At 42.9% G+C, this 144,179-nt stretch overlaps 5 protein-coding genes across 7 annotated transcripts in view; 3 read left to right on the top strand and 2 right to left on the bottom strand.

The window, feature by feature from the left end:
• Positions 1 to 26,424: 26,424 nt before the first annotated feature.
• On the bottom strand, positions 26,425 to 37,568 carry pxylp1 (2-phosphoxylose phosphatase 1). Of its 2 annotated transcripts, none has more exons than XM_063016942.1 (6): positions 37,499 to 37,568; positions 34,619 to 34,753; positions 31,072 to 31,233; positions 30,836 to 30,962; positions 29,674 to 29,813; positions 26,425 to 28,174 (listed from the first exon to the last, which is right to left on the bottom strand). In XM_063016942.1, exons 2-6 carry the CDS (start codon positions 34,695 to 34,697, stop codon positions 27,195 to 27,197), a joined length of 1,488 nt encoding a protein of 495 aa, XP_062873012.1. In that variant the 5' UTR covers positions 34,698 to 34,753; positions 37,499 to 37,568; the 3' UTR covers positions 26,425 to 27,194. The 2 variants fall into 2 exon arrangements, with proteins under 2 accessions (XP_062873012.1, XP_062873013.1); XM_063016943.1 differs by lacking the exon at positions 37,499 to 37,568 and adding an exon at positions 36,960 to 37,056.
• A 7,575-nt stretch (positions 37,569 to 45,143) lies between these two features.
• Positions 45,144 to 74,671, top strand: LOC134334577 (solute carrier family 25 member 36-A-like). Its single transcript, XM_063016947.1, has 7 exons — positions 45,144 to 45,476; positions 59,395 to 59,559; positions 62,991 to 63,068; positions 68,109 to 68,209; positions 69,902 to 69,968; positions 70,514 to 70,803; positions 71,741 to 74,671. Exons 1-7 carry the CDS (start codon positions 45,436 to 45,438, stop codon positions 71,932 to 71,934), a joined length of 936 nt encoding a protein of 311 aa, XP_062873017.1. The 5' UTR covers positions 45,144 to 45,435; the 3' UTR covers positions 71,935 to 74,671.
• A 627-nt stretch (positions 74,672 to 75,298) lies between these two features.
• Positions 75,299 to 79,142, top strand: LOC134334575 (E3 ubiquitin/ISG15 ligase TRIM25-like). 2 transcript variants are annotated; one of them, XM_063016945.1, is made up of 6 exons: positions 75,299 to 75,379; positions 76,248 to 76,873; positions 76,956 to 77,051; positions 77,902 to 78,135; positions 78,220 to 78,404; positions 79,057 to 79,142. In XM_063016945.1, exons 2-6 carry the CDS (start codon positions 76,283 to 76,285, stop codon positions 79,064 to 79,066), a joined length of 1,116 nt encoding a protein of 371 aa, XP_062873015.1. In that variant the 5' UTR covers positions 75,299 to 75,379; positions 76,248 to 76,282; the 3' UTR covers positions 79,067 to 79,142. The 2 variants fall into 2 exon arrangements, with proteins under 2 accessions (XP_062873015.1, XP_062873014.1); XM_063016944.1 differs by lacking the exon at positions 75,299 to 75,379 and having other exon boundaries at positions 75,647 to 76,873.
• Positions 79,143 to 86,201: 7,059 nt separating this feature from the next.
• spsb4b (splA/ryanodine receptor domain and SOCS box containing 4b) lies at positions 86,202 to 90,409 on the top strand. The gene is made up of 3 exons (XM_063017079.1): positions 86,202 to 86,281; positions 87,405 to 88,245; positions 88,328 to 90,409. The coding sequence occupies exons 2-3, from the start codon at positions 87,516 to 87,518 to the stop codon at positions 88,453 to 88,455; spliced, it is 858 nt and encodes a 285-aa protein (XP_062873149.1). The 5' UTR covers positions 86,202 to 86,281; positions 87,405 to 87,515; the 3' UTR covers positions 88,456 to 90,409.
• An 11,131-nt stretch (positions 90,410 to 101,540) lies between these two features.
• The window catches only part of clstn2b (calsyntenin 2b), a 198,502-nt gene continuing 155,863 nt past the window's right edge, over positions 101,541 to 144,179 (bottom strand). Inside the window, exons 9-18 of the mRNA XM_063016464.1 lie at positions 134,810 to 134,972; positions 131,425 to 131,591; positions 127,218 to 127,366; positions 110,861 to 111,066; positions 110,456 to 110,462; positions 108,874 to 109,037; positions 108,590 to 108,732; positions 108,076 to 108,190; positions 104,529 to 104,722; positions 101,541 to 101,869 (exon numbers count right to left, since the gene is read on the bottom strand). Of these exons, the coding sequence (XP_062872534.1) occupies positions 101,681 to 101,869; positions 104,529 to 104,722; positions 108,076 to 108,190; positions 108,590 to 108,732; positions 108,874 to 109,037; positions 110,456 to 110,462; positions 110,861 to 111,066; positions 127,218 to 127,366; positions 131,425 to 131,591; positions 134,810 to 134,972 (1,497 nt within the window). The 3' untranslated portion in view covers positions 101,541 to 101,680. The remainder of the gene's footprint in view (positions 101,870 to 104,528; positions 104,723 to 108,075; positions 108,191 to 108,589; positions 108,733 to 108,873; positions 109,038 to 110,455; positions 110,463 to 110,860; positions 111,067 to 127,217; positions 127,367 to 131,424; positions 131,592 to 134,809; positions 134,973 to 144,179) is intronic.

The raw sequence follows: 144,179 nt of genomic DNA on the forward strand, positions 1-144,179 counted from the left end.
TTGCATTGTGGTTGCGTTTGGGTGCGGTTCAGCAGTCGTCGGGAACACGAAAATATACCCGCGCACACACAATTGGCGACGTCCACGAGGTCATTATCGCCTGAAAAACAGAACCTAACAGGCACAGGCGCTCAGGCTACCAGACACCTCGCTACGCTGTCAGGGCCGATCCAAACGTTCGTATTTAATTATGTGTCAAACAAAGTCTGTGTTTCTGATGTATTACACACACTGCAGAGTAATGTTAGAAAATGCTTTCTGGCAGGAAAAAAGCCACTCAATTTGTTTAAGTTGCTGCCCCGACTCGAACAGCCCATCATTCTCTCGGCGTCTCTCACTCTCTCAGCTTTTTCTTGCTCTGAGAAATGGAGGAGACTGAGCTCATCCTTTTTTCCTTCCTTTCATCTATCAATCAGTCTGTCGGTACAAAGACTCATCGTTCGTTTCATTGTTCTTAAGCCAACTTTAAAACCCGCAGATCTTAGAATTCAGCTGACTGCATGATTGTGGCAGGAGCAATTAGACTGACGTTACCTCTTCTGACTAGAGGATTCGGCTGCTCCTGTATATAGTTTTAAGCCAGATGTCGTTCATATATCTATACGGGCTTGGGACCGGCACTGAGAGCGCACTGACAATGACAAGACAGTTTCGACTGCTTTCTTCCCCAGTCATTAACCAATCATATCAATGCAGATGCCTGACCGGCTGATAGCACTGCACAGATCCGAACCCTGAATCCCCAGATCTCAGCAGTAGTGGACTAGCATACTTAGTAACTGGTAAAATCCAGCAGTTTCCATTAAAAAAAACACTGGCTATAGAATATGATGCACCAAAGAGCTAATTGACTTCTACGTAGTGTGACGCCACCTTTAGTCATTTTTGACAAATTTCTACCCTTCTAGAGCTGCCCCCGGGTCTCCTACAGTTTACATAAACATTGCAGGAACATATTTGTCATGGCAGGCCTGGAAATTAATAATTCCTACCACCTTTTTATTTTTAACACATGCTTCTACACCGATCAGCCATAACATTAAAACCACCTCCTTGTTTCTACACTCACTGTCCATTTTATCAGCCCCACCAACCAAAAACATCACCAACAGCGCCCCGTGGGCAGCGTCCTGTGACCACTGATGAAGGTCTAGAAGATGACCAACTCAAACAGCAGCAATAGATGAGCGATCGTCTCTGACTTTACATCTACAAGGTGGACCAGCTAGGTAGGAGTGTCTAATAGAGTGGACAGTGAGTGGACACAATATTTAAAAACTGCAGCAGCGCTTCTGTGTCTGATCCACTCATACCAGCACAACACACACTAACACACCACCACCATGTCAGTGTCACTGCAGTGCTGAGAATGATCCACCACCTAAATAATACCTGCTCTGTGGTGGTCCTGTGGGGGTCCTGACCATTGAAGAACAGGGTGAAAGCAGGCTAAAAAGTATGTAGAGAAACAGATGGACTACAGTCAGTAATTGTAGAAGCTGATAAAATGGACAGTGAGTGTAGAACAAGGAGGTGGTTTTAATGTTATGGCTGATCAGTGTAAATACAGCTAGTGATTCCTCTGACGCATTACAAAGTAATGGAACAGTGGTCTCTTGCCAAGGTGGTTAAGTAAATAAACTGTAACAAAATGCTGAGAGGAAATCTGACAGTCAGGTGTAATCCAGGAACTTCCAAAAACTCGGCATCAATCTGAGATCTGTTCACAATCAAGCAAGCTTTACTCTGTCATGGTCGTACAGGCAGTTAAGGAGCCCTTGCTTCCAAAAATTTTATACTAAAGCTTAACAAGCTAAAGCATCATGGGCTCAGAATCTGAAGCAGTGTAAAGCCTGCTTGACTGTAAACAGTGTAGATGTTTGTTTTAAACACTCACAAAGCTGTACAAGGTCACAGTACAAAACCAAGAAGTACTGAATTGTGGGAAGCATTAAAAGAACTTCTACTAAGTTTAATTCTGTGTGAACTTCACTGGATTTTACAGAACCCTGACCAAAACACTGTCCAGAATTGTGGCATGTATTGGAATGTCAGCTGTGAGCCAGGCCTTGTCTTCATTGATAGTTCCTGACATCATCCACTTGTTGTGGTAAGACTGTTGTGGGAACAAAGACTAACTCTATTTTACTCTACTTTTATGCCAATATTTTTGGACATGAATTATATGGCAAAGTTTGTGGACACCCGTTATTGAGTTCAAGTGTTTCCAACTTTGTTTCAACAGTTTGGGGAAGGGCCTAGCCTGTTCCAGCTTAATCTGAGTGAATACCTTTGGGATGTATTGAAATGTCTGTAAAAGACAAGCCTACTGTCCAACTTCAGTGCCTGACCTTGCGTTGGTCTTTAGACAGTAGATTCCAGAATCTTGTGGAAGGCCTTTCCAGCAGAGAGGAGACTCCAACCAGCTCACGGACAGGTGTCCACATACTTTCGCTCTTCCTTTTATCGCGCCACGTCGGGTATTTATTTCAGCCAGCTGCTGCTGGTAAGACAAGGAGGAGCAGCCTTGTGGGGGATGAACGGCGGGTGTAATCGGCCACACGATGAAGCAATCGAGGCGTCAGGAAAACAGAGGACGCGCATGTGTGTGAATGATTGGCTGTAGGAAATGAGTCAGATCATTCGGGTCGGGCTATTAAACAATTATCTGCCCCCCGAAACCACAGAGAAATTTGCCAAACCCATCAAAGACTGAAACACTCTTATCTGTGTCTGATCTTCGGTCCAGCCAAGTCGGGTTTTTTTGTCCTGCAGTGGAAAAAAAACATCTTCATTGGGACCAACTGCAAATGGTGCAGGATATACTTCAGATATTTAGGAGGTGCACCAGTCCCAGGGACCTGGGTTTGAGCCTTAGGGTGCATTCCAACTTCACAACTCGGATCAGAATCAAGAAGTTCTAAAAAACGATCAGTGAAGGAATTTGATCCAAGTTTGAACCAATCACATCCAACAAAGAGTGGCACAGTGGCAGAGCTGGCAGTGTAGGTGCCACACATTAACACGGGTCCTGAGGACCTTGTTTGATCCTAATCTTCACCCACTGTCTGTGAGAAGTCTTGCAAGTTCTGTATGTGGGTTTCCTTCAGGTACCGTGTCCCAAAATAATACAGGACATAGAGAAGGTGGATTGGCTTATTTTTATACCCGGGTGTTTCCAGGTGGCGCAGACTTACTAAAAACTGCCCCCGATTTAGGCGTCGCCAGAGCAGATCTAGTCCGTATACCTGATATGGCAGGTCCGGGCTTGGGACCTGCACTGAGAGCACACTGACAAGTGCACCTCCTAATGCCTAGGCTGTTCAGCCGTTTACCTCCATCTTCCCACACGTAACCGGCCATGTCTGTGTAGACTGACCGGCTGATAGCATCTCTAATTGGATAGCGTATTTTACCACTGCGCCACCCAAGTGCCCACTGAGTAGCTCTTATTTCAGCTTAGTCCATGATTTTCTAATAACATATGGTCGAAAGTATGTGGACACCCCTCCAGCTTATTGTTTTTGGAATCAATCGTAGAAAACAAATGATATGCTTCTGACTGTGACTGTGCCCATCCATGATTCGCTAGCTGGCGTGATTTGCTAATTTGACCATCATCAGTCGGAGATGGGGACTCGAGTCTTGTGACTCGCAAAAAATGACTGTGGACAACAAAAGTCAGCAACATTAGTTACGTGTGACAATTATATATATATATGATCCGACATCATTCTGATCGTGTCATTTTCTGCTCTCTAATAATAATAATAATAATAATAATAATAATAATAATAACAATAATAATAATAATAATAACGCTCCGGCCGTCTTAACCCACAACACACACAATGGGTAAATGTTCTAGCCAGCTTCCAGCGTAGTGATGAAGCGTCGCTCCCTACTTAAAATGGTGGAATACCCTACGTAGTGCACTTCATAGTAACAGATAATGTGAATGGAACACTCCTACAGAACTGGCGCTAATGATTTTAAGAACCGCTTTCTGAACCAATCAGACCCTCTGATTGTAATTGTTATTTGCATTTATTCAGTTTGCGTCACACAGATGACGTGGTAATGAAACGCTCGATCGGCTTTCTAACGAGTTCGTGTTTTACTTCACAACCGGGAAAAGTTTGGAGGTTTTTAATTATAAGCACATTTACAAAATAACGGATTCTATTCCTAATGGGACACACGCTTATAAATGTAATAGCATCTGGAAGAACAGAAGCTAAGGTAAGCAGTATTATGGATTTTTTGCTGTGTTTTGGATTTTGGCCGCTGTGAAATGAAAACAAAACGTCAGTTGAAGCTTTTAACTGGAACCTAGGAAAGTAAAGGCACGAAGTAAAACGGCTAAATACACTCGCTAATCTGTTGTTGTTTATCTGAACTTACAGATTATTAGTTTATTTTTGCGCTACATTTCCAATATATGTTTTGTGTAGATTATATTGACTCGTGACTTGACTCGGACTCTACCCTAAAGACTCATGACTCGACTCGGATTCGTATTTTGTGACTTGTGAACATCTCTGTCATCAGTTGGCACAAATTCACACAGACACACTCCAGAATCTTGTGGAAAGTGTTTCCAGGAAAGTGGAGGCTATTTGAGATGCGTAATCCCCTCGTTCATGACGCGAATGTGAAAGTGTTCTGTTAGAATATGGAAGCATTTTATTTATGTATAATTTATTTATTGAGCAAAAATTGAAGTCCCAGTCCGGCATCTTACACGTCTTATACTTCAGATGTTTCCTTCTTCTCTCTCATGACCTGATCCTCTTCATATTTCCTCTTCGTATTTGCACATGTGAATTGATAGAAGGATTTTTTATCTACTTTTATCCTCTCTTTCTCTCTCTTTCTCTCTCTATCTCTCTTACAGGGCTTTCAGGAGGGCAGATGGTTCTTAGATCGAGTTTCTTATCCAGATCCTGCAGAGCGCAGAGCTGTTTTACGTCTCACTGTGGGGTCACAAAACCGATAACCTATCCCCACCGACACCCCCGCCCACGCTCCCCAGTGCCCGGGCTGTGAGAGTGTATCCTTTTCCCTTTCTCTCCTGAAGGGAGATCGTTTAGGATCACATGGCGTGGGTTTATTGAATTTTAATCAGTGTGGTCATCTCGTGGTATTGGTAAATCCCTGGACATGCTGCTTTTGGGGCGGACCGAATGGTGGACGTGGGCAAAAGTGTATGTACGAATGTACACTGTTTACGCTCATTATAGGAAAAATTTGATTGTAATTATTAAATAATAAACATTCAGTATATGTAAACATGAAGGATTAAGGAAGAGAAAGAAAATGTTTGCATTCCTTGGCGCATCCCATCATCTTCTGTTTCTGTAGCTCTTCCCAGCTAGCTTTTAATATACTTCTAACATTTTTTTATCTGGTTTTGTCAAGCATCTACTTTCATGCCTCATAAAAACTTCAAATTTAATGTGTTCTGAAATAAATCTGACAGGAGCTTTTGTTCCTCTGTGATACTTATCGTAACCTTCCAACATTTAATACACACCGTAGAGACAAGAGGAATTCCTGAATCTGCTTTCACACCGGTCGTGGAATGCGGCACGATTGACATTTAAGGCTACTTGGAGGCTGCGTGATTTAAGCTCGTTTGAGTCCGACGTGGGGTTGATTTACTTTTTAAAACAGATGTGGTTTGATGTGTAGTGATGCTTTTCTGAGACCTCAGAGGAGTCGTTTTTACTCGTACGATTCAAATCTGATCAGAAATTCCTGTGTAATTTTGATTGTACATGCTGAGAGGACATTTAGCAACCAGAACTGCATGGTTAGAACCTTTCAGATCCGATCGCATTATCAGAACTACACTATATGCCCAAAAGTATTTGGACACCTGACTGTGAGCTTGTCGGACTGTTTCAGAAACAAATGCTTTTAACATAGAGCGACCTCTGTGTGATCTTTTCAGCTTGAACAACAGCCGCTCTTCTGTATGTCTGTGGGAATTTGTGCCCATTTGGTCAAAAGAAAAGAGCATTTCTATGGCTGGGCGCTAATGTTGGTCACAGCAGATTGAGGAACAGCTCTTTCCCCAGAGCCGTCTCCTTACTGAACTCTGTCCCCCGTTAACCCCCCACATCTCTCCTCCTGGTAAAGGTTGCACTACAAACCTTTTTCTGCTTAATATAATATATCATTTGTATACACCTCATTTGTACATATCCCATTTGTTGATCATTTCCACATACTGTATATCGTATACATCTGTCTATTATGTTCATACACCTTAATCTGTATCACCTTAATCTGCACCTTAATCTTAATCTGCACCTTAATCTGTATATTATATCTATAGCACTCCCATCTATATATCATGTTTATAGTACATTTAATAATATATTCACCTGTATATCTTGTTCATACCACTGCCCATATCCTGTAAATAATGTATATCATAGATACTGTACATCCTGTACTTGCTGCTTATTGCACTTCTGGTTAGATGCTAAACTGCATTTCGTTGCCTTGTACTTGTACATGTGTAATGGCAATGAAGGCGAATCTAATCTAATCTAATCTAATCTAATCTAAAGCCTCATCTGATGTTCTGGTTCATTCCAGAGCTGTTCAGTCAGGGCTCTTAGGGGTGGGACACTGGAGTTTCATTAAACCAAGCTTTTCTTTATGTCTTTATGGACAGGAAAGGACCTTCCCTAAACTGTTGCTGCAAAGTTGGAAGCATGTCACTTCCTTGAGTGTGGAAATACAGAGAAGCATTCAATTCCAGCTAAGCGTGAAAAATATAAAATATATCAAATAATTGTATAAATGCTAATTATACAGCCAATTAAATCTGTATAATCAGAAGCAGCCACATAAAAAGAACGTAATCATTTAAAAATCATGTTTAAAGTTCAGGGTGTCAATACAAAAACACACGTAGGCTGCAAAAATATTGGCATCCCTAAATAAATGCAATCAAAACGATACATTTCTGTATTTATAAACGTACATTCTCATCGTGTCCAGTCTTCAGAAGCTCCGGCCAGGTCCGTATTTCCCTGGGGAACGAAAAAGATGTTGCACACATGTAAAAATCCCTTGACCGCATTTGGAAAATCAAAAAGCTTTCAACACTGTTTAAAGAATCACGATCTGAGTTCAGGGGGAGTTCAGGACTAATACTGTAGATGTAACCTGGCACCGGGTGAAGCCCCCACACCTGCCAGGTCGTAATGTATGAGCCCAATTTAAAATATATATATATATATAGAAAAAATATAATTAAAACAATAAGTGGACAAAATAACGGAAACGTCCAAAGTAGAAAGGCTATAAAACATGGAAGAAAAGGACGACGTTTATTCCACAGGGGCATGAGTCTATGTTGTCCCCAGACATGTCAGAAAACTAGGATGACCATTCAGTCTCCACACAGGGGCACACCCCAGAAAGACATACAAACTAACTTACAACCACGCAAGCTACTCAGTTCACCACTGTGTGACAACCTGCATTCTTAGAAAAAGCATAAAAGAAGAGGAACCGAGGATGGTTATAAAGGGAGAGGAGCAGCCACTCCACCAACCAACACACTTTGAAGCATCCAGTCTGGATCCATCTATGGAGCTCTACTCAAAAAGGTGCCGTCATGCCACCACCCACCACACTATGACGAGTGATGCCAAGAGGCGCCGCATCACTGGCTGACTTCCTCGGAAAGAACCTGAGCCCAAAAACCCTGCTTCATGCCCCTCTGAATGCTCTAATGGCATGTCAGGTGGGCATGATTCTGTAACCCGCACCCCCTACCAATCTCTACAGCAGTTTCTTTAGTTCAAATACTACTTGTTTATGAATTGTTCATTGCTTTATTTATTTTCACTAATCGCTTTATAAATGATCAGGGTTGTAGTGGGTCCAGCTCCACCTGGAAACACTGGGTGACGGCAGGAATACACCCTAAACAGGGTACATATCCATCGCACCAGTGCATCACTCACTTTAATGCAAGCAGCCACTCCATTTATGGTATGTTTTGGGAGATGGGAGTACAACATACTACCCAAAAGAAATCTGGGTGATTGTGAGGAGAACATACCAAATTTCTTACTGATTGAGACAGAAACCAAGGACCCATGTCTGCTGAGTGGCAGCCGCATTACTTGTGCCTTTCTGAGTGATGCTTTTAATGTACATTTTCACACACTTTTTAGGGTAGAATTCCAACCAGGATTTACTATGCACTCCATCCTGGTCAAGATCACGGTGGGTCCGGTGCCACCCACCACAGAAAAACCCTGTGGCACAAAGGCAAGAATACATTTTGGTCATGACAATTCATCAAGAACAGCACACATTTTCTTCCAAACACACCTAGTGCTGATTTAGAGTAGCCACTCCACCTTCTGCATGTTTTGCATACAGAGAGTACAAAAAGTAAACAGATCCTTGGGAAGCATGTTCTGTTTTACCAGCCGTGTCACTGTACAGCCTTATTTTTTTTTTCCAAACAGTTGTAAAAGATTAAAATAGCAAACCAGATTCTTTGTTATAAAATCTCTGAGCAAACTGTTAGTAATTTGTAACTTTGGTGTTTGATCGGATGTGCTGAGTGATTTTACAAACCCTGAGGGTGCGCAGATTAAAACCGATGGGCTTTATAATCAATAGCAGACTCTATTTATTACCCCTCCGACTTTACGTTGATTATTCTCCATATTTCATAGGTGTGTGTGTGTGTGTGTGTGTGAGAGAGAGAGAGAGGTTGTGTATCCACGCACATCTGTGCCAGAGGTTTTTGCCACGAATGTCTTTTCACAAATGTAATTTACCTTCCTTTACTGATCAAACGCAGGTGTTTACAGTTAAACACAGAACGAGAGAGTACAGAAGACAGACGGGTGAGTGGGAGGAAAAAAATATTTCATATCTGGCAACCCGCTACGTAGCCCGAGGCCTGTGATGGACTGTCAGTCAGACGGTCGATCATGCATGGTCTTGATCCATTCTCACGAACGGATGAACTGTACCTGATCAGTATTAAAGCATTATTCCTCCTCTGTAGTTCAAGACCACACACACACACACACACATACACACAACATTTCCAGAAAAGGAAAGAAAAGCATCCAAAAGTCTGAAAGCAGCACAAAGGGTTCCAGTTTCGTCCGAGCCCGAGACTTCTCACAGTGTAGGATTTCACCACTTCATCATTTCCCACATGGGCTGGTGGTGGTTTATGAGCTCAATCCCACACTGAAGATTCGAAATAAATATAACCTTTCATACAAGCACATTTATTCATTTATTCATTCATTCATTTATTTATTATGACTAACCATTTTATTTTGGTCAGGGTACCACTGAGTCTGGGCGGCACTGTCGCCTCACTTAAGATGATTCCCAGGTGGAGCGGTCCGGGTCCTTTCTGTGTGCATGTGTCTCCCCGTGTCTGTGTGGGTTTCCTCCGGGAGCTCCGGTTTTCTTCCACAGTACAAAGATGTGAACCACAACTGATGAACCTTGTATAAGCAGTACCTACCTGTCCTGTAGGTGTATGAATGGAACCAAAGTGTGTAAAACATGACCTTAAAAAATGGGATGCGTAGTGGCCATAGTAGCCTAGCGGTTAAGGTACTGGACTAGTAAGCAAAAGCTTGCTGGTTCAAACCCCACCACTGCCAGGTTGCCACTGTTGGGCCCTTGTGCAAGGCCCCTAACGCTTAAGACTGTATACTGTAAGTCGCTCTGGATAAAAGCGTCTGCTAAATGTCAAAAATGTAGACGTGGGATCCTCAAAGTTGAGCAGCAGGGCAACGGGTCTCTTTCCTTTTTGTCCGTATAGGAGCCCAGCAGGTCGATAGCGGAACTGAGATTCGAACTCGGGAACTCTGGAATCAGCTCTGCGCCAACCGAGCTCCCAAACGAAGAGGAATCGTGTTTGATGCGAGGACAAATGCAGCATTTCTATCTGTACTGAACTTTAATTGGTTGTCGCAGGGCGGCACATTGGCTAAGTGGGTAGCACTGTCGCCTCACAGCAAGAAGGTCCTGGGTTCGATCCCCAGGTGGGGTGGTCCGGGTCCTTTCTGTATGGAGTTTGCATGTTCTCCCCGTGTATGCGTGGGTTTCCTCCGGGTGCTCTGGTTTCCTCCCACAGTCCAAAGACGTGCAAGTGAGGTGAATTGGAGACACTAAATAGTCCATGACTGTGTTTGATATAACCTTGTGAACTGATGAACCTTGTGTAATGAGTAACTACCGTTCCTGTCATGAATGTAGCCAAAGCGTAAAACATGACGTTAAAATCCTAATAAACAAACAATCGGTTGTCGTCATGTAAGCAGGCAAGGTACTGGACTAGTAATCAGAAGGTTGCTGGTTCAAGCCCCACCACCACCAACGCTCGAATTTAATTCAGTCATGATTGTAAGTCGCTTTACATTACCACAAATGTAAACGTGTCACTTTGCACTAATAATTTTCTCACAAAGGATGCCCTGTTGGTGTCGAATAATTTTTCCACCTTAATAAATAAAATGATGATTTAAAAAACTGATTTTTGTGTTTTCTCAGGTTCACATGTAGTTTGAAGATCTAAAACAATTCAAGTCCGGAGGGGAACCAATACTTTTCACTTTGTTTAAATCCGCTGCGGCGGTTCTGTCTTCGTGAGCCGGAATTTGTCTTTGTGTTTCGTGATTCTGAGAGTGTCGTCCTGCTCTTAGAACCCACTGATCTGTCAGCCATGCTGCATTCTGCTTATTTATAGCTTCAGTGATGGATGCCTGCATAGACATATAAACACACACACACACACACAGATGCAAACACACACAGATGCACACACACAGACACAGACACATACACTCCTACGGGAATGTGGACTTGTCACATTTTTTCAACTTAAATCTCACTAATGGTGAGCTATAGAGCCGCTCGGAATAAAAACACACAGACACACACACACACACACACACACACCAGCACACATCATGCATCAATAATGGGCCTCTTTGTTTCTGGGCTGCAGATATACAACAAAAGTAAAACCAGGTCCACGGGGGAGGTGTAGGTACTTCAGCATGCATCACTACGACACACTCCTCTGTCTGACCATCTAATCTCTCTCTGTCACACACACACACACACACACCTATAAACCATCCAGCCATTTTAATCTGCAATGCCACTAACAAATCACCGCGTTCATTAACCCGGTAGTGCTGCAGCGATTTTTGTAGACAAGACAGAACAGAACACGATGGAAATGAAGAAAAGAGGAAATAAATAAAGAAGACCTTTTAAAGACGCGTTTATATTTGCTAGACGCGTGGCTGAAATGGCAGAAAAGTTGGGACAGTGTATGAGATGCATGGAAAAATGAAGAGCAGTTACTTGTCCATTTACTTTAGAATGGGTCAGGACTTGTCACCTGCCCAAAATGCACCACAGTCAGATTTATTGATGAAATTTTAAAACAGGGAAATTCACTTATTAAAATTCATGAAATATTGATATATACGTAAATTAATATAAAACTCAAACAGAGCCATCAACATCAGTTGAGGCTTTCTTGACCAACATCAGTGCCCAACCATACAAATACTATTTTGACCGAATGGGCACAAATTCCCACAAGTCTTCTTCTTTCTTTCTTCTTTCAGAAGAGCGGCTGTTGTTCTAGCTAAAAAGATCACACAGAGGTCTCTATATTTTATACAGTTTGTTTTTAAATGGTATGTCCAACAAGCTCACGGTCAGATGTCCAGAAACTTTTGGCATGTTTATTCCAGTCCAGGGTCGAACCTTCAGTCTGTGGTTCGGATCCGGTCTGGTTCACTCTCGGCCAGGTTTTCCAGCGCTCCACCTCGTTAGGTGACAGAGCCGGTGAAGCTGATTAGCAGATTAGTAATCAGGAAAGTAGTTAAGCAGCGTAAACACACAGAACTCAGTCTTACCTCTGATCTAGTGTGTAAGATCACAGATCAAGTCTTTTTATAGGGGTATGGTGTTAAAGGCATTTATTTGTTCTAGTTGATTTACTGTTATGATCATACCAATCATCATAAGAATATAGACTAAGAATAAAATCAATTAGCCACAAATTCACAGGTAAAATCAGAAGGAGTTTGCTAAGAAGTGTTTGTGTGCCAGAATAAATATTTAGGTATTTTATATACTAACTCCTGGACAAAACCAAGCCCAGCCAAAAGATATTTAAAAAACCTGACATGTTATTTGAGTTTTATTTCAATTTTATTTTAGTATTTCATGTATTTTACTTGGTATACAGGAAGAAGAAGACTAAGTGATTTCCCTTCCTTAGCTTTTTCGCTCTAAAAGTTCACTCAAACAGTGAGCAGTGACGAGCAAAAATGGTGGTCAAGTTCTCAGGAGTGCATTTACTTATATAGTTCTTGCAGTACATTCTTGTTAAAATCATTAAAATGCTTTTTAATAAGCAATATTTTTATTATTTTATGTCCCAATCTAGAAGTAGATTCATACGACTATTAGGGTCACTGTAAAAAATATTTTTAAGTTTCGATTTCGAAGTCGAAATATGAGAATAAAGTTGAAATATTATGGCCAAAGAGAGCCGTCATAGGCTTGTCAGTTTAGAGAAGCACGGGTCTCAGTACCTGGTTTGGGACGTAAGCGCTGAGGGCAGCCTCCAATGTTACTGTGGTTATCCAGTAACCCGCAATTATTTTTGGGTGGTTGTTTGTATTGTACGCTTCCATTTACATGACATGACGACTAAACCCATCAATGCAACCATTTATAGTGATGCCATACGGCTTCACTAGCACAATCTTCTTAATAAACCCAGTTTATTACAAAGCCGTTTCAGTGTCCTTATACTAATAACAAACTGGTGCTGATGTGCAGGAGATTGGGGATTTCCTTATTTGTGAAACCGATACGAAAGTATAACTACCAAATCATGAACATCCCTCATTTAACACAAAGAGGGCGCTATAGCCGTAATATTTCGCTTTTAATTTCAAAATCAATTCGAATTGAATCTTGGAGTCGAAACTTATACGACTTTATTCTCGAAATTATTTGGACTTTATTCCTAAAATTGAAACTTAAAAAAAAAAATTTCTTTAAAGTGGCCCTAATACGCTGTTGTAAATTCACCTTTTGCAACTTCAAAATGTAATAAAGTGGATGTATCCCAATAAGACAAACACGCATAAATGGAAGCGGAACAATCAATGTAAAAAAAAACAAGACCATCTGATCTAGCATAAATCAGACTAATAATACTTATTTTTTTTGTTTGTTGGAAATTCCACAATCACAGTCATTCATCCAACCATTTCCGCTCCAATTTCATGAATCGAAAAAGGGAATCTCACACATCAGAGACTCCTTAATAATATTCGAACAACTAACCCAGAAATAAAACACAAAAACTCAAAAATGCAGAACTTGATTCAACCTGGACCCCTTTTATTAGGTTCCAATAACAATAACCCACCTTTTAAAAAATACAAGATCTAATCCACAGTGATACACAATCACATCAATTACAGCAAACATTGGTTCCTTACAAGCCCTCATGTTTTCTCTCCTCTCTCAATTGTTCAATGAATCTCTCATATGTTGTCAATTGTTTTTGTTCCTTAACATTTTATAAAAATACAGCAAAAAGATTCAGCATAAAGCAGCTAAATAACTGCAAAATGTTTCTTCTAAACAATACGATTATTTGGCCAAAAAGTATTTGGACTCCTGACCATGAGCATGGTGGACATTCCATATAAAAAACAAATTATATTAAAATAGAGTGACCCATATGTGATCTTTTCAGCTTTCAAGCAGGAACAGGAAAGGACCTTTCCTAAACTGTTGCTGCAAAGTTTGATAGCTTAAAAAAGGCTTAATTGCTCCTAAATAAATCTTTAAATTTTGTTGGCTTTAGAAGCGCCGGTGCCAGACGTTTACAGAGTGTGATGAGAGTGTCTTCTGTGTATAATGAATCAGTCCTTGACCTGAAAAAGCAAATGTAGCCTCAATTCAGCAAAAGCTACACCAGGAGCACGGGCAGGTGAATAGTCAGGGTGGTGGTTTAATGTGCCCTCTGTACCCAGAGTAAATGCTTTTATTAAGCTTACATGTTTGTGGTGGTCTCATGTGTTTAGTACATATTATACAACACAGTACAGAAATAATCATGCTGTATATTTAAGCAGCAGAGCAGCTCTGAATCTCTGAGCAACATAGATCATCACCGGTGTTTATCATGGACGCTTTCATCCACTGGAAATGTAATTAAACAAGAAGCTTTTGCTATCAATGCTATATTATTGCGTCCTAGTAATAAAAGTTCACTGGTCTCATCGGGTAATTAAAATAAATGTGAATCAGTGTTGTTTTAATATCGTCCTGCTATTTTGTACCATGAAAAGTGTCTGAACTACAAAGCACAGTAAAATGCAGTACAAAATCAAGCACGAAAAAAGGTAAAAGCATGTTATTAAATTATTATTAAATTGCTTATTATTGTCGGTGGCACAGTGGCTAAGTGGGTAGCACTGTCACCTCACAGCAAGAAGGTCCTGAATTCGATCCCCACATAGGGTGGTCTGGGTCCTTTCTGTGATGAGTGTGTTTGAAATTAAAAAACTTGAGCTGATGAATCTTGTGTATCCAGTAACTACAGTGTCCGTCGTGGATGTAACTAAAGGGTGTAAAACATGACGTTAAAATATAAATAAACAAACAAACAAGCTTATTATTGTTTGTGGATATTAATCTGTGCACTTTGGTGTGCGCTTTTGGTGCATGAAAACGAGAATTGATAATTATAATCTGGTATTACACAGTACACAGAATTTGATTCATTGTTGGTGATTATTTGTGCGCTGTCTGAGTCAGGCTGCCAAAACATTGGCTTAAAGGCAGCGACAGATCTGAATATTACAGGCTTAAGTCCTTTTAAACATCCGTATACAGAGTCTGAATGATGACATGGTCCAATCCATCAATTTTTATGTTTTAGAGGTGATGATTAAACAGTTTCTCATGGCTGAGTCAATCCGGTCACTGGTGGTCAGCAGAGTGATTCAGGTACGATGATAAAAACATTTCCCAATCATTCTGTACAGTCAGATCAGCAGTTTTATGAAGCATTGTTAGTTCATCATGTACCTCTTAATACGTCTTTGCTTCCGTATTTAGGGGTCGTGACCACGTTTTTACACCGGATACCCTTCCTGATGCAACCCTACTATTTCCATCCGGGCTTGGGGCCGGCACAAATGGCTATTGGCCCAAATGGCCCCCATCCTCGAACATTAGCAAATAATGTCCATGCAGGTGCCCAACCGGCCGATAGCACAGCTAAGATTCGAACCCTGGATCCCCAGATTTCATCAATAGTGGACTAGTTTACTTTATTGCTGCACCAGTTGTACCTTATCACTAATTATTTGCTATGATTAGCATAGCTGGCGTCTGTGTGCCTCACCTCAGTGCTGTGTCCCTCTGTTTCTGTGATGGGTATTCGCCTAAGAGACTCCACCGTGTCCAGGAACAGTGTGGAGGAATTTCTGATTAACTGAGGAGTCGAGGAGACAATAGACGTCGAGAAGACAGGCTAGTGGGACTCGAGGGAGTGGTAAGAATTTCATATCTCTCTCTAGAGCCGATTCTTTCCCCCTCGTAGTCCACTCCTCCTCTCGCCCGAATATCTTATCCTTTGTTCTTTCCTAGCGTCTCTGACAGATTTAGTGCATTGTGGGAAGTTTTTATATCCTTGTACGGTCTCTGTTGACTTGTGCAGGCACACCACACCCAGTCGTATTGTCATGCTTCGATTCTGCGGCTCGGCGTGATTTATAATATAATTATTTTGTGTGTGTGTTTAATGTTTACGTGTAGTGCTTTGGCAGACGCTTTTATTTAGTGATGTACATCCCCCAGCGCATTATGATTTCTTCAGGTTGGTTTAAACTAGTCATTGCTGGGTTTGTGTTCACAACACAACATATTCTGGTCACCACCAGGACCCTGCAGGGTTGTTTGTTGCTTCTGGAGTAAATAGAGCCACCAGCTCTGTATAAAGCATTGCTTACAAGTCATTGAGAGGTTCACCGTGCACACTGATGGTGGTGCAAGGTTTTTGTTTATGGTTGTCTTGCAAATTGATGAAGAATGAGCTAGAACCCGACGTTCTTCTCTGTCGTTCAGGCTAGTTCACCCTGCAGAGCTTTGTAGGTTTTTTCCTAGCTCCACACACACACACAAATAGGTAACAGATTTCACAGAGACCGAGGCATGCCAGTTGGCTTACGCTATTCAAGAACTTACTAACCAACAGGTCATTCGGGACATTCTTCATCATGGCTGCGTTAGCAACTCTTCCACAAATCAACACACACAATGACCGATGTCGACGACACGCCAAAATCTTCAGCTCATGCCATCACGCCGTCGAACGCGCTGGCTGGGCGTGCGTTTGTGTTGGCCACATGCACGCTGGGACGGCGCTGGGGTTATTGTAGTACGATGGGACGATGGGAGGATTTGTTCTGCCTCGGGGGGTTTTGGACACTCTGGCTTCGCTCCTCTTGTTCCATCTGCTTCTGTAGAGATGAACTGAGAGGAGCAGGACGGGCCAGAAATATTCCACACACACACACACACTGTGTCCGTTTTCTACACGCAGTGTATTTTGAATCACCGGGGGTTTTTTTTGCGCTTTAATTCTTGCTTGTCTGTGCAGTGATTAGTGTTAGCGCTTGGCAGCTAATGAGCTAATGCACTAATCAATCAGCTAATCGATATATACGCACTCGCAGATAATTTAATTAGACTGTTTTCAGATATTGCAGACAGAATGATGCACAAGTCATTTGTTTGTTCCGGAAATGAATACAAAGCTCCAGCCAAAAATATTTGGGACAGTATGTACAATTAATACGATAATACAATATTTTATACTTTATTTGGGGATTTTTAGGCATAAATGTGTATTTTCAAATAAGCTGGGACACAAGTTCAATGTGTTGCATCCAAATGACTTTTAATTTTAACAACCCTGTGTGAGGATAAATGGGTGGGTGTGTCCTTGGTGTATTTCTGCCTAGTCCCAGCTGTTCCTGGGTAAGCTCCGGACCCACCGTGACCCTGATTAGGAGAAAGCAAGATGCTGAAAATGAAGATATTTATTTGGGTGTGTGTGTGAGTGAGATAGAACCCGAAATCCAGCATGCGTCCAAGAAACAGGTGGATAAAGAACACACCGCTGTGAGTACACCAGGGTCAACCTGTTCAAACCAAACCATTTTCTAAATATACAAACAGGTGAGAATTTGAAAAAAAAAAGGTGTCGACTCACTATAAGGTGCCAGAAACGGCATTAATTACGGTTCCTAGAACTGCACGGACCAAATGGGCGAATCCAAAAAATACTGGGGCGGCACGGTGGCTCTGTGGTTAGTGCTGTCGCCTCACAGTCAGAAGGTCAAGGCTTCGATTCCCAGGTGGAGTTTGTATATTCTCCCTGTCTGGGTGAGTTTTCTTCCCTACATTCCAAAGTCATGCAGTCAGGTTAATTGGAGCAACCAAATTTGTCTTAGGTACATGTGTGTGTGTGTGTGTTTTTGATCTGTGAAGGACTGGCAACCTGTCCAAGGTGTTTCCTACCTTTCGCTAAGAATCGTACCCACCACGACCCTGAATAGTACATGAATGAATGAATGAGCACAAGGAAGGGAAGTACACAAAATGCAAGATCAAGGCGCCCAGATGGCGTAGCGGGATATTCCACTAGCACACCAACTCCGAGATTCTAAACTCCGTGGTTCAAAACCGGTCGACTATGCGCCATCTAGCGGGCATAATTGGCAGTGCCTGCAGCAGACACTAACTGGCCACTGTGTCTGCTAGGGCGGGATGTCCGGACTATGTGGGTGGGGTCTTCAAATGCTGTGCAAGGACCCTGATTAGCAGATAGAGGCGCATGGGCGAAAAGAAGGGGCTCGCTAGGACTGCGCATGGGTCGGAGGAGGTGTGAGCAGCAATATACTCTCCTCGAATGCAATCAGGGATCCCCAGCAGCGGAAGACAAATTGACTACGCTAAATCGGGAGAGAAATGGGAGAAAATGCATCAATAAATAAAAAAAATAGCAAGTGACAGCACAACAACAGGGGTTTTTGGTCTGTTGGTCCTGGATTCTGTAAAGTTGCTTTGAGACAATGTCCATTGTTGGTCCAGTTGGTCGTCTAATTCTGTGAGCTTGTGTGACTTCACGGCTGAGCTGTCGTTGCTCTAAGATGTTCCTAGCAAAAAAAATGATGCACTGACTTGGAAGGATGACATTGCAGGGATGTGCTCGTGTGGATTGCATGGCTGACCGCTCGAGCTACGGGGCAGTGTGCATGTGCAGGTCGGGTGTTCTGTAACACTTCAGGATCACTTAACAGGAACATTTTTCTCTCTCCTTTCCCACATAATCCTTAATCCTTCTGTTCCTCCTCTGCGCTCCTGAGCTGCTGAAAGCCCTGGCATGTAAACCCAGGCCAAGTTGGCTGGATGGGTGGCGATCGGCGTGCGAGGCGGAGGTGGGGTGGGACGTTCGTCTTGAAACAAAAATAAAGTGTTCGAATCTGCGGACGCTACAGCGATGATGAGGGTTTGACAAAAATATACACACACACACACACATGGATTTCCGGCTAGTAAGTGGACGGAGAAATTTCAGCACATGACCTCATTACTTTTAAAAATGGATGGAGCGCGGCTGCTGGCTGTCTACTAAAGGACGCCCGTTCAAACACACACACACACACACACACACAGATTCCCACAGCATCTCATTCTTGTGTTTATTTTCAGCACCTGTTTGCTTCGTCTCTTTACCCATTATGCACAGGATGATCTTAAGCCAGCGTTTGGTTCACACAGGCGTCCACAGAGCTCGTGATACACGAACGCCGCTCCTAAATCGATTTCAGGTGTGTGTTTCAGGCACAGCCGTTGCTGACAGGTGGATGAAATCAATCAAATATACGCTTTCAAAGAGATGAGATGCCTTCGTGCGAGAGGTTTAGGGACGGCTGTGTGTACCTCCAGCTGTGCACAAAGCAAGAGCAATTCGGTGAGGAGAAGCTCCAGTGGTCTGAAGATCAGATCTCTGACCTCAACCCTGCTGAGAGGAACTCTGAGAATGTTGGACTGGAATTCAGGGTGGCTCGTCTTTTGTACTGGGCAGCCGCCCACACAAACCCCTATTTTATTTATTTAGGAAAACGAAAATGTTAAAAGCCTTGGAGGAAACGTGGAGGAGGTGGGTGTGAGGATTGATCAAGGAGGAGAAAAGAGCATCATGGGTAAATACACGAATCAGGCATAACATTATGACCACCTTCTTGTTTCTACACTCACTGTTCATTTTATCAGCTCCACTTACTGACTGTAGTCCATCTGTTTCTCTACATGCTTTGTTAGCCCCCTTTCACCCTGTTCTTCAATGGTCAGGACCCCCACAGAGCAGGTATTATTTAGGTGGTGGATCATTCTCAGCACTGCAGTGACACTGACATGGTGGTGGTGTGTTAGTGTGTGTTGTGCTGGTATGAGTGGATCAGACACAGCGGTGCTGCTGGAGTTTTTAAATACCGTGTCCACTCACTGTCCACTCTATTAGACACTCACACCTAGTTGGTCCACCTTGTAGATGTAAAGTCAGAGACGATCGCTCATCTATTGCTGCTGTTTGAGTCGGTCATCTTCTAGACCTTCATCAGTGGCCACAGAACGCTGCTCACGGGGTGCTGTTGGCTGGAGGTTTTTGGTTAGTGGACTATTCTCAGTCCAGCAGTCTGAGCCACTCAGTCTGATCCACTCATACCAGCACAACACACACTAACACACCACCACCATGTCAGTGTCACTGCAGTGCTGAGAATGATCCACCACCTAAATAATACCTGCTCTGTGGTGGTCCTGTGAGGGTCCTGACCATTGAAGAACAGCATGAAAGGGGGCTAACAAAGCATGCAGAGAAACAGATGGACTACAGTCAGTAATTGTAGAACTACAAAGTGCTTCTATATGGTAAGTGGAGCTGTGGATTGGAACCTTAGTTATGTTCATTAGTTACATATTTACATTCATGGCATTTAGGAGACGCTTGTATCCACAGCACTGTGACAGTATATTGTCTAAGCAATTAAGGGTTAAGGGCCTTGCTCAAGGGCCAACCTGGCAGTGGTGGGGCTAGAATCAGCGACCTTTTGGTTTCTAGTCCAGTACCTTAACCACTAGGCTACAACATGTACTATAGATAGAACATCTATTCTGAAGATTTGAGTCAGTGTGTTAATTTTGCTATAAAAAATTAAAATTAATGTAGATTTTTACTTCTAGATTGATTAAAAACAAATGTCAGACTCATGTCTGGATGTAATGCTGTTAGAAATCACTACTAGCCATATGAGACTAGTTTTGAGCAGACTCTTCATTTCAAATGCTTTAGATCTGTCTTGTATGGGTTTATCTTATCACACACACACACACACACACACACGTCCTAAAGAAGGGAGCTGCCGGGACACCTGCTATCAGCCCGGCCAGATTCGGGGAAACGAGTGTTGTGACGTTTGTTGAGTTAAACTGAGTCGTCACTGCAATCAGAAACCAGAATCCTCTTTTATCATCATCATACACACTTTTTAAAACACTACTTTTATCCACATCCTCGCTTCCCCTGTTCCTCTCTCGACAGAGCCACGGCTCTCCCCGGAGACACGGGCCTGACCCATTTACCAGCGAGAGAAAAAAAAAGAGAGAGAGCGAGAGAAAGAACGAGAGATACACACACATGTTCACGATTAGAACCGAACTCCATCCGCTCCATTTCTGTATTTGGAAAAGACTGAAAAATGAGCAGGGTGCACATCATTTATTGAATACACACACAATACAAATGCTTTAATCACACTGTGTAGTGCAGTAACACACACACACACACACACACTCACACACTCACTCATATAGTTTAATTAAGATCGATTTCTGCGGCTGACTCAGTAAATGAATGATCTTTTCTTTGGCTCTTAAGCGTGCTTCATTAAAATCGTCTTATGCTGAGTGCCGACCCTCCAGCTCTTTCTTCTATACACTGTATGCATGCCTTTATAAACACTTACACACACACACACACACACAGATGGCTGACAACGTATAACAATATACAAGTCTGTGGAATTGTATGGGAGGAGCGGAACAGTCTTCTTCTGAAAGATTTAGTTGACGGTGCTGTCTGACACGTCCCTTCAAATCTTCCATAAGTGTTCAACCAGGTTGAAATCTGGCAACCGTAAAGGCCCCAGCACAAGGGTTTCAACCTATAGCCTTATGTGCAAGCTGTTATATAGAAAAAGAGGTACTTGACATGTTTATTTTGTACATTAATGCATTCGTGTGGGACGCAAGACCTGCGGTCGGCAACTTTTGCAACCCATTACAGGTCAACCTACAAAATGTTCTAAAAAACACAATGCCGTATGATTTACATGATTTTTTTACTAATCGATCCTCACAATGACTACTTATGCTTAATGTATAGATGCATTGCCATCCTGAAAAAGTCCACTCCCATTAAGACAAAGATGTCCCGTCATTTTGATCATGTGATCAGACAGTCGCTTTGCTTTATAGGAGCTATTTCCACTAACAAGAAAAGTGGACCCCAATCATGTCAGCATGACAGAACAAATGGATACTTGCGCTGTATGGGGTTTAGAATTCATGTCTGTGCTGTTTTCTTGGTGTATTCCACACATTCACTTGTTGCCTGCTAGTTGGGACCATGATGATCTGATCACTTTTTAGTTGTTGTTGCTGATGAATTGATGTCCCTGTGACGTTCCATTAACCGCTTTATCCCAGTCAGGGTCACAGTGGGTCCAGTTCCACTGGGAAACATTGGGTGCGAAGCAGGAATACACACAGGACAGGGTGCCAATCCATTGCAGAGCGTCGGCCATTTCACCTCAGACATAGACTCTCATGTCTATCTAACACTTCTGAGATTCAAACCCAGATCTCTTGTGGGCTAGAGTATGAGACCACTGTGCCACCCAAGCGACTAAATTCAATGGTGTATGTATTTCAGCCATGACAGTTGTTATCAGGTGTAATGAATCAATTGTCTCAAGGAAATGATATGCTTCCCACTAGGCAGCAACAGTTTAGGGAAGGCCCTTCCCTGTCCCAGCATGACTTGTGCCCCTGTGCACAAAGCAAGGTCTATAAGGACGTGAACAAAAGCTTAGTTTAAAGAAACTCCAATGTCCTGCACAGAGCCCTGACCTCATCTCTTTTGGCACAAATTCTTACAGACACACTTCAAAGTCTTTTCAGCAGAGCTCGTGGCCAGGTGTCCAAATACTTTTGACCACATAGTGTAAATGAGGACCAGACAAATGTCCGCACATGGTCAAAATTGTCCTCTCAACTACAACGCACTAGTTTATGCATCCTAGCGACCGGGTACCTATAGGACAATTCAGTGTCTCCAATTAGCCTGGCTGCATGTTTTTGGACTGTGGGAGGAAACCGGAGCACCCAGAGGAAACCCACGCAGACACGTGGAGAACATGCAAACTCCACTCAGAAAGGACCCGGACCACCCCAGCTGGGGATCGAACCCAGGACCTTCTTGCTGTGAGGTGACAGCACTACCCACTGAGCCAACGTGCCGCCCGTTAAAAATTGTCCTACAGTATATTGTCCTATAAAATCATCATGGATTACCAATCATCAGAAATTACCGGTTAGCTGGATTATGATATAAATCCTAATCCCAGACTAAAAAACTCTTGCTGATCAATGACATCAGTTTAGTCCAAAACTCGGGTTTAATCCACGTCAATAAAAACCAGCCTTTAATGTCAGACCTCCGATTAGAACGCCAAATTTCAATTCATGCGGCTCTACCGCAACCTAGTGGGCATCATCTTACCCACTTACGCACACATTAAATAACAATCATCTTATCATGAACTCGAACTCATTGGGAAAATAAAAACATTAGCAGCACGTTTTGGCAGGATAAGTGTGTAAGGACGGTGTGTAATCCTGAACAATGGCTGATCTGGAGAACTTGGAGAACTATTGGTGGTCTTTGCGCAACTCTGTGCGCAATCGTGTTTATTTTGGTTCACCTATTGATACTGGAACACGTCTTTTCTTTTGTTCATACTGACATTGTTTTAGTGTTTGAATCTTGCAGTCAGTGGAATTAAAATTAATGTTTCTTGCTTCACTCGTCGTTAGGTGATGTTTCTCAGACTGAAGCTGCCCTGGAGACACAGATAGAGCTAATAATGTCATCTGGAATGAGGATTTATTTAATTCGTTTCATTTTCATGAATCACTGAATCGTTTTCCCGGAATCACTGGGCGCCTCTGAGATCCTTCCATCAGCCAAAAACGTCTGTGTGTAGACGCCCGGCCGGCTGATAGCACCGCTGGGGATTCAAACCTTGTAATTTACCCAGTGAGAACTTATTAAAAGTATTTCAAGAAAAAACCTCTAAGCTAATAAATCAACTTTTATTTGCATATCACATACAGTCCCAAAGTTCTGGATTAAAGAATTGTGTAATAAATTTCCTGACGCTTTGATTCATGATGAGAAACAGAAGTGAATGATTTTTTCAATCCAACAAAACCAGAATCATGTAATGACAAATTATAAATATTGTTTGCAAAAATAAAGAGCAGATGTTTTGTATGGGTGGTACAGCTGTTTGTTACTCTAACTTAACGCCAATGATTGTCTTTGCTGGCTGGCCTGTAATGATACTGGACTAGCAATCAGAAGGTTGCTGGTTCAAGCCTCACCCCTCGCCCCTGAGCAAAGCCCTTAATCCTCAGTTTGGTGTGTCAAACTGTATTCAGTCATAATTGTAAGTCGATTTAGATGAAAACGTCTGCTAATTGCCTCAAATGTAAATGTCTACACAGACATAATGGCTATGTCTAAGAAAGGGATATCCAAAGCTTTCTTGTGGAACTGGACCCACTGCAAGCCTGACCATGATAAAGTGGTTGATAATGAAAAATGAAATATTTGTCTGGCCCTGATGTTTTAAACAACAGCAATAATTATAGAACAGGTTTGTAGAATTGAGGTTGACATTTCAGAATTTATCATGTTTTACAACTGCTTTATCCTGATCAGGGACATGGTGGGTCCGGTTTCCCCCAGAATCACTGGGCAAAATGCAGTAACCCACCCCGTCCAGGAGGCCAATCGATTTCCCAACCATCCAACATAGCCAATTATGTCTGTATGTAGACACCTGACTGGCCGATAGCACAGCTGGGGATTCGACTGTAATCTATTGCTGTGCCACCCAAGCACCAAAATGTATTTGTTTGTGTTTGGTGTATAAACTGACCGTTAAGGATAAATGATGAAAGCAGGGAATAGCTGGAATGTGACTTTATTGCAAAATGGGCTGTAAGGTCAGGAATGTGCTACATAATTATTAATTAAAATAATTACAAACAAAAAACAATAATACCTTAATCAGGTGTGCAACAGTTAAAACTGAACTGGTAATTCCACTTTTCATATTATGACAAAAAAGTCAAACAAAGCTCTATGACAAAAAAAAGAGTTACAGGTACTGACTGACATTTATAAATGCGATAAAAACACACACATAAGGAATGAAATGCATCAAATTTCTGGTTAATACAGTACGATGGAAATAAAGTGGCTGTGTGCCCCCAAATCTACTTTATAACCTTTTAAAAACTGGACACTGTATCATAAATCAGTCTGATTGTCTGGGGCTGTCAGCAATTGGTACTTGATTTGTGTGTGTGTGTGTGTGTGTGTGTGTGTGTGTGTGTGTGTGTGAAATGCAACTCTGGTTAAAATGCTTTTACATTTAAGCTGACAACCTGGACATCAAACCTCAAGTACTGACAACCAGTAAAATAGAGGCCTGTTACTGTCCGAATACTTTTGCAGTTTACCGGGATGAATATGTGTTTGAATATACGACATTTAGATCCAACAATAATCAGAAATGTGCCGATCCAGAGTCGAGGGCCAGTTTTTACATCGATTTTGATGCCGTACAGATGAAGTCAAACGTTTCCATCCACTGGAAGGAGCATGAAGGTCATGGAAGTGTTAGGGTTTCAATAAGGACCCATGAATTTGGAAATGCATGTCAAACAAAGTCAAGAACAGGTGTCCACGTACTTATGGTCTTATGGCCCTATAGTGTAGTGTATGAAGTCATGCCAGCTTTATTGCCAGACATAACACGACAGGTAGTTTCTTAGAAAGTACCAACAAATCTTTGAAGCTGCGTTAAAATATACTTGCTAACAAAGTTTAATTTCATGTTTAATGTGGTAACGGAAGAAAATTAAACTACGTTTACGTTTATTTATTAATTAAACACAGACCTAGCAAAGTTAACGTCTTACTTTATTAACTATATTGATTGTTGTACTGATATGCTAACTGCGAGTAAACAACGTGCCTTGCTTGAGAACCATTAAAATTATTGCATAAATGGCGCCACCTGTATGTAAGTTATGAGTATTACATGTCCTTAATATAGAATAGAACGCCTTTGTCATACACCGATTATCCATAACATTAAAACCACCTCCTTGTTTCTACGCTCACTGTCCATTTTATCAGCTCCACTTACCATATAGAAGCACTTTGTAGTTCTACAATTACTGACAGTAGTCCATCTGTTTCTCTACATGCTTTGTTAACCCCGTTTCATGCTGTTCTTCAATGGTCAGGACCCCCACAGGACCACCACAGAGCAGGTATTATTTGGGTGGTGGATCATTCTCAGCACTGCAGTGACACTGACATGGTGGTGGTGTGTTAGTGTGTGTTGTGCTGGTATGAGTGGATCAGACACAGCAATGCTCTCACTGCTGGACTGACAATAGTCCACCAACCAAATATATCCAGCCAACAGCGCCCCGTGGGCAGCGACCTGTGACCACTGATGAAGGACTAGAAGATGACCGACTCAAACAGCAGCAATAGATGAGCGATCGTCTCTGACTTTACATCTACAAGGTGGACCAACTAGGTAGGAGTGTCTAATAGAGTGGACAGTGAGTGGACACGGTATTTAAAACTTCCAGCAGCGCTGCTGTGAATGATCCACTCATACCAGCACAACACACACTAACACACCACCACCATGTCAGTGTCACTGCAGTGCTGAGAATGATCCACCACCTAAATAATACCTGCTCTGTGGGGGTCCTGACCATTGAAGAACAGGGTGAAAGGGGGCTAACAAAGCATGCAGAGAAACTACAGTCAGTAATTGTAGAACTACAAAGTGCTTCTATATGGTAAGTGGAGCTGATAACATGGACAGTGAGTGTAGAAACAAGGAGGTGGTTTTAATGATAGGCTGATCAGTGTATATACATATACAGGTGTACAGTACAACAAAATTCTTTCTTCGAGCGTTAAGGGCCTTGCTCAAGGGCCCAAAAGTGGCTGCATGGCAGAGCTGGGATTCGAACTCTCATCCTTTCAGTTGATAGCCCAAAGCTCTCCCCACTAGGCTACCAGTGTCCAAAAGGACATTTATGTATAAGCTAGTTCCTAACTGCTACGCATTCCAAAAACACCTATTTTGGAGGTTTCTATGTACACCGTATGGAAAAAATTGTCAAGTATATAGGGAATGATATGCTTCTGATTTTGCTACAACAGTTTAGGGAAGGTCTTTTTCTGTTCCAGCATGACTGTGCCCCTGTGCACAAAGCAAAGCTCTATAAGGACATGAAGAAACTCCAGTGTCCTGCACCTTGGTCCCACTCGACAGCTCTGGAATGAACTGGAACATCGACTGAGGCTTTGTAGGACAACGTCAAATTTTAAGATGAGTGTAAATACACAAAAAAAAAAAAAAAAAAAAAGGTCAAAAACATATTGTCCCAATTATTTTGAAACTGGGTTTGTAGTAAGAATTAACGGAACTGGATAACTGACAACACCGACTAAACCTGGATACGTAAATGTTAATATATTGCAATACTGATAATTATATTGCACAGCCCTGGTACACAGACTGATCTGTGATTTCCAGATTGCGATTTTAATACGGCGTAAACGTTAAAGTGAACATAAAAAAATTGCTAGAATATTTCCGCTGCGTCTCCTACGGTACCTGCTGGCGGCAGGCCTGATGGTAGCTGGTGGCGTTCACAATGCTAAACATGTCCTTCCTCACAAAGGAAAGGAAATTACCCAGAGGGCACAGCGGCTGAGCCGAGTGCCGATCATGGTCGCGGCAAAAGGCGGTCTCGAAGGTCAAATCCTGTCCGTCGTAGAGCACCCGCACGTACGCGTCCGCCACGCCCTTTGTTCCCTTGTTTCTGGTCTCTGGAGCTCTCCACAGCTCGAACACGAGGCGAGCGGCAAACCGCGGAAACCCCGCCCCTTCCAAACCGAGGGCGCTGAGCACGGGCGCCATGGTGATGTCGTGGGCGGAGGCTAACGCGAGCGCAGGCTCCTGTTTGCCACGGGCGACCCTCTCCATCCGCAGGGCCGTCCGGTTCAGGAAGGGATGCGCCGCTAGCACGGCATAGCGTCGGTACAGCCCAGCCTCCCGGCGCTCCCACTCGTCGTCTCGCTGCTGCCGACGAATCACGGCAAAGTGTTGCAGCGTCAGACACGCCCCCTCATCCGGGGCTGGGAAGGGGTGGGGACTGGCGCAGGGAAAGGGCAAGCCGTGGCAAAAGTGGCACAGCAGAGAGTCCACCGGATTCGCCGCTCGCATGGCGCGCGTGGCCACGCCCACAGCCTTCGCCATGGCGACATAGGTGCGCTCGAGTTCGGCGTTAGAGACGCGAAGGCGGTACTGGCGCCGCTGGTCCTCCTCCAGGAAGCGATTGCGTGCGGGACACTCGCACAGCGCGCCGCAGTACAGGCTGTTCCTCTGCTGCCGCACGGTCAGCCTCGACCAGTCGAAATTAGGCAGGAAACCGTAGAGCAGAGCCAATCCGCTCTGCAGGGTGCGACTTTTTGCTGTAGTCTCCACCCACAAGTGCTGAGATGACCAGTCGGGAGGAAGCAGCTTGTGGTGCTTGAGGTAGGCCTGGCGCAAAAGCTCGCCGTTTTTTAAATGCTGCACCACACCTGAAAGAGAGCGAGAGAGAGGGAGAGGAACGTACCCGGGCTGTTATTTAATACACAATATGGCCAAAAGTATGTGGACGCCCTTTTAGTTATTCCAGGTGTTTCAGGGGGCTGAATGTGAGTCAACAACGTGCTTTGAGAACCATTACAATTATTGCATGAATCGCCATCTGTAGGTAAAATTTGGGTATTGCATGTCTTTAATACAGAAAAGGACGTTAAAGTAAACATAAATTACAAATGACCCAAAGTATTCAAAAAAATTCACTAACAAATACTACTAAAATACAAGACTTTGAAGTATGTGTGTGGGGATTTGTGCTCATTCTGTCAAAACAGAATGAGGAGGTTCTTTAAACCAAGCGAAGTGGCTTGGGGCCCGATATGGGGCCCATTTCTCAGGTTCATGAGAGGGACGAATCTTAGAGGGAACATTACGGGCTAATAGGTTGTTTTACTGACTATAGTTGACTATAATATTTTTATGTAATTTATTATAATGCTGTTTTTTATTATTATGTATATTTTTGTTTATTTTATTATTTTTATTTTATTATTATAATTTTTATATACAAGTTTCTTCTCTCACAGGACCCCCACAGAGCAGGTATTATTTAGGTGGTGGATGATTCTCAGCACTGCAGTGACACTGACATGGTGGTGGTGTGTTAGTGTGTGTTGTGCTGGTATGAGTGGATCAGACACAGCAGCGCTGCTGGAGTTTTTAAACACCTCACTGTCACTGCTGGACCGAGAATAGCCCACCAACCAAAAACATCCAGCCAACAGCGCCCCGTGGGCAGCGTCCTGTGACCACTGATGAAGGTCTAGAAGATGACCGATTCAAACAGCAGCGATAGATGAGCGATCGTCTCTGACTTTACATCTACAAGGTGGACTCCACTAGGTAGGAGTGTCTAATAGAGTGGACAGTGAGTGGACACGGTATTCAAAAACTCCAGCAGCGCTGCTGTGTCTGATCCACTCATACCAGCACAACACACACTAACACACCACCACCATGTCAGTGTCACTGCAGTGCTGAGAATGATCCACCACCTAAATAATACCTGCTCTGTGGTGGTCCTGACCATTGAAGAACATGCTGAAAGGGGGCTAACAAAGTATGTAGAGAAACAGATGGACTACAGTCAGTAATTGTAGAACTTCAAAGTGCTTCTATATGGTAAGTGGAGCTGATAACATGGACAGCGAGTGTAGAAACAAGGAGGTGGTTTTAATGTATATATTTGTATTCTATTCCTTTTTTAATAAATAAATCTTTTCTTTATGTCTTTATAGAGCTCGCTTCATGCTCAAGGGCGTAATCATGCTGAAAGAGAAAGGGGAATTCCCTAAACTGTTGCCACAATGTTAAAAGCATATAGGGGTGTCCACATACTTTGGCCATATAGTGTACAGTGTGTGTGTGTGTGTGTGTGTGTGTGTGTGTGTGTGTGTGTGTGTGTGTGTAAGGCAGTCGTTCTTTAATTGCTTACCTGTCTGTGTGAGCTCGCCCAGTTCACAGCTGCTGTGATTGGGTACTCGGGGTAAAGATCCTAATGATGCGTCCCAGTGGCCACGCCCACCCTGCGCCATGTGACTGATAAAGGAGGCCAGCAAGGGATGAGAGGGCTTCCTTAAAAATAGAAATAAATAAAAGTTAATGGTCCCACTAAAGTTAGTGGTACGGTACCTGGGTCATTCTTCCCTCTCTACAAAAACATGCTAATAGGTGTGTTGGCTGCAGTTACGATGGCTGTGCTGCACTATGATGTACTGGCCCTCATTCCTAGGGGGGATTTCTGCCATGGGCCGAGTGTTTCTGGCTGCCGCCGGACACTCTGATCAGCCCCGGTCAAGGAATCTGTCTCAACCATTAATTTTGTGCCTCCTTAATAGACTTTTTTTAGAGGGTGGCTGTAGGAATTTGCGCCCTTTTAGTCTGGCATTGATATTGGACAAGGCCTGGCTCGTAATCAATGTTCCAATTCATCCCAAAGGTGTTATACGTGTTCGAGGTCAGGATTTTGAACAGCAGCACAGGGCAGTTGTAGCCTAGTGGTTAAGGTACTGGACTAGTAAGCAGAAGGTCACCGGTTCAAGCCCCACCACTGCCAGGTTGCTGCTGTGGGGCCCTTGAGCAAGGCCCTTAACCCTCAATTGCTCAGACCATATACTGTCACTGTATTGTAAGTCGCTTTGGATAAAGGCGTCTGCTAAATACTGAAAATGTAAATGTAAGCACAGTCAAGCAGGGCCTTCCCCAAACTGCTGGCAAAAGTTAGAAGCTAATGTTTTAATACCCATAACTATTATTAAGTGTCATCTAAACTCAATAATTAGAGGGGTGTCTACATACTTTTGGTCGTATAGTGTAAATAAGTGTAAGAAACATAAGTGTAATACAGCAGTGTCGCCACTAGAGGGCAACAATGTGACATAAACTGCTTTGCTTTTTACACCCATTTACTTTCAACGGGAACAAACCTGTCGCACATACTCTCAATTAGGGGGCAAATTAGATTGGCCAATCCACCTACTTTCATGTTTTGATAATTTGGAAGGACACCAGAGTTAACCTACATGGAAATTAAAAAGAATAGGTCAGAATAACTCTATTTACAGACATAACCACTGAGCTGTCGCTAGTAGATCTACCTGTGTGGTGAGAGGGTGCAGTCGAGGGGCGGTCTCTTGGTCTGCGGGATGGGGTAGAGCGGGTACCGGTCGCCATGGCGTATCATCACTTGCACGGAGAGCAGCCTGTAGTCAGCCGGGCTGTGACCTACAACACAACAACCCATCCATGGGCTTTATTCATCACCCAGACCGAACATGATCTCAGCGTGACATGGCTTTGTTGGGGTAAGCTGGAGTAGCGTGGTCCGACTCACCCTCGCGCGTGTGTTCGGTCTGATTAGGCAGGTTGCAGTAGCGGTAAGAATCCCTGATCGGATCAGGTTCGGGAGGCTCCGTGTGGACCACTGGGTTGACTCGCTTTCTGCTTTTACCGAGGGGCACGTCTTCAGCCATCGGACTGGTGGGTGTTGGTTGCACTGGGACAGAAATAGGAAAGAGAGAGTCGTTCGTTTGGTGTAACACTTTGTGGCCCCTAGGAAGATTTGTTAGGCCCCCAACATCAGAGTAATGAGCTTTGCTACAGCATACTTTATACCTCATACTTCTATCTACAGTACATCTCCAGATTAGGGTCATTATGTTCACTCAGAATTAGTGTGGAACATATCTTTAGACACTGGGAGTAAGGCAAATCTGTAATGAGTCTTTTAATTTATGTCCATGTTGTCCGAAATATGACTTATATAACATATATTCATACTGACACTATTTAAAAATGCTATGTATGCATTTTTCCCCATTTTCTCCCAATCAGTTCGTATCCAATGATCCAGACATATCACTTCTCCCTGCAGAACCCGACACTGACCGAGGAGGGCCGTACCCAACAACCATCCCCTTCTACAAGTGTGTAGTACCCAACCGCTTCTTTTCTCGTACAGAAAGTCACGCATTGCTCTCCGTTCTTCTGCTATTATTAATCAGGAATTCCTTCAGCCTGTCCTCCCTCAGACACAGCCAATCATGTGTGTGTTTTGAACTCGAGAGCTCCTGATCTTTGCAGTGGTGGGCTACCGATTTTCAATCACAGCTTGCACATCATGATTTCTAAAGCTTTGTTATATAAAAGCTAAAAGTTTTTTTTATTCTAAGCTGCTCCGGAAGCAGAAATACTGTTTTAATTCATCTTGTAAAAATGCTTATGTACAAATGCTCATGCTGAATATTGGTCAATGCCCTTCTGATACAGACATCCTCACAGTGACAGATCATCAGTGTCGAGTCAAGTCGTTTATTTGTATGGCGCTTTTTACAATAGACATCGTCTCAAAGCAACTTTACAGAATCCAGGACCGACGGACCAAAAACCCTGTTGGGCAAGCCGAGGGCGACAGTGGCAAGGAAACCTTGAGAGGAACCAGACTCAACAGGGACCCTCATCCTCCTCGGGTGTAAACATTGAGCACAAATGATCGTTCTCACAGTTAGTCAGCAAACATCAGTGAATTAAGTCCAAATTCTTCAAAAAGTTTCGGCACTTTTTTATTAAGAATTTCAAAAACTAATAATATGACTTTTCTACATCGTCGCCTTCCGATGCATTTTTCCAGCATCGTACCAGCAAAAAAACATTTTTTGGTTGAGCTCATAGCCACTGATGCGTCGCTGCTTTCACATCATCACATGAAAATCTTCTTCCCCTTAAAGCTTCTCCGAGCGTCCAAACAGGTGGAAATCAGATGGAGCTAAATCCGGACTATAAGTGTTTCTCAGTCTTTCAGACTGGCCTTTACCCTCTCTGTTTATAACCAAAATATAAAGATCCGTCGTATGTCAGATCTGGATCTGTTCTGCATCGTTTCTAGATCCACCTATAAAGCCTGCTTCGGTATGCTTGGTCCCTGGTCAAGAGGGTAACCAAATTTAGTATGAGTACTCCTGTACAGTACGGGTCACTTAGTCAATGAAGGATCACTGATTTAAAAACATACTTTATGATGAGGCACCCTCTCTACTTTCTTTACAGTTTCTCCAGACTTTATTTATTTATTTACAGAGGAGATCTAGTGCAACAATTCTAGTGTAAATAAAGCAAACTGTGCCCTCATATCCATTAATAACAAATGTGCTAATGGCAAATGTAAGCTCTGCATCACAACAACAGTCTAGCAAATACGTTTCCCATGTACACCATTCAAAACACACACCACAACACAAAACAGACCAGTCATGGAAGCAAACCCAACCAGTCAAACCCAGTCGTATCAACTCACCAACGAACAGGAACAGTAAAAGACGTGTCTGGATGTAGAACGGCATTTCAGAACCGTATTAAAAAGTCTAAATGTGTGTCGGAAAGAACTGAACTCATCTGAATGTGTTTCTGTGTCGCTGTGTGTAGTTCCGCTACACACTGACGTCTATTCACACGTCCTTTTTTTCCCCCTCCTTTCCACCTGGTTACTCGCTGAGCAATCCCACCACACACACACACACACACACACACACACACACACACACAGAGCCAATAGCAGTTCCCTCCATGCAGAAGCTGGACAATGAACTCTTTGTAGCCTGTGGTGTGTGAAAAGAATGAAATCGAGTCTCCTGTCTAAAAAGAGCCACAGTACTCCAGTCAAGAGGCAAATTCTGCTGATATTTTTTTTACAGGGAATCATTAACACACCAGATTAAAGCAACACATCAAAATAACAAACACAAAACCTTTTTTGCTGAGATTTAAGTCAACAAGGCCTCAGTATTTACTGAATGTAAAGCAGCTACAAGTGGGGAAATATGGCAGTAAAGATGAGCAATGCGATGCTAAATAAAAGCTGCTCTCAAATCTCCTGCAAAACTGTTACATCATTTCCTTGCAAAAAAATTAAGGAAACATGCAAGAGGGGAGCGAGACTGACTTAAACATGATGAGAGATAGTGATAAAACAGGTAATATAACAGGTCATATAGGTAATATTACAGGAGTCCAGAAACGATGTGTTATATATTTTTTATCTTGATAAGATAACAACTGTTATCTTGTGATCATCTATTTTGGTGATCATCACATCAGGGATCCACGCATTCATTTCTACTTTGATCAGGGACAGAAAGGGAAATAACTGTATGTTTATCAGAGCTTCCCAAATTAGTGTTAATGTTTGTCAACCTTTGTTGTGGCGAGAACAGGAAAAGACATTGTGAGAAAAAACAACTGTGTCTCAAGAAAACAACTAAATAAGTCGTGATCTAAAGATGAAAACAGTTGATAGGCAGTAGATGTTGCTATGACACTATAACAGATATGTATATATATACAGGGGCAACAAAGGATTAGGAATCTGGAGTAATCAAAACACACCAGTTTGGAACTTTTCACAGGTAATGCTGTCATGATTAGGTATAAAAGGATCAAAACAAAAGGCTTGGTGGTTTATGAGGATAGGGTCGAGGTTTGGGAATCGTCCAGAAGTTTAAGAACGGTTCTCAAAGCATGATTTTACCATCTACAGGCTAAAACATTATTAAAATATTTAGAGAATTAGTCTGTATGTAAAGCACATGGCCAAAAGCATCATGAGGTCCAGTGTTGAGTTACACCAAGCAAGAATGGGATAAAATTCCACTTCCACGGGAACGCTTGGTGTCCTCAGTTCCCAAACATGACGTAACCAATTTAGGAACGCATCACCACCATCAGGTTTAGAATGAGCTTGTTGTCCCTTGTTGAGCTCAGCGCTCTGTGCAGGATGCTGGAGTTCCTCCAAACCAAACCCATCAAACCAAGTCAATCCATGAATGAATGAATGAATGAATGAATGAATTAATGAATGTCAGCCATATTCATGCAGCAGTACTTACAGAACTGAAATCTGAAGCTTAGCACAGCTAGTACCACCCCGACGACCAGCACCAGGATGAAGCGGTTCCGTGCCAGCATTGTCTCGTGATTGGTATGAACGCCAATCCATCAGCCGCCCATTTACCCCCCACTTTCTGCATCAGGAAAAAAAGATTCATCGATTAGTCTACCACGTTTACTTTCATTTTAATTACTTGTACCTTCAAGGTCCTACACGGACGACAAATGCACAGGATTTATTTTTAATACGAGGAAAGTCCAAGCATACACACACACACACAAGTACACTGGCCAACTAGCTATTACTGCTTTCCTGCTCCGGTAGTCTGTAATTATGGTTAATTACAGTCTGTAATTATGGTTAACTAGGCAACATGCTTTCCAGATCAACTTGTTTATAACTCAAGCTCTTCTATGCCTTTTTATTATTTATTTTTCCTGCACGACTAAAAGAAAATCCCCAAAATTAATCGCCGTGCTAAACTGAAGGTTTTACGCTTTCATTTCTTGTCAGCTACATTTCCACTTCAATCCACTAAAACATTTGGTTTGGATGATTGACTTCATTTGTATTGATAAAACATTTTTCAGGCACTCGGGTGGTGCGCCACTCTTTTACGCCAACCCACCATCGCTATCGGTCGGCCGGGCACCTACACAGACATGTCTGAGAAAAGGCCAAATAGCCCTGAGATGGATTGGAGCTCTGTCCAGGGTTTTCCTGTCTTGGGTTCAGTTTGTATACAATCAGTCCAGAGAATCGTACTAGATTAAATGCCACTGAGCAAAGTCCAGCTCAGCTGGGTCTCCCATCGCTACACAAACTTTTAGAACGTTCTTTAAGAAGGTTTAAGGTTCCACCAAGTTTCCATTTCAAAATAATTGTAACCACTGTGGTCCTGGGAACACGTAAAGTCTTCGTTTTATATTCTTGCCCTATCGATGCCTTGCCACCGTTTGATAGCGGAGATCTACAGACGGTTCTTTGGACTTCATGGTTTGTTTTTTGTCCTGATAATAAAGTGTACATCTGGACCCTTATAGACCCGGTTGTGCCTTTCCAAACTATGTCCAATCCATCCAAATAGCAGCAGGTCAACCCAACTGCGTTATACACTGATCAGCCATAACATTAAAACCACCTCCTTGTTTCTACTCTCACTGTCCATTTTATCAGCTCCACTTACCATATAGAAACACTTTATAGTTCTACAATTACTGACTGTAGTCCATCTGTTTCTCTACATGCTTTGTTAGCCCCCTTTCATGCTGTTCTTCAATGGTCAGGACCCCCACAGGACCACCACAGAGCAGGTATTATTTTAGGTGGTGGATCATTCTGAGCACTGCAGTGACACTGACATGATGGTGGTGTGTTAGTGTGTGTTGTGCTGGTATGAGTGGATCAGACACAGCAGCGCTGCTGGAGTTTTTTAACACCTCACTGTCACTGCTGGACTGAGAATAGTCCACCAACCTAAAATATACAGCCAACAGCGCCCCGTGGGCAGCATCCTGTGACCACTGATGAAGGTCTAGAAGATGACCGACTCAAACAGCAGCAATAGATGAGCGATCGTCTCTGACTTTACATCTACAAGGTGGACCGACTAGGTAGGAGTGTCTAATAGAGTGGACGGTGAGTGGACACGGTATTCAAAAACTCCAGCAGCGCTGCTGTGTCTGATCCACTCATGATACCAGCACAACACACACTAACACACCACCACCATGTCAGTGTCACTGCAGTGCTGAGAATGGTCCTGTGGGGGTCCTGACCATTAAGGAACAGGGTGAAAGCAGGCAAAAACAGTATGTAGAGAAACAGATGGACTACAGTCAGTAATTGTAGAACTACAAAGTGCTTCTATATGGTAAGTGGAGCTGATAAAATGGACAGTGAGTGTAAAAACAAGGAGGTGGTTTTAATGTTATGGCCCTTTCTGGTGCAAACCTCCTATTCATCCAGGCTTGGGACCAGCAATTAGAGTGTACTGGTATGTGTACCCATAATGATCAGTTTAAGTAATGCCATTGTATCTCTGTATTTACGAGCCCAGCCCAGGATTTGAACCCTTGGAACTCAGGCACTGGCACTAACCATTACACCACAAGAAAGCTGAGCACAGTTTGAACTGGGACCTTTAAAGGGTCTGAATACTTTTAAGAGTAAGAGATTTGAGGTTTTTCTTATATATATATATATTATATATGTGTGAATCCAATATATTATAAAAATGCCAATTATATCCATACAACCTCAAATCCACACCACAAAGGGTGCAACATAAAATTAAAGAGGTTTAAATACTTAATAATAAAACTGTAATACACAATTACAAACTGCTTATCCTGATCAGAGTCACGGTGGGTCCGAAGTCAAGGACGCAGGGCAGGAACATACCAAACACATGGGGCGTTTCAGTGCAACCAGTCCACCTACTGGCATGTTTTTGGGAGGAAAGAGGAAACCGGCGTACCTAAAAGAAATCCACGCTGACTCGGGAAAACATGCCAAACTCCCAACACACAGTGACCGATCCAAACCACGTCCCCTGGAGCAGTGCGGCACCAATCATTCATCATTCATACTAATACGCATTATTACATCTAATGCAAAATTGCACCATTATGATGACAACCAACAGCAAAACATCAAGACACACACACACACACACACACACACACACACACACACACACACACACCACAACAGCTGGAATACAACTCAGTGTCCACGTCACACACACACACACACACACACACACACACACACACACACACACACACACACACACACACACACACACACACACTCCTCATTACCAGTACAGACAGTAAAATACATTAGATCAGTAAAGAAAATCGTTGTACAGTACCCGCAGATATCAGAATGTATATGTAGGTGTGTGTGTGTGTGTGTGTGTGTGTGTGTGTGTGTGAGTGAGTGAGTGAGTGTGTGTGTGTGTGTGTGTGTGTACACACCACTGTTATTATTCCAACATACTGATGGCAGAGCAGGGTTGCCAGGTTGCTAAAAGACACACATTTCAACATACACTGACCACAACGCAGAGCTCAAAGTTCGTTTTCTATATTATTAACCGCTTTATTCTGGTCAGGGTCGCCAGGTCCAGTTCCATAAATCTAGCGCAAGACAAAAATATACATTTAAAAATGTACATCAAGCTTAATTTTAACAACGATACCACTAATAAATGCATTAATTGTTAATAAGTAATGCATATGAATTTAAATAATAACAATATAGTTTTAGTTTAGTCTAAGTTTAGTGTTACATGTAGTTTTATGAAGATTAAAAGTAAAATAAACACAAATCAGAAAAACACAACGATAAATTAATTCGCCAAATTGTTTAAACAGAAATATTAATATAACGAGTAATAAAATATGTTTTGGCTGCCAAAATAATATCAATAAAAGTAAATAATTAAACTAAAAAATGCAACCAAATTACTTTGAATGTTTAATAATTATCTAAACTACTAAATTAAGAAGAATTTCATTATCATCTGATTAAATGCACATTTCCTATAACTATACATTGATGTATAGGTCTAGTGTTTTACAATCTCATTAAAGCTTCCTACACATGAAACAAATTAAATTTTAGTGCACAATGTTTTCCAAATTTGCTGAATTAAACATCTTTGGGATGGAACCGAGTAAGACTTTTATTTTGACACTCTGAATCAGTGCAAAAACTATAGATAATGTTCGTGATTTACCACAATCTGGCAACCAACGGGTGTTGTTTTTCTTCTACGTTTCTTCTGTATGTGGTGCATTGAAACTAGATATTTATACCGCCACTCTGTGCACTGGCGAGACACTTACACATTTCTTTATTAGATATAGACGCTTTTATCCAGTCATTGAATACAATTCAAGCAGTTGATGGTTAGGGGCCTTGCTCAGGGGCCCAACAGTGGCAACTTGACTCTAGTTTGGTTTGCAACAGAAACAGATCGATAGTTCATTACCTTAACTCCATAACGGCCCTACACATGATTGGCTGTAACCTAAACAAGGTGGGTGGCTGAAGTCCTGTGTTCATGGTGTATTTCAGAATTGCGCATAATGATTCTGAGTGGAGCCGAACCCACCGCAACACTGACCACGTTAAAGCTGTTGATGGAAATGAAGTTAAAATGATTTTTGATTTAGGCGCCCTCTAGTGGACACACGCGGCAGTGCTGCTATAAATTCCAGAGTCGTTTTTATCCAGCGGTTAGAGAGACTCACATCACTGGGGGTCTTGAGGTTCTGGGTTTGATCTTCATTTGTAGCCAGTTTCTCCTCTTTAGCTACTTTAAATCACCCCAGAGTGAGTCAGTAAATGTGTGTGTTGCCCGGCCACCCACTGCCACCCCGTTCAGGGTGTAAACAGGTTAGTTCAAACAGGTTGAGCAGTCTGGGTTTATTCTGTGTTGAGTTTGCACACGTATGCAGTACAGAATAAAGTTTTTATCCATATCTCAGTTTATGGAGGGAGCCTTGGTCAAGGGCCGAGCCAGGATTTGAACCCACAATCTATATAATCTGTATCACCTTAATCTTAATCTGCACCTTAATCTGTATATCATGTCTATAGCACTCTATATATCATGTTTATAGTACATTCTATAATATATTCACCTGTATATCTTGTTCATACCACTGCCCATATCCTGTAAATAATGTATATCGTAGATACCGTTTATCCTGTACTTGCTGCTTATTGCACTTCTGGTTAGATGCTAAACTGCATTTCGTTGCCTTGTACTTGTACATGTGTAATGACAATAAAGTTGAATCTAATCTAATCTAATCTAATCACAAGCATTGGATTGATAGTTCAAAGCTCTGCACACTAGGCCACCTTGGCTAGATAGGTTCGGCAAAGTGAGTGGATCGTGTCTTGAGATGAATTTCCATGAGACCCACCATGACCCTGAACTAAATACCACGTTTATATTGACCTCTGTGTGTTTTATGTGATTTAGATCTACAGTATATTGTTCTATACAGAATCAAATATGACTGATGATTCCTTGAACACTTGAAGGACTTTTTGAAGTGTGTGCCAAATCTATTTTTACTTTTTTATTTACCTTACTGAGGTCGCTTCTTGTTCAGGGAAATTCGATATCCAGCGACACGTGAACTGGGAATGATGGACGAGACAAACACTTGCTCCTAACGCTCCTCTGTGTGTGGAAATCGTGGTGAACAAATATTTTTTCACCATTTCTAAAGTTTGCACGGGTTTAATCTGAGATATGAAGTTTCAACTCAGCAGATTTTCAATGACAAACATACAGCAGTGTGAAAAAGTAATCACCCCCCCTTTATGAATGTCTCTGCTAGTGCATATTTGCTTCACTGAAGATAAGATTGACTTTATTGTCATTGTAGTTATACAACGAGACTTTGTTTGGTAGCTCTCAGTGGGATCAGCAGCAATAATAAAATAAACAGGATACAAGTATTAAAATATATTACAAAAAAGTACAAAAAAATATAAATATAAAATATAAAAAACTCAGTACAGCACAAAATAAGCTACAAATTACAAGAAATATGAGAGATGAGTATTTACATTGTAGTAATTATTATCATTATTAATATTATTGCACAATGGTAAAAACATTTAACTTATCCTGGTCAGGGTTGCAGTGGGTCTTATTCATTGAGCGAAAGGCAGGAAACACCCTGGACAGGTCACCAGTCCATCACAGGGCCAATACACACACATACACACTTGGGGCAATTTTAGTAGTTATAGTTGACCTGACTGTATGTCTTTGGACTTGTGAGAGGAAACCGGAGCAGTTAGATAAAATCCACACAAGAGAGAGCCCAGGAAGAACATGCAAAATCCTCACAGAAAGAGGAATCAAACTCAGACCCTTCTTACTGTGAGGCCAGAGCGCTAATCACGGTGCCACCGTGCCATCCGACTGGGTTTTAATAGCATCTAATTCATTTTTTAACCTAATCTGACCACACGGCTGGTCAGGTTTCTTGAGACTGCCATGAAATAAATGACACTCAGTGAACGTAGACGTCTGGCTTTTCCTGTATATAAAGGGTACAGTCTTTGCAGGTTCATGTCTGGTTATCGTTTCTGGGAATCGTCCGACAGTCCTCACTTGGCATTTATAGTCCCACAATTTTCACCTTTTCACCAAACGAACATTTATAGCAACAGATTATTTAGCAGACCAGTGATACAGACAGCAGTGTTATTTATATTTCTCATTTTTAGACTCTTCTCAAATAAATATGAACTTTATTATGTTTGTCTTGGGCTGAAAAGTGAATCATCAGCAAAAACACATCACCGTCTGAGCCACATGTTTGTTTACTCTCAAAGTTCACCACAGGAGAGAGACTCGTGTTATCTGTCTGACACCGTCCATCAAACCTGTAGCACCAAATCCAACAGAATACCAGCTGCATGTTAATTAACTAAATACTGAGGGCAGGATATGAGATCTGACACTTACACTTACGTCAGCACCGGAATTACTGGCACCCTTGAGTCAGAGGCATAAAATCACTGAGCGCAATGTAGTAACACATCCCGGACAGCATGCCAAACCTTCCATCACCCCCCTTCTCCTTCAGACATAGCCAATCATGTTTGTATGTAGATGCTTGACTGGCTGGTAGCTCTGCTGGAGATTTGAATCAAATTCTGGATCCCAGTGGTAGTGGGCTAGTGTAATTTATGCCATTCAAGTACACATAAAGTGTATTTATCATAAAATTTAAGTCTATTACGCTATCCAGGTTAGAACCTCAGTGGCCAGCCAGGCTTCTACGCAGACATGATTGGCTATATGTCTAAAATAAAGAGTGGCAGAAGCCCTACTGTGGTTGTGCACCCTGTTCAGGGTATTTCAATGGAACTGGACCTGCCATGGCCCAGACCATGACAAAGTCGTTGAAAATGGAAAATATTATAAAATTTGTAGAAACAAGCAGTCATAAATGACTTTGTTTCACTAGCGTGTAAATATAGGGTAACACATGGGTGAAATTCCTATAAGCCAGCTTTATAATGCACAATATTTTGTCAAAATTAAACCGTATAATATATTGAGCTCACATGCAGCCGATTTAGTGCTATTGTGACCAACAGGAAGGTTGACAAAATCCAGCAGTGTGACCAGAGCTATCGATGACAGTAATGGTCAGAAGCAGCATTTAGCTGTTGGGCTGCATATAACTGGAACAGACTGCCAGGAGATATTAGATGTTCCTTAAATGCAGAAATGTTTAAATCCAGGTTAAAAACTTTTCTTTTTTTCTTGTGCCTATGATTGAGCTCAAAATTTTTGCTATTACCCTCATTTTACTATATTTCTTTTAGTTTTTCATGCTCTTAATAATTCTTTTTATAGAGTAGCGTACATTCTAAATTGTAGGGTATATTTTACTATATTTTCTTTTAATTTTTCATGTTCTTAATTTTTTATCTCTCTTGTTTGAATTTCATGTTGTCTTAATTGTAACTAAATGTTTGCAAGAAGTCTTTCTGAGGTTCTAGATCTCAGGAATGTTTTAATGCTTTTAATTATTTTTTTCTTTATGTAAAGCACTTTGAATTGCCAATGTGTATGAAAGGTGCTATACAAATAAACTTGCCTTGCCTTGCCTAAATAAAATAAAATAATGAATAAATAATAATTATACTGACTCAGTGTCTCACTTTAGTCTTGACTTTCAGTCATTACAACAATGTACGATGTATGTGTGTGAATTTCATTTCATTGCAATTAAAATAGCATTTAATAGGTTGGGTGTTAATCTTGGACAAGAGGGCCTGGCTCATAATTGATGGTTTAATTTATCCTAAGGGTTTGCAATGGGATTAAAGTCAGGAATTGTGCAGGTCATTGAAGTTCCTCCACACCAAACTCAAACTATTTCTTAATAAGCCGTGCAATCGGTACAGTCATGCCGGAACAACAACAAAGACTTTGGCAAACTGTTGAAAGCATATTTCAGTTTTTATAGAACTGATCTATAGATCAGTCTCAGTCTTGACTGATCTGTCCAAATCTGACCACTTGTTTTGTCCTGGTCTTGAGTGAGATGTTTTAATACAGTCTGGCTCAGAGTCAGTGTTGTTTAGGTTTTGGAAATACACCATCAGGCTTGGAGCTTTCTTTGCTGTGGAGAGTCACAAGTCAGCTGTAGTGTGTAAACAGTTAAGAAAAAAGAACTGGTCTGTCTTCATTCTTTCCTTCAGCTCTCAACTAAAAGCACAATGTGAACAGCAGGAAAGCAAACCATGCTCACCAGTCCTTACCAGATTGCTTTCAGAACCTCTCGGATTGAGAGAACATGTAAAAACAAGATTTGCTACAGGATTATGAGTGTCAGCCTGTGAGAAAAAGTGAAATAAAGTTGAGTAATTGAGCCCATGAGCGTGGACAGTATTCTTTGTGTTGGTATTTTTAGATCAGGGCTGAAATAATTAGGCCTGATTCTCTTCACGCTGCTCCACATACAGCTTATCTAACAGATGTCAGGCCATATACTACACTTACTATCATTTTGAAAAATGATTTATGTTTTAGAGCGGCATGGTAGCTGGTAGATGCCACGCAGACACATGGAGTCTCTCACCTTTTAAAAACATGCAGAAAATGCTATAAAGCACTAAACAGCCCCTAGACATGTGTGCGTTAATCAACAGATGAGTATGTGATGCAGCCTGTCAGTCTGCCTTCACCAGTATGAAATGGTAATTAAATGTAAATGAAGGAATGCTTTCGGTAAAAGCAGTAAGTAGGCTAAAGGTTACGTGTGCTTTTGCATGCTTCATGCAACCTGCGCATGCACTCAGTTACCAAATATTTTCTGTATATTGCTTCTTCAGTCTTGCACACGTTCTGTGGATTTAAATTTATATAATTCCAATTATTACACATCAAGCTACACTTTATTACTTTAAATGAAAGCATTTTTTGAGTTTTTTTTATCTATTAAAATAAAAAAACTTAAATATTTATCTACAAAAGTATTCAGTCCTTTGCTGTCGCAATCCAAACTGTGCTCAGCTGCATCCTGTTTGTTTAAATTATCTTTGAGACATGTCTAGAAGAGTTACCTTTTGCAATCTGAGTTAAATGAGCCCACAATTTATACAACATTGTCTGGACAAAAACCAAACCATAAAGTTCAAGGGATTGTCTGTAGATCTCCGACGAGGCATAGATCAGGACGATGATATAAAACATCATCTAAAAATTTGAGTGTTTCCACAACCACAGTGCACTGATCAGCCATAGCATTAAAACTGCTGCTGGAGTTTTTAAATACCTTGTCCACTCGCTGTCCACTCTATTAGACACTCCTACCTAGTTGGTCCACCTTGTAGATGTAAAGCCAGAGACGATCGCTCATCTATTGCTGCTGTTTGAGTCGGTCATCTTCTAGATCTTCATCAGTGGGCACAGGACGCTGCCCACGAGGCGCTGTTGGCTGGATATATTTTTTAGTTGGTGGACTATTCTCAGTCCAGCAGTAGCAGTGAGGTGTTTAAAAACTCCAGCAGCGCTGCTGTGTCTGGTCCACTCATACCAGCACAACACACACTAACACACCACCCAAATAATACCTGCTCTGTGGGGGGGCTAACAAAGTATGTAGAGAAACAGATGTACTACAGTCAATATAACTACAAAGTGCTTCTGTATGGTAAGTGGAGCTGATAAAATGGACAGTGAGAAATTTTAATGTTATGGCTGATCGGTGTATTGTACTCAACCTTGAGCTAGCTGTCCTGTCATATTGGGCATCCTAGCAAAGGGCCGTGGACAGGGAGGTTAGAAAGAGCCCAACAACCAGTTTAAAAGAGATTCAACAGACCAAATAGTGAGAGAACCTGGTGTTAGAAATAAATCTGCACTTTATAAATCAGACCTTTATGGCAAAATACAACAATTAAGTTAAGGCATATGGCAGACCATGTTTAAGAGTTTGCTTAATGGCATGTGCATTATTCTCTGGGTAGAACAGCAACAAACAATCTAAACACAATTCCAAAACAACACTAACCCACATGCTCCATGTATGCACGTAAACTTCAACTGTAAGTGGGTTAAATAAAGATGTGCGAGCCCGAGCAGTTTCAAAACAGTGGAGATAATCAGTTTACACAACACATTCGGTCAATACGTGCAAATCTGAGTTAAAGTTCAGTGTTTACTTAGTTCGGTTAACCTTTGTTTATCAGTGCACGCCATGCACGACCGTGGTGATCACGTGAACACAGCATGACGAGGGCGTGCTTAATCAGAAAACGGGTCTGCTTCGTTCTGATTGGACGATCAAATAAAAGCGAAGCCATATACAACGCGTCCATTCGCCCTATCTTTGTACACTTCGTAGTTATCGGGTTTACACACTATCTAGGACACTAGGTAGTAATTTGAGTTCAATTTAGGACACACGCTACAACTTGATTACAAGTATACGAGTGAGTTTTGGGGGACGAGCTGGAAACGTGGATAGGAGGGTGCGAGCTGTCTGAGTCCGTATTTTGGACGGAACGATAAGTAGCAACGGACGGGAAGCAGAGTCAATCTGATGTAGGAAACATGGCAGGAATGTTTAAGAATGTTACAGATATATTCAACGACTACGCGCTGTTTTAGCTGCCCAGAGTTAGCTCAGTTAGCTTAGTTAGCCTAGTTAGCTAGTGAAGGTTATTGGTATTTCAGGTTGCGCTTCCTCCACGAGTTCAGGTCGAATCTCCTTCTCTCCTGTTTACCTGAAGTGTGGAATATGTGTGAGGATGAGCCAGAGAGACACACTGGTTCATCTGTTTGCTGGAGGGTGAGTGATATATATAGATATATTTATAATAAATGATAGCTATCTGACAACATTAGTACCTAAACAGGACTGGCGATTTGGCAGAAGTATCATACCGCGATACTTGAAGGTGTTTTACCGTGTGCGATTAGTCTCGATATGTTTTGTTTATTATTATGATTGATTATGAATAAAACACTAAGCTAAAAGTTAGGAAATGCATGCACGTATATTTAATTAAACATTCATACACAATCATTCATCTGTAATCATCAAATTAAATGCTTTCATACACTTTTAATAAACATTTATGTCCTGGTTTTATTTCTAAATCACAAATTCCTCCAAAGAATCAATAGTTTTAGGTTCCTGTAGATCTGGTGTCATTTTGTGCCCATGTAAATAGGGCTGGTGTGACTGAACCCAGTGAAAATCTCTTGTCTAAGTGAAGATTAAAACCCAGATTTGCATTTGTCTGGATGGTCAGTAAACATCCCAGAGTGACTAAAATCATTTCTTTTTCATCCTTCATGTGGTGAGTGTTAAACTAAAGTTGAGTTTTAAGGTGCCGACTCCTAAACTGAAGCATTTAACCCTCCTGTTATGTTTACGGGTCAAATGTTTCAAAATGTAAAAAGATATAGTTAAAAGTATTTTTTGGTATGAAACTTCATTGATTTGACTTATTAAGCCAAGCAGAAGGCGTTAATAATGAGATATGGACAATGATTATTGGGATTTTTGGGTTTCTGACACTTTTGGATAATTAAACATGCCCAGGGTCAAATTGACACACACACACACACACACAGACACACACACACACACACACACACAGACACACACACAGACACACACACAGACACACACACAGACACACACACAGACACACACAGACACACAGAGACACACAGAGACACACACACACACACACACGGACGGACGGACGGACGGACGGACGGACATAGATATAGATATATAGATATACGTAGATATATAGATATATAGCTGGATGATGGATGGATGGATATATAGAGATATATAGATATAGATATAGATATAAATATATAGATATAGATATATAGATATAGATATAGATACAGTGTATCACAAAAGTGAGTACACCCCTCACATTTCTGCAGATATTTAAGTATATCTTTTCATGGGACAACACTGACAAAATTACACTTTGACACAATGAAAAGTAGTCTGTGTGCAGCTTATATAACAATGTAAATTTATTCTTCCCTCAAAATAACTGAATATACAGCCATTAATGTCTAAACCACCGGCAACAAAAGTGAGTACACCCCTTAGTGAAAGTTCCTGAAGTGTCAATATTTTGTGTGGCCACCATTATTTCCCAGAACTGCCTTAACTCTCCTGGGCATGGAGTTTACCAGAGCTTCACAGGTTGCCACTGGAATGCTTTTCCACTCCTCCATGATGACATCACGGAGCTGGCGGATATTCGAGACTTTGCGCTCCTCCACCTTCCGCTTGAGGATGCCCCAAAGATGTTCTATTGGGTTTAGGTCTGGAGACATGCTTGGCCAGTCCATCACCTTCACCCTCAGCCTCTTCAATAAAGCAGTGGTCGTCTTAGAGGTGTGTTTGGGGTCATTATCATGCTGGAACACTGCCCTGCGACCCAGTTTCCAGAGGGAGGGGATCATGCTCTGCTTCAGTATTTCACAATACATATTGGAGTTCATGTGTCCCTCAATAAAATGTAACTCCCCAACACCTGCTGCACTCATGCAGCCCCAGACCATGGCATTCCCACCACCATGCTTGACTGTAGGCATGACAAACTTATCTTTGTACTCCTCACCTGATTGCCGCCACACATGCTTGAGACCATCTGAACCAAACAAATTAATCTTGGTCTCATCAGACCATAGGACATGGTTCCATTAATCCATGTCCTTTGTTGACATGTCTTCAGCAAACTGTCTGCGGGCTTTCTTGTGTAGAGACTTCAGAAGAGGCTTCCTTCTGGGGTGACAGCCATGCAGACCAATTTGATGTAGTGTGCGGCGTATGGTCTGAGCACTGACAGGCTGACCCCCCACCTTTTCAATCTCTGCAGCAATGCTGACAGCACTCCTGCGCCTATCTTTCAAAGACAGCAGTTGGATGTGACGCTGAGCACGTGCACTCAGCTTCTTTGGACGACCAACGCGAGGTCTGTTCTGAGTGGACCCTGCTCTTTTAAAACGCTGGATGATCTTGGCCACTGTGCTGCAGCTCAGTTTCAGGGTGTTGGCAATCTTCTTGTAGCCTTGGCCATCTTCATGTAGCGCAACAATTCGTCTTTTAAGATCCTCAGAGAGTTCTTTGCCATGAGGTGCCATGTTGGAACTTTCAGTGACCAGTATGAGAGAGTGTGAGAGCTGTACTACTAAATTGAACACACCTGCTCCCTATGCACACCTGAGACCTAGTAACACTAACAAATCACATGACATTTTGTAGGGAAAATGACAAGCAGTGCTCATTTTGGACATTTAGGGGTGTAGTCTCTTAGGGGTGTACTCACTTTTGTTGCCGGTGGTTTAGACATTAATGGCTGTATATTGAGTTATTTTGAGGGAAGAATAAATTTACACTGTTATATAAGCTGCACACAGACTACTTTTCATTGTGTCAAAGTGTCATTTTGTCAGTGTTGTCCCATGAAAAGATATACCTAAATATCTGCAGAAATGTGAGGGGTGTACTCACTTTTGTGATACACTGTATATAGATGGATGGATATATAGATATATAGATATATGGATGGATGGATATATAGATATATGGATGGATGGATATATAGATATATAGATATATGGATGGATGGATATAGAGATATAGATATATAGATATAGAGATAAAGATATAGATATAGATATATAGATATATAGATATATAGATATATGGATGGATGGATATATAGATATATAGATATAGATATATAGATATAGATATAGATATATGGATGGATGGATGGATATAGATATAGATATAGATATATGGATGGATGGATATATAGATATATAGATATATAGATAGAGATATAGAGATATAGAGATATAGAGATATAGAGATATAGATATATAGATATAGATTAGAGATGGGACGATCGGGGTTTTTGGCAAGTAAGAACCGCTTATGATTATACCAAAGTGAACCAGGAGTTTATATAACGTGCTGATAGAATCGACTCAGATGTGACCGGGTTGAATTATCTTTTTAAAGTAAATATTACAATCAGCAAAATTACATCGTAAGTATGATGCACAACGTTAATGATGTTATTTTAGGTCATGAAGAGCTTTCACGATGGTTTCTGTACGATGGTTGATGAATGGTGATGTGATGGTTGGTGCTTCGTAGCTCAAAGTCTGGATCGATCCACTGAGCTGTTAACTTAACGTGATCTTTATATATCACACGATCGGATCGGCTACTTTTAGGAAATATCGCCGATCGCCGATAGCATATTTTGATTAAAAATCGGCCGATACCGATTCATAGCCGATCGATCGTCCCATCTCTAATACTAACCATAGCAATGTAAAGTGTTCAATACAAACATGGTGCTAGTTAATTACTGTTAAAATCAGCAATACAAATTCTATCATTTTAGCCACACAGGTATGTGGTTAAGCTAAATGTGGATTAGTTAGCGTCTATTGGCCGTTTAACAGTGACCTGATATATGATCTAGTAACGAGGGCATAGTGTGACTCTCCGTTTGCAATGCAGCTCTCTATGCGAGTCCCCGAGTTGGCACATTATAGTCTGTTTTCGTCAGTCAGGGCGAAGGTGGTGCATACAGCGGAGGAGTTATAATTGGGAGAAAAGGGGGAAACGCACATTTTAATCTCCGTGATGAATAAACTCGTGGTCAGACGTCGACATACTTACGAACTTTGTGTGTTTTCCGTGTTGTAGACTGTTCAAATGTCTCTTCACTGTCTGTATTTTAGTCACTTTAAATAATCATGTAAGACTTGTCGTTGTTCACCAGGTCCTCAAACCGTAAAACCACTGCAGCGTGAGACGACCTGTTGGCAGCATTGCATCATTCCAGTATTGTCTGGATATGTTTTAGACATGCGATGTAAGAGATATCTGGTTCTCCGAGTCACTCCAGTACTTTCATTTAGAGCATTGTGATAAAAATAGCTGCTTATTAAAAGCTTTGCTAGATGGACGATCTGCTGTGGTGACCCATATATATACTGAAACAATATATATATATATATACAGTGTATCACAAAAGTGAGTACACCCCTCACATTTCTGCAGATATTTAAGTATATCTTTTCATGGGACAACACTGACAAAATGACACTTTGACACAATGAAAAGTAGTCTGTGTGCAGCTTATATAACAGTGTAAATTTATTCTTCCCTCAAAATAACTCAATATACAGCCATTAACGTCTAAACCACCGGCAACAAAAGTGAGTACACCCCTAAGAGACTACACCCCTAAATGTCCAAATTGAGCACTGCTTGTCATTTTCCCTCCAAAATGTCATGTGACTCGTTAGTGTTACTAGGTCTCAGGTGTGCATAGGGAGCAGGTGTGTTCAATTTAGTAGTACAGCTCTCACACTCTCTCATACTGGTCACTGAAAGTTCCAACATGGCACCTCATGGCAAAGAACTCTCTGAGGATCTTAAAAGACGAATTGTTGCGCTACATGAAGATGGCCAAGGCTACAAGAAGATTGCCAACACCCTGAAACTGAGCTGCAGCACAGTGGCCAAGATCATCCAGCGTTTTAAAAGAGCAGGGTCCACTCAGAACAGACCTCGCGTTGGTCGTCCAAAGAAGCTGAGTGCACGTGCTCAGCATCACATCCAACTGCTGTCTTTGAAAGATAGGCGCAGGAGTGCTGTCAGCATTGCTGCAGAGATTGAAAAGGTGGGGGGTCAGCCTGTCAGTGCTCAGACCATACGCCGCACACTACATCAAATTGGTCTGCATGGCTGTCACCCCAGAAGGAAGCCTCTTCTGAAGTCTCTACACAAGAAAGCCCGCAAACAGTTTGCTGAAGACATGTCAACAAAGGACATGGATTACTGGAACCATGTCCTATGGTCTGATGAGACCAAGATTAATTTGTTTGGTTCAGATGGTCTCAAGCATGTGTGGCGGCAATCAGGTGAGGAGTACAAAGATAAGTGTGTCATGCCTACAGTCAAGCATGGTGGTGGGAATGCCATGGTCTGGGGCTGCATGAGTGCAGCAGGTGTTGGGGAGTTACATTTCATTGAGGGACACATGAACTCCAATATGTACTGTGAAATACTGAAGCAGAGCATGATCCCCTCCCTCCGGAAACTGGGTCGCAGGGCAGTGTTCCAGCATGATAATGACCCCAAACACACCTCTAAGACGACCACTGCTTTATTGAAGAGGCTGAGGGTAAAGGTGATGGACTGGCCAAGCATGTCTCCAGACCTAAACCCAATAGAACATCTTTGGGGCATCCTCAAGCGGAAGGTGGAGGAGCGCAAAGTCTCGAATATCCACCAGCTCCGTGATGTCGTCATGGAGGAGTGGAAAAGCATTCCAGTGGCAACCTGTGAAGCTCTGGTAAACTCCATGCCCAGGAGAGTTAAGGCCGTTCTGGGAAATAATGGTGGCCACACAAAATATTGACACTTTAGGAACTTTCACTAAGGGGTGTACTCACTTTTGTTGCCGGTGGTTTAGACATTAATGGCTGTATATTGAGTTATTTTGAGGGAAGAATAAATTTACACTGTTATATAAGCTGCACACAGACTACTTTTCATTGTGTCAAAGTGTCATTTTGTCAGTGTTGTCCCATGAAAAGATATACTTAAATATCTGCAGAAATGTGAGGGGTGTACTCACTTTTGTGATACACTGTATATATATCATATAAAAATGATTATTACGTTTAAGGGTGCCAGTTTTAAGGGTCGTGTACCTGGCATGATGGCACAGAGATACCCCTACCTAGTGTACCTAGCCTTTGTCTGTTGTGATTGGGACATGTCAGACATGCTTAAGACATGTAGTTGGTACAGTCACTTTATTATGCTAGCCCACCACTGCTGAGATCAGGTGCTAACGTCCAAACAGGCATGATTGCTGGTTATAGGTCCTGTCCTGGGTATTCCTTCCTTGTGCCCAGTGTTTCCCAGTGGGAATCGGACCCACGGCGACAGTGGTAGCCTAGTGGGTAGAGCTTTGGGCTATCAACTGAAAGGTTGAGGGTTTGAATCCCAGCTGTGCCATGCAGCCACTGTTGGGCCCTTGAGCAAGGCCCTAACTCTCCCTGCTTCAGGGGCCCCAGCTTCCAAACAAGCTGGGATACGAGAAGAAAGTATTTCGATGTACTGTACACATGTATACGTATATATGACAAATAAAGGCATTCCAGATTCTTCTATGTCAGGCATCTACATACCTACATACATGATTGGCTATTTCTTGGAAGGGGGGTGTGGCGACCTAGGCCCCACGATCAATTGGCATCCTATCCGTGGCGTAATTAAGCAATAGAACACGAGAGGGAGTGTGTTATCGCGAATAACACACGACCTCGAGTGTTCTATTGCTTTTATACAACAGTTTTTACAAAATAAAGAAAGAAAATAAATCAATGAAGCCCTGAATTTCATAATAAATATGCTTTAATATTGACAATACCTTCCGCCAAAAAGTAGTTCCACAACCAATATAAAGTTTAACACTACAAAGCAGACATCCCAAGTTGCAAAAACTCATTTCAGGGAGGTAAGAACAACAAGAAGAAAAAGTCAAGAACTTCTGAAGGGAAAAAAAAATAAATAAAAAACCTCTCGCACACACCAAAGGATTATGGGTGAAAACAGAACTTCTAGATGCTGCTAACAGGGCTATTAAGCTAACTGTTCGTGTTACAAACACATTAATGTTCCCTACATAGTGCACTAGATTGTGTATCAGATCATGGATATATGTTCCCTACATAGTGTACTAGATTGTGTATCAGATCATGGATATATGTTCCCTACACAGTGCACTAGATTGTGTATCAGATCATGGATATATGTTCCCTACACAGTGCACTAGATTGTGTATCAGATCATGGATATATGTTCCCTACACAGTGCGCTAGATTGTGTATCAGATCATGGATATATGTTCCCTACACATGTTCCCTACATAGTGCACTAGATTGTGTATCAGATCATGGATATATGTTCCCTACACAGTGCACTAGATTGTGTATCAGATCATGGATATATGTTCCCTACATAGTGCACTAGATTGTGTATCAGATCATGGATATACAGTATGTTCCCTACACAGTGCACTAGATTGTGTATCAGATCATGGATATATGTTCCCTACACAGTGCGCTAGATTGTGTATCAGATCATGGATATATGTTCCCTACACAGTGCACTAGATTGTGTATCAGATCATGGATATATGTTCCCTACACAGTGCACTAGATTGTGTATCAGATCATGGATATATGTTCCCTACACAGTGCGCTAGATTGTGTATCAGATCATGGATATATGTTCCCTACACATGTTCCCTACATAGTGCACTAGATTGTGTATCAGATCATGGATATATGTTCCCTACACAGTGCACTAGATTGTGTATCAGATCATGGATATATGTTCCCTACATAGTGCACTAGATTGTGTATCAGATCATGGATATATGTTCCCTACATAGTGCACTAGATTGTGTATCAGATCATGGATATATGTTCCCTACACAGTGCACTAGATTGTGTATCAGATCATGGATATATGTTCCCTACATAGTGCACTAGATTGTGTATCAGATCATGGATATATGTTCCCTACATAGTGCGCTAGATTGTGTATCAGATCATGGATATATGTTCCCTACATAGTGCACTAGATTGTGTATCAGATCATGGATATATGTTCCCTACACAGTGCGCTAGATTGTGTATCAGATCATGGATATATGTTCCCTACATAGTGCACTAGATTGTGTATCAGATCATGGATATATGTTCCCTACACAGTGCACTAGATTGTGTATCAGATCATGGATATATGTTCCCTACATAGTGCACTAGATTGTGTATCAGATCATGGATATATGTTCCCTACATAGTGCACTAGATTGTGTATCAGATCATGGATATATGTTCCCTACATAGTGCACTAGATTGTGTATCAGATCATGGATATATGTTCCCTACACAGTGCACTAGATTGTGTATCAGATCATGGATATATGTTCCCTATATAGTGCACTAGATTGTGTATCAGATCATGGATATATGTTCCCTACATAGTGCACTAGATTGTGTATCAGATCATGGATATATGTTCCCTACATAGTGCACTAGATTGTGTATCAGATCATGGATATATGTTCCCTACACAGTGCACTAGATTGTGTATCAGATCATGGATATATGTTCCCTACATAGTGCACTAGATTGTGTATCAGATCATGGATATATGTTCCCTACATAGTGCACTAGATTGTGTATCAGATCATGGATATACAGTATGTTCTCTACACATTGCGCTAGATTGTGTATCAGATCATGGATATATGTTCCCTACATAGTGCACTAGATAGTGTATCAGATCATGGATATATGTTCCCTACACAGTGCGCTAGATTGTGTATCAGATCATGGATATATGTTCCCTACATAGTGCACTAGATTGTGTATCAGATCATGGATATATGTTCCCTACATAGTGCACTAGATTGTGTATCAGATCATGGATATATGTTCCCTACACAGTGCGCTAGATTGTGTATCAGATCATGGATATATGTTCCCTACATAGTGCACTAGATTGTGTATCAGATCATGGATATATGTTCCCTACACAGTGCACTAGATTGTGTATCAGATCATGGATATATGTTCCCTACACAGTGCGCTAGATTGTGTATCAGATCATGGATATATGTTCCCTACATAGTGCACTAGATTGTGTATCAGATCATGGATATATGTTCCCTACACATTGCGCTAGATTGTGTATCAGATCATGGATATATGTTCCCTACATAGTGCACTAGATTGTGTATCAGATCATGGATATATGTTCCCTACATAGTGCACTAGATTGTGTATCAGATCATGGATATACAGTATGTTCCCTACACAGTGCACTAGATTGTGTATCAGATCATGGATATATGTTCCCTACATAGTGCACTAGATTGTGTATCAAATCATGGATATATGTTCCCTACATAGTGCACTAGATAGTGTATCAGATCATGGATATATGTTCCCTACACAGTGCACTAGATTGTGTATCAGATCATGGATATATGTTCCCTACACAGTGCACTAGATTGTGTATCAGATCATGGATATATGTTCCCTACATAGTGCACTAGATTGTGTATCAGATCATGGATATATGTTCCCTACATAGTGCACTAGATTGTGTATCAGATCATGGATATATGTTCCCTACATAGTGCACTAGATTGTGTATCAGATCATGGATATATGTTCCCTACACAGTGCACTAGATTGTGTATCAGATCATGGATATATGTTCCCTACATAGTGCACTAGATTGTGTATCAGATCATGGATATATGTTCCCTACATAGTGCACTAGATTGTGTATCAGATCATGGATATATGTTCCCTACATAGTGCACTAGATTGTGTATCAGATCATGGATATATGTTCCCTACACAGTGCGCTAGATTGTGTATCAGATCATGGATATATGTTCCCTACATAGTGCACTAGATTGTGTATCAGATCATGGATATATGTTCCCTACATAGTGCACTAGATTGTGTATCAGATCATGGATATATGTTCCCTACACATTGCGCTAGATTGTGTATCAGATCATGGATATATGTTCCCTACACAGTGCGCTAGATTGTGTATCAGATCATGGATATATGTTCCCTACATAGTGCGCTAGATTGTGTATCAGATCATGGATATATGTTCCCTACATAGTGCACTAGATTGTGTATCAGATCATGGATATATGTTCCCTACACAGTGCGCTAGATTGTGTATCAGATCATGGATATATGTTCCCTACATAGTGCACTAGATTGTGTATCAGATCATGGATATATGTTCCCTACACAGTGCGCTAGATTGTGTATCAGATCATGGATATATGTTCCCTACATAGTGCGCTAGATTGTGTATCAGATCATGGATATATGTTCCCTACATAGTGCACTAGATTGTGTATCAGATCATGGATATACAGTATGTTCCCTACACAGTGCACTAGATTGTGTATCAGATCATGGATATATGTTCCCTACATAGTGCACTAGATTGTGTATCAAATCATGGATATATGTTCCCTACATAGTGCACTAGATAGTGTATCAGATCATGGATATATGTTCCCTACATAGTGCACTAGATTGTGTATCAGATCATGGATATATGTTCCCTACACAGTGCACTAGATTGTGTATCAGATCATGGATATATGTTCCCTACATAGTGCACTAGATTGTGTATCAGATCATGGATATATGTTCCCTACATAGTGCACTAGATTGTGTATCAGATCATGGATATATGTTCCCTACATAGTGCACTAGATTGTGTATCAGATCATGGATATATGTTCCCTACATAGTGCACTAGATTGTGTATCAGATCATGGATATATGTTCCCTACACAGTGCGCTAGATTGTGTATCAGATCATGGATATATGTTCCCTACATAGTGCACTAGATTGTGTATCAGATCATGGATATATGTTCCCTACATAGTGCACTAGATTGTGTATCAGATCATGGATATATGTTCCCTACACATTGCGCTAGATTGTGTATCAGATCATGGATATATGTTCCCTACACAGTGCGCTAGATTGTGTATCAGATCATGGATATATGTTCCCTACATAGTGCGCTAGATTGTGTATCAGATCATGGATATATGTTCCCTACATAGTGCACTAGATTGTGTATCAGATCATGGATATATGTTCCCTACACAGTGCGCTAGATTGTGTATCAGATCATGGATATATGTTCCCTACATAGTGCACTAGATTGTGTATCAGATCATGGATATATGTTCCCTACACAGTGCGCTAGATTGTGTATCAGATCATGGATATATGTTCCCTACATAGTGCGCTAGATTGTGTATCAGATCATGGATATATGTTCCCTACATAGTGCACTAGATTGTGTATCAGATCATGGATATACAGTATGTTCCCTACACAGTGCACTAGATTGTGTATCAGATCATGGATATATGTTCCCTACATAGTGCACTAGATTGTGTATCAAATCATGGATATATGTTCCCTACATAGTGCACTAGATAGTGTATCAGATCATGGATATATGTTCCCTACATAGTGCACTAGATTGTGTATCAGATCATGGATATATGTTCCCTACATAGTGCACTAGATAGTGTATCAGATCATGGATATATGTTCCCTACATAGTGCACTAGATAGTGTATCAGATCATGGATATATGTTCCCTACATAGTGCACTAGATTGTGTATCAGATCATGGATATATGTTCCCTACACAGTGCACTAGATTGTGTATCAGATCATGGATATATGTTTCCTACATAGTGCACTAGATTGTGTATCAGATCATGGATGTATGTTCCCTACATAGTGCACTAGATTGTTTATCAGATCATGGATATATGTTCCCTACATAGTGCACTAGATTGTGTATCAGATCATGGATATATGTTCCCTACATAGTGCACTAGATTGTGTATCAGATCATGGATATATGTTCCCTACATAGTGCACTAGATTGTGTATCAGATCATGGATATATGTTCCCTACATAGTGCACTAGATTGTGTATCAGATCATGGATATATGTTCCCTACACAGTGCACTAGATTGTGTATCAGATCATGGATATATGTTCCCTACACAGTGCACTAGATTGTGTATCAGATCATGGATATATGTTCCCTACATAGTGCACTAGATTGTGTATCAGATCATGGATATATGTTCCCTACACAGTGCACTAGATTGTGTATCAGATCATGGATATATGTTCCCTACATAGTGCACTAGAGTGTGTATCAGATCATGGATATATGTTCCCTACACAGTGCACTAGATTGTGTATCAGATCATGGATATATGTTCCCTACATAGTGCACTAGATAGTGTATCAGATCATGGATATATGTTCCCTACACAGTGCACTAGATTGTGTATCAGATCATGGATATATGTTCCCTACACAGTGCACTAGATTGTGTATCAGATCATGGATATATGTTCCCTACATAGTGCACTAGATTGTGTATCAGATCATGGATATATGTTTCCTACACAGTGCACTAGATTGTGTATCAGATCATGGATATATGTTCCCTACACAGTGCACTAGATTGTGTATCAGATCATGGATATATGTTCCCTACATAGTGCACTAGATTGTGTATCAGATCATGGATATATGTTCCCTACACAGTGCAGTAGATTGTGTATCAGATCATGGATATATGTTCCCTACATAGTGCACTAGATTGTGTATCAGATCATGGATATATGTTCCCTACACAGTGCACTAGATTGTGTATCAGATCATGGATATATGTTCCCTACATAGTGCACTAGATTGTGTATCAGATCATGGATATATGTTCCCTACACAGTGCACTAGATTGTGTATCAGATCATGGATATATGTTCCCTACATAGTGCACTAGATTGTGTATCAGATCATGGATATATGTTCCCTACATAGTGCACTAGATTGTGTATCAGATCATGGATATATGTTCCCTACACAGTGCGCTAGATTGTGTATCAGATCATGGATATATGTTCCCTACATAGTGCACTAGATTGTGTATCAGATCATGGATATATGTTCCCTACACAGTGCGCTAGATTGTGTATCAGATCATGGATATATGTTCCCTACATAGTGCACTAGATTGTGTATCAGATCATGGATATATGTTCCCTACACAGTGCACTAGATTGTGTATCAGATCATGGATATATGTTCCCTACACAGTGCACTAGATTGTGTATCAGATCATGGATATATGTTCCCTACACAGTGCAGTAGATTGTGTATCAGATCATGGATATATGTTCCCTACATAGTGCACTAGATTGTGTATCAGATCATGGATATATGTTCCCTACACAGTGCGCTAGATTGTGTATCAGATCATGGATATATGTTCCCTACATAGTGCACTAGATTGTGTATCAGATCATGGATATATGTTCCCTACACAGTGCACTAGATTGTGTATCAGATCATGGATATATGTTCCCTACACAGTGCACTAGATTGTGTATCAGATCATGGATATATGTTCCCTACACAGTGCAGTAGATTGTGTATCAGATCATGGATATATGTTCCCTACATAGTGCACTAGATTGTGTATCAGATCATGGATATATGTTCCCTACACAGTGCGCTAGATTGTGTATCAGATCATGGATATATGTTCCCTACATAGTGCACTAGATTGTGTATCAGATCATGGATATATGTTCCCTACACAGTGCACTAGATTGTGTATCAGATCATGGATATATGTTCCCTACACAGTGCGCTAGATTGTATATCAGATAACGGATTTAAAACGTGACCGGGAATAAAGTCTGTGTCGCCTGCGTGCGCGTTTGTGTGCATGAAACTCGTCGTCAATGGCAACGCGTCAGCGGAGTAATACCATTGTGGTGTGAAAAGGCCGTGCCGTTATCACCAATATCAGCACGGCTAGAACGCTTCTCGACCAATCAGATTGTAAGGTCGGAACTACCTGTTGTACAGTGTAATACTGCTTTACACCCAGTGATTCTGTGGAAACCAGACCCACCGTGACCCTGACCAGGATAAAACAGTGCGAAGGTCGTGTTGAGGTTAGATGTAGTGGTAATGATCACTCATCTCTGTTTCTCCTTCCCTCTGTAGATGTGGAGGTACGGTGGGAGCCATTCTGACGTGTCCTTTGGAGGTGGTGAAGACCAGGCTGCAGTCCTCCTCCATAACGTTCTACATCTCCAGCGTTCACCTCAGCGCAGTGAACGGAGCCAGCGTGACCCGCGTGGCCGCGCCCGGACCCCTGCACTGCCTCAAGTATGGGTTTTTTTTTTTGCTCCCTACCTGATAGCGTGACCCTTTTACTCACATTCACACACGGAAACTCGGTGCATGTGCCAGACATGGTGTCACAGAGAAATGATAATACCAGGGTTTATACGCACAGGAGTACAAATGTGTGCGTGCCGCGTGGGGCAGTACAGTCATATTTCAATACAGATCCATTATGTGGAGCTGAATGAAGGGTGTGTGTGTGTGTGTGTGTGTGTGTGTGTGTGTGTGTGTGTGTGTGTGTGTGTGAGAGATATTGAATCATGGTTTGCTCCCATTTGCACGAGAGTGCTCGTAAAAGCTGGAGGAGTTTACTCAAGGTGAACATTAAAACCACCTCCTTGTTTCTACACTCACTGTCCATTTTATCAGCTCCACTTACCATATAGAAGCACTTTGTAGTCCTACAATTACTGACTGTAGTCCATCTGTTTCTCTGCATGCTTTGTTAGCTCCCTTTCACCCTGTTCTTCAATGGTCAGGACCCCCACAGGACCACCACAGAGCAGGTATTATTTAGGTGGTGGATCATTCTCAGCACTGCAGTGACACTGACATGGTGGTGGTGTGTTAGTGTGTGTTGTGCTGGTATGAGTGGATCAGACACAGCAGCGCTGCTGGAGTTTTTGAATACCGTGTCCACTCACTGTCCACTCTATTAGACACGCCTACCTAGTCGGTCCACCTTGTAGATGTAAAGTCAGAGATGATCGCTCATCTATTGCTGCTTTTCGAGTCGGTCATCTTCTAGACCTTCATCAGTGGTCACAGGACGCTGCCCACGGGGCGCTGTTGGCTGGATGTTTTTTTGGTTGGTGGACTATTCTCCAATATTCGCTGCTGTGTCTGATCCACTCATACCAGCACAACACACACTAACACACCACCACCATGTCAGTGCCACTGCAGTGCTGAGAATAATCCACCACCTAAATAATACCTGCTCTGTGGGGGTCCTGACCATTGAAGAGCAGCATGAAAATAGATGGACTACAGTCAGTAATTGTAGAACTACAAAGTGCTTCTATATGGTAAGTGGAGCTGATAAAATGGACAGTGAGTGTAGAAACAAGGAGGTGGTTTTAATGTTATGGCTGATCAGTGTATGCAATTAGGGGTTAAGAGCGCTGCTCAAGGGTCCAACAGTGGCAACTGTTTCCTTAATTTCCTTCGGGATTAATAAAGTATCTATCTAACCTGGCAGTAATTGGTCTGATTACTAGTCCAGTAACTTAACCGCTGAGCTACCACTGTCCACAAAGCATATATGAAATGCCGAACAATTTTTATCAGTGCATCCCTGATAGCCTGACACAGAGGAAACATGAGACCGCACGGTCGGCCACTTGGCCGACCAAGATTTTATTGACATGGTGTCATACAGAGCGACCCTGAGTAGCCGTAACGTGAATAGAAACGGGTTTGAGAGGTGCCAGGTGCCCAGTCCATATTTAAACCGTTGTGATGGCTTTGACTCCTGGCCTCGTTGGCTGTAGTATCAGACATGAGGACTATTTTAAATGTCGAGGTTGAGATTATCGGACAGATTTGGGTCACTCGTTTGACCTAAAAATCTTTTGTGGTCTTATATATGATAAAAAAAATAAACTGTAGAAATAAGTTTATAAGTTCCCAGGATTTTTTTCTTATTTGCATTTAATCTTTAAGCTGAACTGCTGGGTCACTCTGTGTGTGTGTGTGTGTGTGTTTTATTTATTTATTTACTTTTAGGGCTGAAAGGGTCTGTTCTCTTCTTGGTCTTACTCCTCACACTCCCCCTGTAGCGACCAATCACTGCACTCGCACCGTAGCGTTTCACGTTCTGCGAGGGTAAGAAGTGCCAAGCCGTTTGGCACACCAGGGCTCACCGTGCCACTCTCGACCGCCCTTTTCTCTCCTTTTCACAAGTCACACGATTGTTCTGCTCGAGCGTCACGGGGGAGATGAAGAACAGCAAACGATGCTGACGGCGGCTCCTCGTGTTCCTGCATTGTGCAAATGATGAAGCTGTGTCGTAGTATGTAGGTCAGTGACTTGATATCTTCGGGGTCGGTGTCTGGTAACGGTTGGCACGAAGGTAAAACCAGTGAACACGCTCGGCAAAGTAAAGATCGCTGAGGTGTTTAGAACGGACTCGCTCGCTAGATTTTGGCCCAGTAAAAAGGTGTGGGAACTTCTTATTACTGGCAGAACATTGAGTACCAGCAGATTGAAATAAACAGCTCATGTAGGGCGTCGCTCTTTCCGTTTCGCATTTTCTGAGCTGTTTGTGGTGCAGAACGCCAAGTGTTTTTAATTTTGGCTTAATGTTAAGAGCCATGCCGCCGGTAACCACAGTGTACAAGTTGCGGCGGTTCGAATCCCAGGCTGGGTTCACAAAAACAGAAGATGCATGGTGGTACAAACACATCAGTGCACCTTTAGTGCCGGTCCCGAGCCCGGATAAATAAGAAGGTTGCATCAGGAAGTCAAATGAAATAATTAATGTACTTATTTAACCAAGACACGTATTTCCCAACCAGCTGATAGCACAGCTGAGATTTTTTTAAGCCACCCACATGTTGTGACCCTTACTCTCTCTATACAAGATATAACATAAAGCCTCCACAAGGGGGCGTTTGCATACAAGATTATTTAATTATTATTGTTTGTTTTATTCCTCCGTAACCCGTTTTTTTATGTTACTGCTGCACCAAGCAGTGTAAAATCTTAACCAACACATAGACATTAACAACTACAGAACAGGAGCAGGTTTAATCATTCACATCTTTAAACAGGTTTATGGACAATAAGCTCATAAAATAGTCACAGTGTTTGTAAAATGAAGAACTTATTTCACGCCCTACTGGCTTTTATAGACTCCAGGCATGTTTGTTCCTGGACAGTGTGAGAAAGATTGACGGGCCTCGTTATTGTGGAAATGTGCTGAGCTTAGCTGTAGAGTAAATATACACTATACTGCCAAAAGTATTCACTCACCCGTCCAAATCATTGAATTCATGTGTTCCGATCACTTCCGTGGCCACAGGTGTATAAAACCGAGCACCTCGGCATGCAGACGCTTCTACACACGTTAGTGAAAGAACGGGTCGCTCTCAGGAGCTCAGTGAATTCCAGCATGGAAAAATTCCCATAAACGCACTCCTAAACCTTGTGGAAAGCCTTTCCAGAAGAGTTGAAGCTGTTAAAGCTGCAAAGGGTGAGCCCACATCATATTAAACCCTATGGATTAAGAATGGGACGTCACTCAAGTTCATATGCGTGTGAAGGCAGACGAGCGAATACTTTTGGCAATATAATGTACTCATAAACCTAATAAAAATACATTATTTATTGTTATTTTTACATAACGTGTGTGTGAGCCAATAATCCTGAAGTACAACCATCATTACCATCATTGTTTTTCTCTCTTACAGGTTAATTCTGGAGAAAGAAGGCCCCCGCTCTTTGTTTCGCGGTCTGGGCCCCAATCTAGTAGGCGTGGCCCCCTCAAGGTAATTTGCTCTCTTCTCGTCCCAAAGATATTTTGATGTTTGCTCAACTTTTGTTCAATTCATAATTTGACTCACAAATGATCTCCATAAATCTCCCAGTTAGAACGTGTGGATATATTTAGTTCATGATTGCCAGTAGGGTTGTGCGATATGACTAAAAAAACTAATATCTCGATATGCTTTTGAGAAGTGGCGATATACGATATGATACGATATAATGTAAACTTAAATACAGTGGCAGAATTACAGTGTTTATATTTTGTATTATTATAAGGCTGTATTTGTATTTGTATTCATATTGACAATATTTGCATCAAACAAACCAGCAGAATCTCACAATCACATTTATTCTGTCCATTTTACTTTAAATAAATGAGCATAAAAAAAAATCCCTAAAATGTTCAATATTTGATAATGCTTTGCTATCATTTCAAATCGAAAGTGCACGTTAAACAGCAGCACCACGACCCAGATCAGCCACACAGCAGCATAAAATCATAACTGCTGCTTACCTGAGCTTCTGTTCCTCAAATTGCGAATCAAATTTATATCCGTGTGTCGTTCCGTTAGGGATATAATCATCTTGATTTTCTTCTTGAAGGCCGCCTTATGTTTCCGGAATATTTCCAGAATATATTAATTAGAGATGGACCGATCGGGGTTTTTGGCACCGATTCCGATCTCCTTTCAGGGACATCGGCCGATAGCCGATCCCGACGGGGGGGGGGGTGGGGGGTTGGGGGGGGGGATTAGCAGTAAATTAACTTAAAAAGAGCCTCACAGTAAAGATAAACCGGAGCAGCGCGCGTGTGTGTGTTTGTGCCTTTAGAAGAGACGCAGTTACAGAGTTACAGAGACGCAGAGTTCACAGTATCGCTATAAGTGATTCATTGATTCATGAGTTGATTCGTTTTTATGTGAAGCGTAAGTTTCTCTTCTCAGTTATCTCTCCGTGTTTACTGTTATTAATTAAATGTCGTGGTTTTAAATAAACACCAGATACTACAGAACATTCTGTGTGACTCTCTTACATTAAAAAGCTTCATTACACTGCTATTAGCACAGATCTGTAACCGAGTCAGACTCGTTCCGTCTAAGGAGCTAAAAGTTTTCTAAAAGTTCAGCAGATGATCCTGAACTAACGAATTTGGTAATGAATAAACTTTTGCCTCTGATTGGCTCTGTAACGTCTTCTGTTCTCATCTACATCACAAGTAAGAACCGCTCACGATTTACCAAAGTGAACCAGGAGTTTATATAACGTGCTGATAGAATCGACTCAGATGTGACCGGGTTGAATTATCTTTTTAAAGTAAATATTACAATCAGCAAAATTACATCGTAAGAGCTTTCACGATGGTTTCTGTACGATGGTTGATGAACGGTGATGTGATGGTTGGTGCTTCGTAGCTCAAAGTCTGGATCGATCCACTGAGCTGTTAACTTAACGTGATCTTTATATATCACACGATCGGATCGGCTACTTTTAGGAAATATCGCCGATCGCCGATAGCATATTTTGATTAAAAATCGTCCGATACCGATTCGTAGCCGATCGATCGTCCCATCTCTAATATTAATATATTTTCAACTGTGTTTATCCTCCTATAAGGTAAAAAGCTGAAACCAGTCAAGAGAGGTTGAAATTCCGCCCAAAATCTGAATTCGGAAGCTCTGATTGGTTTATACAGCCGTTTTTCAGGGCTTGAACCCTGAATGAATCTTTTTCACAAATGAACTGATTCTGAATCTTTACCATAGATAAGAGCACAGCTCCCTGATTCGATTCCAATGAATAATTCGTTTCAAAAGAGTCGTTTCTGACTCCTGACTCAGTGTTTCGGTTTGCATGTGTGCGCGTGCACGCGCCCACCCGCTCACGCGCTACAGAAATGTTCTTAAAAGGTAACCTGTGTATCCTAGACATACTCGATATATCGAATATGTCCATTTTTAACATCGTGTAAAAAGTCATATCAGTATGTTCTCCCCGTGTCTGTGTGTGATCCTCTGGAGCTCCGGTTTCCTCCCACAGTACAAAGACGTGCAAATGAGGTGAACTGGAGACACAAAATTGTCCATTAAACATTGACATTTACCTGTGAACTGATGACTGCTTCTTTACAACAGCCGGTGGTGGATTTTGACACAGAGCCCGCCCACTTTGCTTTATGCGTTCCTCCACTACTCCTGCTTTTGTTCTGACTGGACAGCAGAGGTCGCTGCTGCTCCCACAACGAGGAGAAACCCAATTGGAGACTTGGCACTGCTGGACTTGCGCGTCGTGCCACAACACCCACAGTCGTGAAGACCAATTTTTGTCTAGTCTGGGGTGTCACTGATTTGTGCGGAGTTGGATTACAGTCAGTAACTGTATACCTTCCAACCGAGCAGCACAAAAACGGTTCCAGGGGTGCTTACAATTCTCAACAAAAAAACAAAACACACACACACACACACACACACCTTTTCAGGGCCAGCAGACACGCTGTATGTTTCCAGTTGATAGACAAACAGTTCGGCTCAGGGTGGGGATCACGTTAATCCCTTAAAACAAGGTTAAAGGTCAATATAGACGGGAGCAGCAGGTGATGTGTGTGGTTTGACCCGTATTCCAAATTTAGCCTGAAGCTTCTGTTTTACCTTTATCCCGGTAGCGCTCGGAATAAGGCAGGAATGCACAGTTGGGCAGTGAGCCAGTCCATCACAGGGTATCACTCACACCCCGAATATCCGTCAGCAACCCACACAGACACGGGAGAACATGCCAGCCCTCATAGACTGCAGTCTGATTGCTGATTGGCTAAATCAGGAGGGGGTAGCCACTCGGGTGGCGCAGCGCTAAAAACACACGCTGCAACCGGAGCTGGATCTCGAGTACGTCGCATCGAATCCAGCTCTGCCTTACCGACCGAGGCTGAGCGGCTACATGAACAACGATTGGCCTGTTGTTCATATGGGCGGGCCTAAGCCGGATAGGGGTCTCTCTCTGTCAGAATGGCGCAGTTACGACCTCTGCTGGCTGATTAGAGGCGCCTACACGGAGATGAGGAAGGAGCGCTCTCGGGGTGTGTCTCTCCGCACGCAACGCTGGGTGGCGCAACACTCGTCAATGTGTGGGTGGCAAGATGCATACGGCTTGCTGCTCACGTGTCGGAGGGGATGTGGGTTAGCTTCGATCTCCTCGGTCAGGGCAGGGATCGGCAGAGGCAGAGAGGAGGCGTGATGCAAATTGGGCAATTGGACGCGCTAAAGGGGGAGAAAATGCATTAATAAATAAATAAATAAATCAGGATGGGGTGAAAAGGTGGTGGCTTACGCCCTGCTATGGATCAACACCCTGTCCATGGTGTTCCTGCCTTGTGCCCAGTGTTTAAACCGGATCTACCGTGACCCAGACCTGAACAAAGCGGATTTAAAAAAGGGGAAAAAACAAACAATATGAACATGGCATTAATAAAACAGTACGAAAAATATGAGCAGAGCGCTGAGACCGCAAACCTTGGTCAAATTCGTAGTTTTGCGCTCACTCTACGCAGCACAGCACCCGTCGTCTCCAGGACGAGGCTCGGGACACGCTGAAGACGTCAGATGGACAAACACTCATTCGCCGACTCGCCTTTTTCCTCAGCCTGACGTCAGCGTCCGCGCAAATCGATGTGCTAAAAGCTTTTTGGAACGTTAGTACAGCAGAAAATCAAAACATGCTTTGGCAGGCAGCAGGTGGAAATGGCGCCTCTGTACCTTAATGAGGACGCTATATAGACATTAAACAGCATTAATGATGCGCAAGAGGCAGATTTGTGTTAGCCGAGACGTTAGGGAGTTTGTTTGGTCGTACAACATTTAGCTAAGTGTGTGTGTTTGTGTGTGTGTGGTGGCACGGTGGCTCGGTGGGTAGCACTGTCGCCTCACAGCAAGAAGGTCCTGGGTTCGATTCCCAGGTGGGGCGGTCCGGGTCCTGTCTGTGTGGAGTTTGCATGTTCTCCCCGTGTCTGCGTGGGTTTCCTCCGGGAGCTCCGGTTTCCTCCCACAGCCCAAAAACATGCAGCCAGGTTAATTGGAGATGCTGAATTGCCCTATAGGTGAATGTGTGTGTGTGTGTGTGTGTGTGTGTGTGTGTGTGTGTGTGTGTGTGTGTGTGTGTGTGTGTGTGTGTGTGTGCCCTGCGATGGACTGGCGTCCTGTCCAGGGTGTTACTGTGTGCCTTGCGCCCATTGAGAAGCTGGGATAGGCTCCAGCACCCCAACCCCATACCCTAATTGGATAAGCAGATAAGAAAGTGTGTGTGTGTGTGTGTGTGTGTGTGTGTGTGTGTGTGTGTGTGTGAGAAAACATGCATGTTTAACCTGGTATCAACCTGCTTTGTGTGTTTCAGCCTTAACAATTAAAACTGTGCAATAAATCAGTTATATTAAGAAAACCATATGCTTCAAGCTTTGCAGCAACAGTTTAGGGAAGGCCCTTTCCTTTTCCAGCATGAATGTGCTGTTTGAGTCAAATTTACAGTCTCACCTGGCTCATCATTTTTACTATTTACCTCTGACGTGTGCACGGTCCACCGGTCCCTTCTTATTCGCCCGTACTTTGGTGAATCGGCGCGTGAGTCCGGTCTTGCGCACGGAGAGTCACGTGCTGATCTTCTGTACAGTCGCCTCGGGCTAGCGTTGAAGACCATGCCCACTTTTTAGTCCGGTATTTTCCCACCCTGCAGACTGGTGTTCAGTTTTGTCTAGTGTACTGTCTGCACTGCCGATCGTGCCTGCTAGGGGGCGCCCAGCTGACCGGTAGCAAAGCTGAGACTAATCACTTACATTTACGACATTTAGCAGGAGCTTTCATCGGAGGCGACTTACAGTTGTGACCATCAGTCCAAGCAATTAAGGTTTAAGCTCTTGCTCAAGGGCCCAGCAGTGGGGCTTAAACCAGTGACCTTCTGATCATCAGTTCAATCCCTTAACCACTGAGTTGCGTGTTGAAGTGAAGTGTTGAGGTAATGCGAGCGGGTTTGTACTCATGTTTGTTCGCGTGTGCGTTTAGGGCGATTTACTTCGCGGCGTACTCCACCAGTAAGGAGCGAATGAACCGGCTGCTGGAGCCCGACTCCACCTGGGTGCACATGGTGTCTGCTGGCATGGCAGGTAAAACTCTCACACACCCAAACAGCGCTGTGTTTATTTCTCTTAGCTTCCAGGAATTTTAGTGTTGATGCCAACAATACCAACATCTGACAGCAATACTGATACCACTGTTGCATAACTGAACTGCTGTACACTGTTTTATAGCTGCGTGTTGCCCTCTAGTGGTCAGCACACGTACTGCCAGTGCTATTCGGTAGATGCATTTTTTACAAATAAGCTGATAAAAAGTTCTATATTCGGTAAATTAAAAGTAGAACTGTTTAAATATCAGAATCCTGTGTCAGTTCTCTGTTAATTACAATTACATTTTCAACTGTGACCGATTACAATCCAAGCAATGCCCTGCTTAAGAGCCCAACAGTGGAAACCTAGCTGTAGTGGGGCTTGAACCAGAGACCTCCTGATTACTTTTTACATTTTTACATTTTCGGCAATTTTAGCAGACTCCTTTATCCAAAGTGATCTACATTAGTTACAGTATACAGTCTGAGCAACTGAGGGTTAAGGGCCTTGCTCAAGGGCCCAACAGCAGCAACCTGGCAGTGGTGGGGCTTGAACCAGCAACCTTCTGATTACTAGTCCTGTACCTTAACCACTAGGCTATTCCAGTATTATTAGGGACAACTGGTGGTTTATAGTGGGTACTATTACTTTCGATCCATGTATTTAGCTCCAGGGATTGATTATCTGTCTATCTGTCTGTCTGTCTGTCTATCCATCTCTATCTGTCTGTCCGTCTGTCCATCCATATCTATCTATCTATCTATCTATCTATCTATCTATCTGTCTGTCTGTCTGTCTGTCTGTCTGTCTGTCTATCTATCTGTCTGTCTGTCTGTCTGTCTGTCTATCTGTCTGTCTATCTGTCTATTTGTCTATCTATCTATCTATCTGTCTGTCTGTCTGTCTATCTAACTGTCTGTATCTATCTATCTATCTATCTAACTGTCTGTCTGTCTGTCTGTCTGTCTGTCTGTCTGTCTATCTGTCTGTCTATCTGTCTGTCTGTCTGTCTATCTATCTAACTGTCTGTCTCTATCTGTCTATCTGTCTATCTGTCTGTCTATCTATCTATCTATCTATCTGCCTGTCTGTCTATCTATCTATCTATCTATCTCTCTATCTATCTAACAGTCTATCTGTCTGTCTATCGATCTATCGTCCATATCAATAAATCTGTTCATTATTGAAGTAATAAATAGACTCATGTATGATTTAATGCCTAATGTCAGCTGTGCCACAGGACTGGTTGGCACTCAGTGTCTGAGAGTCGGGGGTCTGTGGGTTATCACATCATCTCTGTTTGCGTTGCTTTGTTAGACATCGTTAGACTTTTGTTTGCTTGTTGGACGTCGCATTTGAAAACCATGGACATCAGTACAGAGCCGGACCTCCACTTTTGCACTAGACTTTGAAGTGTGTCTGTGGGAATTTGTGCATATTTATGTAACTAGGTACTGGGATTGATTTGTCTGCCTATCTATCTGTCTGTCTACCGAATTTGTGCACATTTGATCAAAAGGTCGGTCCAATTAGCTCCGAAGGTGTGGAGTGGGGTTGGGGTCAGGGCTCTGTGCAGGCCACCGTAGTGTTTCTGGAGCTCGCTTTTGTTCACGGAGGCGCAGTCAGTGCAGCGCGTTGAAGCTTTGTTTGTTTGATGTACATCCTAAATCTGATCTTGTTCCTCCTCAGGATTTACGGCCATCACGGCAACAAATCCGATCTGGCTGATCAAGACCCGTCTTCAACTGGACGCCAGGTAAACAGCGTCTTGGATTGCAATGTTGTAGTCAAGGAAAATCACGACTCGAATCATTTCAGTCTTTTAATATCGGATTCATTTCTCAGCTCTGCTATCAGCCAGCAGGGCGCCTACACAGACGATCGGCTGTGTGTGTGTGTGTGTGGGGAGGGACGATGGCTGAAACGGGGTTCCTTTGCGGCCTCCGGTCAATTCCTCGATTAGGGGTGGGGGTGGCGGCAGCGATGAGAGCTTCAATAGGCTACGACTTAGGTTTTATGTGGCCACAACAACATTAACAAGGGTCCCAGGGAGCTGGGTTTCATCCTCGTTCAAGGTTACAGTCTGTAAGTCTGGAGTTTTGCATGTTCTCAGCTTGTCTGCATGGCTATTCTCATGGCTAGAAGATAGATTGGCTGCTCTAAATTGCCCTTAGATGCTGGTAAGTGTGGGATAGGATGTATCTCTACCTGCCGGTGATTCCTGACGGCTCCAGTCTTACTGTGACCCTGACCATGATGATGCAGCTAGTACCAAAAAAAAAAAATCGTTCATCCCCCCAGAAACCGCGGCGAGCGGCGCATGAGCGCTCTGGAGTGTATCCGGCGCGTGTACCAGACGGACGGCCTGCGAGGGTTTTACCGCGGCATGTCCGCGTCCTACGCCGGGATCTCGGAGACGGTGATCCACTTCGTGATCTACGAGAGCATCAAACGCCGCGTGCTGGAGACCAGAGCCGCCGCACGCATGGACCAAGACGGCGACACGACGCGAGACGCGTCGGACTTCGTGTGCATGATGCTGGCAGCCGCGACCTCCAAAACCTGCGCCACCTGTATAGCGTACCCCCACGGTAAGATCATATATAAATATAAATATAAAACAGACTCAAAATATAAATATAAAACAGACTCAAAATATAAGACAGACAAAGATAATACCCATTTAATAACTCCCGATCAGAATTAGTTAGAGGCTGAATAACTGTAAAAAGCGTCCCAAATTTGAGATTTTATCATCATTTGTGGTCAAATTTCAGGGTTTAATGTAATACAATTTATTTATATTTATTTTATTAGGATTTTAACGTCATGTTTTACACTTTGGTTACATTCATGACAGGAACGGTAGTTACTCATTACACAAGATTCAATTCTGTATCTCCAATTCACCTCTCTTGGACGTCTTTGTACTGTGGGAGGAAACCGGAGCTCCCGGAGGAAACCCACGCAGACACGGGGAGAACATGCAAACTCCACACAGACAGGACCCGGACTGCCCCACCTGGGAATCGAACCCATGACTTTCTTGCTCAGAGGCGACAGTGCTACCCACCCATTGCTGTGGGTAGCACTGCCGCCGCCTCACAGCAAGAAGGTCATGGGTTCGATCCCCACGTAGAGCGATCCGGGTCCTTTCTGTGTGGAGTTTGCATGTTCTCCCCGTGTCTGCGTGGGTTTCCTCCGGGAGCTCCGGTTTCCTCCCACAGTACAAAGACGTGCAAGTGAGGTGGATCAGAGATACTAAATAGTCCATGACTGTGTTTGACGTTAAACTTGTGAACTGATGAATCTTGTGTATCGAGTAATTACGACATTAAACATGACGTTAAAAAATAGAGACAAATAATAATAAGCTTAACTAAATACATGACTGATCATGCCATAATATGACGCAGTTATGTGTATAAGTTCATGTTCAAATACTTTTGACCACATGGCATATATGAGTTTTATAAAAGTGATAAAATGACGTATTTATTTCTTCTTGCTGTGCGCTCACGTGTGCAGAGGTGATTCGGACCCGGCTGAGGGAGGAAGGCACCAAGTACCGCTCGTTCCTGCAGACGGTCAGCATGGTGGTCAGGGAGGAGGGGTGTAAAGCGCTGTACCGCGGCCTCACCACCCACCTGGTGCGGCAGATCCCCAACACGGCCATCATGATGGCCACCTACGAGCTCGCCGTCTACCTGCTCGAGCGCTGACGTGTGAACTCCGTGCCCGGGGACTCTCGGGAACTCTCGGGAGAGCTGCCGCTCCTCGTGTGGTTTACGTCCAGAGACTCGTACGTGCACGCGTGCAAACCTGAACTGAGAGGAGAGGAAAGAGACGCGGCGGACTGGAAACCGACCGAGGAGCGTGCGTGTGGAAGAGAATCGTTGGTTTCCCCAAAAACAGGATTCTTTTGTATTTTTGTATCATGATTCTCCTCCTTATTTCTCTGTGCCTTGTATAAATGCTTCCTGACGTGGATTTGTAGGATTTAATATTCTAGCAGACGCCTAAATACAGAAGGAAGTCGTATTTACTCACCCTAAACCTTGTTTTGCAACCAAAAAAATCACCACAGTGAATATTTTGGTGCCCCGAGGTGGCATGATGGAGGAGTTTGTACTGTGTGTGTACAAGGTGAGACCGTGAGAGCGCATTAAAAGCGTAGGCGTACGGAAGGGTGTTTTGATAGGGTGTGTACGTGTATATATTTGTATGTTTTTTAGAGGGGCGCTTGATTAAATGTGAACACTGACTTCCGTTTTAAAGGATTCCGCCAGCGTTTTTCAACCCGATCTCAATCCGCCGCCTCGAATGCTCCATGTGTGTGATGGCCACGGATGTAAACCATGACATCGTAAAATCTATAATGTTTTTCGCACAGAGGTTTGAAGTGGGCGTGGTAATGCTGGGAAAGGGAGACTTATGACAGACCTGGCTCACCATTAAGGTGTGATTTAGTGTCTAAGCTATGGCTGTTTAGCCAGTTTTGCCAGCATTTTCAATGCACTTTAACTTTTCTTTACATTAGGACAATCTACCTTGTGTGCCAACAGTAAAAAGCACAAAATAAGCATAAAACAATCCAGCGGAAAAATCTCATATCTAGCATTTACATTTTCGGCATTTAGCAGACGCTTTTATCCAAAGCGACGTACACTATTGTAACAGTATATTGTCTAAGCAATTGAGGGTCCTTGCTCAAGGGCCCAACAGTGGCAACTTGGCAGTGGTGGGGCTTGAACCAGTAACCCTTGGATTACTAGTGCAGTACCTTAACCACTAGGCTACAACTGTCCTATTCTAGCAATGCTCATAGTTCCAGTTTAAACTGGACAGCCACTTTATCAGCTTGGAGATAGAACTCGGCCAGAAAAGAGTCTATCGAGGGCGTTCGGGCGGCACGGCGGTAAAACCACCTCAGCTTTGAATCTCGGCTCTGCTATCAGCCGGCCGGGCGCCTTCGCCTACACAGACAGACGATTGGCTAAAACGGGGCTTCTTGCTGACCGCTTGAGGCATCTGCACAGTGAAATACGGGTGGAAAAAGCTTCGGTCCTCTGTACTTGTAACTCAAATTGGCCATGACTGGACTGGTTAATAATACTGGATTTGGTATGGAATCAATAATCCTATATTAGTGTGTCTCAAATGTATGCCCCCCACAAATGCCATCCATGAAGGCTTGGATGTTTCTCCAAGCTCCAGGTTCTCAGTACGGGACACCGTGTGAAAGCCGTCGTTTGTATTAATTGCACTTTCTCGACAGATGCAGTGGATTGAGGTTAGGTTGAAAATAAACGCGCTGGTCCTTACAGTAGCACGTGAATGTACGAGAAAATGTGACGGACGACGGAGTTGTTGAATGTCGGTTCACAGTTGTTTGGATTTCAGATTTTGGAGCAGTATATGCACGTGTACGTATTTCTACGTGTTTCAGAGTGGGTATATGTATCGCTGATGAAACAGGAATCAGGTGTCATGATGGCGCAAAATTAAGTGTCTACGTTTATTACAAATCAGCCAAAACTCGTTGAGGCTGACGGAGCTTATAGCTGTCAGTTTATCATTTCTGTTTATCCCTGGCTTGTATTATTACTGTATCTGAATCTGATCTGTATTGTAGTCTAACGCCGCCACCAGCCAATCGTCTTCAGCGCATCGAGTCACATGATACTTGCTACGCTTCTACAAACTAAAGGTGCGCTTGAACTGTTCTTCCTATGTTACACAGAGCACCCTGTCCTAAAATCATTTGTCCATACAGCCACTAACTCCAGTACTGACCCTGAAGTTCTGATACACTACTGTATATGGCCAGAAGTATTCGGACACCTGACCATGAGCTTGTGGTATTGGTAATGGTATTAAAACCCAGCGAGCTCTGTGGGATCTTTTTAGCTGGAACATCAGCCGCTCTTCTGAGAAGACTGCTCAAAAGACTTTGAAGTATGTCTATAGGAATTTGTGCCCATTTAGTCAAGAGTGCTTGTAATGCTGGGCACTGATGATGGTCAAGGAAGTTCATTCCAAAGCTGTTTTCAATCAACTGCTCGTCTTCCTGGTAGCTCTTAGATTCTATATTTATCAGCTACATTAACTTTATACCTTCAGTGCCAAACTAAAGCAAAACTTTTGACACCAAATGTTATGGCTGGTTTACTACCATTCTTTCAGAAAATCCTACATATATTTATGGCTGTTTTAAATATTCAGATAAAGGTGACACTGATTTCATACTGAAGTCTATCAAAGACAAAAAAAAAACATTTAGTTGCTACAAGGCAAAAAAAATGTGTTTATTTAAGTGTTTGTTCCTTTTTCTGTCCTGACGTGTCTTTAAATGATCCAGTGTTCTGGATACAGTATTGTGCTCACTTGTACATCAATGACCAGGTCTGTTTATTATTTAATGGCTGACGGAAACTCAATAAAGAAACACAAGCATCACATTCTGAGTTTTGTTCACTTTACTGTTTATCGCATCAAAAAAATATCCAGCCAACAGCGCCTTGTGGGCAGCGTCCTGTGACCACTGATGAAGGTCTAGAAGATGACCGATGGACCCGCTAGGTATCAGCACAGGTGCTGCTGTGTCTGATCCACTCATACCAGCACAACACACACTAACACACCACCACCATGTCAGTGTCACTGCAGTGCTGAGAATGATCCACCACCTAAATAATACCTGCTCTGTGGTGGTCCTGTGGGGGTCCTGACCATTGAAGAACAGGGTGAAAGGGAACTAACAAAGCATGTAGAGAAACAGATGGACTACAGTCAGTAATTGTAGAACTACAAGTGGAGCTGATAAAATGGACAGTGAGTGTAGAAACAAGGGAGGTGGTTTTAATGTTATGGCTGATCAGTGTATCTATGTTTATTCATTTATATATATATATATATATATATATATATATATATAAATATATAATATATATATATATGTAAATTAATAAACAGAAGATTTTTATAGATGTATTTGTGTTTCGTAAGAATCTGTGGCGTCAGCCAATAAACCCGCCCTAAACACACACACACACACACACACACACAGGACACGGAAACTTAAGATTTCAGCAGAACTGAAACTAACCTGCTCAGCTCGGTGCTGTAGTTCTTAACATTCGTGACCAGATTGTCTGAGCTGAACAGGTAACATTTATTTCATTTATTCATTTATCAACTTCGTTTAGTTACTGTTCATGTAAATGTGTGACAACCTACAGTTAATAGTTAATCCGGCCAAAGTCTAGATAAAATCTGACCGTAGAAATGTGGTTTTTACCCTCCTGACCTTATTTTAACTATTTTAACACAATAATGATGTTTGCTTTAATAGTTTGGTTTGTTTGTATTTTAATGTTATATTTTACTTTGGTTACATTCATGACAAGAACAGTAGTTTCTCATTACACAAGATTCATCAGTTCACAAGGTTATATCGAACACAGTCATGGTCAACTCAGTGTCTCCAATTCACCTGCATGTCTTTGGACTGTGGGAGGAAACCGGAGCACCCGGAGGAAACCCATGCAGACACGGGAAGAACGTTCAAACTCCACACAGAACGGACCCGGACCGCCCCACCCGGGGATCGTACCCAGGACCTTCTTGCTGTGAGGCGACAGTGCTACCCACCGAGCCACCGTTCCACCCACTATAATGGTTTGGTGAATGAGATTTTGAGCATATCAGAATATTTCCCCACCCCCATATATATAATGATTTTGGCTTTGGTTTTCATTTATCAAGTGCATATTTACAATAAAATGTGTTATACTGTACTTTCAAAAAATGCTAGTAGGTGGAGAGGCTGATTTAAACTGGCCCTTGGTGGAAGTGTAAATGATAATATGATGCTGTGGGTTGAACTAACACATTGCCCAGGGTGTATTCTTGTCCTGCGCCAAAAGTTTCTGGGATATGTTCCTATTTTAAACATAAACAGGAAAGCACAACATCAGAGGTAATCTATATTTTAGGACTAAAACATGTATTTTATTGCTTTTCCTTCATACAGATTAGAAATAATTCTCCTGTCCTGATCCAAATAAAATGGCCGAAGCTGCGAAGTCTTTCTATGTGGATCATTTTTGCTGTCCAGTCTGTCTGGAGGTCCTGAAGGATCCAGTGACGATTCCCTGTGGTCACACTTATTGCATGGATTGTATTAGTAATGTCTGGGCAGATGTGGATCAAAATGGAGTCTACAGTTGCCCCCAATGCAGAGAAGCATTTTCTTCCAAACCTGCACTGAACAAAAACATTATCTTTGCAGAAATGATTGAGAAACTGAAAATTACATCAGATCAAACTACTCATGAAAAGCAATACAGTTCAGAGGTTGTGAATTTGGAGTGCGACTCCTGCACTGGAACCAAGAATCCAGCGGTAAAGTTCTGCCTGCAGTGTTTGGCCTCTTTTTGTGAGCTTCACTTACAGCCTCACTTCGAATCTCCTGCATTTATGAAACACACGCTGGTCCAAGCCTCTTCACAGATGCAGAAAAACATCTGCCAGCATCACGTCAGACTGCTGGATATCTACTGCCATGACGATCACCAGTGTATCTGTTACATGTGCATGCTTGATAGTCATAAGGACCACAAGACGTCATCGGTGGAGTCTGAGAGGATTAAAAATCAGGTAAACAAGGCCCCGGGTTTTTGATCTGTCCCGAATTTGTATTAAGATTTTAAGACATGTCTATGTGGATTAACCATCACAGAAAACATTGGAAGGTACTAAGACCCAGTGGCAGCAGATGATTGACCAAAGAGAAGAAGGTCTACAGGAGCTTAGCAGAGCTGTGACTTCATTTAAGGTAAAACTAAATGCGAAATAGTTTTAGTTCTTTGGTGTGTAGAAACATGTGGCATGGGAAAACCTGTAGAGTAGAAGCTTGTTTAGGGGGTAGGAGCTGGTATACCTTAAGACTTGAGTATTGGATTGTGGACTTGTGGATCTTATAATGGCAAAAGTAGAACTTTGTAAACCTTAGGGCTGAAGCAGTAGCTTGACGACTTCTGAATGGTAGTTTTTAGAATAATAAAACATACATAAAAACCTAATTAAAGTATTTAAGTAAGGGTTTTAAGAATGTTGGGACACAATCAGTGGCTGGTTCATGGAACGGTGAGATGATTGTAGAAACAGCTTAGAATGAGCTTGTGGGCTTCAGGATAGATGCAAAGGATTGTACCTCAAGATGAACCTCATGATGGAAGCTCTTAGGTGTAGGACCTTGTAAATCTCAGCAGCATGGGAGCAGTTTGTGGTTCAGAGAGTTACACGAATGGGAGCTTGCAGACCTTGTAGGTCGTAGATCTCAGGACTGAATCAGGTAAACCTCAGCTTTTTGACCTTAGGACAATAGCAGGACTAGAGCAGGGCATTGTAGACACAAGGACTTGTGTAAAAGCTTCAAGGCCTCAGAACAATAGCAGTGTCTTGTAGATGTTGGGATTGAATCAGGGGCTTGTACACCTTTGGGCTGGAGCAGAAACTTGTGGATGAATTAGATCATTGGCTAATCCAATTATTTTCAATTATTATTATCATTAAGAGAAAACAGCTCTGTCCAGTATGAAATGTTTTCTGTCCAATATGAATTAGAAATATGTAATATGTATTCTGTCCAGTAGGAATGAGTAATGTGTCTGTGCCCCCATCAGTCTTTTACACAGGCAGCCGAGGACGACACTGAGCGGATTCTCACAGAGCTCATGAGCTTCATAAAGGAAAGATTCTCAAAGGTGAAGGAGTTAATCAAAACTCATGAGAGGAGAGAACTGAGCCGGGCTGATGAACTTCGATTTCGGATCAATCAGGAGCTCACAGATCTGAGGACAAACACGGCAGGAATAGAGGAACTTTTAGCTACAACTGATGACATTGTTTTCATGAGGGTAACGTTTTGCGTTTTGGGGCTGTGTATCTCTTTTTATAGTTTTTTTTCCTATTAAAAGGCTTTATTGTTTTTTTATCTATAGAAATACAATCTTCTCCAAGCTTTCCCTGCATATAAAGACTTATCCTCCATAACTTATCATCCTTGTGAGTCCAGTGGAACCATTTCCCTGTCTGCACAGGGTGTTTGCATTTTATATCTTTTCAGTTATGAACATCTTTGTTGTGCCGCTTCCAGAGCCGAAGACCAGAGAAGATTTTCTGCGCTGTAAGTCAAACCCAAAATTATTATTTCAGTACATTAATTAAAATCTTAGTGTAAGAGTAAAGAAGCCCTATATATGGTGAAATCTCATTAGTGAACTAGTAATAGATCGTTGTATCACAATTATCTTTTCATCTCATCACAATGGCAGAGTCAAAGTTCTTAATCAGCTTCTTTATAAATTACTACTGACCAATCACTTTAAAGGTTGAGCAATAACATTTTACACACAAAATAGTGCACAAATGAGAGCAACTTCTATACACACATCAGCCAAAACTTTAAAACAACCCCAAGACTTTTATCTCAGAGGACATGAAGGAACAGACCAGCAGAAGAGCTACATCCTGGTACCAGATACCACAAAACTATTTCTGACCTTCTGATCTTCAGTCTTCTGGAGTCCATGTGTCGGTGGGTCAGGGCTGTTTGGACAGCAAATTAGTTTTATATTATGTTAGGTTCATTGATGTGTAAGGGCTTCCATTATTGTTTAAAAAATAATTTATTTATTGCTTTAACTGGTTATGTACCTGAAAGAACAAATATATTTTTTTATAGGTTTCTGTAGTAAAATAGCTATTCTAGTTGTTGTTATTGTAGTAAAAGTAATAGTGATGTTAAAATGTTAATTGTTTTTACTCTAACTTTTCAGATTTCTGTGATCTTTCTGTGGATCTGAACACCGTCCACAATAAGGTTTATCTGTCTGAAGAGAACAGAAAAATTACACAAATCAATAAAGTTCTGCCGTATCCTGATCATCCCGAGAGATTTGATGCCTTTTCAAATGTCTTATGCAAAGAAGCTCTTTTAAGTCGTTGTTACTGGGAGGCAGAATACAGTGGAAATGACTGGTCATTAGCAGTTGCATACAAAAATATCAAGCGTAAAGGAAAAAGTGATGAGTGTAGGTTTGGGTTTAACCCTCAGTCCTGGAGACTCTCCGAGTCTTCACAAGGATTTTATTTTATACATAACCAAAGTAAAATCCAGATTCGTCAGCCAAATTCTAAAGTTATTGGCATGTATTTGGACCACAATGCAGGAACTTTGTCTTTTTATAGTGTCTCTCACACTATGACCCTTCTCCATAAGGTCCAGACCAAGTTCACTGAGCCAGTCCATGCAGGGTTTGGGATTGGAGGTGAATCAAATATCACAATTCTTGTGAAAGAAAAGTATTAAGTAAAAGCACTGTGCTAGCACTAGCTCCAAGTACCAGCTCTGTTTACTCTGCAGCTGAAATCAAACATGTATAAACACTTGTGTGGTCTAATGATTGATTAGAAACACATACTGTTTAATAGAAATGTTTTCAAACGTGCTTTTATATGGAAAGTGACACCTGTGTTCAAGCAACTCTAATTTATGGCAGGTTTTTGTAGTTCTTGAATTGCATTTAACCACTTAAGTGACATTCCTGAATTGTAAAAATACACAATTACAAAATAAAAAATGTTCTGTTTATTGTCAACAAAACAGTAACAAAACCCGGTCCTGTTTGTGTTTCTGTTCTTTGTGGCTCCAGTTTTATGTCGTTTGTTTACACAGTTACTGTAAAGTGTATAAAGTGTTTTAACAAGATTAATGTGATTAAAGTTCTTGTGTTGTATGTTAGTTTCATCTAGTGGTCACTTACTGAAACTACACTCACAGTGGGAATGTACTGACTAGTTAAATAACAAACAAATCAATAAGAAAAATCAAACAAAAAGACAAAAAATGACAATAAAAATAAAGAAAAGTGAACAGAGTGCGAATTATACGATGACAACTGAGCGGGTCAACTTAACATATTAGCTAACTAATGCTTAAAACTGTTGTGTTTACCTATTATTGGGGGAGTAAACAACAAAAGATTAAAAATGCTTAATAAAACACTATTAAAATTATAAAACGAAAACTAAAAAGCAAACGGAAGGAAGATTTTATTTTTAATTTAATTAATTTTTTTTATTTGCACAGCCTTAATTGCACACAGTGTCTATAACTGCATTTTTTAGTCTACCCCCCCTTTTAGTTTTTGTCCTGTTAGATGTCTTATATTTTTATATTATATTTTTTATATATTTTTTAGATTTTATATCTTACTTGTATTACAGTACTGTAATACCTATTTTTTATTCTCTCCTGCACTACATTTAATGTTGTTGTGTGATGTTTGTGATAATAGTAAATTGCTGCTGCAACACCACAATTTCAATCAATAAAGCAATCAATCAATCAATCAGTCAGTCAATCAAGAAACAGAAAGGAGAACAAACTAAATGAAACACAAAATGAAAATAAAAGTAAAAAAGGAATATAAATATAATGAAAGCAGATGGGAGAATGTAAAATGGAAAAAAAGTTAAAAGAAGTGTAAAGAAGTGGTAATAAAGTAATGTAAGGAAAATGTAAAAACATAGATAAAAAACAAGTTGTTAAAAAGCAAACAAATAACGACTGGAAAAGAAAAACACCAAAAACACGACAGTTTTTGGTGACACTTTTGTCTCCTCTACCTCCCTGGGCAGCATGGTGGCTTGGTGGGTAGCACTGTCACCTCACAGCAAGAAGGTCCTGGTTCGATCCCCAGGTGGAGTGGTCCAGGTTCTTTCTGTGTGGAGTTTGCATGTTCTCCACGTGTCCACGTGGGTTTCCTCCGGGTGCTCCGGTTTCCTCCCACAATCCAAAGACGTGCAAGTGAGGTGAATTGGAGATACTAAATTGTCCATGACTGTGTTTGATATAACCTTGTGAACTGATGAATCTTGTGTGATGAGTAACGACCGTTCCTGTCATTAATGTAACCAAAGTGTAAAACATGACGTTAAAATTCTTATAAACGAACAATCCTCTACCTCCCTAGACATGCAGAAGGTGGATTGATTAAACTAAAATGCTCCTGAACGGGTGAGTGCGTGATGTGTGATGGATTGACGCATTTTTGGTTGACAAACGGTTAACACAAATGAATTAATTAATGAAATACAAACATTAAACAAACAGTAAACAAAAACCCCGATAAAAACCAGCGCTTGTGTAACTGTGGCGCGGGTGTTTATGGGAAGTGTAGTTTTTAAACATCGTGAATGAACTACAATTTGCAGAGAAAAGCGCGACATATTAAAAAGAATTCAGGAAAACCTCATATATAAGGTTAAAGAAAAGTGATATCGGTGTGTAATTAAGATGTAAATAAACGATCACACGGGTAAATAAAAAATAGTAAAACCAGAATTAAAATAAATAAAGGAGAATCAGTTCCGGCTGACGTCATCAGCTCTGTAGTCTATAACAAAGCGGCGTTCAAGCGCTTCGCTTTCAGACTCTTAAACCGATTTTTATTCACTTTATTTTTACTTTGCAAGCACAACGAGTTCACACAGGTATGTGTTTTATTTGTTTATGTCATAAAAAGTTCTTTTGCGTAGCTGTTTTATTTGTGAGAACAAAAAAAGTTGATCTATGATGTGAATGCATCCAACGTGGCCAGTTTGTTTGTTTGTGTTTGTTCTTATGAAATGAAAAATTATTTATTGTTCATTTGGGTTTAGAAATCATTTGTGCTGCCGCTGGTACTGATTATAAACGTAAACATGTTGGTGTGCATCGCTTCTTTATTTGGGATTAAAATAATCGCTCAATCACAAAAGGCTGAACATAGAAAAGATTGTTTTTTATTTTGTGCAGCTCACAATATCAAACCCGTTGTTTTATCATACAGATGTTTAAATAATGTCCTGATACAGATGTTTTGGGAAGGGTGGAATACTTTAGTCTCAGACCTCTATCGCGTCTTTTTATGATTTTTATTGTATTTGTGTCGCTTGTCTATGAATAAAGGAAGCACCACAAAAAGGAACTGACCACGTTATTTGGGTGGTGGACCAGCACTGGTCTTAGCACTGGCATGGTTGTGTTTTATGTGTGTGGTACAGGTGTAGCATGAGTGTGTCTTTTACTTTGTATTGTGTGTGTATGTGTGCGTGGATTACAGGAGTGTGTGTGCGCGTCTTTGATGTTTGTGTGAGTGGATTGTGATAGTGTGTGAGTGGTCCTTGTGTGAGTGGTCCTTGTGTGAGTGGACTGGTAGTGTGTGAGTGGTGTTTGTATGAGTGGACTGTGGTAGCGTGTTAGTGGTACTTGTGTAGGTGGACTGTGATAGCGTGTGAGTGGACTGTGGTAGCGTGTGAGTGGACTGTGGTAGCGTGTGAGTGGACTGCGATAGTGTGTGAGTGGTACTTGTGTAGGTGGACTGTGGTAGTGTGTGAGTGGTTTTTGAGTGAGTGAACTGTGGTAGTGTGTTAGTGGTACTTGTATAAGTGGACTGTGGTAGCGTGTGAGTGGACTGTGGTGGTGTGTAAGTGGACTGTGGTAGTGTGTGAGTGGACTGCGGTAGTGTGTGAGTGGACTGGTAGTGTGTGAGTGGTTTTTGAGTGAGTGAACTGTGGTAGTGTGTTAGTGGTACTTGTATAAGTGGACTGTGGTAGCGTGTGAGTGGACTGTGGTGGTGTGTAAGTGGACTGTGGTAGTGTGTGAGTGGACTGCGGTAGTGTGTGAGTGGACTGGTAGTGTGTGAGTGGTTTTTGAGTGAGTGAACTGTGGTAGTGTGTTAGTGGTACTTGTATAAGTGGACTGTGGTAGCGTGTGAGTGGACTGTGGTGGTGTGTAAGTGGACTGTGGTAGTGTGTAAGTGTACTGCGATAGTGTGTGAGTGGTACTTGTGTAGGTGGACTGTGGTAGTGTGTGAGTGGACTGTGGTGGTGTGTAAGTGGACTGTGGTAGTGTGTAAGTGTACTGCGATAGTGTGTGAGTGGTACTTGTGTAGGTGGACTGTGGTAGTGTGTGAGTGGTGTTTGTATAAGTGGACTGTGGTGGTGTGTAAGTGGACTGTGGTAGTGTGTAAGTGCACTGCGATAGTGTGAGTGGTACTTGTGTAGGTGGACTGTGGTAGTGTGTGAGTGGTTTTTGAGTGAGTGGACTGTGGTAGTGTGTTAGTGGTACTTGTATGAGTGGACTGTGGTAGCATGTGAGTGGACTGTGGTAGCATGTGTGCGGTAGTGTGTGAGTGGTTTTTGTGTGAGTGGACTGTGCTTGTGTGAGTGGACTGTGGTAGTGTGTTAGTGGTACTTGTATGAGTGGACTGTGGTAGTTTGTATGTGGTAGTTTGTGAGTGGACTGTGTTTGTGTGAGTGGACTGTGCTTGTGTGAGTGGACTGTGCTTGTGTGAGTGGACTGTGGTAGCGTGTGAACATGGACCACAGGCTACAATGTAAATTTTCATCATCAGAAGTGGAACCTGCTCGTAGAAAACAACAGAAGAGAAAAGGGAGCCACCAAAACAAAAGACTACGTGCCTGTCTGACTGTAGTTTGTGTTGATGTGATTGTAAGGTGCGTGGTTCCAGTACGAGTGTCTCATGGAACGATTTGTGGTGCTGCTGTGATTCAGAGATATAAAGTAACACCATGTCTTGTACTGCCCCTCTGTGTTCAGTTCCTCTGCGGTGTAGTTTGCATACGATCGTTATTTGTTGTGGTGATCCCTTGTTCTACTGCCTGTGATGCAAATTAGGTCAGTGATAGGGCTGTCTGTGTGTGTCTGACCCTCGTTGTCTGACCCTCAGTCTGTCTGCCTTACTGTCTTTGTTCATCTGACTCTGTGTCTGTCTCTATGCCGTTGTGAGTTATTGCCAAAGGACTTCTGTTCATACCAGGATGTTATTAAATTTATATATACACCGATCAGCCATAACATTAAAACCACCTCCTTGTTTCTACACTCACTGTCCATTTTATCAGCTCCACTTACCATATAGAAGCACTTTGTAGTTCTACAATTACTGACTGTAGTCCATCTGTTTCTCTGCATGCTTTGTTAGGACCCCCAGAGGACCCCCACAGAGCAGGTATTATTTAGGTGGTGGATCATTCTCAGCACTGCAGTGACACTGACATGGTGGTGGTGTGTTAGTGTGAGTGGATTAGACACAGCAGCGCTGCTGGAGTTTTTAAATACCGTGTCCACTCACTGTCCACTCTATTAGACACTCCTACCTAGTCGGTCCACCCTGTAGATGTAAAGTCAGAGACGATCGCTCATCTATTGCTGCTGTTTGAGTCGGTCATCTTCTAGACCTTCATCAGTGGTCACAGGGCGCTGCCCACGGGGCGCTGTTGGCTGGATATTTTTGGTTGGTGGACTATTCTCAGTCCTGTAGTGACAGTGAGGTGTTTTAAAACTCCAGCAGCGCTGCTGTGTCTGATCCACTCATACCAGCACAACACACTAACACACCACCACCATGTCAGTGTCAATGCAGTGCTGAGAATGATCCACCACCTAAATAATACCTGCTCTGTGGGGGTCCTCTGAGGGTCCTAACCATTGAAGAACAGGGTGAAAGGGGGAAACAAAGCATGTAGAGAAACAGATGGACTACAGTCAGTAATTGTAGAACTACAAAGTGCTTCTATATGGTAAGTGGAGCTGATAAAATGGACAGTGAGTGTAAAAACTGTACCTCATTGTATACAGAATAGCTGTAGACACACCGGTAGACACACATTATCAGACAGTATATGATTCTGCCTGACCTGACTCTCAGGAATTCTGTGAAGGTCAACCTCATTTCGACTTCTTCGATTCTCATTTCTTATTTCTGAAATCAGCAGCACACACACGTAGGTTGGACGCGACCGTGTACCTGCCAGCTCATTTACAACACCGTGATTGAAATGAAGCCCTTCCGAGTGGCGCCGGAGTGCAGTTTGGGATTTTGTGCATCCCAAAGCTGATAAACATTCCAGATTCTGAGACGAGACGAGACCACGATAGCCTGGCTTAGGATTTAAAAATGATAACCAGACTGAAAGTACCTACCAGCTCTGCAGTATCTCCGTCTCGCTTCGTGAAGCACATCAATCATGGAACTGTATACTGCCTGACAGGAGGAAGTAGGAAATCTCCCGCTTCCATCCACAGCCTATATTTCCTCTTCTTTACTTTCAGCACCGCTTTCTTCTCCGCCGCTTCATTTATTAACGTCTCGCTGCCATGTGATGAGATGTACCTGGCACCAAGGTCAGCTGCAGCCTGATGCCAATACACACAGTGCACAGCCTCCTGCTGGAATTTCGAGGTCGTATTAAAGTCTCCGCACTAAAGCCGGGCTTCTAACAACTCGGCATCTATAATCTCAAATTAAACCCGACATTAAAGCCGTGGCTGGAGCCGCTGTATGGCTGTATGTAATTCAAGGCCATAATTACATTGTATACAGTGCTTAAAGAGACACCATGGGTTTTTTTTTGGATGGAAATGTGTTTCCCTACATGGTTGTGCTGGTAAATTTGTGTTTTTAATCTCTGATCTCTGAACCCTGATCTCAGATGTAGAGGAGAAGTTTATAGCTGTGATTCTCATGTAATAATGTCAGTTTCTCACCTTTTCCCAGTCCTGTGTTCCCATGTCTTTCATTTTCACACCTGGGTTATGTTTTCCACAGTGCACTGGGTCGCACGTTGAACACTTTTTCTCCGTGTCTCAAGTTCGCTGGCACCGTTTGGAAATGAGATTTATACTGTATCATCGAAACAAAGAAACAAACACAAAAAGCTTCCTGTGGTTTATATACTGTATTTATTTCCTCATGAGACCAACCAGTCTCGATAGTTCAGGTCGATTTTTATCCTTTTTATTCTGTCACCTACAGCGGATCCTGTTGCAGACAGACATCTGTCAGGATTCCTGGGATCCACCCATATAAACTCTGTTTGACTTCAAAATCTTAAAGATACATTTGGGCCTAGAACAGGGTTCCTTGTCGCTGGTGAAAGTGCAGCTTCTGCTGACCGGTCAAGGAGCCTGCGCTGGCCGGACGCTGATCACAGGTGACAGTTTGTGGTTCTTCGCAAAAAGATGATGTGCTCTGAGAGACCTGGCAGGTAAAAAGAAGTGATCAGCTACATGCCTGTCGGAGGGTGCATGTGGCATACTTGGCTCTCCTTGATTGGCGGTGGCATCGGCAGAGACGAGAAAGAGAGAGAAGCTCCAATTGGATAAAAAAGTTCATTTTGTGAAGATCTTAGATCTTCAGGACTTTACATTTTCTACATTTAGCAGATGCCTTTATCCAAAGCGACTTACAGTACTGTTACAGTCTGAGGAATTTAGGGTTAAGGGCCTTGCTCAAGGGTCCAACAGTGGCGGTAGTAGTAATCATATATACGTATATGAGTGTACAGTATAACGAAATTATTTCTTCACATATCACAGTTTGTTTGGAAGTTGGGGTCAGGGTGCAGGGTCAGTCATTGTACGGCGCCCCTGGAGCCGAGAGGCTTAAGGGCCTTGCTCAAGGACCCAACAGTGGCTACATGGCAGAGCCAGGATTCACACTCTCAACCTTTCAGTTGATAGCCCAAAGTACTACCTACTAGGCTCCCACTGTACCTTAAGCACTGGGCTCCAATAATAAATATATATTTACTGTTGAACCTAAATATTTATTAATATTTCATCATAAAAAAGCATAATTATATTAATTTAAAAAAGCTTTATTATTCAACTATGAAACATTAAGCAACAATTAAAACAATTAAGCCTAATTTAAACTGATGGATCACGATATTAATGTTGTATTATATAATACTTTGCACTAGTGTAACCTTTAGTTTGTATAAATGTGATTGATAAATCAGTAATTAAATCATTTAATTGTTTTTCTGTAGTGAATCACATGCACAGGACTTCAGTATTAAAACAGATGGTGTTATGTCAGGCTTGCATAATACTGTACTGTTCTGACTTCCTAAAAAAATAGATGCTGCTGCAATGATCAGATGGGCAGATTTCAGTTTTGCTTTTGAGATGTTGTAATTAGAGTAAACTTGTGGAGAACGGCTTCTCGTTTTTAGGAAACACATTTGAAATGAAAGTTTATTTACGCTTGTGAAGGATGTGACGTCAGATGTGCTAATTTTTAATGTCTGGCGTTTTCTCTTTTCGATACAGATCGTTCTGCTGCTCTACCATCACCACCTTCTCCTGAGATAGAGTTGCACTTTCATGACTTATCCATGAGGTAACGCTGACTGTGGTTGGCGATGCCGTAGCAGGGCTGTGATGGGGCAGCGGGTCTCTGGCGTGGTGAAGTCTGCTCAGGAGTGTGAGAGGCCAGAGCTGGCATTGCGGGTGGCCCTCGAGCCTATTGGCAGGCACGGCAGGCAAGGGCTGGGCATTCCTTTCTCACCACGGCTGGAGATGCTGCTCGACATGCCTTCGGCAGACGTTGCCACCCAGCTCGCACATGCTTGGAACCCTGAGGACCGCTCCCTCAACCTGTTCATCAAGGACGAGGATCGGCTGACGTTTCATCGCCACCCTGTGGCGCAGAGCACGGACTGTGTACGGGGTAAGGTGGGCTTCACGCGGGGCCTTCACGCTTGGACAGTCCGGTGGCCGGTGCGCCAACGTGGCACGCATGCCGTTGTTGGGGTTGCGACCGCTCAGGCACCGCTGCACGCTGTAGGGTACACGGCGCTAGTCGGCAGCGACGCGGAGTCCTGGGGCTGGGATTTTGGACGGTGCAAACTCTACCATGACAGAAAGAGCCAAACGGGGTCGGCGACCACGTACCCATGCAACCAGAATGAGGAGGAGGATTACAATTTCTCAGTGCCGGAGGAGGTGGTAGTAGTCTTGGACATGGATGAGGGCACACTGGGCTTCTGTGCAGACGGCCACTTCTTGGGGGTGGCTTTTTGTGGCCTTAAAGGGAAGAGGTTATATCCAGTTGTCAGTTCTGTGTGGGGGCACTGTGAGGTCACTATGACTTACATCAACGGACTAGAGCGTAAGTATTGCGTATGTTTTGATGGATGTGAATGATGGACCTTATCTAGATGTTATTAGTAAAACTGTGTTTCTCCTTGCAGCTGAGCCTTTGCCACTCATGGAGCTGTGCAGGAGAGCAGCTCGCCAGGCCTTGGGACGCAATCGCTTTCACCAAATCCACACGCTTCCTCTACCTCAGGCCCTCAAAAACTATCTGCAGTACCAGTGAGGGACTCTCATTCATCCCCGAATTACCTACAGCACCAGTCAGGGGATCAAATGTGTTAAACATGGCATTAAAATACAAACAAACAAACACAGCACCAGTCAGGGGATCAAATGTGTTAAACATGGCATTAAAATACAAACAAACAAACACAGCACCAGTCAGGGGATCAAATGTGTTAAACATGGCATTAAAATACAAACAAACAAACACAGCACCAGTCAGGGGATCAAATGTGTTAAACATGGCATTAAAATACAAACAAACAAACACAGCACCAGTCAGGGGATCAAATGTGTTAAACATGGCATTAAAATACAAATAAACAAACACAGCACCAGTCAGGGGATCACAATCAGCCCTTAACTATCCATAGAACCAGTCTGGGGATCATATCCAGCCCTTAACTATTCATAAAACCAGTCAGGGGATCACATTCAGCCCTTAACTACCTACAGCACCAGTTTAGGGTATCACAATCAGCCCTTAACTATCCATAGAACCAGTCTGGGGATCATATCCAGCCCTTAACTATTCATAAAACCAGTCAGGGGATCACATTCAGCCCTTAACTACCTACAGCACCAGTTTAGGGTATCACAATCAGCCCTTAACTATCCATAGAACCAGTCTGGGGGTCATATCCAGCCCTTAACTATTCATAAAACCAGTCAGGGGATCACATTCAGCCCTAAACTATCTATAGAACCAGTCAGGGGATCATATCCAGACCCAAACTACCTACAGCACCAGTCTAATACCTATTGTAGCCATTAAATGACACACGTGTTAAACATGGCATTAAAATACAAACAAACAAAAACACAGCACCAGTCAGGGGATCACATCCAGACCCAAACTACCTACAGCACCAGTCAGGGTATCACATTCAGCCCTTAACTATCCATAGAACCAGTCAGGGGATCTCATTCAGCCATAAACTATCAATAGAAGCAGTCAGGGGATCACATTCAGCCCCAAACTACCTACAGCACCAGCCAGGGGATCACATTCAGCCCCAAACTATCTGCAGCACCAGCCAGGGGATCACATTCAGCCCCAAACTATCTACAGCACCAGCCAGGGGATCACATTCAGCCCCAAACTATCTACAGCACCAGCCAGGGGATCACATTCAGCCCCAAACTATCTACAGCACCAGCCAGGGGATCACATTCAGCCCCAAACTATCTACAGCACCAGCCAGGGGATCACATTCAGCCCCAAACTATCTACAGCACCAGCCAGGGGATCACATTCAGCCCCAAACTATCTACAGCACCAGCCAGGGGATCACATTCAGCCCCAAACTATCTACAGCACCAGCCAGGGGATCACATTCAGCCCCAAACTATCTACAGCACCAGCCAGGGGATCACATTCAGCCCCAAACTATCTACAGTACCAGCCAGGGGATCACATTCAGCCCCAAACTATCTACAGCACCAGCCAGGGGATCACATTCAGCCCCAAACTATCTACAGCACCAGCCAGGGGATCACATTTAGCCCCAGACTACCAACAGCACCAGCGACACTTCAGTGCTTCAACGCCCAGCACAGTGCTTTACAGTGTGGGTTACATTTCTCCCCAAAAAGCAACAGCAGATCGTAGTGTGTAACTGGACTTAGTTTTGCAGTGTGTTTTTATGTGTGTGAGATTGAAGAAGGGTCTTCCATTAATATTATTTGATGACTGTTTTTAATGCCACACTATATCTATTTAATTGAGACTCCTCAGTAACCAGCACCTACTGTGTTTTTTATCATTTTTTTAAAACTTGTATGACTACAGTTTGTGCCTCTGACTGATAATGTTCATGATGTTATCGGTCGCATCGCAGGTTATTGTATACAAGATTATTTTAGAGAGTTTTACCTTTAAGTACAGAGAAAAGAGACAGCCTTGTTCTGTCACAAACTTTTAAATGTGAATACAATGCAAACGCAACAGTGGACTTCCTTGTGCTCTTTTTTAAAGGTATCTGTTATTGTTCTTCTATGCTAAAAAGTGAACTATGATGTGGGTGCTGCACTTTAAAGATGGAAGTTATGCACGGTTTGCTTCGTTTAGATATTTAAGCAATGGTGAGGTGAAAGCTGGCTTGTGGGAAACTCTTAATCTCAAATGTGTTTCATGGACAAGGCACCAATCCATCACCAAGACCTCCCCAAAACCCCCCAAATCAAGAAATATGTGGAGATGCCAAGCACTGATGGGCTAGTGTAATAAACCACCACTCAAGCACCCAGATTATTATTATGGTGGTACAGAAACAGTGTGTAGAAGTGATTCGATCTTTCACCGCTGACTGAGGACGCCTCTCGACTGACATGCGCCCCCTCCGGCACGTACAGTCAGTACAGACTGCATTTTTCACCTGCACGAGTCGAGTTCGTACACTGACGGGCGCTGTGTACGGAGGGCCACACCCCCATCAATGTTATTCCTCAGCCCTGCGCAGGCGCCATCAGTCAGCCAGCAGGGGCCGCAGTTGCACCAGTTATGAGGAACCATGATCCGACTTTTTACCCCAGTAGATGTGCAAATTATAAAATGCAGTCTTAGTTATTGACTAAATGTAAGTAAATAATTAGAAATGAAGCCAAGCTTTTCGAACACGTGGACTGATTTAATAGGAACACCATCCACATTTACAGAACTGAGAATACTGAGAATAATTATTAATACTTGAGTTTTGTTTGTATTTAGTTTGAAAAAAATGATCATTCAGCCAGTGTTTTAAATCTGGAATGGCTGCACTGATGCGGGTGATTGACAAGATGTAAGGCTGAATATTATCTGCGTAACAGTGATGATGCTTCACATGAACAACTATGATTGTGAATGATCTGACCTAGGGGTAAGATATATAAGAAAGGATGGGTCCAAGGACAGAGCCCTGGGGCATTCTCTGAGCAACTGGAGCAATAGATGACTCGAGTATACTAACTGTTGCCTGATTGTTAAGATAGGCCCGGAACCTTTCAAGAGCTAGACCTGAAATACTACTGGACCAATGTCTGTCATGATTAACAGTGTCCAAAGCTGCCATGAGGTCCAAGAGGAAGAGAAAATTAAGAACAGGGAACCAGCACCCAGGTTTCCTATTTCGTATTGGTGCACCTGTAGAAACTTTGAGGATAAAGAAGACTTAAATGATCTCAGACACTGTAGATAAACCATCAAAGATGAAGAGATTGTTAACTTGCTATCAACTTAGAAAGTATAGTGTATTATCACATTGCCACCAGGTGGCGTCACCTTACCACAAACCCACAGCTTGATAGTACGTAAACAGTACTGGACACTGTTCATCCAACTCGAGACCTTTTTGGGCCTAGAAGCCTAATGTTAAATCGTTTTAAAACCATTTTTACCCTATAAACATGTAGGATGTTAAAAAAAGTGGAGGTATCTCATTTTTTTTACTTAACACTTAAACAAAAGCAGCCACAGACATCCCAAGTTGCAAAAACTGATTTCAGGGACCCCGACCCCGCAAGCCCCCAGATAGTGTGAAAGATAATAGATTTATGTTCCCTACATAGTGCACTAGATTGTATATTAGAAAAGAATTTATGTTCCTTACTTAGTGCACTAGATAGTGTACTAGATAATAGACTTATGTTTTTTTCATAATGCTTTAGGTAGCGTAATGGTTAAAGGATTTATGTTCCCTACATAGTGCACTAGATAATGTATTAGATAACGCATTCATGTTCGCTACATAGTGCACTAGAAAGTATAACTAGATGATGATTTGTGTTCCTTACATAGTGCACTAGATTGTATATTCGATCATAGATTTATGTATTCCAAATTCCAGCAAAAATAATCGATCAAATAACAAAAGAAATGATGATAATAATAGTAATAGAAAAAAGACATAAATAAGAGTTACTTAATAATGCCATCAGCCTCCAATTTCTCAACAAAAGTTAGAAAAGGTTGCCAGATATTATAAAACTGGTCAACAGATCCATTAAGGGTGTGTCTAATCTTTTCCAGTTTAATATGACACATGACTTCCCTAATCCAGTAATTATAAGTTGGTGGAGTGTGTGTTGTGCTGGTTTAAGTGGATCAGACACAGCAGCGCTGCTGGAGTTTTTTTTCAATACCGTGTCCACTCACTGTCCACTATTAGACACTCCTACCTGGTTGGTCCACCTTGTAGATGTAAAGTCAGAGACGATCGCTCATCTATTGCTGCTGTTTCAGTCGGTCATCTTCTAGACCTTCATCAGTGGTCACAGGACGCTGCACACGGGGCGCTGTTGGCTGGATATATTCTTGGTTGGTGGACTATTCTCAGTCCAGCACCGTCAGTGAGGTGTTTAAAAACTCCAGCAGCATTAATGTGTCTGATCCACTCATACCAGCACAACACACACTAACACACCACCACCATGTCAGTGTCACTGCAGTGCTGAGAATGATCTACCACCCAAATAATACCTGCTCTGTGGTGGTCCTGTGGGGGTCCTGACCATTGGAGAACAGCATGAAAGGGGGCGAACAAAGCATGCAGAGAAACAGATGGTCTACAGTCAGTAATTGTAGAACTACAAAGTGCTTCTATATGGTAAGTGGAGCTGATAAAATGGACAGTGAGTGTTTTAACAAGGAGGTGGTTTTAATGTTATGGCTGATCGGTGTATATTGCTCATTTCAGGTTTCTCCAGGAGTTTCCTATATGGGGTAACACAGACAGAAGAACACGCTATACTCTTTTTTTTCTCTGTAGTTCTCTGCTGCCTTGTGCCAGGACCTCAACCAGACAGTAAGAATCACAGATGCTTTAGAAAGGAGGTGATACCCATCCGGCCTTTCCTTGTTCGTGTCTGTAGGGCACCCAACCAGACAACATGGAGGACTAACATAATAGACTGCTGTGGTAGCTTAGAATTTAAGGTAGTGGACTAGTCATCCCCTAAACCTCAATTACTGAAATTGTATTAAGTCATAATTGTAAGCCGCATTGAATAAACGCATCTGCTAAATGCTGCAAATGTAAATGAGCCACCAAAGTGCCTTTAGGTTTCTGTTTTAGCTACATCTCAGCAAATGTGGAGCACTTTTCCCATAATGAGCATATTGCTTTTTTTTTAACTGTAGGAAAATGTGTTATACAAACAAAACACAGAAGCACGGACACCATTTATTTCCAAAAAAACCAAACAAATCTTTATTAATGGATCTGTGGTACTAACCACCAGGACAGGAAAAATTGTGATGTGGGTATACATAAAAAAAAACAGAATAAAAATATTCATTTTATCTTTTATATGCTGTTGTGGATATCAGACACATAATTGGATAATGATGTGTAACCTCTGAGAGGCGATGGGACATGTTCACAAACCCACATGCTCTTCTACTCCATTATCTATCATTTTCTTACTTTTCTCTGTCGCACACAAATTTATGGAAATGGTTGAGATGCGCACGTTTGTACATAGACGAAAATGAAAACTCTTCACCGAAAACATCCCGTCCGTCCTGTTAGGAGCGGTTCAGAAAAACAGTGACGATGAAAACAGCAAGAACACAGAAAAAAACCATGACCACCTCGGTCACATCATCTACAAATGTCACATAGAAATGAACGCACTACTGTACATCACATTTATCTTTTCTATTCTAGGTTTTGGGTTGACTTGCTTTCTGTAGCTCAGAAAAGAAAAATCACCACCAGTGTTTAAACTACAGGCCTACATAAGGAGTACTAGATTTTTACCCTGGTCCACCTGATTTTGCCAGTATTTTATTATATTATATTATATTTTATTGTTTTTTTTCCCCCCTGATCTAGTCGTGTCCAGTTACCCTGAGTGCGTCCTCTATACTGATTCGACCTTTCACCGCTGACTGAGGACGCCTCTCGACTGACATGCGCCCCCTCCGACACGTACAGTCAGTACAGACTGCATTTTTCACCTGCACGTGTCGAGTTCATACGCTTGACGGGCACTGTGTATGGAGGGCCACACCCCCATCAGCATTATTCCTCAGCCCTGTGCAGGGGCCGCAGTTGCACCAGTTATGAGGACCTATGATCCGACTTTTTACCCCTAACCCTGAACAACAACCAATCGTTGTTCATGCTGCAAGGCAGAGCTGAGATTCGATACGGTGTATTCGAGCCACCTGAGCCACCTGAGCGGCGTAAAACACATTTTTGAAATGATTTAATTGAAGCAACTGTAAGAATACTTACTGATTAAAGAGCCACCACCTTATAATACTATGGTTGCGAAGGAAAACAGGATCTGCTTCTGTTGTAATTCACACTGCAACCGTTTGTATACTCATTTAGGAAACAGTTTAATAACTGCAACAGCTTTGTATTCATTCCAACAGGTTACGCAAAGAGGGCGGCACAGTGGCTTAGTGGGTAGCACTGTTGCCTCACAGCAAGAAGGTCCTGGGTTCGATCCCCAGGCGGGGTGGTCCGGGTCCTTTCTGTGTGAAATTTGCATGTTCTCCCCGAGCTCCGGTTTCCTCCCACAGTCCAAAAACATGCAGTCAGGTTAATTGGAGACACTGAATTGCTGGCGTTACTGCCGTCCCGTCCAGGGTGTTACTGTGTGCCTTACGCTCATTGAAAAGCTGGGATAGGCTCCAGCACCCCCCCCACCGCGCCCCTACTTGGATAAGTGGATAAGAAAATGAATGAATGAGGTTACACAAAGCAAACTGGCATCTATTAATACAGAGATCGACCAAGTGAAGGTAAGTCTCTGGTCGAAGTCCCAACCTTTAATTAAAGAGAGCTAGTAAAAGCCTGCCAGGTTCAAGTCTCAGCGATGCCAACGGTCTGGAGAGGCACTCAAGTGACGCAACTGGCTGCATCCAACTTGAGAACAGACAGGCGGATGGGGAATTATCTCCTTGCCACAGGAACGGCATCTTTTGCTTTCTGGTTAAGGCAGATTCTCTGTAATTCATCACTGGCCAGTGTAGCTCAGTAGTACCTCAGTGGTTAAGCTACTGGATTAGTTATCAGAAGGTCACTGGTTCAAGCCTGACCGCCGCCCAGTTGGCATCTTTGGGCTGCTGAGCAAGTCCCTTAACCCTCAAAGTATTCCTCTCAATGTATTCAGTATCAAGTGTTAGTCGCTGTAAAATGTTGCTGTAAATGTGTAACGATCCAGTTGCCGGTTGTACACATCAGAGGAAGAATGTGCTTGCCTGTGGCTCTCATTCAGCACACGCTAAGAGCTGCTACCATAACAGTGGCTGTAAACTTGCACAAGTGTAGCAGGTTTCACGCAGTTTGATGTGTTTTTGTGAGAGTATAACAATGATTTTATAAACTGATGTTAAACTGTCCAATTAGAAAAAAGCTGTAGATTTATATATTATGTTTCATACAAAAAACTCAACCCTCAGAAGTCCACCCATAATTCAAACACTGGTGGGAAACACTGTTCCTGACGCGGGAGCTCAGAGCGTAGAGGTGCACACTGAATGAGTTCGGGAAAGTGGTTAAATATGACAAAGACGACAACACGACCTTAAAAACATGCTGTTTTTCATCCAGCGAGCACATTTTCAATATCGGAGGGTCTTGACTAGAAAACGTTTCATCTCTGATTGGAATAAACTGAGCCCAGAGTGATTTTCAGGTGCTATTTCATGAAGCCCAGCGGTAATTTGCGATCCAGCTTTGTAGTGCTACCCTGCAAAGGCATTATTGATCCCAAGAAGGGTCCCTGAACACAGTGTGCGATTGTTGTGTAAAATATAACTCTATTCGATTACCAATTATTACATGGGCCAGAAAAATGGCTTTTCTCCCAACTTGTGCTTTTACATAGTGCACAAAGCTGAGCAGCTCTGAGATACAGCGCTACCTGCTGGACAAAAACCTCAGCTGGGCTGCGTTGGTCGTTATACTGTGATCCACGGCTGGATTTTTGCAAGTAGGACCGTGATTTAGTTCAGATTCCACAGCTTTCACCCTGACATCACTGTCCAACCACTGGAAACTTGGGAAAAGGGGTTTTGGGAACAGGGTCCACTTTTCCACTTAGCAAAGAAGATACAGTTGGGAGTCTAAAGTACATATGTATGTATGTGTGGAAGTGTGTATTACCTTTATTTAAAGAAATACTCCAGCATTTTTATCTCATCTGAGCACTTTTGTACTTGAAAGTACCACAAGCATTCGCATCAAGACAATTGAACAGAAGTCTTTGGGCCTTTTTGGTGTTAAAATGCTTAATTTTACATCTTGAGGCACAATATTTTTATTCATAGTTGAATCATTGCAGTGAAGCTGTAGAAATGTGATAGTGGCTCTGTAGAGGTGCAGCCGTAAAGCACCGGAGATACTGAAATTCATCCAAATGTCACCGAGGCCAGACGTTCAAACACCAACTATGCTGTTAACCTTCAGCGCACTGAAGTCATGGCATTCTCGTCTACCTATCAATAATGCAGCGTCAGACAATCATGGGCATCTCTGAGCTCATGTGTATGGACGATGGCAGTCGGCACCTCCGAAGAACAGAAAGGCGGATCAGAGTTTGAACGTTTCTCTATAATCATTCATAGTTGGATTGAATGGCTGACTTAACATCATGTTTAACACTTTGGTTCATTAGGAACAGGACCGGTAGTGACAGGTTACCCATGATTCATCAGTTCGAGTTCAATTCTCCAGTTCACCTCCCTTATGCCAAGTTCACACTACATGACTTTCTAAGTCATCAGGTTGCTGTACAGTTCACACTACACGACTGATCGGTGATAGAGGGTTTCTACACCATCTATCACCAACTGGAATCGCAGGCGAGCTTCTCTGGTCTTCCAATCTATGTTTTGTCTCGAAAACAAACGAAGTGAAGAGGAGTTTAATGATACCACGTCCAAAAACGCACGTCAACAAGTAGCGAGCGTTCAAAGTTGTTTGTGCGCTGATGCGCAGTGTAAAATCAAAGAGAAAAATAAATGAATCCGAGTGGATTTGGCAACGCGACCAGCAGGGATTGTTTTGTTCTGTACCGAGTTGGAGGTTAATGAATATTTTTTTTGTAATGCAGTGTTGGTATTATGGTTCGGCGTGGACGATAAGTTCACAAATATAGTAAAGTTCCTTTGTACCTTGTAACACCTACAGATGATCAGGGTGCACGGACCAGCACATGCACTGTCATGTACAGTACAATATTTTACTATAATAACCTGCTTTAACACAAATAGGATGGTACTTCTGGCTTTTTACAGACCTTTACTGAACACATTTCTTCCAACATCAGTCGGGAGATTCTGAAGTTTGAAAAAGATGCCCACTCATTAACCCATGCCCATGTTTTAAAAATTAAATCCCATATGTTGTCCTATAGCAAGTCTGCCACTAAGAGGCCTTGCCCCTCAACTAAAATGTCCTGCAACAACAATGGCAACTGGCTGCACAACATGCCGGCTGCACAACACCCATGTTGGTCGAGTAAATAGCTCCTTTGACGTTCAAAAAGCCGCAGTTCAGATCTTTACACCGGCCAGTGGTAGATTCATACAGAAAGCCTCAGCACATATGGATGACCAGGGCTACTCTCCCTATTGGGTGGCACAGTGGCTCAGTGGGTAGCACTGTCGCCTCACAGCAAGAAGGTCCCGGGTTCGATTCCTCAGCCAGGCCGGCAGGGTCCTTTCTGTGTAGAGTTTGCATGTAGGTTTCCTCCCACAGTACAAACACATGCAAGTAAGGGTGAACTGGAGATACAAAATTGTCCATGACTGTGTTTGACATTAAACTTGTAAGCTGATGAATCTTGTGTAACGAATAACTTCCGTTGCTGTCATGAATGTAACCAAAGTGAATAAATAAAGCTCTCCATATTTCTTCACTGCTAGTGCTGGGATCTTAACTGGATAGTCAAGGTAGCTGTTTAAAATAAACTTACATCCTTCAATTGGTGCATATTCAGTATTCAGTGTACTGTCTCCATTGTTTTGGTTTGTTTTGGTGCAAGTGCGCTGTTCGGGTATTTAATGCCAAGTTCACACTACACGACTTTCCAAGTCGTCAGGTCGCTGTACAGTTCACACTACATGACTGGATCTCTTGTAATCGGGAGTCTTTCAGGTGGGTGTGTATTTCACACTACACGACTGATCGGCGATAGGGGGTCACACTCTACACCATCTATCACTAACTGGAATCTCAGGCGAGCTTCTCTGGTCACCCAAACTACATTCTGTCACAAAAACAAACGTGAGAAGTGACGAGGGGTTTAATGATACCACGTCTAAAAATGCACGTCAACAAGTAGCCAGCGAACAAAGTTTGTGCGCTGATGTGCAGCGTAAAATCAAAAAAAGAAATAAATGAATTTGAGTGGATGTAGTGAGTTGGAGGTTAATAAATATTTTTTGCAATGCAACGTTGGTGTTTTGTAGAGAACGATCAGGTCAGAAACTGTAAAACTTGTGTGTGTTGATGTATTCTGATATAAACTATATTATGCTCCTGTCCCACCTTCCCTGCGTTTCCCCTCACCCCGTATCTTTCGTTCTCATTGGCTGTTCGACATAGCACTCATTGCCAGTCAGGCAACTCAGATTCAGATATCTGACATGCTAGAAATCTCGCTTCGGATCGAGTTGTTGAGTAGTTCACACATAGCGATTGAGAGCTGAGTTTCGATCGCCGAGCGAACGCCGAGTTGCTCCAGAGCCGGCAAATCTAGCGCCGACCAGTCGCCGAGTGAAAATCAGGGCAAAAATCGTGTAGTGTGAACTAGGCATTAGCTACAACTACTGAAGGTGTATAGAATCTAAATGATATAAAAGAAGCAGCAGGTTGAGAAATGCCCTTTTCTTGCTTCAGCATGACTGTGCCGTTGTGCTGTCATGTTTTAAACGAGGTGCATGAAGGCACAGTTTGACAAGCTTGGCATGGAAGGACTCCAGTGGCCCGGACAGAGCGCTGATCCCAACCGTACTAACACCGTTTAGTCAGACGAAATGCCAATAGTAAACCAGACTTTCTCGGTAAGCATCAGACAACGTGAACAGCATGAACGTTTGTGGTACCTGCAGGTTACAGAGATCAAATAAAAACGCCAGAGTTTTTCTTTCAAGATCCACTAAGAACAAATTATCCAGGTTTAGGGTTTTTGAATGATTGTTTAAATTAATTCCTTTTCATCATTAAGCATGCAGTTTTATCTTCTGAACTGTTTTATTAAGACATCTGGGCGTATCTTACAGATAAAGTTGCGTAGGTTGCATATGCAGATGCACAAATGGTTTATTGGTAGCATTATCTATCTCCAAATCTCTTCGGCAAAGTATCTATAAATGGTTCCTAGCGTGCCCACTTTGCTTAATCACCAGCTCATATGCATGTAAATAGAGTCATGATTCTCTCTTGATTTCTCCACAATGATCTCTCTCCAGCGCTGGCTCCCATTCAGAGCGCCGTTCCAGCAGGACAGCTGTCGGGACTGAAAACGGTTCAGACGCCAGTCGTCAACGAGAGCCAGAAATCCCCACAGACACCAAAAAGTGCCACCACTGTGGCTGCTGTCATTTCTTCCTGACTTAAATAATATTAATTTCATTGCGTAGAAGAAAAACAGCTCAACAGCAGTAATTATGTTTATACCGTATTCACAACACAGCGGTGAACTGAATTATATTAGAGTCTTAGCAGTTGGTCTGGATCATTAGCTAGGTGCTGTAGCTGGTACCTCACACATAATCAGCAGCCAACACAAATCAGATCAGAAGTTTACATACACTTCTAAAGGACGTGTGTAACCTTAAGGTGTGTGGACCTTAAATATGTTTAGCTATTGTTCTTCGCTTCTTGTTTAAATGATTGGAACACCTACTTCTCTGCCACAAAATTCTGTTTAATGGGGTGTCTGGGTAATGCAGCAGACCAATACGCTACCCCATCACAGTGGAGACCTGAGTTTAAGTGAAAACTGCGCTGGTATTGGATTCCAGGAGGCGTTTGGGTTGTTACCAGTATGCTTTAGTATTTAAGGTGACTGCTAGAGGGTTGCACTGACTGTTTGGATGTTGTATTTGTCCAATGGCTGTCCAGATGGTTGCTAGGGTAATATTAGTAAGGTTAGTAGATTATATGCCAGACGAGTGCTAGAGTGTATCTCAGGCGGTTGCTAGTTTGTTACCAAGTGGTTGCTTTGGTATCCTAGGTGGTTGATGGGTTAATATTAGTAAAATTAGTAGATTATATGCCAGGCGAGTGCTAGTGTGTTGTTACGTGGTTGCTTCGGAATCCTAGGTGGTTGCTAGGGTAATATTAGTAGATTATATGCCAAATGAGTGCTAGAGTGTTTTCCAGGCGGTTGCTAGTTTGTTACCAAGTGGTCGCTTCGATATCTCAGGTGGTTGCTAGGGTAATATCAGTAGGATGCCAAGAAGATTATATGCCGGACAGGTGCTAGGGCGAATCCCAGATGGTTGCTAGTTTGTTTCTTAGTGGTTGCTTTGGTATCCCACGTGGTTGATGGGGTAATATTAGTAAGATTAGTAGATTATATGCCAGATGAGTGCTAGAGTGAATCCCAGGCGGTTGCTAGTTTGTTGCTTAGTGGTTGCTTTGGTATCCCAGGTGATTGCTAGCGTAATATTAGTAGGATGCTAAGAAGATTATATGCCGGGCAGGTGCTAGGGTGAATCCCAGACGGTTGCTAGTGTGTTGCTAAGTGGTTGCTTTGGTATCCCAGGTGATTGCTAGGGTAATATTAGTAAGATTAGTATATTATATGCCAGATGAGTGCTAGAGTGAATCCCAGGTGATTGCTAGTTTAATGCTTAGTGGTTGCTTTGGTATCCCAGGTGATTGCTAGAGAAATATTAGTAGGACCCTAACAGGATTATATGCCAGGTGAGTGTCAGGGTGTATTCCAGGCGGTTACTAGTTTGTTAACAAGTGGTTGCTTTGGTATCCCAGGTGGTTGGTAGGGAGTTTCTAAGATTTTTTATGGTTTCCCAAGTGGTTATTTGAGTGTTGTCATGGTGACACATGGGGGTGCACTTACTTTTGCCCACAGACTCTTGTCATATTTATTTCTATGAGGAAGAAAAACAGCCTTTGCTACACAGAAACTACAGAAAACAGAATAAACCTTCCAGAAAATTCTTCTTAGTGGACTCTCTGTACTGAATCTGAATGGAAGTCATTCTAAAAATGCTCACATAACTCTGTGTGTGTGTGTGTGTGTGTGTGTGTGTGTTCTCAGCAGTGCAACGTTGGATTTGTCAAGTGTAGCTTGCTCAGCGTTTTTGGCTGCGGCTGCATGCTGGGAATCGTAGCTCCCTCTTCATCACTGTCTGATTCACTGCTAGTAATGTCGTCATCGTCCTCATCTTCATCCTCCACCTCCTCCTCAGTCAGTTCCTCCGCCGGCTGCAGTTCCTCGATGCTCTTCAAAGCCAAACACAATAATGAAGCATTTTTAAAACCGCATCTCTCTTCCGTACGCTGCACGCTGTAATCAATCAGTTATATAAAGGAAGCTTCCAACGATACAGCAACAGTTTCTGGAAGGCCCTTGTGCACAAAGCAAGCTCAGTGGGTAGCACTGTCGCCTCACAGCAAGAAGCTCCGGTTTCCTCCCACAGTCCAAAGACGTGCAAGTGAGGTGAATTGCCCACGACTGTATTTGACATTAAACTTGTGAACTGATCAGTCTTGTGTAACGAGTAACTACCGTTCCTGTCATTAATGTAACCAAAGAGTGTAAAACATGACGTTAGGGCAAGCCATAGCCTAGTGGTTAAGGTACAGGACTAGTAATCAGAAGGTTTCTGGTTCAAGCCCCACCACTACCAACAGCGATCTCACTGTATAACTCATCCCCACTGTGCCGGGACATCATCGCTCACTGAGTTAATACCAGGACTATCAGGACATACTCATGAAGCATGATCTGTTACTCTGTTTATGTCTTTTAATACTTGACTTTTCCTCTGGGATTAATAAAGTGATCTCTCTCTGTCTGTCTGTCTGTCTGTCTGTCTGTCTCTATCTATCTATCTATCTATCTATCTATCTATCTATCTATCTATCTATCTATCTATCTATCTATCTATCTCTGTCTGTCTGTCTAGCTATCTCTGTCTGTCTGTCTGTCTGTCTGTCTAGCTATCTCTCTCTGTCTGTCTGTCTGTCTGTCTGTCTGTCTGTATCAATCTCTGTCTGTCTGTCTGTCTGTCTGTCTATCTCTCTGTCTGTCTGTCTGTCTGTCTGTCTGTCTGTCTGTCTCTATCTATCTATCTATCTATCTATCTATCTATCTATCTATCTATCTATCTATCTATCTATCTATCTATCTACCAGGTTGCTGCTGTTGGGCCCTTGAGCAAGGCCCTTAACCCTCAGTTGCTCAGGCTGTATAATGTAACTGTACTGTGAGTCGCTTTGGATAAAGGCAGCTGCCAAATGCCGAAAAGAAAAGCTTGGTGTCCTGCACAGAGCCCTGACCTCAGTCCCACTGGAACATCAACCGAGACTTTACTGACCAACATCAGCGTCCAGCCACACAAACGCTCCTTTGGCTGCATTTCCCACAGACATACTGTGTTTCAAAGTCTTGTGAGAAGCCTTGTCTAAAGAGGCACGGCAGTCACGCCCTCCTACCACACAAAACCAAACAGAAATTTCATAACAAGCCTTTGTGACAGCGCGGCAAGCAGCCAAGCAGCCATTAGCGTCAGTGGAATGACAGATAAATCTGCATAACGGTCGTTTTCACGAATAAAACTTCACATTACGCGAACAGCGTCGCGACGGCCAGAACAAAATCGGCCCTGAATTCATCCATCTGCAAACAGTTCGTCTAACCGTGGACTGATGCACACTTGGGTCTTTAGAAATGCTTCTGTAATCTTTCCCAGTTGTCACAGTGGGCGGAATGTGTCATAAAGTTAGGGATAACAAAGCCCACTTATTTAGAGAAGCGATATGATTGGTTAATTTTACTGTCTCTCAATTAATTAGGACTACTCGGCTCTCTGTACATTTATAGCAGAGACGGCAAAATTCTCTAAGAGACAAAGACGCGTCTTTAATTGAACCGTTCACATTCCAACACAAATTGAATCAGCAAGTATGAAGGATTTATTTGCTTAGATTATTATTTTTTGAATATCTTAGGTCCTCTCTAAAGCTGTGACCGTTTCCCCCTGACAAACAGGACTCGATGAACTCAAGAGGTAAAGAGGCAGATGTTTCGACAGGCGGAGCGCCCCCTTCTGCACATACCTGTTCCTGCATCTTAAATCACTTACAGGTTTGTATTGTTTGTTTTATTAGGATTTTAACGTCATGTTTTACACTTTGGTTACATTCCTGACAGGAACGGTAGTTACTCATTACACAAGATTCATCAGTTCACAAGTTTATATCAAACACAGTCATGGACAGTTTTAGTGTCTCCAATTCACTTCACTTGTACGACTTTGGACTGTGGGAGGAAACCCACGGGGAGAACATGCTAACTCCACACAGAAAGGACCCGGACCGCCTCACCTGGGGATCAAACCCAGGACCTTCTTGCTGTGAGGTGACAGTGATACCCACCGAGCCACCGTGCCGCCCTGTGACAAGTTTAACTTAATAGATAGGTAGGTATAGGTAGGTATAGGTAGGTATAGGTAGGTAGGTAGTGTATTAAATCATCGTCTTTGTTGGTTCTTGTATTTGCATTTCCAGTTTTATATTTGTAATAAATTTGAGGACTGCTTCTGCCTTGTCCTGGTTAAACGTGTCTTTCGTGATTCTGGGTATGATACACGTCGCCTTTCTTCCTGGTACTTTGGGCATTCAATCAGAATGTGCTTCATGGTAGAGGGGATGTGACAAATTTCACATCATAGGGGTTCTTTTGCTTTTACTATGTGCGAATATGTCGGTCAGGTATGGCAAATGCGGCATCTAGTGTAATTTAGTCTTCCTGTGGTCTCATGTTTGTTTTTCAGTAGATGTTTCAGTAGATGTGTCCCATCTGGTATCTGTAGACGAGATTTTATAGTTGAATAATAAAATAAAATAGTAATTAGTGTAAAACTGACCCCTCACTCACCTCCAGTGGGTTCACGGTTATAGTGAGAGCTGAGAGATCCAGGTCCTTCTGTTTCTTCAGCTGCGTTTGTGCATCCGGAATGTTCTGGACAAGTCTGAGGTGAAGCTGGTAAATACCCAACACCACCACCATTACCAGGGCGGAGACGCACACCACTATCAGTGCACTGGGCACACCTGTAGGAAGAACAATCGCTTTAGTGATGTATCAGCGTTTGGTAGCAGCGTCGCTACAGTTAGCCAAGCTTAGTACTCACATGAAAAGTGGCAAAACCACGAGTCTCGGCGCAAATCGCCGCTTTGTTTAGCGCTCGGCTTGAGAGGTGCAATAAAACGTCATCAAAGTGCGCATATGAGACGAATCTGCATTTGTGTGGAATAACCGTCAAATCCAGTCTGGATTATCTGGATTTTCCTCCCTGTTTCACTTTTAAACTTGTGTTACAGCTCGAGCTTCTGAGAGATTGTGAGAATCAGAATCAGCTTTTCTGAGAGTCCAAAACGCTTCTGGTAAAAAAAAAACTTAATGTGGTTTAATGTAGGGCTGGCACCAATCCGATACTCGGTATCAATATTGGTCCGATATTGGCCCAAATCACTGGATCGGATATCGGAAGGAAAAAACCGTGTAATCCGATCCGATACTGTTGCTTAATGTAAATAACACTTAATGTAAATAACACTTAATGTAAATAGGCCATTGTTTGTGTGGTAAAGCAAATAACACACGAAGATACAGTACGTTCCAACTGTTGTGTCTGCCTGTCTACAAATAAATTCAGGTCCACACCGTTATACGGACTCCGTTACTTCATCTTTATTAGCTCCCGCTACACTCGTTCATTCATGCACGTAACACTAGTGGTAAAACACCCTCTCCAGTCTCATTTAAAGTATATAATAATAATCATAAGAATAAGTTACACTTATATAAAGCAAGATGTGTCAGGTGAACGACAGCTCAAACGTAAGTGAAACCAACAGTGCTGCTAAATGTGTAAAAGTGTGTAAAAGTGAAAATAAAAACGGCAGTTTTGTATAAGTGTGATGTTGTAGGTTCTGTATTTATTCCTTTAGAATGTTTGTTTCACAGTCTGAGCGTCGTTATTTAGATAGCTAGTTTACCCATGGTGCATTGTGACGTGTATTATTACTGCTTAGTTGTTTGAGAGGCTTAGTGGGTAGCACTGTCACCTCACAGCAAGAAGGTCCTGGGTTCGATCCCCAGGTGGGGCGGTCCGGGTCCTTTCTGTGCGGAGTTTGCATGTTCTCCCCGTGTCTTCTTGGGTTTCCTCCGGGAGCTCCGGTTTCCTCCCACAGTCCAAAAACATGCCACCAGGCTAATTGGAAACACTGAATTGTCCTATAGGTACCTAGCCACTAGATGCACAAACCAGTGCATTGCAGTGTCGGTCCCAAGCCCGGATAAAATAGGGAGGGCATCAGGCGTGAAAACCAAACGGGACAAAGGCCGAGGAAGAAGAAGAAGTTGTTTGAGAGGAGAAATGACGGTATCGGATTGGTATCGGTATCGGCAGATACTTAATTTGCAGTATCGGTATTGGTATCGGACATAAAAAATTGGTATCGAGCCAGCCCTAGTTTAATGTAGTAAAAGAAGGAGACAGGAGCACTAAACTTCTCTTCATTATTACTGCTCATAAGTTCCTCCACTAATCACATTCCTCACTCGCTGTTTTACTACAATAAGTCACGTTAAGTTTTGTTTGTTCTGCCTGAATCGGAGTCACTTTTACCGCGTGTATTAAACAGTTCGTCTCATTGGAGGAGCTTTGAAAAGGTCAGTGGCAAACTGGATCCAGTTCAATCGGGAGCAAAAATCGTGAGCCCAACACCGCAAAAGTGCCAAACTCCATCGGAAACAATAAACGCGGTTTTGCCACTTCTCATGTGAATGCGCCCTAACAATCATTAGCAATATATAAGAGCTGCTACTTTTATGAGGTCAATTGCATGAACTTGACGGATGTATTTGGTAACCGTGTCCACAATCAGTCACGACCTTAACACCTGAGGTACAACGCAGCCTTATTTCCCAGCGTTCCTTTTGTTCTGTGTGAGTGACAACAAGCCATTAAAACATTATACAGTCCACGAGTGTCGGCGCGGAACACCAGAACAACAGCAGGCCACGACACATTCATCAACATGCCCCCAAACTCATAAAGTCACAGTCTCCTCGCTAGTAATTACAAGATTGTGACGGCGTTCGTGCGCGTTCATCTAATAATTATGATCTTTCCGGCGGTACCTGAAGGCAGCAATAAAGCTGAACGGTGACTGGCACTCGCTCAGCAGCCACGCTTCCACGAGTATCTTTTATTCATTACCTGCCGAGACAAATGAGCCGTATTATTGCTCTGCATCGGTTATTCTCTGTAGGATATTTGTGATAGTTGTAGCTGTTGAGCGTTTTTGACACGCGCTGGATGTGATTCACGTCTCTGTGGAGCACTGAGATGTTTTTTTCTGCCATCCAGGAATCCAGGAACCATGGGTAGACTTTAAATAACCGGTGCAGCTTCTGAAGGTGTCTCAGCTCAACGTTTTGTTCTGAGTAAGTACAACCAGCTTCCGAATCCTTCAGTACTCCTGGTAAGTGTACAAGAGTGAGCACTTTTTAAGTCTTAATGAACTCGTAAATATCCACACTTGACTTTATGTGACACAGAGTTCCCACATCTACTGTTAGGTGTAACGGGATGGGTCGCACCTCACTGGTGTAATAAATCAATTATATACAGGAAATGTCCTCCAGTAAGACGTGTGTTTAGTGATCTGCAGATCCTGTTGACTCTGGTTTTTCTTCATCACTTTGAACTCCAGCTAAACAAGATCTATAAAGACATGAAGAAAACTCCACAGCTTTGGAATGAACTGGAACATCAACTGAGGCTTTCTTGACCAACATCAGTGCCCAGCCCTGTTAATACTCTTTTCTTCTGACTGAATGAGCAAGGATTCCCACAGTCATAATACTTCAACGTCTTGTGAGAAGCCTTCACAGAAGAGTGGCTGTTGTTCTAGATGGAAAGATCACACAGTGGTCACTCTATTTTAATAGCATGTCCAACAAGCTTGTGTCCAAAGCAGGTGTCCAAATACTTTCGGCTCTCCAGTAAGACGTGTGTTCAGTGATCTGCAGATCCTGTTGACTCTGCTTTTTCTATTTCGCTTTGTAAAAAGCACGCTGGTGGCCGCCTCGGCTTCGGGACTGATTGTCTCCACGTCTGAGGACTCGACTCGGTACCTTGTTAAGCAGCGTGAGAAAGCTTTTCTGTTTGTTTTCAGCACCCGCGGATCTCCTAACAGATGCGGCGCTCGTTTTACACTGAGGTAAGATAGACGGGCACTGAAAGCTCTCCAACACCAGCAGAAACAACCAGCAGAATCAGCACACACTTGTTTTTTTTCTGAATCTGATCGTTCGCTGCTCCACAAGATGAAAGAACGTGAATTCGGGACAAAACTCAAGTCAATCTGATTCTCAGTTCAGTTTATATGCAGCGTAATAAATACATGCTCACCGGAACTCTGGGTGTTTGATGCTGTGATCGGTTGATGATTGCGCTGTAGGTATTTGGGTTGAGCCATCATGTGACTGACGTGCTCGACGTGCTTTTCTCTGTGGAGAACATGAACCTGAGGAGAGGAAGTAAACAAAGAACGTAGATGATAAACTTTAGTGTACACAGTAAGAACACCAGATTCTGTTTTGTTTACGTTTCCACTTTGATAAACATCCTCTGTTTAGCCTCTCATACTCATGGTGTAGGGCAGTAATGTTTGTTTATTAGGATTTTAAAGTCATGTTTTACACTTTGGTTACATTCATGACAGAAGCGGTAGTTACTCTATGTGGAGGATATAGGTGACATCTTGTAAACCACAGTGTGACCAGATTGCCACCATATGTATTACTTTATTATTAATTAATGAATAAAATAATTAAGTATATTTCATTTTGTGTTTGGACAAAATGTGGGTCACCTGAAAAACCCTAAAACAGCGCGTATGAGCATTAACGCCTCGCTCTCTGACCTGCAGGGTGAAGGGGTTGCTGGTGTATCGGCCGTTGAGTTCGGAGCAGGTCACCCTGAACGTTCTCGCCGATACATCGCTCTGCGCCGTCTGATACCAGACCTGTCTGATCACCTGTGCATAGTGTACCATGGAATCCACACCTTTATCATCATCACACACACACACACACACACACACACACACACACACACACACACACACACAGAGTAGCAGGTATGTTAACACTGCAGTTGTACTATATTACACTGTTTATGCTGTTGGTGTATTTGTGCTCTCTTTACCATATATGGACATGCCAGTAGTGGAGTTGGTGTAGTCGAGGTGTTTGCCCAGTACGGCACTGTGGGGCAGCTGAAGGGTCTCCAGACCCTCCCTTAACTCCTCTCCCAACACCAGGATGTCACAGTAGTCCAGATTATGGACGATTTCCTCTAACGTTCCTGACCTGTTCTCTACACACACACACACACACACACACACAATTAATAAATTAATACAGTGTTAAAAACACAGATGAACGAGAAATGCATTTCAACACTCAGGGGCGTTGTGGTAAAACACACTAGCCCATCAAATCTTAGCTGTGCTATCGGCCGACCAGGCTCCTACAAGCAGACATAGTCCATCATCACTGCTGCAATTACTACATCTGCTGGCGGGTTGCTAAACTCCTGCACAGAGACGAGGGATGACTCTCCGTACGCGATACTGCTCTCAGTGAGACCCTGTCTCAGGCAGTCGACTGCTTTGCGAGTGTCGTACGCGTGATAGTCTGCAGCCTGTGGGTAGTGAAAGAATTGAATATGACTCAGTGGAGAGCAGTATCGCGTACACTACTATCTGTAATACCAACCATCTCTGGTGCAGGTGCCTCGACCAGCCAACAGAGGCCGCAATTGCTGTAGCAATGAGGAACCCCTTTAACCAACCCCCCCCTCCCCAATTATGCCACCAGCTGGCTGGTCGAGGTGCCAGCACCAGATATACACTCTATATATGACTCTCCGTACGCGATACTGCTCTCAGTGAGACCCTGCATATGTCGTATGCATGTGTTGTATGGGGGACACGTGATAGTCTGCAGCCTGTGGGTCATCCCAAGCATGATCTGCAACAATGAAAGAACTGAATATGACTCAATGGAGAGCAGTATCACATACGGAGAGTCATGCACTGGTATCGGTGACACCAACCATCTCTGGTGCAGGTGCCTCGACCAGCCAGCAGAGGCCGCAATTGCTGTAGCAATGAGGAACCCCTTCGACCCTCCCTCCCTCAAGACTCGAGATCTTAGCAGACCACTGAGCCACCCGAGTGCCCGAGATAGGGTACCATATTTCAGAGGAAAAGGAGAAAAAGATCACCGCTCTCTGTAGTGCGCCTCACTTTACTGCCGGTGGTTGTCTATAAATATTGCAAAGCTGTACCCTTGATGTTCCTCCACCTTCTCTGAACAGAGCGCGGCGTAAAACACTGTGATTTAATCCTGATGCGTCGTGGCGACTCGCGCGAGAGACGACGCTCCTCCAGATGCTGTTTTTCTTTCCCAACATTTTTACAACATCAGCACCGGCCTGTTAATGAGACTGAAACTTAGCAGGAGAGATGAGGAGGCAGAAGAAGCTGGTGGCAGATGTTCTGTGTTCCGGACGATGATGTATAAATGATTGATACGATCTATATGGAGCCGAGAGGGGACCGAGGGGGGACGGTCCTCCCCCCTTACATATCATTTCCTAACTTATTTATGGGGTTGTTCTTGTGTTCGCCGTTTTCATCCCACAGCATAAGTGCAGACACGGTGATGAATAAATAATGGAACGTTCTGCCTCGACACATTGCTTTATGAATTTTTAGTAAAACTTTGGGTCTCTCTGACCCTCTAGTCAATGCCAATCGTGTACACGATGAAGCAGATGATTTCTGCAACGTTTCTTTTTTATGACTGAATGATTGGAACCATGTTGGCGGTATCGGCCAACCAGGCGCCTGCACAGACACGATTGGCATTGTCTGAGGAACGGGTGGCATGGCCGAAGCTTGACGGTGGATTGGCTCCCCGTCCGACGTGCATTCATGCCCTGTGTCCATTGTTTCTGGGGAAACAGGACCCGCCGTGACCCCAACCAGGACAAAGTCATGCTGGAGAAGCGAAGGACCTTCCCCAAAGTGTTCCCGCAAAGTTGGAAGCATATCATTTAGTTCATAAAATTGATTTTATACACCTGTTGGCAATAAGTGTAGCTAAAAGAGGGTTTAAGTGTGTACCTGTGTTGTGAACGAGGCGGTCGCTCCTGGTAACGCTGCTGCCGATATGCAGATCCCCGAACAGCGGTGCGCCGAGGGCGAGGTCGGAGGCCGGGATGTTCAGCCGCTCGGCTCCGGTGATGGTAATGCGCGGTTCGCTTGGCTGCATTACCATGACGACCGCATCAATATCAGGAACCGAGATGCAAACATCCTCCCCGAAGCATCTGCACACACACACACACACACACACACACAGGGAAATACACACTAATTGGTAAACAGTAAACAGTAACAACATGGAACAATGGGAAAGTTACAATGCAATCAAAATCAGCAACGTGTGCAAAACAGGACACACACACACACTCACACACACGGTGTAGAGACAGTGATTTGTTGAGGGAGTTTCTGCAGTATAATTGGTAAAAAACACATCTGTCAGACAATCGCACGGCAGCTGCATCTCTGCGGCCTTAACGACGGCGTCTCTCTCTCCGCTCCCCCCCTCCGTTCCCCGGAATGAATTACCGCTCGGCTCACAGTAATTGCACTTATTAAGCATTAGTCTAAAGCGTTTTTAATTATGTTCACAAGCTTTAATTAACAGCTCCGTTTGTTTGTTTGCGGCGAGGCGACCCTCGTGAACGAGCCGTAAGAATTGTTTAGCGGGGATTAGGATCATCACAATCGCCTCCTGTTGCTCGTAGTGCAAAATACTTCACCTCAGACGGGAAGTTCCCTCAATCTGTTTGAGGCTTGTGTGTGTGTGTGTGTGTGTGTGTGTGTGTGTGTGTGTGTGTGTGCATGTGCATGTGCATGTGTGTGTGTGTGTGTCTGTGTGTGTGTGAGTGTGTTTGTCTGTGTGTGTCTGTGTGTGCATGTGTGTGTGTCTGTGTGTGTGTGTGTGTGTGCGTGTGAGTGTGTGTGTCTGTGTGTGTGTGTGAGTGTGTGTGCGTGTGTGAGTGTGTGTCTCTGTGTGTGTGTGAGTGTGTGTCTCTGTGCGTGTGTGTCTGTGTGTGTGTGCATGTGTGTGTGTGTGTGTCTGTGTGTGAGTGTGTCTCTGTGTGTGTGAGTGTGTCTCTGTGTGTGTGAGTGTGTCTCTGTGTGTGTGTGTGTGTGTGTGTGTGTGCGTGTGTGTGTGTGTGTGTGTGTGTGTGTGTGAGTGTGTGTGTGTGTGTGTGTGTGTGTGTGTGCATATGTGTGTGTGTATGTGTGTGTGTGTGTGTGTGGAGGGAGAGCACAGAATTCTAATTCCTGAATCCATTTCTTTCAGGCACAACATTTGCTAACAGGTGTAGAATGATTACAAATAGGCAGCAACAGTTTAGGGAAGGCCCGTCCCTGTTCCAGCATGACCGCGCCCCTGTAGAGCTCTACAAACACACCAACAAGAGCCCTGAAGGAACAGGAACGTCAGATCAGTGCCCAGCCGTACAAATGCTGTCATCTTTTGACCGAATGGGCACAAATTCCCATACACAGACATACAAAGAGGTCACTCATGGTCAGGTGTTCTAATCTAAAGTGTACGAGTGTTGGACAAGGGAATAGAAATGGGAATAACTGCGGGAAAACAAGAACTGCTTTCTAAAAGATACGTGAGATTAGAAATGATTCCAAACTCAAGTCTGTATGCTACGGGACGTCCATGGTTCTGACGGAAACCTGTTCACCCTCTCGAGGTTAAAGACCGCAAGTTGAGACTGCAGTGCCAACAATGCTGCTCCTACTAGATGGGATGGGAACCTGGCGTGTCCAGAACTTACAACAGACTTTATCACAGACTTGACTGAACAATGAAGAACTCCAATTATTTATTTATCTATTTTTTCTGCTAGTTATAACTTTCAGTTCAATTTAATTTTGTGTTTGTATGATTTGTTTAAATCCTATTTATTTTCCTCCAGTTTCCTCCAGGCCACCCAAGAAGGACGGGGGTCCCTGCTGAGTCTGGTTCCTCTCAGGGTTTCTTCCTGTAAATAATTTTAAGGGAGTTTTTCCTTGCCACTGTCGCCCTCAGCTTGCTCAGTAGGGGTCTTTGGTCACTTTGAGACAATGTTCTTTGTAAAAAGCGCTACAGAAATAAATTTGACTTGACTCGGTCAAGTCAGAACTGACCGTACAGTGATGAAACAGCGATGGAAGGAATACACAGATGACCTGAACAAACAGCTGCTAAGAAACTCTTGTTGATCTCGACTACTCAGAAGATAAAGGAAAACATCACTACTGAAAAAAGCCACAGGACTCCATAACACATCCAGGGAAATATTTCACAATCATGAAGAACGACTGGATAAAATGCTGAGTGCAAAAATGCTGAGTGCAATTTATCGTACAATCACCGTCACATGACACAAAGATACGACAAGAGAAGTCAAGATATTCAAGACGAACATCGACGTGTGTTTCAGTGATTACAGCGATACCAGCGCATCTCACAGTTCTAATGCAGAATCTCTACACTGATCCACAGAATGGTTCCACATTGGTAATGGAGTTAGACGAGGCTGCATTCTGTCACCATACATGTTTGACCTGTACGCTGAACACAGAATGAGAGAAGCAGGACTAGAAGAAGATGATCAAGGCTTCAAAAAAGATGAGACAGCAACTCAATATAAAGAAAACAAAAGTCATGAGATGAGGAAAGATCAATAACTTCATCATTGATGGAGATGCTGAAGTGAAGCACAGTTGCAGCCTAGCGGTTAAGGTATTAAACTAGTAAGCAGAAGGTTGCTGGTTCGAATTCTACCCCTGCCACTGTTGGGCCCTTGAGCAAGGTCTGTATACTGTAAGTCGCATTGGATAAAAGCATCTGCTACACTTACTCACTCAATGTTCGCTTATCCAATCTGGGTCGTGGGGGGTGCTGGAGCCTATCCCAGCTTTTCAATGGGCGCAAGGCACACAGTAACACCCTGGACGGGGCGCCAGTCCATCGCAGGGCAGACGCACATACGTACACACCCATTCACCTATGGGGCAATTCACTGTCTCCAATTAACCTGCCTGGATGTTTCTGAAAGAAACCCACACAGACACGGGGAGAACATGCAAACTCCGCACAAAAAGGACCCGGACCACCCCACCTGGGGATCAAACCCAGGACCTTCTTGCTGTGAGGCGACAGTGCTACCCATTTAGCCACCCACGTCTGCTACAGCTTTTGCTCACTTGGATCAAATATTAACAGCGAACATCCAACAGTCACTGCAACTGCTGTAATTACGACCTCTGCTGGCTGGTCAATGGCGCTGCACAGAGACGGTGGATAATGGAGATCAGTGCGTGACTCTCTAAGCGAGATATGCTTCTCCATATGAACCCGGCGGGGGCGTGTGTTAATCACGGCCCTCCTCGGTCAGGAGTAGAGGTCAGCAGCAATAGAGAGGAAGTGAAATGCGATCTGGTAATTAAATACAACCAAACTGGGATGAAAAATTCAATAAATCTGTCCTGAAGCTGCTACTTTTCATTAAAAAATATTTAGCCGCCTCAGAAATCACTGACATTTCCTATAATCACAAAAGCACCAGCATATATTGTTCTGTTCCCACACAGAGTCAACAGAATGTAATAAAGCAAACCTGAAAATACCACAAAATGTCATTTATTCTTAATATTTGTTTAGTAAATGCTTACTTTAAATACACCTTTCTAATCAAATGTATTAAATAAAATGTTTTGCCTTCTAACTTGATCACAGCTTTATCCTGATCCGGGTCGTGGTGCGTCTGGGTTTTCCAAGAATCACTGCAGTAACACACCCCGGAAAGGACGTCTCAGTCAGTCTCTGAGACATAGCCAATGTTTGTATGTGGATGCCTGATCAGCTGAAAGCACTGCTGGAGATTTGAACCCCAGATCCCCAGATTATCTGCTGTGCTACCTGAGTGCTTCCCGAATATAGACAAAGGCGCAGAGCGTGGGGGTTCTTGTTGATAGAAACCTGTGGTGATCAGGGATGTCGGGTTGGTGTCGTTCTGCCTCTCTTGTCCGATCACTCAGGTTTGATGACGGTGGGGGAGGTGGGCGCTGATCTCCTGCGAAAGCCTTCATGACCTTGTTACCTGCTCGCTCTTCCTTTTAGTTATGCTGTAATAATTAGTGGGCGGAGTCTAAAACTACTTTCTTTTCTTTTGTTTAACCCCGAGGTGGTTCTGATGGAAACCTGTTTACCCACCCTAGGTTAAGGAATGAAGTCGAGACTGCCGTGCCAACAACGCTGCTCCTGCCAGATGTGACGGAAACCTGGCGTGTTTGCACCAAGAATGTCAAGAACTCACTACAGACTTGTTCACAGACTGGACTGAATAATAACTCCAATTATTATTTTTGCTAGTTATAACTGTTAGTTCACTTTAATTTGTGTGTGTATGATTTGTGTAAAATCCTATTTAATCAAATTATCCTCCAGGCCACCCAAGAACGATGGGGGTCCCTGCTGAGTCTGGTTCCTCTCAAGGTTTCTTCCTGTAATTTTAAGGGAGTTTTTCCTCGCCACTGTCGCCCTCGGCTCGCTCAACAGGAGGTTTTGGTCTGTTGGTCCTGGATTCTGTAAAGTTGCTTTGAGACGATGTCTACTGTAAAAAGCGCTATATAAATAAAGTTGACTTGACTTGCTTCGTTAAATAAAACATGCTGTCATTATTAAGCATCACATGTGTATTTGAGAGTCCTAGCTTTAAACTGAGAGCTGTTTAAAGAACAAAAAAGGTTCGATGCCCAGTCCGGATGCTTCTCCTGGTCTGGGCTGAGCTCCAAATCCTCCTGATCTTAGAGGGTTTGATCTTTCACACTCGGATCACTGACACTCGGCTCATTTTGGATTAACATCTAGATTTTTGCTAAGGATTTTTGCAACGCCTGCTGTTAAAGGTACCAAACTGGTCAGACTGGAGTGAACTGAGCTGAATCAGGGAGTCAAATTCACCATTTTATAATGTCCATTTAGATCCATGTTGATTTAGCAGCTGCTACAATCCCATTATTACTGACTTCAAGGGGTCTGGCAAGATAGTCCGTTATATCCAGAGGGGCATCAGACACCCATGATGGTGACCGCAGCAGGTATGGTAGGTCAGTGTAGAACTACACATGTGCAAAGGAAAAGCGCATCTTCAACGTGATCATATGTGGATTTCCGCAACTTCTTGCCGTCATCTGATTTGTATGTCTCACGATTAATCCAAATGTCACTGGCAGTTAATTTCCCACATGTACCTAAATTTTAGTCCATTATAACCTAAATTCTGTTATAAGTGGGTTTATTAAATCCGATGGATTTCTGGTCGCGTCCTGTGACCACTGATGAAGATCTAGAAGATGACAGACTCAAACAGTAGCAATAGATGAACTTTACATCTACAAGGTGGACCAACTAGGTAGGAGTGTCTAATAGAGTGGACAGTGAGTGGACACGGTATTTAAAAACTCCAGGAGCGCTGCTGTGTCTGATCCACTCATACCAGCACAACACACACTAACACACCACCACCATGTCAGTGTCACTGCAGTGCTGAGAATCATCCACCACCTAAATAATACCTGCTCTGTGGTGGTCCTGTGGGGGTCCTGACCATTGAAGAACAGCATGAAAACAGGCTAAAAGTATCTAGAGAAACAGATGGACTACAGTCAGTAATTGTAAAACTACAAAGTGCTTCTATATGGTAAGTGGAGCTGATAAAATGGACAGTGGGTGTAGAAACAAGGAGGTGGTTTTAATGTTATGGCTGATCGGTGTATACACACTAGGAATAATTTCTAGTAGCTTTAATTAACCTGACTGCACGTCTTTGGACTGTGGGAAGAAACCGGAGGAAACAGAGACACACAGACTTACTGAGAGCTACCCACAGTGCCACCGTCCCACCCAAAATCAGTGATGATTTTTTAATCCTGAAAGCACTAACATCTCATTGCTCGATAAGACACTAAATTATGTTTATTCTTTTTTGTTAGGTCAACAAAACATTATTAAACAGTGAGCTCGTATCTCTAAAATTACCACAAAGTGTCATGTTTACTCAGAACATTTATTTAGCGGAGTGCGCGGTGCATCACGTGACTATTTGACATTTCTGATCAACACAAAATGTGTTCATATAAAACTTTTTTTAAATGAAATCTAAGCTATTTTGTATATTTCAGACCCTCAGTACTGGGTGTGTTTGTTAGATTCCTGTTCTGAAATTGTTTCTTTTCCCCTGGATTTTGTTGTTTTCAGCCTTTACTGCTCTGAGCTGAACTCTAAACCCGAATAGCCTCAGACCCTACACCACCCCGTATTAGAGGGTTTAATCTTTCCACTTTTACATTTGGTTCATTTGGGATTAAGACGCGGATTTGTGTAAAGCTGCTGTGCAAAAACATCTGCTGTTCAATATACGGAACGAGTCAAACTGAACTAAGCTGATCTGAATGAAGGTGTCAAATAAACACACAGGATTTGTTGACCTTAGATCAGTGGTGTCCAAACTTTTTTCAAGGAGGGCAATATTTCATAACGTGAAAGTGCCCGAGGGCCAACAGTCCCTGATGACATTATTTTAAACAATAAAATACGCATATAAATACGCTGTTATTTATTAATTTTATTTTCACACAGCAAACAACAAAGTAAGCAAATGTAAGCATTCAGATGAACAGATCAGAACATACAGAACAAGCTGTCTGTATTTCTAACAGTAATTTAAAACTTTCAGAAACTCAAAGACTGAAAGACAGTTAGGGCGCATTTATGGAAAAAAAGGTTAACGTAGCTTTATGTACTAAAAGAACGACACAGGAACTCTGAGTTTCACTAAATCAGCCATAACATTAAAACCCCCTCCTTGTTTTTACACTCACTGTCCATTTTATCAGCTCCACTTACCATATAGAAGCACTTTGTAGTTCTACAATTACTGACTGTAGTCCATCTGTTTCTCTGCATGCTTTGTTACCCCCTTTCATGCTGTTCTTCAATGGTCAGGACCCCCACAGGACCACCACAGAGCAGGTATTATTTAGGTGGTGGATCATTCTCAGCACTGCAGTGACACTGACATGGTGGTGATGTGTTAGTGTGTGTTGTGCTGGTATGATTAGATCAGACACAGCAGCGCTGCTAGAGTTTTTAAATACCGTGTCCACTCACTGTCGACCGCTCATCGATTGCTGCTGTTTGAGTCGGTCATTTTTTAGACCTTCATCAGTGGTCACAGGACGCTGCCCACGGGGCGCTGTTGGCTGGATGTTTTTGGTTGGTGGACTATTCTCATTCCAGCAGTGACAGTGAGGTGTTTAAAAACTCCAGCAGCGCTGCTGTGTCTGATCCACTCATACCAGCACAACACACACTAACACACCACCACCATGTCAGTGTCACTGCAGTGCTGAGAATCATCCACCACCTAGATAATACCTGCTCTGTGGTGGTCCTGTGGGGGTCCTGACCATTGAAGAACAGCATGAAAGGAGGCTAACAAAGTATGTAGAGAAACAGATGGACTACAGTCAGTAATTGTAGAACTACAACTAAATTTGTTGAGGGGGCCCATGAGTTCCTAGTTACGCCACTGGGACCAAATCTCCTGGTAGTGTTGGAAGGACCCCAACTACAGACAGATCTTAACATTACACAAAGCTAAACATCAGTTTAATGTGGAGCGGTATTTTGTAGTTTGAGCATATCTGAATATATTTAGTGTGAGTACGGCTTTGGTTTCCAGTCTGTATCGCTCTAAGCGAAGCTCTAAACCCAAAACGTCTTCAGATGCTACAAACACGATGGTTTCTGAGACTTTAATCCTTCATTCTCTTTTAAATCCCAGATGCTGTTTTGGAATTTACACCTGGAGTTCTGAGGCGGCTCCGCAGCAACATTTGATGTTAAAAATACTAAACAGGTCAGACTAAAGTGAGCCGAGCTGCTTCAGGGAATTGAACACACACACACACACAGAGGTTTGTTTTACCTCATGTTGTTGACAATACAGCCTTTTATCTGTACTACTGGATTTATTTAGCATCGTGGACAGCCCTTCAGATCCGCCGTTACTGATGCTGTTTATTTGTACAGAACATTGATCACACCTGCTGCATGGGACCTACAGAGCACCGTGACCTTCCAGTAACATTCATTCATTCATTGTCTTATTCGTTTATCCAGTTAGGGTCGCCTCAGGACGCTGGAGCCTATTCCAGCTTTTTAATGGGTGCAAGGCACACAGTAACACCCTGGACAGGACACCAGTCCATTGCAGGGCAGACACACACACACACACACACACGCATTCACCTACAGGGCAATTCGGTGTTTCCAATTAACCTGACCGGATGTTTTTGGACTGTGGGAGGAAACCGGAGCTCCCGGAGGAAACCCACACAGACATGGGGAGAACATGCAAACTCCACACAGACCCGGACCAACCCGCCTGGGGATCGAACCCAGGACCTTCTTGCTGTGAGGCGACAGTGCTACCCACCAAGCCACCGTGCCGCCCCCTTCCAGTAACATGATTGTTTATTTATTAGGATTTAAAGGTCATGTTTTAAACTTCAATTTTGTATTTCAGTTGTATTTCAATGCAAAATTCAAATGTATATATTTACTTACACAGACCCACACAGACACGGGGAGAACATGCAAACTCCACACAGAAAGGACCTGAGCCAGTCCACCTGGAAGTCGAACCCAGGCGACAGTGCTACCCACCAAGCCACCGTGCCGCCGTCTCAGTAATGTGTAATGACTAACAAAACAGCAAAGGCTCTTATTCTAATTCTCACACATCAATGGCCTGTTTATTTAAAATACGTTTAGAAAATAACACCTCAGTCAAAAAAGAAAGAAGCCATAATGGTGAAAGAAAAAGATTATACATTATTCTATAAATGCTTATACATTATGCTATATATACATGCTTATACATTATGCTATAAATGACCACAACAAAAACAAGGTCAGATCTATCGAGGGTTTAGTGCTAAATGAAAACACAGCTTTGTTTACCTTGACAGAAATACTGAGCTAAATGTTCCTGTTACCATCATAACTGGTTATTATTCCTCCCTATATATATATCATGACCAGTTCCCCCACTGCAGTCCTCTTCCTGAGACTATCATGCGCCTCCTCGGACATATTTTCACCCTTTAAACCCAGCGCACGACGCTGACCATAAGACTGACGCACCGGGGCTGCGTTTCATGCCTCCCTCCATTCCTCACACATTAGCAATAACAGTCCTTTACCTTTTACCGCTAATGCATGGGAAATGAGGCGAGGTATGAAACACGGCACTTGTGCGCCAGACTCATGGCTAATGTACTAGATGTGAGTAGTATGGAGCGGTCCGAGAGCAAGAAATAACCCCGTTACATGTAAATGTGACTCCCCTCCCACTCGAAGCAGGCGTCCGGACCAGTCCCAGAGATCGCAGCGGGAAAAGACCCCGACTAAACACGCCCAACTGTGTTCGTGTGGACGCCTGGGCAGGTTGGTGCAGAGATGTTCACAAGTCACAAAATACGAGTCCGAGTCAAGTCACGAGTCAATATAATAAACACAAAACATATATTGGAAATGTAGCGTAGAAATAAACAAATAATCTGTAAGTTTAGATAAAAAAACAACAACAGATTAGCGAGTGTATTTAGTTTTACTTCGTGCCTTTACTTTCCTAAATTCCAGTTAATAGCTTAAACTGACGTTCTGTTTTCATTGCAAAACAAAAGCGCTCGATAAATCACGGCACAGCAAAAAAATCCATAACCGCTGCTTACTTTAGCTTCTGTTCTTCCAGATGCTATTACATTTATAAGCGTGTGTCCCATTAGAAATATAATCTGTTAGTTTGTAAATGTGCTTATAACTAAAAACCTCCAAACTTTTCCCGGTTGTGAAGTAAAACACGAACTCGTTAGAAAGCCGATCGAGCGTTTCATTACCACGTCATCTGTGTGACGCAAACTGAATAAATGCAAATAACAGCATTTCTTACTAACAATTACAATCAGAAGGTCTGATTGGTTCAGAAAGCGGTTCTTACAATCATTAGCAGCAATTCTGTGAAGCAGTAGGGAGCGACGCTTCATCACTACGCCGGAAGCTGGCTGGAACATTTACCCATTGTGTGCGTTGCGGGTTAAAGCGGCCGGAGCGTTATTATTATTATTAAAGAGCAGAAAATGACACGATCAGAATGATGTCGGATCATATACAGTGTATCACAAAAGTGAGTACACCCCTCACATTTCTGCAAATATTTCATTATATCTTTTCATGGGACAACACTATAGACATGAAACTTGGATATAACTTAGAGTAGTCAGTGTACAGCTCGTATAGCAGTGTAGATTTACTGTCTTCTGAAAATAACTCAACACACAGCCATTAATGTCTAAATAGCTGGCAACATAAGTGAGTACACCCCACAGTGAACATGTCCAAATTGTGCCCAAATGTGTCGTTGTCCCTCCCTGGTGTCATGTGTCAAGGTCCCAGGTGTAAATGGGGAGCAGGGCTGTTAAATTTGGTGTTTTGGGTACAATTCTCTCATACTGGCCACTGGATATTCAACATGGCACCTCATGGCAAATAACTCTCTGAGGATGTGAGAAATAGAATTGTTGCTCTCCACAAAGATGGCCTGGGCTATAAGAAGATTGCTAACACCCTGAAACTGAGCTACAGCATGGTGGCCAAGGTCATACAGCGGTTTTCCAGGACAGGTTCCACTCGGAACAGGCTTCGCCAGGGTCGACCAAAGAAGTTGAGTCCACGTGTTTGGCGTCATATCCAGAGGTTGGCTTTAAAAAATAGACACATGAGTGCTGCCAGCATTGCTGCAGAGGTTGAAGACGTGGGAGGTCAGCCTGTCAGTGCTCAGACCATACGCCGCACACTGCATCAACTCGGTCTGCATGGTCGTCATCCAAGAAGGAAGCTGACGCACAAGAAAGCCCGCAAACAGTTTGCTGAAGACAAGCAGTCCAAGAACATGGATTACTGGAATGCCCTGTGGTCTGACGAGACCAAGATAAACTTGTTTGGCTCAGATGGTGTCCAGCATGTGTGGCGGCGCCCTGGTGAGAAGTACTAAGACAACTGTATCTTGCCTACAGTCAAGCATGGTGGTGGTAGCATCATGGTCTTGGGCTGCATGAGTGTTGCTGGCACTGGGGAGCTGCAGTTCATTGAGGGAAACATGAATTCCAACATGTACTGTGACATTCTGAAACAGAGCATGATCCCCTCCCTTCGAAAACTGGGCCTCATGGCAGTTTTCCAACAGGATAACGACCCCACACACAACCTCCAAGATGACAACTGCCTTGCTGAGGAAGCTGAAGGTAAAGGTGATGGACTAAACCCAATTGAGCACCTGTGGCGCATCCTCAAGTGGAAGGTGGAGGAGTTCAAGGTGTCTAACATCCACCAGCTCCGTGATGTCATCATGGAGGAGTGGAAGAGGATTCCAGTAGCAACCTGTGCAGCTCTGGTGAATTCCATGCCCAGGAGGGTTAAGGCAGTGCTGGATAATAATGGTGGTCACACAAAATATTGACACTTTGGGCACAATTTGGACATGTTCACTGTGGGGTGTACTCACTTATGTTGCCAGCCATTTAGACATTAATGGCTGTGTGTTGAGTTATTTTCAGAAGACAGTAAATCTAAACTGCTATACAAGTTGTACACTGACTACTCTAAGTTATATCCAAGTTTTATTTCTATAGTGTTGTCCCATGAAAAGATATAATAAAATATTTGCAGAAATGTGAGGGGTGTACTCACTTTTGTGATACACTGTATATATAGAATTGTCACACGTAACTAATGTTAACACATTCTGCTGACTTTCGTCGTATACAAGTTATTTCTTGTGAGTCACGAGTCGAGTCTGAAGTCTCTGTGTGTGCAACTTAGGTGCGACTCGGACTCGAGTCCCGATCTCTGAGTTGGTGGCTCTGCTTAGCTGTAGCCACCTCTATGTTGGTGTGCTAGTGTGTTAGACTGCGCCACCTGAGCGCCTACAATCAATTATTTAGGATGAATGACATCCTTCCGGCTTCCAGAAGCTGCAGCATGACCATAAAGGTCCATAAAGACAGCCCTGTCCTTATCTCTACTGAAAACTGAAAATTTGGGATGAATTAGGATGCTCTCGTGTACCTCACATGGTTATTTGGTTATATTTTGGGGACAGCGGTAGCTCAGTGGTTAAGGTATCGGACTAGTAATCAAAAGGTTGCAGGTTCACGCTTCACCACTGCCAAACTGCTGGACTGTTGGACCCCTGAGCAAGACCCTTACAAGTGGCTTTGGATAAATGTCTCTAAATCAAATGTCTCTTTCAACTGAATGGGCACAAATTCCAACAGACACACTTCACAATCCTGTGGGAGGTCATCACGGACGAGTCTTTATGTCGAACAAGCTCATGGTCCGGTGTCCACATACTTTGGCCACATAATGTATGTTTAAATTACAAATGTACATGATGCTAAGATAATATAATCAATGATTTATTAATTATAATAATATATCTAATAATAAATATATTTATTACCATAGATGTGGTCATTATTAGTTTTTTTATGTACGTTAAAGGGCCAAAAGTATTTGGACACCTGACCATGAGCTTGTCGGACAGCCGCTCAAGACTTTGAAATATGTCTGTGGAAATTTGTGCCCATTCAGTGAAGCACTGGAGTTTCTTTAAAGCGAGCTGTTCTTCATGTCTTCATTTGTGTAGATTACAATCCCCCGTGTTGCACCACAACCCCGGAGCTGATATTTCATACCGATATATTAGCGCATAATGTGGGCATGATAATAAAACAGAATCGATCCGAATAGGACACGACAGGTTTGAAACACACTCCCATTACCCAGTCTATCCGGCAGCCGGGACTCCGAACGTCCGGACGATACAGTCGATATTTATCGATCGGGAGCAGATGTGATGCGTACTGCTAACATTAATACGTGATTTATCTGACTGTCGGTACTTGAACCTGTCTGCTGCAGTGAAAATCATAATAATGCGAAGCCGCACGGCTGAAGGAGACACTCGCCATCGCTTAATGGTTTGGTACAGAGTCGCTGCATAATTGGCTAAGCAAATCGAGGCCTCTTAACAGACTGGTACGCTGACCAGTGCTGGCCAAGTGATCATTCATGTAGTAATCAATCATTCATCCAACCCGCTCATACAGCAGCAGCGTAATGTTCAAAATCATACGTTCACAAATCCAGGACGGGACGAGCTTCTCTGGAATTACAGGTCACAAAGCAGGAAAACACAGTGGCTTGGGTGTGAGGCCTTGTCTTGGTCTGGACTGTTGTGGATATTGGTCTTGAACTCTTTAGTTCTGGTCTTATCTTGGTGGTATGGGTCTTGGTCTTGGACTTTTTAGTTCTGGTCTTGGTGGTATAGGTTTTGGTCTGGTCCTGGCTGATATGATTATTGGTCTTGAACTCTTTAGTTCTGGTCTTATCTTGGTGGTATGAGTCTTGGTCTGGTTGTGGGTGGTAGGGATCTTGGTCTTGAACTCTTTAGTGCTGGTCTTATCTTGGTCATATGGGTCTTGATTGATAGGAATGTTGGTCTTGAACTCTTTAGTGCTGGTCTTATCTTGGTGTTATGGGTCTTGATTGATATGAATATTGGTCTCTGGTCTTACCTTAGTGGTATGGGTCACGGTCTGGTCTTGAATAATAGGATTATTGGTCTTGGACTCGTTAGTTCTGGTCTTATCTTGGTGGTATGGGTCCTGGTCTGGTCTTGATTGATAGGGATCTTGGTCTTGAACTCTTTAGTTCTTGTCCTATCGTGGTGTTATGGGTCTTGGTCTGGTTGAGGTTGATAGGGATCTTGGTTTTGAACTCTTTAGTGCTGGTCTTATCTTGGTGGTCTGGTCTTGATTGATAGGAATATTGGTCTCTGGTCTTGTCTTGGTGGTATGGGTCTTGGTCTGGTCTTGATTGATGGGGATATTGGTCCTGAACTCTTTAGTCTTTAGGTCTTGGTCTGGTTGTGGGTGGTAGGGATATTGGTCTTGAACTCTTTAGTGCTGGTCTTTTCTTGGAGTTATGGGTCTTGAGATTTTGGTTGATATGGATATTTGTCTTGAACGCTTTAGTTCTTGTCTGATCTTGATGATACGGGTCATGGTTTTTTCTCTGGCATGGTTGATAGGGATATTGGCATCGAACTATTTAGTTCTATTCCTGTCTTGGTGGTATGGGTCATGGACTGGTCTTGGTTAATAGGGATATTGGTAGCTTAGTGCTACATGTACTGGACTATTAATTGGAGTGTTGCTTGTTTAAACCCCTCTACTGCCATGTTGTCAATGGAGGGCCTTTTGCTCAAGATCCTTAAGTTACGTTGGATAGAAGTTAAATAGAAATCTCAAAAAAACCTGCAGGCTGAGAGCCCAGTGGATTTCTAGTCCATCTAGTCTAACTGGACGATTTGTTGCTTTTAAACAGATGTGAACAGATGAATGTAATGGAAACTCTGCTGCAAATAGACATGAAAGGAGGAAAATGATACCCACTGTAATGCTGTACCGTCCTGTTTCTGCGTCTCCCCGCTGATTACAAGGATGCTACTATGATATTATTACAGACCCGGACTGCTCAGTCGAGGGCAGGAACCCAAAAACCTGCAGCCCTGCTTTCAGTCCTCTGAAACTAAACAGATGATGAAACCTTAACGTAATTCACCACATCGCCAGCATTCTGCAGCTTCTGTGTGAGGGGAGAAAGTCTGGAAGGACTTTGAGGTTCAGTGCACCGGGCTTCTGGTGTTTTAAGGTCAGAGACGACGGGGAAACGAATTCATCTAGCGGTCGGAGGTGTACAGCTGCTCGACCCGCGGCTCCGTCTCCTTCATCACCCATGTGTAATGTACCGGAACCGAACAGATCCAATTTTCCTACTCAAGATCTGTCAAACTTTCATGCTTTGTCCTCAGGCCCCGCTGCCTCCGCGTTGTGCGCGCGCCATGCTAATTCCCCGCTGCGTTTCTCTCTCGCTAAATGAACTCCACCCACGGCTTCACGCTGCACCCCACTGGAGACCCGCTCTACCCCGAACCTCATGAATATTCAAATCCCTTATGCATATTTACGACGTCCCTCGGGATACAGGCGTGACACGCACACACACACAACACACAAACACACACACACACAAACACATACAGCGTCACGTATCAGTAAGTAAGAAGCTGAAACTGCTCCGGGTCAAAATGATGATCACAGAGAAACGCCGAGGAGAGGCACGACTCGAACCCGGGTCAGCCACAAACACTGGGAAATGATTTCAAGTTTCAAAGAAAACAATTTAAAAAGTCTATCAAACAACAATAAAAACGATAGCTGCAAGTAAAAACTCATTACGCAGGAAAACTGCACATAAAACCACAGAATTTAATCAGCACCTCTATTTCTGTCTGCATCATTTAGCAGCTGCATTTATCCAAATCGACTCCCAATTATCACCGAGTACAATTCCAGCGATTGAGGGTTAAAAGTCTTACTTAGGGGCCCAACAGTGGTGACTTTGGCAATGGCTGGGCTTTAATCAGCCACATTGTGATCCACTTTCAACTAGGGATGTAACGATGCACCACAAGACAGTTAAAAATAGTTGCACATGTGCCACGATTCGAATCGGTTATTTATTTAAGATGAATCAATATTCACTTTAAACAGCAGAGGGCACTGGCGCGATTCAGCTCGCCTGGTTGACGGCAATTCGCAAAGTTGCCAGGTAGGGGATTTTCCAGCCAATCCCGCGTTCGCAATCACAACGCAGTGACAAACCGACTTCCTGTAGATTTAGTATCAACTTTAAAACGATGACGTCTGCCTGGAAAGACAAGAACGGATGAGCCGCGACCTAAACCCCTACCTGTATTTTATAGCTACGGATCTACGCATCAGAATCTGAATCCACTCAATCCAATCAATGTTGGGACGCCTTTTATATCTTTGAATTATGTGTTTCAGCCATAACAGTTGCTAACAGGTGTAATAAATCAATTATATAAAAGAAATGCTATGCCTCCAATGTTGCAGCAACGGTTTAGGGAAGGCCCTTTCCTGTTCCAGCTCAAAGCGAGCTCTATAAAGACATGAAGAAACTTAAGATCTCAGAAAGAACTAGAACTCTTCTCTTTTGACTGAACGGGCACAAATTCCCACAGACATGCATCAACCCTTTGTGAGAAGCCTTCTCAGAGGAGCGGCTGTAGTTTTAGCGTATGTGTTTAAAATGGGTAAGGTCAGGCGTCCATATACTTTTGGCCATATAGCGTACATCACAAAGGTGCTGTATATAAATAAAGTGTAGAGGTGAGCGTACTGGACCGTGGTGCTGATGTGGACCCGGCGAGCTCCGGCCGTGGGGAACTGGCGTGAGTTGATGTAGGAAACTTTCCTCAGCGCTGCGTTCACCTGCTCCAGATCCTCGCCCTCAATCACCAACACCGACTGGGCCGGATTAAAGTGGAACTGGTACACACACACACACACACACACACACACACACACATTATTTAAAGAATGGATGTCAGGTGTCCAAACACTTTATCATTTATTTTCTTTATTTTTAGCTAAGATGCAGAACAAATACATCTACTAACACATATACTAAACACACACACTCACAGACACACACACACACACATACAGACACACACATACACAGACACACAGACACACACACATATACACACATACACACATACAGACACCCACCCACCCACCCACACACACAGACACACACACATACATACACACACATACACACACACACACACACACACATACACACACACAGACACACACTCAGACACACACACACACATACACACATAAACTTTTCAAAATGGAGTTTAACATTTATTTTCTTTATTTTTTAGCTAAGATGCAAAATAAAATGCACATTTACTACACACACACACACACACACACACACACATATATCTACACTCACTCACACACATATTTAAATCAGGGGTGTCCAAACATTTTTAAAGTGGAGTTTATCTTTAATTTTCTAAAATAGCTGACATGAAAAACAAAACGTACATCTGTACATACACCACACACACACACACACACACACACAGACATACACACAGTCTTGGAATGACTGCGACAACTGTTCTTCTTCCCATGATTGAACAACGGGATTCAAAAGTGTTGGCTCAAAAATACACATCCAGCAATTAGATAATCAATTTGATGGTGCAAAGAGCCTAAAGCCTGGGCTGTTGACTTCTCTGTGCCCGTATGAATCAAGCTAGTAGCCAAACTTTTCAAAGTTTGCAGGAAACCCCTAACTGTCAGCTTATGCTAAGAGGAAGTTAGTCTGGATGATCAGATGTAATTCAACAACCACAAAAAACTGTAGTTATTTATCAATCGTGAGTGAAACACTGCAATTTGTAACAGGTTGGTTTGGAACAACCGCTGTTACCGGCAGGAAGAAGTGCAGGTTGACGTGCAATAGTTTCCCCTTTTTCTCCCGATTTTAGCGCGTCCAATTTTTACCCAATTGCGTTACGCTTCCTCTCTACTGGTGCTGACCCCCGCCCCGAATGAGGAGAGCGAACTCGCACACTGTGTACGGAGAGCCACACCCTGATCAGCATTATTCCTCTACTCTGTGCAGACGCCATCAATCAGCCAGCAGAAATCGTAATTGCATCAGTTATGAGCTCCCTATCCGGCTCCCTCCCTGGATGAACAACAGCCAAACGTTGTTCATGTAGCCGCCCAGCCCGGCCGGATGGCAGAGCTGAGATTCGATACGATGTATTTGAAATCCCAGCCCTGGTGTGCTAGCGTGTTTTACCGCTGCGCCACCTGAGCAGCGATGTGCAATAGTTCTAAAGAAACTGGAGAAGCATTTGTGTGTAATAGTGATGTGGCACATTGGTGGATTGAGTAGCATGTTTGCCTCACTACATATAGCATTTAGCTTTATTTCTTTTTTATTCCTTTATTATCATACACTGTAAATTGATCGTGTTTGCCCAGGTAAAAAGTTTCTTTTTAACTGCCAGCATTGTGTCACAACCAATGCCGAAGCAGATCACTAATCCTTTTAGGCTTTTTGTCTCCGTTACACAAAATTAAGATTAAATTAAGGACTTTTATGATTAAACACAGATAAAACGGCCCCGTTTGGACACGCCTGCTTCAAAAGAACAGCAGGACTCTAGTTCTAGTGATCGTTACATACTAAACCGTTTCATTGCTCTTTTATAAATAATTGCGACCCTTACTAATAATTGTACCTCTTTGATATTGAAGTCTGACGTGTTTTTCCGAATCGAGCAGCTTTTAAAACTCTGTACCTGCAGCCGAGCACAATCACGGCGTTTAAAACAGAGTGGGTGGGTATTAAAACTGTGCATGTTTAAAAGGCTGCGCGGGTATTAAAGAGAGCTCGAGAGCTTGTACCCTGCAGGAACTGCTGGCAGCTTTGCCCACCCTAGACAAAAGAATGGAAACGCTGTATTAAAAGAATGAATGGATTTATAATAGAAGGAAAAAGCCGTACGTATGAGGCACCAGGCTTTAAACGTTCTCTCACTCTCTCAATAAAAAAGAACGAAACCCACCAATAAAATGAAACGATTGGATCACAGCTTCTTTATTTCACTTTTTCTTTCTTCCTCTCTTTGGTTCCTCTCTTTATCCCTCTTTATTTCTGGCGTGGTGAACGTGTGCGTAGGTTCCTGATACACTTCACCGTGCTTTATATTTTGTGTAACATTAAACGGTGGTGCATTCCTCCCGAACACTGTCCTCATTTTTGGGCAGCGCCTGCACTCCTGAGATAAAGTCCGCGCCATTCACAAGGCGGCCGCTCGTTTTCAAATTCTAATCTGAAGGCGGCATTGAATGTTGGTGTAAGCAATCCCATAAATCCAACCCGATCCCACAATGGAATGCAGTTCAGAATGTGTATAAATAGTTACTTTAAATCTGTGAGGAATATAGAACAAGTGGAAGTTACACTATATGCACAACAATACTGGACAAAACAGTTGCTTACTGGTGTAGTAAATCAATTATACACTGATCAGCCATAACATTAAAACCACCTCCTTGTTTCTACACTCTGTTTAATTTATCAGCTCCACTTACCATATAGAAGCACTTTGTAGTTCTACAATTACTGACTGTAGTCCATCTGTTTCTCTGCATGCTTTGTTAGCCCTCTTTCATGCTGTTCTTCAATGGTCAGGACCCCCACAGGACCACCACAGAGCAGGTATTATTTAGGTGATGGATCATTCTCAGCACTGCAGTGACACTGACATGGTCGTGGTGTGTTAGTGTGTGTTGTGCTGGTATGAGTGTTTAAATACCTCACTGTCAATGCTGGACTGAGAATAGTCCACCAACCAAAAACATCCAGCCAACAGCGCCCCTTGGGCAGCGTCCTGTGACCGCTGATGAAGGTCTAGATGACCGACTCAAACAGCAGCAATAGATGAGCGATCGTCTCTGACTTTACATCTACAAGATGGACCAACTAGGTGTGTCTAATAGAGTGGACAGTGAGTGGACACGGTGTCTGATCCACTCATACCTGCACAACACACACTAACACACCACCACCATGTCAGTGTTGCTGCAGTGCTGAGAATGATCCACCACCTAAATAATACCTGCTCTGTGGTGGTCCTGTGGGGGTCCTGACCACTGCAGAACAGGGTGAAAGCAAGGTAAAAAGGTATGTAAAGAAACAGATGGACTACAGTCAGTAATTGTAGAACTACAAAGTGCTTCTATATGGTAAGTGGAGCTGATAAAATGAACAGTGGTTTGGTGGTATTTAGTACCAGGACATTAAGAGCAGGTCTTTCAACTTCTGTGGTCCAGTCGGTCTGCGTCCATTTACATCCAAGGTCCAGTTTCGGTGCCTGTTGGTCACTGGGGGTGCTTTTGAGTCAGCATGGGCTAAACACAAGGGTTCGATGCACTGTGTGTTGTGCCATGTTCTTCTAATCACCAGGACTGAAATGATCTGCAGTTTGATACACAGAAGACCTCACAGCTTTCTATCCTCTGGCATCAATGAGTCTTGGCCGCCCAACATCCTGACGATGGTTGGTCAGTAGGTACTCACCACGGCTGCCTGTGACACCCCTTGCTTCAACCCAGTCGTCTGGCCATAACAATTTGGCCCTTATCAAAGTCCCTCAGGCCTTTAGGTCAATCAGATCTTCTGGAACCTCCATCAGCCCAAAATGTGATAGGTCTCCGACCTTCACAAGCACCGTTGTCATAAAATTGCCATTAAAGTGCTCATTTGTGTGCTCAGTGGTGTTAATATCTTAGTGTACACTTTTAATTCACAGCTAAACACTGAACTCTGTTTATTAAAGATAAAAGAATAAATAAATAAACTAATAATCAAATAAAAGAAGAACAACGTTCCTGTTCTGTTTCTGTTCCTTTGTAGTTAAAATGCAGCTCAAGTTTTCTGGCAACCGTTGTGTCTACCTCCAGAATTAAACCCAGTGTGTGTATGTGTGTGTGTGTGATACCTTTAATCCTTTGTCCATGCTCTCCAGAGAGGTGATGTCCAGTCCCTCTTTGCAGGCCTGCAGACAGGAAATCACCTTCTGACTCTCGATCTTGCCGGGTCTCACCGTCAGTCCTGACAAGCTGCCACGGAAATACTGCGTAAACCTGGACTTGGACACCTCGCCTCCTACACACACACACACACACACACACACACACACACACAAACACACACACACACTTACTTTTTAACCTGATGCTTGTTAATCCTTTGTAAATACGCCGTTAAGGCTCCAGAGGCCGATGTTGAAGGATGAGGAATCACATCTGGTCGTGAGCTAAATCGGCTTTAACCCTCGGGGTGTGATTTAACATCCATTAAGCCAGCTGACTCAGTACGGCTGTCTCATTTCTACAGTCCTAATTCCTAATTTCTGTCTGTTTGGATTTTACAATGGAAATGCCTCCCCTGACCCCTGTGAAGTCACTGGTACTTTGAGTATCTGGGAACTCGGCCGGTGACACGACTCTTTTCGGGCATCGTAAACAAGGCCGTAATTAATTCATGGGAAAACGTGCTTAATTTCACACCTAGAATAAATAAATAGAATTAATAGAAGCTATGATACACAGCACAGCGCCCTTAATGGTTGAATGTTAACCCAGAACATCCAGCGATGGTGCGGCTTCACGTTCTGTCTCAAAGACGGAAATTCTCGCCCGTGTTTTGACCCCCCGGCGTCCACAGAATTGGTTGTTGGTATAGGGAGACCTAAAAAAAGTGTTTGGTGCATGTATTTCTTTATAGCTGCTATTTACGTAGGCACAGCTAAACTATATACACTAAACTATGTACAAAATGACCTGGAAACACTTTAATCCGTGTGTTTCAGCCATAGCAGTTGCAGCAGTAGTTTAGGGAAGGCCCTTCTATGTTCCAGCATGACTGTGCCCCCGTGCACAAAGCAAGCACAGAACAGCCTTGGAATGCACTTGACCAACGTCAGTGCCCAGTTGTACAAATGCTGTCATCTTTTGACTAAATGGGTACAAATTCCCACAGACATACTTGTGAGGAGCCTTTAAAAGATCATATAAAGGTCTCACACATTTTAATAACATTTCTTTTGGAAATTGGATGTCCAGCAAGCGCGTGGTCAGGTGTCCAAATACTTTTGGCTATGTATCGTAAGTCAATACCTATATTGTAATCACATATGAGGAATTATAAGTCCAAATCACAAAGCTAAGTAACATTATAGACCTTCCGACAGCCCAAAATAGCCAAGGGCAGTTGTAGCCTAGTGGTTAAGACACTGGACTAGTAATCAAAAGGTAACTGGTTCAAGCCCCACCACTGCCAGTTTGCCACTGTTGGGCCCTTGAGCAAGGCCCTTAACCCTCAATTGCTTAGACAATATACCATCACAGTACTGTAAGTCACTTTGACTAAAAAGCGTCTGCAAAATGCCATAAATGTCAAATAAATAATCCAGATTGCTGGTTGATCCAGATTTTAGTCATATCTTCAGCCCATTTTGGACACAGATGTGTCTAAATCATTCAGTCACAGCCAAAACCAGTAGCAGAAACCTTAAATCTTAAAATCCCCAAACGTTCATGAACCACACGTCTCCTAGAGCGTACGTGTGTGTTCTGCAGTACAGAGGAGCAGCAATTTTTAATGTCGGCCTTATTTTATTAAGTTGGTCACACTAGCAATGTCCCCTGCTCCTCAAATCAGTTTCCGGAGGAGCTTTTATTGGTCGATTCCCTCTCGTCTGCTCCCTCGCCTCCTCCTGCACCCTCTCGGTACCTCACGCTCATTTTCTCACCGACAAAAAGGAACGAGGCGCCCGGGCGAGAGCGTGTCACACCGAAAGCCATTTAAAGAGGCTTAGTTCTGCTTTAGTCTCGACTCTTATTTCTTTATTAGAGGTCGATAATCTTCTCCTCCAGCCGCCTCGACAGTCTGCAGCACAAAAGAGAAGCGTCACCACAGAACAAAGCCACGCTGCACCCAGCTGGAGTCATGAAGTGGTTCTTTTTTAACATTATATCCAAAATTTAGAGAACAAAAGATGCATAAGGTGCCGAAAATTCCTCAAACAATAGAGCACTCTTTAACAGAAACCTTTGTCTCAGGAAGGGCAAGACTAGCTTAAATGTCACCGGCCATGTGAACTGAGCCTATCTGGAGCCTATCCCAGCTTTTCAATGGGCGCCAAGGCACACAGTAACACCCTGGATGGGGCACAAGTCCATCGCAGGGCACATGCACACACCCATTCAACTATATGGCAATTCAGTGTCTCCAATTAACCTGACTGCATGTTTTTGGACTGTGGGAGGAAACCAGAGCTCCCAGAGGAAACCCACGCATACACTCCGCACAGAAAGGACCCGGACCGCCCACCCTGGGAATCGAACCCAGGACCTTCTTGCTGTGAGGCGACAGTGCTACCCACCGAGCCACCGTGCCGCCCTCCTTATTTATCATTCACACTTATTTATTCTTCACTGTATTGTTGCTACAGGAGGGGTACGGCTGGTAACCGCCTGGGTCCGATTCATTGTACTATCAGCACACAAACTATCCTGTTAGCTCTGCTGTTTAAAGAACATTCAGAGCCGTGAAAAAGTATTTCCCCCCTTTGCTTTCTTTCATTTTGTCATATATATATATACAGTATATATATATATATATATATATATATAGGACATGAAGGTGATGACGCCTGGTATGGACTAACAGAAGATCCCTGTGGTTCCAACTGCAGATCATTTGTTAAGAGTCAGAGTGCCCATGCCAGCTCTTATCCGGCCTTGAAAGCACCAGCAATGGGTGCACTGGTATTAAAACTGGGCACTGAAGCAATGAAAGAAGATCGACCGGTTACATGCCTCCTGTTTTCTTCCAAATCATGTCGACGGCTCACTTTATGATGATCCACCTCAAAATGTACAGAAATTAAAGGACATGCTGGTTGTAGATACCACAGAACTACTTCAGAGGTGGTGTGGAGTCCAGGTCTTGCTGGTTTGGAGCTGTTCTGACAGCATATTAGGAGGTGGTGCTCATTTTTTGCCTCATCAGTGTACGTAGTGTGTATATGTAGTAATCAGAAGCTATTTCGGATTCAGCCAGACTTTTAGTGATGGTATAATGCAAGTAAACAAAGCTGAATATCAGCTCATAAGGTTATTGGCTCTCAAGGGTAGGAATGCTGCAGGGATTACGACCTCTGCTGGCTGATCGATGGTGCTACACAGAGACGGGGGATAACGGAGATCAATGTGTGACTCTCTCTGTGCACGATACGGATCTCCAAACAGGGAGGATGTTAGTCAGGAGTAAAGGAAGTGGAATGTGATCGGGTAACTGGATATGACAAAATCTCAGACCTTGCCAGCAGGCTCCGACAGTCAACTGGACGTCGATTTGAGACGAGTGGATCGGCCAGTCGTCCGTCACCAGGTAGGGTTCGTAGGTCACACCGTCCACGTACAGCGTCACCACCGGAAACTCCACGTTAATGACGTAGTAATGCCACTCCTTATCACAGATCTGAAATAAAAGAAGGAGAAAGAATTAACGTTAAGAGCTTCTGGATTTTACAGCCAATCAACTGCCAGGTTTAGCAGCGAAGGAGAGTCCATGAAGCAGCATCACACAGAGAGACGCAGTTCAGAGATGTGTGGGAATGTAACGAACGAAGTAGCGCTGTCAACACGAATAAACAAAAGTATTGGGACACCCCAACAGATGTAATGAATCAATTCTATAAAGAGAATGATATAGAATGATATGCTTCTGACTTTGCCGCAGCGGTTTAGTAAATGCATCATCATGTACAAAGCACAATTTGACTAAATGGGCACAAATTCCAACAGACATACTTGTAAGTCTTGTAAGAAGACTTCTTAGAAAAGCGGCTGTTGTTCTAGCTGAAAAGATCACACAGAGGTCGCTTTATTTTATTACTATTTTTTAATAGGATGTCCGACAAGCTCATGGTCAGGCGTCCAAATACTTTTGGCCACATAGTGTATATTTATGAATTTCTGAGAAGTAGCGTCGTCTCTCTCCTCTGTGTGCAGACCGGTACCGTCAGCTGAGGGATGTTTGAATGAAATATTTCATGGTGAGTTTTTGTACACACTCAGGATTTAAATTTCATTATACTGTTGACGGTTTATTCACTCCTACATCTGAAAAACTCTTATTTATTTCAGTGGCATAAATACATCTTCCTTTCTTTCTTCTTCTTCCTCCCTTCTTTTTTTTCCTTCCTCCTTTTTCCTTCCTTCCTATCTTCCTTCCTTCCGTCCTTCCTTTCTTTCTTCCTTTCTTTATCTTCCTCCTTCTTCCTTCCTTCCTATCTTCCTTCTCTCCTTCCTATTGTATTATTATCAGAATAACACAGTTGTAGGCAGCTGTAGCCTAGTGGTTAAGGTACTAATCATCGAGGTCACTGGTTCAAGCCCCATCACTGCCAGGTTGCCACTGCTGGGCCCTTAAGCAAGGCCCCTAACCCTCAATTGCTTAGACAGTATACTGTCACAGTAATGTACATCGCTTCGGATAAAGTGTCTGCTAAACGCTTAAAATGTAAATGGCAAATAATTATTCAGATTTGTATTTTATTATTGTTACTATTTTATTATTTTATTACTAATTTTTATTTGTATTATTATTATTAGTTATACAAACAATTATTCAAATTATTATTATTATTATTTACGTTTAGTAACATTATATTATTATAAACTTTTTTAGTATCTTTAACCTCAATCCAACACTAATTTTAGTTTTAGATTCCAGCAGCAGCATCACTTTTGTTTGTTTAGCCCTTAAACTAATCATTAGCACAGTGTCCAGTCCAGTCCAGTAAAGCGTGTTTGTGATGTGAGGGATGTTTAATGTCTGAATGATATAACACTTAATGACAGGCTAACGTACGTAACTCCTGATACCTGCGTCCAGGTGAGAGCTGCGTGGAATCAATACGTGACTGCAGCTCCGTGACCTCAGCGATCACCGGCCGCAAATATTTATACGTTTAATCTCACACGTTTAGCTATTCCGCTAGCATTTCCACACGAGACGCCCGGTGCATATCATCAGACGTGATCGGCCGCGGACGCGACCTGTGCTGTCACCCAAGGTTAAACGCGGCCCCGGCCAGACGGAGCTCGGGCACAAACAGCACTCATCCCCGGCTTAGCCCTGCCCGTTTCTCACCGATTCTCTCAGATTGTTTCTGGGCTGTAATTCCATTTCATGTTTCTTTATCTTTAGAAAAGCAATTGAGGGCGAGCCCTCGTTTACACCGGCGCCCAGATAAGAGGACAGGAGCGCAGAGAGAGAAATGAAAACGCCGCAGAGATATATTTACCATCGCTCGCAAGTGGGTTCATGATTCACACTGCATTCAAATCAGAGGGCAGCTGGCTAACAAAGGTTCAATACTTTAGCAAAGTTTGTGACTTCTTAGTGCTTATATACAACACTGTCCACAGTCAAGCAAGCTTTACGTGTCCTAAAGTTGCTTTTCCTTTCTCCATGTAATTAGCAACAATTAGTAACAAGTTTTAAGAACCCATTTTTGCAGTGTCTTACCAGAAAGTATCTTACCAGAAATTTACTTTGATAGAAGTTAAAATCACCTCTTAGAATATTATTTGAGTAAAAGTATCTGATGTTCAATGTACTTAAGTATTAAAAGTAAAGTTGATTATAATCATTATTTGGCACAAATCATGTTCAGAGGGAAGGAAGAAAATGTATTTTGTTCTGTAAATTCTTATGTTGTGAAGACCTGGTTTTTCTGTAGGTGTAAGTTCGGTTCCATTGTTAAGATGGTTTACAGGCTTAAAAGAACAGTCTTCATATTTATCATAATTCTGACTGCTTTTGTTTATACTAACAGCATTTACTTTTACTTCTACTTGTAATACTTAAGTACATTTAATATCAGTACATTACTTTTAATACTTAAGTACATTAAACATCAGATACTTTTTAAAAGATATTTTCTTTATGCATTTTCTCCCTTTTTTAGCTCGTCCAATTGCCCGATTGCGTCACGCTTCCTCTCCACCAATGCCGATCCCTGCTCTGATTGAGGAGAGCGAGACTGACACACGCCCCCTCCGACACATGGGCAGCAGCCGTATGCATCTTATCACCTACACTTTGACGAGTGCAATGCAGATCAGTACTGTGTGCAGAGAGACACACCCAGAGAGCACTCTTTTCCCATCTCAGTGCAGGCTCCATCAATCAGCCAGCAGAGGTCGTAATTGCATTAGTAATGAGAGAAAGACCCTATCCGGCTTAGTTTCACCCATATGTGAACAACAGACCAATCGTCGTTCATGTGGCTGCTCAGCCCAGATGGCAGGCAGAGCCGAGACTCGATACGATGTATTCGAGATCCCAGCTCTGGTGTTGCAGCGTGTGTTTTTACCACTGCGCCACCTGAGCGGCATAACATCAGATACTTTAAGACTACTTTAGGACTTATACTTTTACTTTTATCAAAGTACATTTTTGGTAAATTCCCAAACTAAGGCAGGTAAAAAAACGGAACTCAGGAAACAATCAAGTTAATAAGATAAAAAGTGGGTGGGTGGCCTGGGTTCGAGTCTGTGTGGGTTTCCTCTGGGTGCTCCGGTTTCCTCCCACAGTCCAAAGACGTGCAGTCAGGGTAATTGGAGCTACTAAAAGTTCACAGTGTTCCAACTTTTTTGCAAATGGGTTTATAAAATAACAAAAAATTATTTTCAGAGAATTTGGAGACCCACACTACCTGCTGCACTATTGTTATTATTATTATTATTTTCTTACTATATTGTTCTTGCCTCTTACCATTTTATTATTATTATTATCATAAAAACAATAATTCAAATTATTATTACTATTATTATTATGCCCTTGGGACGTTGTAGCCTAGTGGTTAGGGTACTGGACTAGTAATCAGAAGGTCACTGGTTTAAACCCCACCACTGCCAGGCTGCTTCTGTTGGACCCTTGAGCAAGGCCCTTAACCCTCAGTTGCTTAGACTGTGTACTCTCACAGTACTTTAAGTCCCTTTGGATAAAGCCGTCTGCTAAATGCCTAAAATGTAAATGTAATTTAGTTATTCTGAATTACTTTTAGTAAATGTATTATGTTATAATTTACCCATTAGTAACTTTTCGTTCCAGTTTTAACACTGTATATTTATTACATATATATAAAAAATTTTTTTAAAAATAAATAAATATATATGTATATGTCATGCAGTCTGGCCAATTGAAGCTACTACAACTGCCCTGTAATGGACTGGAGGCCTTGCCAGGGTGTTTACAGCCTTCCGGCCTATGAATCAGACCCCCCGTGACCCTGACCAGGATAAATCGGTGGTAAAAAACACAATGAATGAATGACACATCTCCGCTTTGTGCTGTTTTTGATAAAATAATTGTACAAGACGGTTTACAAGTCACGTCGATACACATACGGGACCTGAGGTCGTCCATACCAAGAAATCTTTACATTCGCTGTCAAAATTACGCCAGAACCCGTCGAGCGAGGAAGCGATTGGAGCCGCACAGCTTTAATGAGAGTCGCAGCCTTGATGCTGACAGAAAGAGAAATCTCTCTTCCATGACAACTACATCAGTGTCAGGCTGCCCGGCCATTTGTTTTTTCCTCCTAATTTAAAGCCCGTCTTTTTCCTGCTGAGTCCTCCAGACCTAACGGAGCGTCCCGGGTCCGTGGCGGAAATACAGCGGCAGGCAGATTTACATTTATGAATCAGCACATTTTTCAGTCTCGTGAGTCAGAACAGTGACCGCCGGGATGAAGTACCTACAGGGCACTATGACTCCAGCCAGAAACACTAACAGGTAAATAAAGTAAATAAAAAATAATAATGAAATAAAATACAGAGCCGGAGATCGAGAGAGCCGGAGAGCCGGGGCAGCAGTCAATTTTCAGAGCAAAGAGGACGAGAGGGAGCGAGATCAAAGCTACATTTCCTCTGAGAGGAAAAGTGCCCCCCCGGCCCGGCCCCCCGCCCGCTCTCCACTCTTTTGTTTTTGCTTTAGATGAAGAAATGCAATTTTCTCCGGCAGACCCGGACCTCAAACGAACCGGAGAAACAAAGGAAGTGTTGACGAGACAGAAGCTAAGTGAAATATGATGAAAAGAAAGAAAAAAAGAAAAAGACGCCGACGTCGGGCTGGCGGAAACAAAGCGCACGCCGATCGTACTAGTTTCTCTCGAGCAGGAAGACGACGGCGGAGACTCGGTTGTGAGCGAGGAGACGACGAGGAGAAGAACGAGCGGCAGAAACCGGGGTGGGCGGAGTCTGCCCGCCGCTTCCCGGCGAGATTGATGACATTCGGCGACAAGGTGACTCCGAGCAGAAGAACGCCAGGCGCCTCGGCCCGGCCCGGCCCCGCCGCGCGCTACCCATCTCACCCATTTGCTATGCGTGCAGTCAGGGTTGCCAGATTAATCACCCACTGCAGGACAAATCCTACACATATGCTGATCGCTACAGTTCGAGGCTGATGAATCGTAAAGCACAGGGCCCACGCGGTGACTGGGACGGTAATGGTTCATCCGATCAGGTAAACCAGCGTGAGGCCACGGCGGATATTTAAAAAGATGTATGAGATGGCAGGGCGACGGAGCTTCTTAATTCATGATGCACTTATTCGTGCAGGAAAAAAATGAAATGCATAAATTCAGCTATTTCTTTTATTTTTAATATATTTTGTTTTGTTTATGTATTTTCTCCATTTTTCTCTCTTTTAGGGCGTCCAATTTCCCGATTGCGTCACGCTTCCTCTCCACCAATGCCGATCCCTGCTCTGATTGAGGACACGTGGGCAGCAGCCGTATGCGTTTTGTCACCTACACTTAGACGAGTGCAGTGCGGATCAGCACTGTGTATGGAGAGACGCACCCTGACTGCACTTCCCGTCTCTGTGCAGGTGCCATCAATCAGCCAGCAGAGGTCGTAGTTACATTAGTTATGAGAGAGTTCCTATCCAGCTTTTTTTAATATCACACCCCTGTCTGAACAACGGGCCAATCGTTGTTCATGTGGCCGCTCCTATGTATTCAAGTGTTTTTACCGCTGCGCCACCTGAGCTGCAAATTCAGCTATTCCAACCACACGTATCGCAGTCAGGAGCTTGAACGTCGTCCGTACAATTTCCATCCAATCTGCTCTACGTATGCTGTCCTGGTATCCTTCAGTGTGACTTCTGACCTCTGACTTTTAAACTGCCTGTAAAAAAAAGCCACATCAACTCATACAGACGACATTCGGCTTGTCGGTACTGCTGCAGTTACGACCTCTGCTGGCGGATCGATGGCCTGCACAGACGGGGGATAACGGAGATCGGTGCGTGACTCTCCATGCGCGATACGGATCTCCATATGAAGAGGTGGGTACTGCACACGTGTCGGAGGGGGCGTGTGTTAGTCAGTTTGTTTTCACTGTTCAGTAAACAGTCTAAGCAATTAAAAATTACGGGCCTTGCTCAAGGACCCAACAGTGGCAAAACAAGCGGTGCTGGGGCTTGAACCAGTGACCTTTACCACTAGGCTAAACCGCCCTCAGCCCCACTGAACAGCTTTGTATTCAACTGGATCATCAACTGGGGCTTTCTTGACCGACATCAGTGCCCAGCCATGCAAATTTACAGCTCTTTACTTTTTACTAAATGGGCACGAATTCCCACAGACGTACTACAAAGTCTTGTGAGAAGCCTTCTCAGAAGAGCGACTGTTGTTCTGTTGAAAATATCTCATTGAGGTCACTCCTGCAAAAAGCGCCTTTAGGATGAGACCAAACACTGATCCTGAGTCAGGTCATCACATGAAGAATAGTGTGGATCAGGGGTTTTCAACCTGTGGGGGGGGGGGTCAGCGTGGCATCACGAGATTATCACTATAAAGCGGTGGCACACGAGATTGAGCCGCGCATCATGAAGGGGAAGGGGGTGTGAGCCGTGCCTCAACAAGGGGAAGGGGGTGTGGAGGAAGCCGAGCTTGGTATCCGCGATTGAGCCGTACCTCATGAAGGGGAGGGGGGCGCGGCGGAAGGAAGTTGAGTGTGGTATACACAATTGAGTGCTGTCACACCAAGGGGAGGGGGGCGTGGGGGCCGCAAGCCGTGCTTGGCACACGAAGGGAGGTGCATGCCTAAAAAGGTTGAAAACCCCTGGTCTAGATGAAGGGTACAAATGGACAAATTCCCACGGACACACTCTTTTTTTATTTTAATCTTTCAGAAAGTCCTGCCAAAAGAGTAGAGACTGTTATAGCTGCAAAGTGAGCAGCTCCTTATTAATGCCCACGGTTTTACAACTGATTATCCAGCAAATATCAAACATCAGCACCAGGCCATACAATTGCTGCCATATTTTCACTGAATGGGCACAAATTCTCACACACATACTACAGAGTCTTACACGTTTGTTTATTGGTACTACACCGAGGAGAAGCTGCACTAAATCAGATCGTCTGCAAAGTTCTGCAACTGTAACACGTGCTAGCATAAGTCAGAAGATGGCTGGATCGGTGTAAAGCACACCACCACTGGTCTCTGGAGCACGGGTAGAGTATAGTTTTACCACCTGACTCTGAATCTGATGGACTAATCTGAAGGGAGAGTCTCTATATGGGACCCTATAATATAAAAGTATTGGGACGCCCCTTCTAATGTTAGATTCTTGCATTTCAGCCACAACAGTTGCTAAGGAGTAAGGTGTAATAAATCAGTTATATAAAGGACATTATATGCCTCCGACTTTGTGGCAACAGTTTAGGGAAGGACCTTTCCTGTTCCAGCATAATTGTGGCTCTTGGTTTAAAGAAAGCGTCCAGCGTCCTGCACAGATCCCTGACCTCAGCCTTACTCGACAGCTCTGGGATGAACCGGAACATCAACTGAGGCTTTCTGGACCAACATCAGTGCCCAGCTACAGTATACACAAGTTCTTTTCTTTTGACTGAATGGGCACAAATTCAAAGCTTTGTAAGAAGCCTTCTCAACCTGCTGACATTCACATCCAGGGGTCAGAATTCAGAATCACCAATCCACATACTGGCACGTTTCGAGACTTAAAAGTCGCATGGGCGCAGGGCAGTAGATGCCGAACAAATCCAGAATTTCTAAGCTGTGTGACAGCTGCACAACCTACCGCGTCACCATGCTGGCCTACTTTACGGACAGATGCCAGCCAATCAGAGCTCATCGCCGTATAAAAGCAAATTAGTGGCGTATTATTATAAGTTGTGCCTCCTCACAGACTGGAACGGCTCACTCAGTTGCACGCAGAAGCGTGTGCGTGTGTGTGTGTGAATGTGTGTGTGTGTGTGCGTGTGTGTGTGTGCGTGTGTGTGTGTGTGTGTGTGAGGTGCAGATGGAGTAGGTCATTAGATCTAGCGGAACTGATTGCAAAAACTCTCAGGCCAACAAACACACACAGATAAGTGGAGGAGCGCTGGATGGAACCGGCGGCCGCTGATCCTCCAGTCTGTGTTAAATATCTGCTCTGCTGCTGAAACAAACAAACGACTTCATTTATCTTTCGTTCCTGTTTCGTTTCTGTCCCTGTTTTACACCACAGTGCTCGGCCCGGTGTCACTGCTGGCATGTTTTTGAGTAAAAAAAGGGGAACTTGGGTGTCACGGCGGTAAAACACGCTTGGGCACCAGTTCTGAGATCTCAAACTCTCCAATCAGAATCTCAGCTCTGTTTACACAGACACATGATTGGCTAAAACATCACGGATGGCGGATTGTGGCTCTCCGTGGACGATACTGCGACAGGTGAAAAGCAGTGGTCGATGGCCCTGTCGAGGTGGCACATGAGACATTTACATTTTCAGCATTTATCCAAAGCTGTGACAGTATACTGTCTAACCAATTCAGAGTTAAGGGCCTTGCTAAAGGGCCCAACAGTGGCAAACAGGCAGTGCTGGGGCTTGAACCAGCGACCTTTCGATGACTAGTCCAGTACCTTAACCACTAGGCTCTAACTGCCCTCAGCCCCACTGAACAGCTTTCTAATCAACTGGGGCTTTTTTAACCAACATCAGTGCCCAGCCGTACAAATCAGATCTTTTCTTTTGATCAAATGAGCACAAATTCCCACAGACATCCTACAAAGCCTTCTCAGAAGAGGTTCCTGCAAACAGCGCAGACCTCAAAGCTATTAAACACCTTTAGGATGAGGTCAAACACAGACAAAAGGAGAACATGCAAACCACACACAGACAGGACCCGGACCGCTCCACCGGGGAATCGAACCCAGGACCTTCCTCCCACAAGTCCACGATTGTGCAGTCAGATTAACTGGAGCTGCAAAAATGATCCTAAAGGTGTGTGTGTGTCCTGTGATCGACTGCCGACCTGTCCGTGGTGTTTCCAGCCTTTTGTTCAATTAATGGGACCCACCGCAACCCTGACCAGAATGCGAACTCCAGTGTCCTGCAAAAGCGCTGACCTCAAAGCTATTAAACACTCTGGGACGAGGTCAAACACCGACTCCGAGTCAGGTCTTCACCAATAGTCTTTCAAATGAATGGTACAAGTGGACAAATTCCCACAGACACACTCCATCTTTCAGAAAGCCCTGCCAAAAGAGTGGAGGCTGTTGTAGCTGCAAAAGGGGAAGCACCATATTAAAGGACAGGACCCAGACTGCTCCACTTGGAAATCGAACCCAGGACCTTCCTGTTGTGCCAATAAGACTAAACAAC

The sequence above is a fragment of the Trichomycterus rosablanca genome, chromosome 20, assembly GCF_030014385.1.
Source record: "Trichomycterus rosablanca isolate fTriRos1 chromosome 20, fTriRos1.hap1, whole genome shotgun sequence".
Lineage (NCBI taxonomy): Eukaryota > Metazoa > Chordata > Actinopteri > Siluriformes > Trichomycteridae > Trichomycterus > Trichomycterus rosablanca.

What these genes read in the sequence shown, in the direction of transcription:
- LOC134334575 (XM_063016945.1), top strand. Translation starts at nt 76,283, where the DNA reads ATGGCCGAAGCTGCGAAGTCTTTCTATGTGGATCATTTTTGCTGTCCA. An exon ending in CTGAGAGGATTAAAAATCAG is followed by an intron (nt 76,874 to 76,955) that starts GTAAACAAGGCC and finishes TAACCATCACAG; the next exon opens with AAAACATTGGAAGGTACTAA. An exon ending in ATGACATTGTTTTCATGAGG is followed by an intron (nt 78,136 to 78,219) that starts GTAACGTTTTGC and finishes TTTTATCTATAG; the next exon opens with AAATACAATCTTCTCCAAGC.
- pxylp1 (XM_063016942.1), bottom strand. Translation starts at nt 34,697, where the DNA reads ATGCTGGCACGGAACCGCTTCATCCTGGTGCTGGTCGTCGGGGTGGTA. An exon ending in AAGCTTCAGATTTCAGTTCT is followed by an intron (nt 31,234 to 34,618) that starts GTAAGTACTGCT and finishes TTTCTGTCCCAG; the next exon opens with TGCAACCAACACCCACCAGT. An exon ending in GGGCGAGCTCACACAGACAG is followed by an intron (nt 28,175 to 29,673) that starts GTAAGCAATTAA and finishes GCTCTCTTTCAG; the next exon opens with GTGTGGTGCAGCATTTAAAA.
- LOC134334577 (XM_063016947.1), top strand. Translation starts at nt 45,436, where the DNA reads ATGAGCCAGAGAGACACACTGGTTCATCTGTTTGCTGGAGG. An exon ending in GTTCATCTGTTTGCTGGAGG is followed by an intron (nt 45,477 to 59,394) that starts GTGAGTGATATA and finishes TTCCCTCTGTAG; the next exon opens with ATGTGGAGGTACGGTGGGAG. An exon ending in CGTCTTCAACTGGACGCCAG is followed by an intron (nt 69,969 to 70,513) that starts GTAAACAGCGTC and finishes TCATCCCCCCAG; the next exon opens with AAACCGCGGCGAGCGGCGCA.
- spsb4b (XM_063017079.1), top strand. Translation starts at nt 87,516, where the DNA reads ATGGGGCAGCGGGTCTCTGGCGTGGTGAAGTCTGCTCAGGAGTGTGAG. An exon ending in TTACATCAACGGACTAGAGC is followed by an intron (nt 88,246 to 88,327) that starts GTAAGTATTGCG and finishes TTCTCCTTGCAG; the next exon opens with CTGAGCCTTTGCCACTCATG.